This window comes from Muntiacus reevesi, chromosome 9, assembly GCF_963930625.1.
Source record: "Muntiacus reevesi chromosome 9, mMunRee1.1, whole genome shotgun sequence".
In the NCBI taxonomy this organism is placed as follows: domain Eukaryota; kingdom Metazoa; phylum Chordata; class Mammalia; order Artiodactyla; family Cervidae; genus Muntiacus; species Muntiacus reevesi.
This window is the reverse complement of record NC_089257.1, coordinates 62,592,994-62,722,321: the sequence shown is the minus strand read 5'-3', so window position 1 is coordinate 62,722,321 and position 129,328 is coordinate 62,592,994. Positions and strand designations below refer to the sequence as shown.

Sequence of the window (129,328 nt, the reverse complement as noted above, 5' to 3'; positions counted from 1 at the left end):
CCTTGACATCATCTCACTTTAGGTCTCAAGAGGGTAAGGGAGTTAATAGAACAAGTGAATAAGTATAGTTCTGAGATAACAGTGAATTCCAACATGATAGTAGAAAAATGGTTACCGTTTTTAATGACCTTTCAGGTGGAGGCATAGAAAGAAAGCCATGTAAGCCCAGGATTTTTGTTTTTGTTTTAAACGTAATGTTAACCAAGTAAATATTATCAGGAGTGATGTTTTGATGATCATTGCCTTACTTTGAATCCTGTTATGATTTCATCTGAATATTGAATATTGCTAGTAGAAGGATGCCTTATTGCATGATAGCCATGTTACTGCTACATGAAGGAAACTAATTTCCACTTCACTGGAGGCTCCAAATTTCACCCCACTGCACTGAGTGTAAACACTCAAGCCAAATGGCCCTGGAGTTGAGACCCTGGAGTTTGTTTACTCCACCATCACCATCTGGCCCCCCCATCCATCCATCCCAGAAGAAAGCTGCCTCTGAAGACTGAAAGCAAGGCTCTCAAAGCTGTCTACAGGAAGACCTACATAAAAGATATATCAACAGCAAAACTCTTTTTCTTTTCTCTCTTAAAATGGCATCTTTCACTGCATATTTTTCTTATTTGCCAGTCTCAGCTAAGGCAAAGGGCTTATGCAAGTTAGCAGAAGCCCCTTAACTTAGAAGTTTCTAAACAAAATTTTACTCTCCTCACTTTTCAGTGCAGAATGAAATGAAGTGGAACTGTTGGCCGGAGGTGAGTGAAACAGGGCTAGAGAACTGGAATACAGGACCTGATTCCTGGTTTCCTAACTCTTAACTACATCCTCTTTTTGCTCGGATATTTAAACTGGTTATTGCACTGTGAGGGGCAGGAATGGGGGAGGGGGATGGTTTACTTTTTTTTTTTGATGGTTTACTTTTTATGTGTTTATTCACAAACTTACATCTGAACTCTAACTCATATGTAAGACACTTCAACTTCAGCAGGAACAAGTGATGATTCATAATGTATCATTTGTTTTAGAGTCCCATAATTTTTCCTGGGTCTTAAGCAATAGGATTTTCTAAATGTTACTAGACAGAACTCAGAGAAGAGAATAGGGCTAAAGAGAAAATGCTAAATGCTAATCCTAATTATTTTAAAAGTCAAATTAACCAGTGATCCTTTAACTACCAGGTCTCTACCCATAATGTTTCAAAATAAATTTCCAGTTTTTGAACTCGGTATATAACTACACCAATTAGAGATATTAATAAATGCAGCTTTTAAACCAGGCTTACATTTTTGTGTCACAGGTTATGAAGTCTTTGCCTTGTACGGTGATGGCCATGTTCTCATTCTTTTGTTTGTTTGGTTTTTTACCTTAATTATCTACCAAAAGATATACAGTGGGTATTTTTTTTAAGTCTAGGAATAAATTAAGCATAATGTATGCATTGTACTATAGAGTAAAAAACATATCACAACAGCCTTACTCAACCTGCCTTGAAAAAAATTACCTTTGGGAAATCTTCCAGACAGTCATGATTGCTGGAGAGAAAATAACCAAATGTTTGTGACTCAAAGGGCTTCTTCAAGTGACAATAAATTCTAGTCTTTCAATGCTAACATCTTCAATTGTGGAAATTGATCTCAGAATTCAGGAATTGGTAGCTTCCAGCTCCTCTGAGAATATCCCTCAATCAACAAGTTGTCCATCTAGCTAAGGGACAGCTTCCTAGAATTAAGACTGAAGAACCTAGGTTATAATTAACTCAGACTTCCTCCTCTTGTACCTTGGCCATGACCTTAATCCTCACCTAAATTTTCCATCCCATCTACGGATAAAATTTGTTCTTTTTTAGACCAACTGAATTCTAGTCTTGTTTGTTAAGGTGGGTTAGCATTGGTGACTGAAAGGAATCCTAAACCAATTTCAGACCATTTAGTTAGATTTTAAGCATTTCTCAAGAAAAGATAGACATCTCAGTGGGAGGATAACATTGTTCAGTTTTACCCTCTTTCTACCTGTAGTTAAAAAAATAAAACAAATACTATATGGTAATGTTAAGTAGTGAATTTTTTCAAAGTAGTCTGGAGACAAACAAAATGTTTTTAATACTAGGAACTTCAGCCTTGATAATAAACAGAAGAAATTAAATGATAAAATGAGAAGGGTTTTGTAATTTAGCAGCATTCAACTACATGGATTTAAAGTCATTTAAGTGAGACTCAGTAGGTCCACTGACTTAACTAAAGACCTCAAAGACATTACATGATCCCCTTGGCTCTTACAATTTCACAAGAGGTAAGGTTTATGGGATAGAGAAGAGAATCAAGTGTCTGGTAGGTATGAGAGTTGAGATTCAAAGAAACTGTTATGCACCTTTGTTCACATGCAAGTCTTCAAGAAAAGAGGAATGACTTACCTACTACATTCAGAAAAAAATAGAAACTATCTAGCACAGACTCCTTCAGTTTCCTCCCCCTCTTCAACTGATCTATTTCTAATTATACTCTTCCCTCCTTTCTCCTCCTGGAGGAAAACATTTAAAACATTCTTTCCAAAATTATCCTTCCACATTTGCTCTTGATTCTCTGCCTTTCCACTCTTCAACTGAATTGTCCTACCCATTCCCCATTTTCATTTGTTTCATTTGTTGTTTCATTTATTAGTTCAACAAACATGTATTACACTCTTGTTATTAAGTGCTTGGGATACTGAAAATAAAAGACATATTTCCTACCTTCAAAGAGCTCAAAGGGAAGCGGTAGCAAAATAAACAATTACAGATCACACAATTACGATAAATCATGTAAAGATCAGTGACAGAAGTCTGCATATTATGCTATGGTTGTGTACACAGGAGAGGTTGAACAGGCTGGGGTGGAGGGGATGGCACCTGAGATGGCTCTAGAAGTTAGATACCAAAAGGGGAAAGAAGGACTTTTTAGACAGAGGGAATAACACTCACCAAAGTGTGATCATAGGAGAGAATTTAAAGTCCATTAGACAGGAACAAAAGGAATAGATGTGTTGGAGGCAAGGGGTGAGGGGAAAGTTAGACCAAATAACAAAGGATCATGAAGATGATAAGGAATTATTAAAGTATTCTAAGGATGGAAGCAATATGGTCAGATTTGCATTTTAGAAAGATCAGTCTTAAAAAAAAAAAAAAAGAAAGATCAGACTTCTATCAGAGGGTGATTAGACTGGGAACTAATTGCAGTTATCCTGAAGAGAAATGAGCAATTGGGAATGCACAGTGGTATAATTAGTGGAGGCTATACAGAAAGAGGCAAACTTTGGGGTAAACAGGAATTTAGTTTAAGGACATACAAGTGAAGATGCCCAACCAAGTGTTGGTTCTATGTGTCTGAAATTAAAAAGAGTGATTAATGCTGGAGATGTAAATTTGGAAGTGACAAGCCCAGGGTGGGGACTGGGACCTGGCTAATGAGATGAGATTGCTTAGGAAGACTGAGTAAGCTCCAAAAGTTGAAGGCAGATGATTCTGTAGCTTTTGTTTATTGCTATATCCCCAGCACCTACAACTTGTGCCAGGTATGTAGTCAGCATTCAGTATTTGAATAAATGAATGAAATAATGAAAAGAGGATTAAGAACATAACTCTGAGAAATGGCAACATTTAGGGATGGACAGAGAAAAGAGGCCACCAAAGGGATTTGAGATAGCAAGGTTAGAGGGAGGAGGAAAAGCAGAAGGAGAGTGTGAAAGGAAGCGAGCTTCCAGAAGTTCAGCAATGCTCCAAAAGACCAGGTTCAACAAGAACTACAAAGTCTCCACCAGGTTTAGCAACTAGAAGGTCATGGGAGTTTGTGATGGCAGCGGTTTTAATGCAGGGTGGTGAGTGGGTAGATGATAGTGTTTGTAGTGTATGTGGAAGATAGGAAGGAAGTGAGGATATGAATGTAGGTGATTCTTTTCAGAAACTTGGCAGCATCTTCATTAAGCAGTTTTTCTTTCCTTTTTCGTTGATACTACTCCTCAAGCTACAGACAGATCTTCAAAACAAAAAACAAGAAAAAATACTTTCCCTTTAATCATTCTGAACTTATTGATCTATCTTTCATTACACTCTTCAAGTGAATGGAAGTATGTGACTGTATCTTGAATCCTCTTTCTTCTGTTAATTCTCCTAGCATTTCCCCTTTCTTTATTTTCTGACCTAGGCAGCCCTTGTAGTGTATCACTCTATAATGAATATATATATATATATAATTCATTTATTCATTTACTTATCTATTCATCCTTGCTTCTCCTCTTTCTCTTACTCCCTACATTTAATACATCAAGAAATCCTGTGTGCATGCTAAGTTGCTTTAGTTGTGTCTTACTCTTTGCGGCCCTATGGCCCTATGGCTCCTCTGTTCATGGGATTCTCCAGGCAAGAATACTGGAGTAGGATGCCATGCCTTCCCAGGGGATCTTCCTGACCCGGGGACTGAACCCACATTTCTTATATCTCCTGCATTGGCAGATAGGGTCTTTACTACTAGTGTCACCTGGGAAGCCCCCAACAAACCCTTGCTCTATCTTCAAAATATATCTGAAGTCTGCTCATTTCTCATCACCTCCACATTACCTCCCAAGGCCAAGACTCCATCACCTCTCACTTGGACCACAGCAGTCACCTGCCAACAGACCTCCCCACTTTCACCCTTGCCTCTCTATTGTCTATTCTTACACCAACAACCAAAGTGATCCTTTTAAGTATAGTATAAATTGACTATTTTGTCAGTCTTCTGTTAACCCTCCAGTAGCACATCATCTCATTTTAATTCTCTGTGGGATCTGAATCACCCCCTCGCCTATTACTTGGCACAACTCGTTTCTACCACTGTTCCTGTCATTGACCTCACTCCAGCCACAATGGCCTCTTTGTTGTCCCAAACTCACTCCACCTCAGGCCATCTGCATTTTTCAGTTTATGCTCAGAACACTCTTTCCACAGACATCATTTAGTTTACCCTCTCACTTCCTCAGCACACTGCTCAAATAGCCCCTTAACCCAAAGGTCTCCACTGGCCAGCCTTCATAAACAATTGCACCTTAGTCTCTCCCAGTTCTCCACCCCCTTCATCCTACTTACATAGCACTTGTCACCAGCTGACTTCCGATGGTGACTTGTTTGTTGTCTGTTTCTCTCCACTAGACTCTGAGCACCTACAAACTGTCCCTACCAAGAGCACCTCCCTTAGAGAAGCGGAGACAAAGATAACCAAGAAACTATTCCTGCCCTTGAGGAACCCACACTTCAGTGAGTCATCCAACCTAACAAGTAATTAGAATTGAAATACTCAAAGCAGTCTGGATGCCAGAGTTAGGCCTCGGGGAGCAGTGCGGTTTGGGGTAGCAGTTCGGGCACTCTCCCGCCGCGGTAGTAGTTACAACCATGAGTTCACTCTAAGAGAATGTGAGAAATGAAAAGCACTCAGGAGGCATCATTGTCTAACGGGTGAAGGACAGAGGAGGCAGCCATGAAGAAGATGCGAAGACAGGCTGGAAGAATGGAAGAAAGACAAGAAGAGGAGCTCACTGAGGTTGCAGCTACTATTAATATATTATCTTTCTAGAATATTACTAACAATCATAGCAGTGAATATTTATTAACAATTTGCTGGGGACTTCCTGGTTCAATGGTTAGGACTTGGCACTTCCATTGCTGGGGCCCAGGCTCAATTCCCTGGTCGGGGAACTAAGATCCCACAAGCCAAGCAGCATGGGGAAAAAAAAAGAAAAAGAAAAAGAAATTTGCTACATGCCATTACTGTTCTAAGCATGTTCCATATCTTCACACATTAAACCTCACAACAACCCAGGAAGTTAGGCACTAGTATGGCCCTGTTTTACAAGGAGGGAATATTTTCACTTACCCATAAAGATTAGAACCCAAATTATTTGAGCTCGTACTCTTTTTTAAAAAACAAAATATTTATTTATTTTTTAATTTATTTGGATGCCCCAAGTCTTAGTTGGGGGCATGTGGGATCTAGTTCCCTGACCAGGAACCAAACCCTGACCTCCTGCATTGGGAGTGTGGAGTCTTAGCCACTGGATCACCAGGAAAATCCTGAACTTGCACTCTTAATCACTATGTTATTATCTATAAGACGATACTATGCCAGGTGTATATGCCTTTTCCTACTTTACTGAGTACATATTAAAGGTCAGGTGCTGTTCTAGGCATGGGCTTCCCTGGTGGCTCAGATGATAAAGAATCTGCGTACATGGAGATGCAGGTTCGATCCCTGGGTCAGCAAGATCCCTGAGAGAAGGAAATGGCAACCCACTCCAGTATTCTCGCCTGGGAAATCCCATGGACAGAAGAGCCTGGCAGGCTACAGTCCATGGGGTCACAAAGAGTTGGACACGACTTAGTGACTTTTCATTGTTCTAGACTGTGGATACAGAGCAGTGAAGTGGACCAGGTCCCTCCCTTCACAGAGCATATGTCCTTGTGGGGGAGACTGACATGAAACAAGTCCGGAGATGCAAGTGATGTGAAGAAACATGGAATAGGGTAAGGTATCATGAGTGACAGTGGTAGCCTCTCTGAGAAGGTGACATGTAAGTAGAGATCTGAGGAAGTGAGCAAGTGAGCCAAGAGGATATCTGGGGGAAGAACGTTCCAGGCAGAGGGAACAGCCAGTGCAGAAGCCTTAAGGTGTGAGTGTGCCGGTGTGTTCCAGGAACTGCACGGAGGTCAGAGCAGCCGGAGCACAGTGAACTAGAGAGAGAGTGGGAGATAAGGTTGGAAAGATACAGGAAGGCTGCCGGGACGCATGGCTAAGTGAAAAAGATCAAGGGATGAGGCGTAGTAAGTAGCTTGTGTGGTATAATCACACCGAGTAAAGAAGAATGTGAGTGTGTCCCTGTGTATACAGATAAATAAATAAATATGTATTTGCTTATATTCTGAAGTAATAGACAAACTTAAGAGGGTGATTCCTTTCTCAAAGGAAAGGTTATTTACACTTCTTATTTTATATTCTTTCCTGTTGTTTGAAAAATTTTACCATGTGTGTGTTACTTTTATAACAACCAAAATAATAGCTAAAAAAGAAATAAACTCTTAACCAGGTGTTAAGGGGATCCGGCTAAAATCTTCTTTCCCTTTATGGCTGAGCCTCTCCAAAGTTGTGTCCACCAGCTTTTTGCCCTCTCCCTGATCTTTTCAACCAAACACAGTCCGACTCCAGACTCTCCTCTTCTTTGGCGTTGCACACACAGGCTCACCTGTGACTCCCCTGGGACCATGAGGAACACTCTTCAGTCCTTTTGCTTTTGGACCCCTCTGCTACGTTTGACATTGTTTATAGCTCCTCTGTTTGAAGCTCTTTCTCCCTTGGCTTCCCTCTTGTCCTTTTACTCACTGATCATTCTTTTTTCTTATATAATTCATTTTTGAATTATTATATATATATTTGGCTCTGCTGTACAACATGTGGAATCTGAGTTCCCCCTGTAGTGGAAGCACGGAGTCAACCCCTGCATCTCCAGGGAAGTCCCACCCTGAGTGTCCTTTCTCAGCCTCGTTCCACTGGCTACTCTTTGTTAGCTTACCCAACAGGAAGATAGGTTTCCTCTGATGCTCTTCTTGACCCATCTGCCTCTGTGTGCCACACACACCCTTCTGTGTGGTCTCCCTGCCCATAGTTTCAGCAACTCTCTTTATACTTCCAAGTCCCAGATCTGTATTTTTAGATTTTTCTCCTGAGCTCTAGTCTAAAACTCCAACTGCCTATTAGACCACTCCACCTGTAGATCTCACAGGATTTCAAGCTCCACCGTTCTAAAACCAAGCTTCTCTCGTGGCTCAGTGGTAAAGAATCCACCTCCCAATGCAGGAGACATGGGTTCAATTCCTGATCTGGGAGGATCCCACATGCTGCGGAGCAACTAAGCCTGTGAGCTACAAAGAAGAGTAGCCCCGTGCTCACCGTAATGAGAGAAAAGCCCACACAGAAACAAAGACTGAGCACAACCCAAAATTTATTTTAAAAATAAATTAATAAAACCAAGCTCATCATCTCCAAGCAAAAATACCTTCCTCCTCTTGTTGTCCTTATCTTAGTTGGTGGTATCACCTCCTGCTGGATTGACCCAGCTGAAAACCCGAGACAAACTCCTTTTTCATCCCCTAGATCCTAAGGGACACCAAAAGTCATTCTATCTGCTAAGTAGCTCCAGAAGCTGTGCTCATTCCTGTTATGTTCACTACCTATGCATGCTTCATCTGGACTACTACGTGTGGACAAATGAGTCTGAAGCCGTGGGAAGAGGTCAGAAATATCATCACTGCATTTTCTACCTCTAGCTTCAAGATCAGCCTGCTTCCTTACATCCAGTTGCCAAGTGATGTGGCACAAATTCCATCATGTCAGTCCCTGTTTGAAATCTATCCATTTCCCCCTAATCTTTCTAGAATAAATTCTAGAATAAACTCCTTACTATGATCTTCCAGTCATTTTTTGTTTTTGTTTTTTGGGGCCATGCCTCATGGCTTGTGGGATCTTGGTTTCCCAACCAAGGATTGAATCTGGGCCCTCAGCAATGAAAGTGTGGAGTCCTAACCACTGGATCACCAGGTAATTCCCTGGCCAGTCAGTTTTTGACACTTTCCCTTGTGCACCTAATGTTTGGGTAATACTGAAGCTTTATTTCTCAAAGGCCTCTTTCCTTTTCATGTTTCTGTGCAAGTTTTGTAACATAGCATCTTTGTACCTCCAGATCTAACATAATACCTGGTACAAAGTAGATGTTCAGTACATGCTCATTGAATAGAGATGAACACAGAGATTGAAGGCAAGAAAGCAATCAGAAGACTACTTTGTTGTTGTTGTTCAGTTGCCAAGTTTTGTCCCACTCTTTGCAATCTCAGGGACTGCAGCACACCAGGTTCCTCTGTCCTCCACTGTCTCCCTGAGTTTGCGCGAATTCATGTTCACTGAGTCAGTAATGCTGTCTAGCCATCTCATTCTCTACCACCTCCTTTCTTCTTTTGCCTTCAATCCTTCCCAGCATCAGGGTCTTTTCCATTGAGTCAGTTCTTCTCATCAGGTGGTCAAAGTGGCCAGAAGACTACTATATAAGAGTACAAGTTAGAGGTGACCAGAAGAAAGTGAAAGGAAACGCTTTAGTGCAGCATTTCCTTCAAGCTTCAACAGGGTGAAGCGGTAATAATCAAATAGGAATTATTCCTATCATCTTTCTCTCTGAGAGATGCACACTTTGATACACACTTTGTACAATTTCAGATGAAGACAATGTAGCTGATTTAAAATAAAATGTATTTTTATAAAAACCCAGGACATGCAACTCTGACAAAATAAAACCCTTTGGGTATAAATCCCAAAGTCCAAGAGTGAAGCTGGGAAGGGCCATTTATTCCACAAACATTAACTGAGCTGATATAGACACTACTCAGCACAGGGGGTACAAAGAAAAGCAATATACAGTGCCTGTTCTCAAAGAGATCAAGCCCACCAAATTATCCAGTCTTTGCCTTTGGCCAAGACTACAGCCTAATCCTTTACAGAAAGCTAGCTGCTCATGCTGGGGCAATTATTTAAAGTCCTTTTAGTCATAGATGTAGCTATACCTAATTCTTTTGGAAAGGAAATTCATGAAAGGGGCCATAGCAAAATGTAACCACTGCTTCCTTAATGGAAAGGTGCCTTCACAGAAGCCTTCCGTGGTGGTTCAGACTGTAAAGAATCTGCCTGCAATGTAGGAGACCTGAGTTCTATCCCTGAGTCCAGAAGATTCCCTGGAGAAGGGAATGGCAACCCATAGAAGAGTAATGGAGTTGGCCCTTCCTTCACCAAAGAAGGCAACATATAAGGATTCCGAACTATCCTCCATTTGGTGGTGATCAAGCCAATGGCAAGTTTAAATGACCCGGTTACTAGTCTTTTCTTAGTTCCAGGACTTTGGGGACAACTAACACAATGTTTTCCAATGGGGATGTGTTTGGAGAAAGGAAATTTGAGAGGAGGTGTATTCACCACTGACTAAGGAAGTGTTTCTATCTAAATGAGAGAGAATACACTTTACTTGGATTAGGTCATTCAGTCTTCATTGATATTCTTATTTTGCAGATTAGGAAACTGAGGCATCATGAGTCTAGGTGTCTGGTTCAAGATCACATAACTAAAACTATGGAATCTGAGCCTACGATTGTTGTTCAGTCGCTCAGTCATGTCTGTTTGCGTCCTCATGGACTGCAGTACACCAGGCTTTCCTGTCCTTCACTGTCTCCCAGAGTTTGCTTAAACTCATGTCCATTGAATCGGTGATGCCATCCTACCACCTCATTTTCTATCGCCCCCTTCTCCTCCTGCCTTCAATCTTCCCCAGTATCAGGGTCTTTTCCAATTAGTCGGCTCTTAGCATCATTTGGCTAAAACATTGGAGTTTCAGCTTCAGTACCAGTTCTTCCAATGAATATTCCAGGTTGATTTCCTTTTAAGATTGACTTGCTGATCTCCTCACTGTCCAAGGGACCCTAAAGAGTCTTCTCTAGCACCACAATTCAAAAGCATCAATTCTTTGATGCTCAGCCTTCTTTATGGTCCAACTCTCATATCCATACATGAGTACTGGAAAAACTATAGCTTTGACTATAAGGACTTTTGTCAGCAAAGTGATGTGTCCCCTTTTTAATACATTGTCTAGGTTTGTCATGGCTTTTCTTCCAAGAAGCAAGCGCCTTTTAATTTCATGTCTGCAGTCATTGTCTGCAGTGATTCTGGAGCTCAAGAAAATAAAATCTGCCACTGTTTCTACTTCTCTCCCATCCATTTGTCATGGGACTGGATGCCATGTTCTTTGTTTATTGAATGTTGAGTTTTAAGCCAGGTTTTTCACTCTCTTCTTTCATCCTCATCAAAAGGCTCTTTAGTTACTCTTCACTTTCTGCCATTAGAGTGGTAGGAGTATGAATTGCATGTGTGCTAAGTTGATTGAGTCATGTCCGACTCTTGGGACACCATGGACTGCAACCTGCCAGTATCCTCGGTCCATGGCATTCTCCAGACAAGAACACTGGAGTGGGTTGCCATGCCCTCCTCCAGAGGATCTTCTACCCAGGGATTGAACCCTTGTCTCTTAAATCTACTGCCTTAGCAGGTGAGTTCTTTACCACTAGAGCCACCTGGGAACCCTGGGAGTATGAATTCGTACAATCTTAACAAGGGGGCAACTCAGTCTTTACAGGGGACAATGTCGCAACATTTATCAAAATTATACCTTTTGACCTAGCAATTCCACTTCTAGAAAGTATACTACAGGTATAGTTACACATTTGCAAAATAAGATATGTTCAAGGTTGTACACTACAGGACTGTTTGAGAGTTTGGAAATAACTTGTGTACACTAACAGAGAGCTAGTTAAATAAATTATGCTTCATCTGTTCCATTATAGCCCCCTTCAAGAATAAGGAAATTCTGTTCACTGATTAGAATGATTTTTAAGATACAGATTTCTAAGCAGGATCCAGGAAATGGGTTTGATAGTCTTTCATTTGTGGAAAAACATCTGTATGTATTTGCTTGTATAGGTATAAACTATCTTTTGAAGAATATACAAGAGACTGATAACCTTAGTTGCCACTAAGAAAGGATACGGTATGACTGTGGGAGGGAAGGGGAGGGAAGTTAAGAGTAAAGTGAAAACTTTATTTCTTTAAATTTGTAACCATACGTATATATTAGGTATTCAAGAAAAATAAACAATTAAAATTTAACATAAAAAATAATAAAGCACATGCAGTGAACAGTAACTTATGAGTAAGGCATAGAATGTCTTCTTTTAAAAAACACATTCACATTGTTGGAACTTCCCTGGTGTCCAGTGGCTAAGATTCTGTGCTCCCAATGCGAGTGGCCTGGGTTTGATCCCTCGGCAGGGAACTAAATTTCACATGCTGCAACTAAGATCCTTGTGCCACAACTAAGCCCTGGTACAGCCAAAATATATATATATATATATATATATATATATATATATACATTCACTTGTTGTGCAGCTATTACCACACCCATGCCCGTAGCTTGTTTCATCTCATAAATCTGAAATTCTACCAATTAAACAATAACACCCCATTCACCTCTCACTCCATCCTCTGGCAACCATTATACTTTGTCTTTATGTTTTTGACTACCCTAAGTACCTCACATAAGGGTGTGTGCTGTCGCTTCAGTCGTGTCCGACTCTGTGCGACCCTATGGACTGTAGCCCATCAGGCTCCTCTGTCCACGGGATTCTCCAGGCAAGAATACTGGAATGGGTTGCCATGCCCTTTTCCAGCGGATCTTCCCGACCCAGGGATGGAACCCATATCTCTTATGTCTCCTGCACTGGCAGGCGGGTTCTTTACCACCAGTACCACCTGGGAGTGACATGAAAGTCGCTCAGTTGTGTCCGACTCTTTGTGACCCCATGGACTATACAGTCCATGAGATTCTCCAGGCCAGAATACTGGAGTGGTTAGTCTTTCCCTTCTCCAGGGGATCTTCCCAACCCAGGGATCGGACCCAGGTCTCCCACACTGTAGGCAGATTCTTTACCAGCTGAGTCACCAGGGAAGCCCAAGAATGCTGGAGTGGGTAGCCTATCCCTTCTCTAGTGGATCTTCCCAACCCAGGACTCAAACCCGGGCCTCCTGCATTACAGGCAGATTCTTTATCAACTGAGCTATCAAAGAAGTCACCTGGGAAGCCCCATATAAATGGAATCACACAGTATTCATCTTTTTATGATTGATTGATTTCACTTAGCATAATGTCCTCAAGATTCGTCCATCCTGTAACATATTTCAGAATTCCCTTCCTTTTTTCTCCCCCTTCCTTTTTTTAAGGCCAAATAATATTCTATTGTATGAGCATACGACATTTTGGTAATCCATTCATTGGTTGATGAATACTGGGTTTGTGTCCATGTTTTGGCTATTGTGAATAATGCTGCCATGAACATGGACATACAAATATCTCCTTAAGACTGTGGTTTCAAGTTTTGGGAAGTATATAATTCCACTTCCCCACAAGTGGAATTGCTGGATCATATGGTAATTCTTTTTTTCTGAGGAACCACCATACTGTTTTCCACAATGGTTGCACCATTTTATATTCCTGCTAACAGTGCACAAAGGTTCCAATTTCTCCACATCTTCACCAACACTTGTTTTCCATTTTTTAAAAAAATAATAGTCATCCTAGTGAGTGTGAGTATGTCTTTTGGGGAATCAGCAGTATGGTTAGACCCCAGTGAGATTTGGTCTTGCACTTACTTACTAGCCCTGTGATTTTGGACAATACACCAGTTTCCCCATTCATAAAATCAGAATTATCTTGGAGGGTTGGTGAGAACTGAATGTGCATAAAGCACTCAGGCTCACAGAAAGCACTCGACAGATATGTTATTCTTTCTGCCTTAAGAGTTCCAACAATAAACCAAATTCTGACTTGCTCATGCTCCTTTTGAACTAGTCAGGAGGCAAAGAGACAAATCAGATGATTTTATCAAGGAGTTTTCTACTTGGAGGCTTGAGTCTGAGGACTTCACACAATCTTCAGGGACATTCTTCCTTCCTGCTGTCCCCACTGAACCTGAAGACCTCCCACCTGTGCCCCAAGAAGTATGCTTAAAATGAAGAGGTTACTCAGAACCCAGCAGGTTTATGTATTCTCAGGGGTGGAGGACGGGAAGAAATCCTGTTGACACAGTTTTGTAAAGCCTGTCACTCAGTCCCCTGCCTATTACCTCTGTAGACCGTTATGCATGTTAAAGAAGAGGTGGGGGGGGGGCGGCAAATACAAAAGAAAAATAAGCGAGAGAGAGTGAGAGGGGGAACAAATCAGGATGCTTGCGGGAATCCACGTGGTCGCCAATCTGTAACTGATCAGAGCAGCGACACTGAAGCAAAACCCCCAGCTCCTAACGCTAAATATATTGCAATGGAGAAACCGTCCACAATGGGGTGTCTGTGTCCTTAGCAGAGTCCTGGGGCTGCCGTTTAAGAGACTCTTCCCCTACTCCCACCCTTTTTGCACCTAGTAAACCACACGATGTAACAACGGAATCTGGTTCTGTGTGTGCGCTCTGTGTGAGTGTGCGCTTTGCAAACCATCTGGGCTCCATCCTGCGCGGTTGGAACCACGATCGATCCGGGACGAGTTGGGGGAGTTGAAGCTTGCCTGTGTCTCCTCCCTTTCTCCGCTCCTCTAGCCCCCCACCCCATCGTTCGCTCAGCACAAACGTTTCGCGGGTGGAGGGACGTAGGTTTTCAGCACCAGGAGGCCGTGGACCTTCTCTGGAGGCGTGCAGAGCACCCTCCTGAGGGCCAGAGCTGATTGCAACTTGCACACCACGACCCTCCCCCTCCTCCCCAAATTCGCCGCCCCAGGCTGTTATATTACTGGCTCGGCGCCGTACGGGTGCGGGAGTCCAGGAAGGCTGCGTGACCTTCCAGCGAACTCCACCTCGGCCGGGGAGTTGGGGGGGTGGGGGGAGGCGCGGTGGTGGAGGCTGCCCCGAGGCCTGCAGGCTGTGTATCGATCCCCCAGCCTCAGCCAACGCAAGTTCTCCCAGTACAAACCCCTCCCTCCCTTCTGTGCTTTCCCAGCCTCGCAGGCTTCTAACGCCTAGCTTGAGGCGCCCTCCCCTCTTTCCCGCAATAAAGTAAACGGGGTGGATATGCACCCCCCGCCCTAACCCTCCTCCTTCCCCCTCCCCCCTCTGCCCACTAACCCCGCGCACAGAGCTCGCCGCCGGCGGGCCCCTTTCCACCCAGTGTATCATAATGCTCAACGCTCTTCTCCTCCCCCTCTCTTAATCAGAAACGTGCTCGCGAGCCCCCCTCCCTCCGCGTGCATATATTAGGGTCTGCTTTGCATGCAGCGGCAGGCAGAGAACGGAGGAAGAGGCGGGGGCGCTTTTGCCCGCCTCTTTCCTCCAGGCCCCGTTAGCCACCCAGTTTCAGCTTCGTTGTAACGCCGCCTCGTTAGCGGAGCACGCCGGGGCCCCAGTGCCCGGGCGGGAGAAACAGTCCAACTCTCTGCAGAAGGGCCCCCAAACCAGACGTTCCCCAGCCCCGAGTGCACAGTAGGAAGAGGAGGTGGCGGGAGCCCGAACCACTCGGTGTACGCATTTTGGAGAGAGCTCCAGCAGGAAAATGGGAGGGGCTTTAAAAAAAAAATTTTTTTTTAAGCGCATTCATTGAGGGCCTTCCTATTTTGCATAGAGTAAACTGGGCAACAATTCCGTCTTGCCTGTAGCACAATAAGGGCTCTTTTATTCTAGAAGCGTTAAATCCGGGCTAACCCATCTCGCATCCGTGCCTCGAGGCGGAGAAGGCGCACTCGTCCCCGACCCGGCAGCCGCGTTAGACTGGAAGCGGCTCTCCAGGGCGGTTCGATTCCCAGCGCATCCCGGGAACGTGTGTAATCGGCCTCTCGGCTCTCGAGGCTGCGGGCGGCGGGGCTCCCTCCGCCTCCATCCTCCCCGTAGCCCTCGCCCCTCCCCCTCTCCCCGGAACCCGCGCTCCGCGTCGGGCTCCTGGGCTTCCTTCCCCCCGCCTTCTCCCGAGTCTGCCGCTCCCGGAGGGCGGGGCACGCAGTTATCCAGGTTGCGGGGCGGGCGGGCGGGCGGCAGGCTGCGGCCCGGGCCTCAGGATGGCGTAGCGGCGGCCCGGCGTCGGCAGGGCGGGCCTAAGCCCGCTATACAGCTCGCCGGGCCGGTTGGCTCGGCCCGGCGCTCGGCATAGCGGCAGCGGCCTGCTGGCGGCCGGGCGGCGCCGGGCGGCCCAGGCAGGTTCCGGGGCCCGTGGCCCCCCCCTCCGCCTCCCCGCCCCCCTGTGTTGTCGCCTCTCCCTCTCGCTGCTTCACTTCACGGGGCGAACATGGCGCACAGCTGTCGGTGGCGCTTCCCCGCCCGACCCGGGACCACCGGGGGCGGCGGCGGCGGGGGGCGCCGGGGCCTAGGGGGCGCCCCGCGGCAACGCGTCCCGGCCCTGCTGCTTCCCCCCGGGCCCCCGGTCGGCGGCGGCGGCCCCGGGGCGCCCCCCTCCCCCCCGGCTGTGGCGGCCGCGGCGGCGGCGGCGGGAAGCGGCGGGGCCGGGGTTCCAGGGGGAGCGGCCGCCGCCTCAGCAGCCTCCTCGTCGTCCGCCTCGTCTTCGTCTTCGTCATCGTCCTCAGCCTCCTCCGGGCCGGCTCTGCTCCGGGTGGGCCCGGGCTTCGACGCGGCGCTGCAGGTCTCGGCCGCCATCGGCACCAACCTGCGCCGGTTCCGGGCCGTGTTTGGGGAGAGCGGCGGGGGAGGCGGCAGCGGAGAGGTAAGGGGGCGAGGAACCCCCCAGGTCCGGGGTCTCGACCCTCTGCGGAGCCCCCCTCCCCTCCCCCATCCGGGATTGTGGAGCATCCCAATTCGGGGACCATCCCGGGGTCCCTGACCCGGGGCAGACGGCCCTCCCATCTCGGGTCCCCCATACCGGGGTGCAGACCCCCAGGCGCCCCCACCCCGGGGTTCGGACCCATCTGGCCGAGGGCCTTTGCCCCCGACCCTCCTTGCCCTGACCCTTCCCCAAATCCTTTGGCACAGACCCCTCTCCCGGGTTTCCCATCCCGGGACTGAACCCCTCCTCCCTTTCACAGATTACCTCATCCGAGCAAGATTCCTCCCTCCCTCCCTTCCTAGAGACTTGATCCCGCCACATCCCCGCCTCCCTCTCTGGGCAGATGTTTTACTCCTGGGGCAGTTTTCCTCTCGGGCATCTCTCGGGTGATGGCCCCATCCAAAGCCACGTTCTTCTCCCACCCTTGGGGATCGGTGTCCCTTCCAGCACCTTGCTTCCGAAGACCTGGTGAACCCTCGCCGGGTCCCCGGGCCAGGTCCCTACACCAGCAGCCACTCCCCCTTCCCTCACCTCCACCCGCGCCCCCACTCCCCACCCCCAGCTGAGAGGTCCTCCCGTCATCCCGCCCTACCCCACCAGGAAAAAGCTACTTTCCTCTCCACCTTTCTCCCTTCGCCTCCTTTCCCTCTGAAGATAACGGCGATCTCTTCGTACAGCAGTCTGTTTCCCCCCATCTTACAGAACTGCAGTTTCTAGCCTCCGGGTAGCAGGGGCTTACACTACTTCACTCCACCCTTTCCCTTCTTTAGAATGAAGGATTAGTGGCATCTTTGCGGGGGAAAATAGTCCACTGTCCCTCGGGCTCAGAGAAGAGCAGCTCTTCACCATTTCCCCTGGAGAGGAGGCAGGCTTTCCCCTCCAGCTCTGGGGAAGGGGGCCCCCGTGAGGGGAGGTGTTTGTGGGGGACTTGGGCAGCATCCTCCCAGGGGAAGCAGCTGCTGCTCTCCTACCCCACCCACTGTGCCTGAGAGCACGCAGTCTCCAGCCCTAGCTCCCTCCCGCCCTTCTCCTTTTCTCCGTCATTTGATTATTGATCCACCTTTTCCTAGGCCAATCCTGGGGCTTGGAAGGGGTGGGGGAAGCAGGGTTGGGGTGAGGAGAGTAGATAAGGGACAGTTTTACTGGTGGCTGCTTCTGGTGGAGAAAAAGAGGGTTATGAAGAGCTTATGAAGCAAAGTTATTCCTTAGAAGGAGTTGGGACTCCCTCTCTGATTTGTTTTAAGGGGGACCCAGGGAGGATGAAGGGTCTTGAGCTTTGCTCCTTCCCCATTAGTACCGGGAGGAGAATGGGGAGGCTTTGATAGGCATTATTCGGCCCCCTTAAGCCAAAAGGAAAGTTGCCCTGGGAAGGGAAGTTGAGTTCAGGTTCAGCCAGTGGCGTTGCGCATTTGTTTTCCATTGGATGCAGAAAGGGGGGTTTGAATTGGAGGGGATGGGACAGAATGGCATGGGGGGATGCTAGAAGGAGGAAGAGCAGCTGCTTGGGGTGAAGCCGAGTGGGTAGGGGGTTGCTGCTCTGGAGTGCTCTTGATTGAAACAGAAAGGGAAAGATAACAACCAGCCGTTTCCTGCGTGCTCTGCCATTGGTGCACACAAAATATCCTGGGCAAACCCCTGGTCCCCTATTATGCCCCTGCACCCCTTTAGATCTACGGAAAGATCCTGGGAAGAAGGGGAGGGAGGAGATCCCAGGGACCCTGGCCCCTCCTTTCAAGGAGCTGGCATTTTTTAGTTGTTAGTCTTCCTGCCTCCTTTTTTAAATCGTTTCTAAGGCAGCATGATGAGGAGACTGACAACAACCCGCCTTCTGACAGAGCAAGGAGGACATGATGGGGGCGTGTTCCTTGCTCTGTAGCTAGCTGCAGCGTCCCTCTTCCCTGCCTCTCTCTGCTCTCTCTCCACCTCCTTTTCCCAGCCTTCAGAAGGCAGCTGCAGTCAGCAGGGTTGTTTGAGACTATTTATTGGTTGCTGTAGATTATTATTTTTTTTTGAAAGGCCAATTCTGTATTTTTTAAGCTAACAACACAGATCCCATGTAGTTGGAGAACCAAAGGCCTCATACATGACAAAAAGACTGAACCGTTCAGGTTACTTGCATGGAGTTGGTGCTTAAATGTGAGTTGATTTTGCTTTTTTAAAAGATACAGCAGCAAAAAAAAAAAAAAAATAGACTTACTGACATTTCATTTACCTGCTTATTTTCAAAACTGAGACTTGCCTGGTTATATGTAGAACTTTAGCCCATGTATACTTGAGTATAACAAGAACGTCTCTATTAGGAGAAGTTAGTCTATTTTTAAGGGGATCCTGAGAAGCATTTTCTTCTTATTTAGCATGCTTGTATATTTTGTATTGAAGGACCAAGTACTTGTTCACATTCCAAATGTTGTTATCACATTCAAAAGCAAAGTTTTATGCTGACAGCTTCCAATCATAGCTTTTCAAGAGACTGGTTAGAAAGAGAGCCACCTGGATTCAGGGACCTAATGTCTGGGCACCAGAATATTTTATCTGTTGGTCTTTGACAAATCACCTTTAAAGTTTTAATCAGGTGCTAACACTTTCTTATCCACTGGCGTTATTTTGTTTAGTATTAGTATGTAGCGTAAAGCCTGTCAAGGAGTTGCAGTAATTTCAACTAAGAGCATATTGACACATTTTTTTTCTTTAAGACTTTTGCATGAACAGTAGTTGCTACTTCAGTATGAGAAGAGTGGTTGACTCCTTACATTAAACTTCAGTATTTTTTCTGAATTCGGCTAGAATGAACTGTAGTTCCATTGGTAAGCCTTTCATGTGGTAGTTTGACTTAATCTAGGATGGGTTAATGGTATATGTTCATGAGTACTCACTCATGTATGATTTAGTAGTAAACTGTAGTGATTACATCCTTGGACCTGGTTGTTTTCAGTGTAGAAACCAAGCGTTTTGTTAGAGAGTCTTACAAATCAATGATAAAAGTTCCAAAAAGGAGGTTTAGGGTTTCCCTGGGCTAACACGGAGTTCTAAAGATTGTTTCTCAGAAGTTGCTCCCAGATCTCTATCAAGCCTTGTCTGGTTCATGAAGGTGCAGTTTGTGATCCAGAATGATTCTGGCCTCTTTATATTCTGGTTTGCTATAAGTGAATAATGACTATGATTTCTCCATAACAAAAGTGTACTTATTGAACTGCTAAGTTCAAGTGGTTAAAAGATGACAAAACTTCCAGGTCAGTTCCCTCCTTCAACTCCTTTAGCTGCAGAAGGTTTGTCCCTTACTGCCACACATTCTGAACTTCCCTTGGGATTGAATCTCTCTCTGAGTAATAACTAAATGTAAGAGTTCTTCATGACCAAATTCTGTCAGATGGGATTATTTTTTTAAAAAATCTGCATAGGTGTTGCTGGTCTCCTGTTGGGGCTTTCTTTGTGACAGTTATGAAGTAGAATTAATTTGAGTTTTATTTGATTGTGCACTGTAAGAAATCACAGTGGTCTACTTTTTTGCCTTCCCTCTGCCCTGCATGGTGTCGGGGTCCTACTTGTTGAGAATTGTCTCAGGTGGTATTTATGTGAGTCTACTTTGCCATCTAAATATACATAGTTCAGCATCCTCTCCGTTGATTAGAATTGGGACTGTTTTAATATGAATCCCTGAATGGTCTACTTATCAGCATGTAGTCTTTATTTATTACTTTCATACTGCAGTTACTGTTCATACCACTTCACAAAAGGTTAAAAGCAGTATTTCCATTCTGATTGAACATGGAAGACTTTGATTAGCTATAAATGGAAACTGAATCACAACATTGTTATGTATTTGTCTTTATGCTTGAAATGGCAGTTTAGTTCAGGTAGCGCCAGGTGGGCTCTTGAGTGGGGATTAGAAAAGATGGTAGTTCTGGAGTGGGAGAGCATCTGTGATTTTTTTTTTTTTTATTTTTTTTATTTTTTTATTTTTTAAATGGTCGCTGGGTATATGTGCCAAGAGTGGGAGTTGCTCTTTCATTGCCCTCACAGCTAATCCTGAGCTGGGCAGAAGGAAAGTGAAGCAGAGAACAAGTGGGCTAGAAGAAACCCCTCCAAGTGGAAGTCGGTAGACATGACATGAGTCCTCGTACTCATCTCTTTCACTCACCAGTCTGGACCATTTCACTTTTAACCTGAAACTTCCGATCTGCAAAATGAGAAGGTTGGGCCAAATGTCAGTTCAGGAATCTTTTCTGCTCCAGTATTCTCATTCTTTTCTGTTATATTAATTATTTGCTCACGTCAGAACTTATTCTTAATTTTTTTAAAGAGTCAGAGTCAGTGAACCTGTTTGGTAATTTTTAATATCAGAGTGTACATTAGCCCATTTAACTGCCATTATTATTGGGAAGAGAAGTTTGAACTTGGTAGGAAAGTTTTTTTTGTATGGACAAGATGTAAGAACTCTATGGGAAAAGTTCTTAGCTGAAGTTGACCAATTTCATTTATAAGAAATGTGTAGATACAAATTTGACTCATTATCTGGTACTTAAATACCCTCTTGTTTGGCTAAATTTGTTTCTGTGTTTTCAATATTGTTGATTCTTGACTGTCTGAAAAGAAGTTATTTTCAGTCTAGGTGGTATATTCCTTTAGGTGTATGAGCTTTTAAATGGAAAAAAAAAATCCAAGACACTAATGTATTTATAAGTCCAAAGTGATGGTACCCATATTGCGGGGATTAGTTGTTAATAGGCTCAGAAACATACTCTGGTTTTTGCTGAGCATCCCAAATGCAATCTTTAGAGCTTTTCTTCATCTCTCACTGAAAGGCATATCACTTGTCTCCAGCTCTGCTTTCCATCTAATTATCTTCAGGCACTTGCTCTTGTAGGAAATTGTTGGGTCACAAAATAGTGATTGATCTTGATTGGAAGTTGAGAAAACACTTATCCTGACTCCCCTCCCCTCTCTGCTCACCTGGTATCTGGCCTTCCACGGAGCAGCTGTGCAGACTCACTGCCCACTGCCTTCCTCGATCTGTGGCTAAAGGGGGTGGTAACACTGCTGCGCTTGCTGTGAGGCATAACAGACTGCACTGCCTCTCTCCCCTTTGGAGACTCACTGTTTTAATTGTAGGTCTCCTAATTAAGATCTCTTTGTGCCTGCCCACATTCCACTAGTGTTGGCACAGAACTTCAGCTTCCTTCTAGCACTTAACTGAAGGCCTTCAGTCAGGCCTTTTGTGAACATCTTGTCTCTTTCCATTCTTCCTCTGCCAAGGTGGAGAGCCCAGCGACAGAGACCTATGAGACTGAGGGAAGCTTTGTGACTGTCACTACTTTGGGAGGAATTTATTCTTGGATTGCTAGGATGGGACCTTCTTTTGTTTACATATGTTATTTTCAGGAATTAAGAAAGGTTAAATTACTAATGAGTCTTGATATGCGATACCTACATTTAAGTCAGATTCTTAACCCTGTAGGCACTAGCGGGAAGGAGGAAGCTAAAGAGTTTACTATTAAAAGTATTTGTTTGGATCTTATCTACACTGGTTTAAAGCCTGTGAACAAAATCTTATGGAGCAAATCATGGACTTGGGCTTTCTGTGGTTTTCGAAGATGATCAATCAAATGAAATGATCGATTAAATTGTATTAGATTTTAAAAAAATACTTATTTTTATTTATTTATTTGGCTGCTCTGAGTCTTAGTTGCAGCACATGGGATTTTTAGTTGCTAGTGGGATCTAGTTCCCTGACCAGGGATTGAAGCCAGACCCCCTGCATTGGGAGCTCCCAAGTCTTAACCACTGGACTACCAGGGAAGCCCACTGTATCAGATTTTAAAACATGGAGTTAACTTTGATATTTGAATTAACTTTTTTGATTAGAAAAGATTTCCGGAGGGTCTCGAAATTGTTGAGTTAATTAAGAATACTCTTGTAAGTCTCCAGTATTTCTTGAGAAGATAAGGAATTGGCTAGGCTTCTAGAGTAGTTTCAGAATAAGGGAAAGTAATTTTTCTGGAAAATGTAGTTTTACTCTAGTTCCCACTGTATAAGTGCTCACAATACAGTCCTTTATTATGTGACATGTTAGAGGAACTGCAGTCTTTATTAAGAAAAAGGAATCTTGAATCCTTCACCTGGATCCAGATGGTTTCATTGATCACATCAGTATAAGATGGACAAAAGGCTGCTTTTTTGTTGTTATTGTCATTTCCTTGGTTGTGAAGAAGGCCTGAAAGAAGGAAGTCCGGGATCTTTATGGCATGCATGAAATAAAGCCTGTGCTCTTATACCTGAGTGGGTGGTTTTATGGCCTAATTCTCTAATTGCTGGTATTTATGACAGTGTGGATGCAACTGGCCCTGTGGCTGAGGTGGATTATGTTGGGAATAGGGAGAGAAAAGGGGTCCTTTTGTTAGCCTTTTCATTTTCCCCCTCAATAAGTTCTCTGAGAAATCCCTGAGGAAGTACAGAGATACTTGGACTGAGGGAATGACATTCCATAAAATGGTTCTTTACGTTTTTAAAAAGGATGAGCTGCTTGTCTTGACCTATCCAAGAAATCCATACCACCACTGTTAAATATTTCAATGAGCTTTGTCCCTTGTCAGGTTACCTCCAGGGGAAGCCAACCAGGAGAAGGCTGGAGGCACTGCCAGACATTTGCTTCTAAAAACCAAGATATTTGAAAGAAGAATTTTATTGTAGTTGTTTTGGATGATATAAATCCTCTTGTAAGCTTAGTATGAAACTTCTTAGAGGCCAAACTTGGTTTAACTTTTTAGATGTTGAATATAACTATTCTAATGTGTTTTAGTTTTAAGGAAACAGTTAAAGATAAAAATGTAAGAGTTAGTTGGCAGTTTTCTGTGCTGTGTGTGAAAATTCCCCTTTCTTTGAAATGAGTAGTTGTTTTTCTATTTGACAAATAGACTGAAGGGATTTCCCCAGCTATATTACCTTTAATTATCACTACAGCAGTGCCTTGTGTGGAACTGGTGGGTAGGATCTATTCAACTGGCATTTATTTCTGGAGTTGGAGTTTTTTCCCCATAAATTTTGTCTGTTTTCTTGCATTTCTTTTTTTGTGTTTGGTTGGAATATTTGAGTGTAGACGCCTCGGTGCCTTTCATCAGTAAGAGCTATGAACCTTTCTAACATTTTGACTGTTTCAGAGAGATCCAACCCTTATGATCCACACTTCGCTGAAGCATCATTGTTTCATTCTCATTTTACAGCATCAAAGTAATTGTGGCTTTCTGTCTTGAATTAGGGGAATAATATTACTTGTAAGGAGTGTTTTTAGAGGAACTTTTTTTAATGAAGCTCTCCTTTGTACTCTCAGTTCTAAAAACTGGGGAGTAGTTAATCACACGTATCTGTAATAAATATCTACACCTCGAGGAATAAATATTTACACATGCTTGTATTCAACCTCTGTCCATCCATGATTATTGACTGATTTTTTAGATCAAACACAAACATACAACATTATCCCTAGATTATTGCCTTTAATTATAAGCAGTAAAACCGTGTGGATAGCATCTCTTTAAGCTTAGTTAATGAGGAAATCCTTTTGTAATCTCTCCAGCAAGGATTTTTTTATTCATGCATGTATAAATACCTTTACAAAGGAAAGGTAGAATCTCATTATCTAATCTGTAATAGTGTGAGATAATATAGCACAGTTCAGTTCAGTTCAGTCACTTAGTCATGTCCAACTCTTTGCAACAATCGCAGCAGGCCAGGCCTCCCTGTCCATCACCAGCTCCCGGAGTTTACCCAAACTCATGCCCATCGAGTCGGTGATGCCATCCAGCCATCTCATCCTCTGGCGTCCCCTTCTCCTCCAGCCCCCAGTCCCTCCCAGCATCAGGGTCTTTTCCAGTGAGTCGACTCTTCACATGAGGTGGCCAGAGTATTGCAGTTTCAGCTTCAGCATCAGTCCTTCCAATGAACACCCAGGACTTAGCTCCTTTAGGATGAACCGGTTGGATCTCCTTGCAGTCCAAGGGACTCTCAAGAGTCTTCTCCAACACCAAGTTCAAAAGCATCAATTCTTCGGCGCTCAGCTTTCTTTACAGTCCAACTCTCACATCCATACATGACCACTGGAAAAACCATAGCCTTGACTAGACGGACCTTTGTTGACAAAGCAATGTCTCTGCTTTTTAATATGCTGTCTAGGTTGGTCATAACTTTACTTCCAAGGAGTAAGGGTCTTTTAATTTCAAGGCTGCAGTCACCATCTGCAGTGATTTTGGAGCCCCCAAAAATAAAGTCTGACACTGTTTCCACTGTTTCCCCATCTATTTGCCATGAAGTGATGGGACCAGATGCCATGATCTTGGTTTTCTGAATGTTGAACTTTAAGCCCACTTTTTCACTCTCCCCTAATTAGGAGCTGTTCGGACATGAGTTCTGGATTTAGGCTGGCGGGGCTCAGACCTTGTCTCAGCCATTCAGCAGCTGAGTGACTTTGGGAAACTTTCCTAACCTCTCCAGGCTTCTGTTTCTTCGTGTGTAAAGTAGTGCTAATTGTGCTTCATAAGATTATTGTGAGGCTTACTTGAAATTATTATGCATTGCAAAGTATTTAGCACTTTGCCTGGTACATAGCAATCTTTAATTATTATTAAGACTCAGATTTAAAGGACAGGAGTGCTTCTTTTCCCACCGAGATAACAGGTTCTTATTATTTTGAGGTATACATATATATCTATTTGAGTGCTATAATCTTGACTTAAGAATGTTCTTGCTTTTGGTATAGGTGTCAAGTTCATCACTAAGCTAGGTGGAACCAAACTGAAGCCAGCCACACATCTTGCTAACAGTGGGTACCATTGGTATCTAATTAGAATATAATTAGAGATAAGGCAAAAAGGGAGAAAAAAAAAACAAGACAGTAAATAGGCAGGTAGGTAACCAAGGAAGGCAGTGCATTCATGAGTTGCATAATTATCAGGCCAAGGCAGCTTTATTGGGGTTGCTGCTCTTGGTCTCTATAACTGGTGTTCCTTATCTTTTTGAGTATGAGTACATGGTGATTTCCTGAAACAGCTCTGAGGCTCTTGGTGCTTGGCCCCCAGGTTCAGATTCATTAGTCTATACTTGGTAACTGTTTGACATTTGTTCTCAAGTTTCAGCTTAAGGAGAGTAAGTTTAGGCCCATGGAGATCAATGCAACTACAGTTTACAGAAGAAATGCTAAGTTGTAGGCTGGAACTTAAACTTGAGACTTAAAAATAACCACAAGTAGAATAGTCAAAAAATAAATTAAGCTTTAAGAATAGTTAGTAGAGGATAGTATGCTTAAGGAGGAAAAATATAGTTTTATCTCAATTAAAAATAGGTTTGCTAAAATACCTGATATACTATTTTTTTTACAGTTGAAAAAACCAAGGTACAGACATGTTAAATAGATTTCCTTAAGTCTTGTGGCTAGTAAGTGATAGATAGTGAAAATCGCTCAGTCATGTCCGACTCTTTGCGACCCCATGGACTATACAACCCATGGAATTCTCCAGGCCAGAATACTGGAGTGGGTAGTCTTACCCTTCTCCAGGGGATCTTCCCAACAGAGGGATTGAATCCAGGTCTCCCACATTGCAGGTGGATTCTTTACCAGCCGAGACACCAGGGAAGCCTGTAAGTGATGGAGCTAGAATTCAAATCCAGACCTGTAACTATTTGAAAGCTCATTCATGCTTTTTGCACTGTGCCATCTTCTGTCCCTTTCTCTTCCCACCCCACCCAGTCAATTTCTGAGGCGTGTCTGTGATACTGTTGTAGTGTTTCTTTAATCTGTCCCTGTTTTTCTGTTTTTATCATCCTACTTTAAATTTCCATTACCTTTGCATGGATTATAATCATAATCTCCTAACTGTTCTCTCTGCTTTCCTTTTCACTGTATATACAGTGTTGCCAGTGGTTTTCTTAAATACGGATCTGATTCTGTCACTTTATTCCTACAACTCTTTGACTTCTCACTGAATGTAAAATAAGATTTAAAATTCCCAGCCCTTCATAATCTAGCTGGCCTACATTTCTACATTTTGAACATTATCTCCTGAACACACATTTTCACTTAATGTGCTTCAGCCATATTGAACTACCTACCGGTCTGTTAGATGTTCTCCACAGTGTGTGTGTTCCTGCCTTTATACCTTTGCTAATGCCTCTCCTTTGCCTTAAAGTGTTTTCCCATCTTGACCTGCCTCTGGCTTATTCATCTTTCGTGTCACAGTTCAGATCCCACTCTTCGTGAAGCTTTCAAGATACCACTACTATCTGAAATACAGCTTTTCCTTTTTTGTTATCTTACTGTTCTTTATCCTACCCTTAAAGAATTCACTCCAGGATACTTTCTGTTGTACATACTTTGGATTGTCTTTCCCCCATTAGATTATGATTTCCTTAAGATGTGGACCATTTCTGAGTCATCGTTTGTGTTTTATGTTGTTTACAATGGTGACTTTTCATTTAGAAGGTGACCAGTGAATGTTGAATTGAAAATTTGTTATACATACAACTTCTAGAAATACTTTGTAAGGATATATTGCCTAAGGTATTATGTTGTTCAAGACTATTAGCAGGATAATTCTGAAGCTAACTTAAGTACAGCAGAAGAAAGTCTAAGAGCCATCAAAGGACACTTGTAAAAGTAGTGGTCGGGGCTTTAGAAGTGATGTCAAGGAATCCGGATGGGGTAGTATCATCTTTTATATAGATAATGCTGGCACTGGTCACCCCCTTACTGGAATGTTGTTTCCATTTCTAGGTTCCTCAACTTAAAAGGGATGAGGAGACCTTGGAGACCGTTCCGAGGAGACTCAAAAGATGATTATATGATTGGAAGTCAGTCCTGTGAGGTTGAGAGAATGAAAGGTTGAGAGAATGAAAGGTTAAGAGGCAACTTAATAACTCTTCAAAAAACATGAATGGATCCATTATTAGGAATGGTAACCAGCTGTTTTCCAGCTCCGCTGATGCCCAAATAAGAGAAAAATAGGTTTAAATTGAAGCAAAGGATAGTTGTGTAAAGAACTTGCTGCTAATATAATTTTCATGATAATGATGGTGAAAAGATTACTGAAATAATTTTATGATCTTCTCTGGAGGTGAATTTTATTTATTTTTTTTTTTGGAGGTGAATTTTAAAGTACAGTCTTAACATGTGTAAAGTGACTTCTCAAGCTAACTTCTCACTCTCTGAATCAATAATTTTTTTTTATTCAGATCCTGGAGGGTGTGGATCATGTTCTATACATTTTAATATTCCCCAAGGGGTCCTAGGGTCTCACTGGCTCCCTGAGAAGTATTTTATTTGAATTGTCAGTTTATGGCAATAATTAACTTTCAGTAGCAAGCTCTAGAGAAAGGTCTTCATGAAATGATTTTATAGTGGTTTTATAGGAGCTGAGAGGTTTTATGAAGTTAAGAGGGAAATCTTAAAATCAGGAGAAACCAGGGGAGATAGTAGTTCTCATCTCAATATAGGAAGCAAATATTTATAGCTTTTATATCCATTTTCAGTTGTAGTCTAAAGAGATGTGCTGCAGAATATTCCTTGTTAAGGGCATCACTTCCTCTGGATGCATTATAACGAGTGCTTTGTATATCGTTTCCAGTCTCATAAGGTTGGCTTCATGTGAATGAGGATTACAAAGGCCTCTGACCCTTGGCTTTTGAGGCCAGGAGGAGGGCTTGTATTACTCAGAATGAAACCTTTTTAGATATGTTGGGTTGCAAAAAGCATTTCCGGCACAGTCAGAATGAAAACTGTGAATTGGGATTATTCATATAGATTACCAAGAGTCTGGGCAGAACTGATATTAACACCAGCTCTTTTTCCTGTAGCTTTTAGTCCCACAACCTTGAGTGGGTTACTGAAGCTTTAGGACTTTGGAATTTAGTACTGGAATTGTGTATAAACTCCTTCTTGTAGGTAAATTGATACTAGGTTTATTTAAGGTTATGTGGCCTTAAGTGATATAAATGTAATAAGTAGTTTCTAAGTTTCATATAGAATGCTGTCCACTTGTTAACCAGACCATCTCAAAATGACTGGAGTTCAGAGGTGAAGCTGGATTGTTGCAGGGATTCTGCAAGTGGTGGCAAAGTGAATGGTGGCTTGATTACTGAATTCTAAAATTGGTGCCATCTGAGAAACTGGGAATTGGAAATATAAGAGAGTCCTACTTTTCCTGTGGGGTTTCCCTGGTGGTTCAGCGGTAAGAATCCGCCTGCCAATGCAGAAGACTTGGGTTCAATCCTTGGATTGGGAAGATCCCCTGGAGAAGGAAACGGCAACCTGCTCCAGTATCCTTGCTTGGGAAATCCCAGAGCCTGGCAGACTGTAGTCCACAGGTTTGCAAAAGAATCGGAGATGACGTTGTGACTAAACAACAATTTTCTCTGTAACTTTTAGTTGCTTATCATACAGGTATAAATTAAGAACGCAAGAGATTACAAAAGCAAAGAATACTTCTCATGATTGTCTGTTCTCCTTGAGAGATTCCAGTGTTAGAGTAATAAAATACCAGGGACTTTTTTGTTTTAGTGAGTTAATGCCACATAAACTTTAGTGAGCTTCTCAGAATATGATGAAAAACTTCCAAATATGACGTAGAAGTCAGTCAGTTGAGTTTTTAAAGAACACAAAATTTCCAAATTCATACACTGAACATTAATTCTTCAAAAATGTTAGGTCATATTCTGTTGACTGGTAGCTTTGTTGTTTTGCCAAAGACAGTGTTTACTTTTGTGTCCGAATTTTCTTTGTTCCTTTAGAAAACTGACTCTTTGTAGAGATAACTCTATTTACCTTTAGAGGAAAGAAAGTTGTGAACTCCTCAGTGTTACTTTAGTTGCTGTTGGTCATTCAACAGCCCAGAAGGAGAGATGCAATCTGACTTTTGCACCAAGATCAGAACAACAAGCTGGAAGAAAAAAATGAAATATTCTAGTAGAAATTTATAATTGAATGAGCATATACCTCAAAGTGGAGTTAACTATTGGAAGTTGGCTTATGGAGGACCAAAACTTCTTGTAATAAAAGAACCATCTCTGAAAACAGTGTTGGTGTTTGTTTAATTTTTCCAGGCTATTCAAGTGGATCTAGTCATTTTGTGGTACTTCCTTGTTAAACAAAGAAGAAACCCTGTCATTGTGTTGATTAATTTAATGTCTATAGTATATCAGTTAAGTGGGCTTTATTTCTTCTACTTCAGCAAGTAGACAAACCAGTTCAGACTTGGAACCTAGAAGTCTGAAAATCTTTAATTTTTGTTTGTTCTGTTTTGGGGTTTTTTTTGTTGTTGTTATTTTTAAAGATCCTGCAAAGTAATTTGGAACATTGCCAAGAATCTGTATAGCTTACTGTCTGATGTAGTGGGTTCATTTTGCCTTTTTTCTTTCTCTCTTTTTTTTTTTTTTAAAGATGATGAGCTGCTTTATGTTTGCCTCTTTTTCCGGAGCAGGATGGGTGGAGCTCACCTGTCTCTTGTGCTGTTTTGAGCATCTCTGCTTCTTGCTCCTGTTGATAAGGAGTGAGGATAAGGAGACAGTTCTTTCTCTAATTACAAAGTGGGTAGCATTTGTGTTTTGTAGGTTACAGTTGCTAGGTAGAATTGAATTAAATATTTGAAAACTATTTTATTCCTGCGTAGGTGAAGACTTAACCAACTGTTACTGAGGGACAGTGTATTACTGTCTTTGCACTCTTTAATCCTAGGTGACTTTTGGGAGTTCAATATCAGACAGAAAACATATTTAAAACAGTTGAAATATCCTCCTTTCTGTTACGCATTCAAACAGCCATAGTTCTCTGAGGCACCAAAAGCCAGAGAGAATCTGGCCTTGGCCCTGCCACTGCCAGTTTGTTGACAAGAGATGATGATGTCAGTTCAGTAACTGTATACATGTCTCAACTGGTTGGATTTCAGAAACCATCTTGGCTTGAGAAGTTTATCTCCTGATATCTGTGTATTTGACTATTCTTGAATATTTTTATACCTTTTTCTTATAAATTCAGTCAAATTATTGTTAAATTCACATTTGGAAATGATTTACAAGTGTTGCCATATAGATTTCCTTTATAAATGATGAAGAGCTTGCAAAGAGGCTTATCTTCCCCCAATGGCATTCATAAACATAGCACTCTACAAAGTAAGAGATAGTGACTTAGCTATCTTAGCTATTTTTCTAAGAATGTCTTATGTACTGGGCAATGACCAAGTGTTGGGGCATTAGCCCTGAATAAGTCCCTTCCTTCATGAAACTTACTTTTAATTCCTCTTTACCGAGCTTGGCTTAAAATATAGCATGAATATAAGTACTAAAATTATAATACCTTGCAGGATACTTTGGCTATTGGTCATTTGAAGGTTGAAGCTCTCAAAACTAATATTAACAGAATTGTTCTTGGGAGCAATTCAAGTAGTATTCTTTGTTTACTGATTCTTGAGTGTCAGTTATACCAAGTGTGTTTAATAGCTTTCTTTCCCCTTCCTGTTAAAAAGGAACTTAAGCACATGGGCTTTCCAGGTGGTGAAGTGGTAAAGAATCTGCCTGCCAATTCAGGAGACTCAAGGGTTATGGGTTCAGTCCCTGGGTTGGGAAGATCCCCTGAAGTAGGAAATGGAACCCACTCCAGTATTCTTGCCTGGAAAATTTTATGGACAGAAGAGCCTGGTGGGCTATAGTCCATGGGGTTGCAAAGAGTCGGACACGACTGAGTGAGCGTGCACACACACAATCACTAGCACATCTTTCGTTGCCTTCTACAGCTGAAGAAGTGTCACTCTCCACTTGTACCCTGGATTCCATCCCCTCTCCTTTACTCAGGGTCACTCCTGCAGTTACCCCTCCTCTCACCTCCATGGCACTGTCTGCCTCATCAACATATAAAACTGTTTAACTGACTTAAATAGTTCTTTTAAAAAACCATGGACCTCACGTCCTTTCCCAGCCACTACCCAATTTTCCGTTCCCTTTCACAACAGAATTCCTTGAAAGTGCCATGTGTATTTGCAGGTGCCACTTTCTCACCTCTCAGCTACTCCTCTTCCCTTGCAGTTGGGCTTTTATTCATCCTCATGACTCTATGAAATTGCTCTTAGCAATCCTCAAGGGCGTCTCTCTTGCCAGATTGAATAGCTAATTCTCAGCCCTCCTCCTATTCAACTTTGGGTACCTTTTGAACCAGCTGACCACTCCTGTCTTGAAACAGTCCTTTCTTGGGTTCTGTCACACCACACTCATCTATTTTTTTTTCATCAGTTATTAATTTTCAGTATTCTCTATGACTTCCTTCGTTGCTTAACTCACTTGAATGTTGGAGTCACCTAGGAGTCTGCCTTTGGCCACCTTCTCTGTCTGTGCACTTTTCCTAGATGCCCTCATCCAGGCCTTATCTGTACGCAGAGGACTCCTAAATCTTTGTCTCTAACCGTTGACTACTTCTTGGAGTCCCAGACCTATATTTCCAACTGTCTGTTTTGACACTCCATCTGCATAATAATAAGCATGATTAGCATTTACTGTTTGTGGTAGGCCGGGCAGTATTCTGAGTACTTCACAGGTATTATCTCACCTAATCATGCCCACCCTCGGAGGTAGCCACTACTATTCCCCGACTAGGAAACGGGTATCCATTGAAGTGCTTGGATATCTAGTAGGTATCTTACACTTCCCATGTCCAGAAAGCCTTGACTTTCTGCTTTCTCCTTGTTTCAGAATGACTCTGCTGTTTACCCAGTTGCTTGGGTCTAGCATATAGGAGTTATCCTTGATTTATCCCTATATTCATATTCCAAATAACCCATCAGGAAAATCTGTATTACCTTTAGAATACCTTCAATGCAACTTCCTCTCATTCATTCTTCTAGCACAAGAAGTCTTAGCCATTACAATCTTCTGACTAGACTATTCCCTCATCTCCTTGCTTGTGTTCTTACTTCACTAAAGTTTGTTCTTCACACAGTAACTGTGGATTCCGAATGTAAATCCATCAATTCTTACTATTCCCTCCTTTAAACCTGTGGGTGTCTCTCCCCCGTCTCCCCTCCCCCAACTGTGTGAGTGAATCCAGGTTCCTTCTCCTGTCCTGCAAAGCTGTGTGTGATCCGGCCTCTGGGCGGGTCTGCTTCTCCAGCACCACCTCTTCGCATCTCTTGCCCTCTGCTCCAGAGCCACACTGGCCTTGTGATCTGTCATACGTGTCATGCTCGTCATTGTCTCTGGGCCTTTGCACTTACTGTCTACCGAGAAAACTGTGTCCTCTAGATCTTCATACGTCTGTCTTTCTGTCATCATTTAGGTCTAAACCAGGATTCAGCCAGTGTTTTCTGCAAAGGGCTGAATGGTCTCTGTTGCCAGACTCCCCTCTGCTGTTGTAGTCTAAAGGACAGCCATAGACGATACAGAAACTGTGACACAAGGGGCTGTGTGCCAATAAAACTCTTATTTGCGCACCGTGAAATCTGGATTTCATATAATTTTCATGTGCATGATTCTTTGGATTTTTTAACCATATCAGTCAGTTTAGTACAGTCACTCAGTCATGTCCAACTCTTTGCAATCTCATGGACTGCAGGACACCAGGCCTCCCTGTCCATCACCAGCTCCTGGAGTTTACTCAGACTCATGTCCACTGAGCCAGTGATGCCATCCAGCCATCTCATCCTCTGTTGTCCCCTTCTCCTGCCTCCAGTCTTTCCCAGCATCAGGGTATTTTCAGATGAGTCAGTTCTTTGCATCAGGTGGCCAAAGTATTAGAGTTTCAGCTTCAGTACCAGTCCTTCCAATGAATATTCAGGACTGATTTCCTTTAGGGTGGACTGGTTGAATCTCTTTGCAGTCCAAGGGACTCTCAAGAGTCTTCTCCAACTCCACAGTTCAAAAGCATCAATTCTAAAGTGCACAGCTTTCTTTATAGTCCAACTCTCACATCCATACATGACCACTGTATCCATACTAGATCCATACATGACTACTGGATCCATACTAGACGTACATACATACTAGATCCATACTAGACTACTGTCTAGCTTTGACTAGATGGGCCTTTGTTGGCAAAGTAATGTCTCTGCTTTTTAATATGCTCTCTAGGTTGGTCATAACTTTTCTTCCAAGGAGCAAGTGTTTTATTTTATTTATTTATTTTTTTCTATTTTTTATAAATAGTCCCTTTATGAAATTCACTTTCATGAAGCCATCTAAACATGCCATCTACTTTCTGCCATGTCCTTGAACGGTACAGGAGAGTGAAAGTGAAGTTGCTCAGTCGTGTCCGACTCTTTGCGACCCCATGAACTGTAGCCCACCAGGCTCCTCAGTCCATGGAATTTTCCAGGCAGAAGTACTGGAGTGGGTTGCCATTTACTTCTCCAGGGGAGCAAGTGTTTTAATTTCATGGCTGCAGTCACTATCTGCAGTGATTCTGGAGCCCAAGAAAATAAAGTCTGTCACTGTTTCCACTGTCTCCCCATCTATTTGCCATGAAATTATGGGACAAGATGCCATGATCTTAGTTTTCTTAATGTTGAATTTTAAGCCAACTTTTTCACTCTCCTGTTTTGCTTTCATTAAGAGGCTCTTTAGTTCTTCTTTACTTTCTGCCATAAGGGTGGTGTCATCTACATATCTGAGGTTATTGATATTTCTCCTGGGAATCTTGATTCCAGCTTGTGCTTCTTCCCGCCCAGCATTTCTCATGATGTACTCTGCATATAAGTTAAATAAGCAGGCTGACAATATCCAGCCTTGACGTACTCCTTTTCCTATTTGGAACCAGTCTGTTGTTCCATGTCCAGTTCTAACTGCTGCTTCCTGACCTGCATACAGGTTTCTTAAGAGGCAGGTCAGGTGGTCTGGTATTCCCATCTCTTTCAGAATTTTCCACAGCTTATTGTGATCCACACAGTCAAAGGCTTTGGCATAGTCAATAAAGCAGAAGTAGATGTTTTTCTGGGACTTTCTTGCTTTTTGATGATCCAGCGGATATTGGCAATTTGATCTCTGTTTCCTCTGTCTTTTCTCAATCCAACTTGAACATCTGGAAGTTCATACTATTGAAGCCTGGCTTGGAGAATTTTGACCATTACTTTGCTAGTGTGTGAGATGAGTGCAATTGTGCAGTAGTTTGAGCATTCTTTGGCATTGCCTTTCTTTGGGATTGAAATGAAAACTGACCTTTTCCAGTCCTGCGACCACTGCTGAGTTTTCCAAATTTGCTGGCGTATTGAGTGCAGCACTTTCACAGCATCATCTTTTAGGATTTGAAATAGCTCAACTGGAAGTCCATCACCTCCACTAGCTTTGTTCATAGTGATGCTTCCTAAGGCCCACTTGACTTCACATTCCAGAATGTCTGGCTCTAGGTGAGTGATCACACCATTGTGATTATCTGGGTCGTGAAGATCTTTTTTGTACAGTTCTGTGTATTCTTGCCACCTCTTCTTAATATCTTCTGCTTCTGCTAGGTCCATACCATTTCTGTCCTTTATGTGCCCATCTTTGCATGAAATATTCCTTGATATCTCTAATTTTTGTGAAGAGATCTCTAGTCTTTCCCATTCTGTTGTTTTCCTTTATTTCTTTGCATTCAACACTGAGGAAAGCTTTCCTTTTTTTTTTTCTTTTTTTCTTTTTTTTAAACCATATAAAAAATGTTAGAAATTATTGTTAGCTCATGGACAGAACAAACCAGGTGGCAGGCTAGATTTGGCCTGTGGCCAATAGTTTGCCAGTTTTTGGTAAACTATCACTTTAGAAAAGCATTTCCTGACCATCCGAGTGAAAATAATTCCCACTGGTAACCCCTCATCAATCTTTAGTGCCTTTGTTTCCTTGTTATATATTTATTTTCTCATGGGTCAGAAATTTTGTCAGTTCTTCACCTGTGTATGTTTAGCATCTAAAGCAGTGTTTATTGACAATATAATACTTCTGGAATGACTGAATACCAATCACATTTGAATTTTAACTGTCGACTGCTATCTGGTCTCCCTTTATTCACTCTCTTTCCTACTCTAATTTTCTGTGTATATATTTAAATATCCTATCTAGAAGAAACAAATTTCAGAGTTACACCTTTTCTACATTTGAAACTCAAAAGTAGCTCCTGCTGTTTAGGGGCTGAATTTTGACCATACCATCCTAGAATTAACAAGGTTCTGATAGTTCATTTGTCTTTGATCTTGGCCCTGCTGTGGCTACCCCTTTCCAACCAAATCAATTTTTATCAGTCTCTGCATCTTATTTCCTACTTCTTTCCACTACCCCATCCCATTTGTTCTAAATCGGCCATGTTCCATGATTTATTTCCTTCAAAGCAGCATGCTAAAAAACTTTTGTGGATTGTGAGCCTCTTTGAGAATCTGAAGAAATTTGTGTCTTCATCTGGCAGATGCCCATGTAAACAAGTTTTGCCTATGATTTCAGAGACATTTCTAAACTTTCTCCTGCTTGTCAACTTGTCCACCTCACATTGCATGCTTAGCCCCTTTCCTGATGGGAGAGAACTCCCCTCCACTGCACTTTGTCTTCATTTCCTCTCAGAGTCCACCCCACCTTCCCATCCCTTTTCCTTCTATTGCTGATTTGCTGCTGAGAAGTTTCATCCTCTCCCTGGCTGCTGTGTCCTCCTTCAGCAAATGAACACAACAGCTCAAAAAGTCATCCTCCCAGGTGCGTCCCTGTGTTGTGTCCTTTCTCTCCTTTCCTGTGTAATTGAGTTTTTTTCAAAAGAGTGGTTTGTACTGACTTTCGCTGTAGTCACTTTCCAGTCACACCTTCACCCACTGCACTTGGGCTTCTCCTGCCTCTAACACTGCCTTGAAGTGGACCTCGGGAAGGTCATAGGTGACCTCCCAATTACCTCTGTACAAGTTCCAGTCCTTCCCCAGCTCTGCCATCCCTTGATGTGTGTTCTTCCCTTGACTGTTACGTACTTAGATACAAGATTGTTCTCCGTGGCCATTCCATTTCTGTCTCTTCCCTAAGCTTCCCTTTCCCCTGTAGGTGAAGGGTGGGTATTCTTTGGGAACCCGCCATGGGTCCCCCTTTTCTCTCTGTATTCTCTCCCTGGGTGACTGCATTTATACATACAGTTTCAGCATTCATAAATTCACTGAATCAGATGCATTTCCTCCAGATGGTTCTATCTAACAACTTGAACAGACATTTCAAATTCAGTTGTCTAAAGTGATTTCCCTTCCCCCTCATTGAAACTTCTTTCTTTAGTCCCAGTCTTATAAATATCATCATCAACTTACACGTCTTTACAGATAACCCTTCATATTAAAACCATGTTCGTTTTGCCTCCTAGCTGTCTATGTAATCTGCGCTTCTCCTCAATCCCCAGTGCCACTGCAGTCATTTTATAACTGTTCTTACTGCCTCTGGCTTTAAAGGTAATAATCTCTACTTCCCCACTGCTGTCATAGTGATCTTTTGAAAATATAAATCTAGTCATGCCTCTCTCCTGCCCGAAAATGTTACCGATGAGCTGGAGCCCTCAGGATGAGGCCTGCACTTCCTTGAAGAGAAACTTCAGACTCATAAAGGCGTTTAAGACCTTTCATGATTTGCCTCAGCCTTTTTCCCCTTCAATATCTTATGCCTTTCCCACATCGGCCAGGGCCTCAGCTCTGCTGAACTGTTTGTGATTTCACTCCATGCCATGCTCCTTTGTACCTCTGTCCTTTGTATGTGTTTTTCTCTCTGCTTGCAGTATCTCCCTTCAACCCCAATTTATTATCCTTCAGAAGTTGGAGTAAGCTTTTCATCCTTTCTGCAGTGGTTTTCCTGGCTCTTCCCCTTGACTGAGTGAGTCACCTTTCTGCTGTGCTTCCATATTCATTCCTCTGGCATGTGTATTCCTCTGGCATGGCAGGAAACACACTGCATTCCATTAATTTAAAAAATGTTTTATTTATTTTTAACATTTAAAAAATTAGAGTATAGTTGCTGTATAATACTAAGTTACAGGTGTACAGTATAGTGATTCATAATTTTTAAGGGTTATAATACTCCATTTTTAGTTATTATACAATATTGGCTACTTATTCCATTGATTGAAAGATCTGTTTGTCACAGACTAGCAGATACTTGAAGGCAGAAACTGTCTTTTATCTCTATATTCATCCCTTAACCCAGAAACGGGCTTATATATATTTTAATGAATGAATGGGTGAATGAATTGATTTAATCTCTCTTACCAGCCTAGATTTGACTATACAGTGGAAGTGAGAAATAGATTTAAGGGACTAAATCTGATAGACAGAGAGCCTGATGAACTATGAATGGAGGTTCATGACATTGTACAGGAGACAGGGATCAAGACCATCCCCATGGAAAAGAAATGCAAAAAGGCAAAATGCTTGTCTGAGGAGGCCTTACAAATAGCTGTGAAATGAAGAGAAGCGAAAAGCAAAGGAGAAAAGGAAAGATATTCCCATTTGAATGCAGAGTTCCAAAGAATAGCTAGGAGAGATAAGAAAGCCTTCCTCAGCGATCAATGCAAAGAAATAGAGGAAAACAACAGAATGGGAAAGATTAGAGATCTCTTTAAGAAAATTAGAGATATCAAGGGAATATTTCATGCATAAATGGACTCAATAAAGGACAGAAATGGTATGGACCTAGCAGAAGCAGAAGATATTAAGAAGAGGTGGCAAGAATACACAGAACTGTACAAAAAAGATCTTCACGACCCAGATAATCACAATGGTGTGATCACTCACCTAGAGCCAGACATCCTGGAATGTGAAGTCAAGTGGGCCTTAGGAAGTATCACTATGAACAAAGCTAGTGGAGGTGATATAATTCCAGTTGAGCTATTTCAAATCCTAAAAGATGATGCTGTGAAAGTGCTGCACTCAATACGCCAGCAAATTTGGAAAACTCAGCAGTGGCCGCAGGACTGGAAAAGGTCAGTTTTCATTTCAATCCCAAAGAAAGGCAATGCCAAAGAATGCTCAAACTACCACACAATTGCACTCATCTCACACGCTAGTAAAGTAATGCTCAAAATTCTCCAAGCCAGGCTTCAGCAATACATGAACTGTGAACTTTCAGATGTTCAAGCTGGCTTTAGAAAAGGCAGAGGAATCAGAGATCAGATTGCCAATATCTGCTGGATCATCAAAAAAGCAAGAGAGTTCCAGAAAAACATCTATTTCTGCTTTATTGACTATGCCAAAGCCTTTGACTGTGTGGATCACAATAAACTATGGAAAATTCTGAAAGAGATGGGAATACGAGACCACCTGACCTGCCTCCTGAGAAACCTGTATGCAGGTCAGGAAGCAACAGTTAGAACTGGACATGGAACAACAGACTGGTTCCAAATAGGAAAAGGAGTACGTCAAGGCTGGATATTGTCAGCCTGCTTATTTAACTTATATGCAGAGTACATCATGAGAAACGCTGGGCTGGAAGAAGCACAAGCTGGAATCAAGATTGCCAGGAGAAATATCAATAACCTCAGATATGTAGATGACACCACCCTTACGGCAGAAAGTGAAGAGGAACTAAAAAACCTCTTGATGAAAGTGAAAGAGGAGAGTGAAAAAGTTGGCTTAAAGCTTAACATTAAGAAAACTAGGATCATGGCATCCGGTCCCATCACCTCATGGGAAATAGATGGGGAGACAGTGGAAACAGTGTCAGACTTTATTTTTGGGGGCTCCAAAATCACTGCCGATAGTGACTGCAGCCATGAAATTAAAAGACGCTTACTCGTTGGAAGGAAAGTTATGACCAACCTCGATAGCATATTAAAAAGCAGAGACATTACTTTGCCAACAAAGGTCTGTCTGGTCAAGGCTATGGTTTTTCCAGTGGTCATGTATGGATGTGAGAATTGGACTGTGAAGAAAGCTGAGTTCCGAAGAATTGATGCTTTTGAAGTGTGGTGTTGGAGAAAACTCTTGAGAGTCCCTTGGACTGCAAGGAGATCCAACCAGTCCATCCTAAAGGAGATAAGTCCTGGGTGTTCATTGGAAGGACTGATGCTGAAGCTGAATCTGCAATGCTTTGGCCACCTCTTGCGAAGAGTTGACTCACTGGAAAAGACCCTGATGCTGGGAGGGATTGGGGGCAGGAGGAGAAGGGGATGACAGAGGATGAGATGACTGGATGGCATCACCGACTCGATGGGCATGAGTTTGCGTAAACTCCGGGAGTTGGTGATGGACAGGGAGGCCTAGTGTGCTGCAATTCATGGGGTCACAAAGAGTTGGACACGACTGAGCAACTGAACTGAACTGAAGCAGTCTAGAATCCCATGGATAGAGGAGCCTGGCAGGCTATATAGTACATGGGGTCGCAAGAGTTGGACAAGACTTAGCAACTAAACTACCACCACCAGCCTGATGTCAGTCTCCCTGTGTGTTCTTTTTTTTTCCCCCAAGGTTTACTTGTTTATTTATTTTATTTTTGGCTGCACTGCGTCTTGTTGCCACGAACAGGTTTTCTCCAGTTGTGGCGAGCTGGGACTCCTCTTCCTTGCTGTGCGCAGGCTTCTCGTTTCGGTGCTTGGTTTCTCTTGTTGCAGAGCATGGGCTCCAGGGCTCAGGGACTCAGTAGTTCTAGTGTGCAGACTTAGTTGCCCCTCAGATGTGGGATCTTCCTGGACCAGGGATCAAACCTGGGCCCTCAGCAGTGAAAGTGCCAAGTCCTAACCACTGGATCACCAGGGAATTGTAGCCGGTGACACAGAGAAATGTGCCAGCAGAAGTGATAACTAACGGGAATAAATTCCCAAAGGAGAAGTGTTGCTCTTTAACTGGAGCTACTGAGATGCACTGTATGCCTCCTTGATGTTTCTTCATCTTCTTTAGTTTCTGGTGATTTTCTTAGTTCTGTGGCCTCCTCATATGATGGAACCATATATGATGATATCAAAAATTATAGGCCTTCAAAACAATTTCAGACAGTTAGGTGTCAGGGTGCTTTTGATCCGGTCAGTAGTTATGGATGTTATTTATGAGTTGATCCATCAGTAAAACCTTTGTAGTTGAAGAAATTTGATATTTTTAAACCCAAAAGAGTAAACATTTTGGAGACAGAAGGGTGCTAAGTTACCTACCATCTAATTCAGTGCTCTGGAGTGCTGAGGAATCTCACAAGAAAAGAAAGGAGCTATGAGCAGGCACCCAAAACCTTATTCACTGAAGGCCAGATGTGCCCAAGCTTGTTTATTAGAGTAGTTTCGGAATCACCACATAAAATTGGGAGATGGGAAAACTCTAGGTGAGTGATTTCTGCTGTAAGGTAAATAGGAGGAATTGAGGGGAGGAGATAAAATCTATGCATTTTAGTTGGGTGTAGGGAGGAAAATGCACTGGCCTCTTATCTATCAGTTGCAAGTTAGATCAGATATAACTGGTATTCCTAGGAACTGTGTCACATCTAATCGCCGCAGATGATTTAGGTCTCCATTACTTAAACTCTCTCTGATTTCTAACGCTGGAGTGGTGCCTAGAACAACACTGAGGCATGGAGATAGACATTGCCATCCTTTGGAAGAATTTTGAAATGTGTTGAATATTTCTCCATGAACCGAATACTGTACAAGAGGAAGAATGCACTATTCCAAGATTTAAGCCAGTTTTTAAATTCCAGAATATGAATTACATAGTAATTTATCCCTCACCGACATTTTAAAGGATTTTGAAAGGAAGGCTGAGATTGGGCACCTGCCTATCTGCCTTAGATACTTCTTGGGAGCAGAGTCATGTCTTACTCCTCTTTGCATCAGAAACAGATAGTGTATACATGGTTCTTGCATGAATGGAAAAGGAAAAGAAATAGTGCTTTGTTTGCAAAGTTGTTCTAGGAGTACATAATTCCTTGAATATAGAACTTAATGTATTTTTCTAAAATGTCTTCATCATTACATTTTATATGTAAACATTGTCTGTAATACTTATTTTGGGTTCACTTAGGTTCCCTTGTGGAAAACATTCTTTATTGCTTCATCACAAATATAAGAGCCATTAAAGGATTAAAATCCTACCATTAACATAAAATAAAAATCCTCAAATGTTAGGATATTTATGGGTAATGTAGAATTTGCTGTTAAAGATACGTTTGGAAGTTCTCAAATAACCCCTAGAGATAAGGGTGGGGGTAATAAATTCTACACGTTTATTATTTTAGAATTAACTTTCACTTAGGAAATGACATTAGCTTCATTGGATTCCTAATCTCTGGAAGCTAAATATGATTTAAGGGCTTAGCTTGGCAGGGATATTTTTCTATCTTTGGTGGTAAGGAGAGGATACAATTCTGATGATCTGTTCTCCAAGGACATCATTATCCAGAAGGAATAGGTTTGTTGCCTCTTGCCTGTACGTTGTCTTGGAATGCTGTGCTCATCAGAGAAAGCCAGAGTGAGAAGTGTAGCTGGCTGTTTGGGCCCAGTTTCCAGAAATACTTGGTCCCGTGTAGTGTGGTGTCTCCCGTTTCCTCTTTTCAGGGCTGACTAGGCTTACTTAACCGTAGTGCCAAGTGAAAGAAAGAGTGTTAGTCAGTCAACTGTGTACCACTCTGCGACCCGCCCCCCCCCCCCCATGGACTGTCACCCTACAGGCTTCCCTGACCATGGAATTCTCCGGGCAAAAATACTGACGTCAGTTGCCTTCCCTTCTCTAGGGGATCTTCCCGACCCAGGGATTGAACCCTGGTCTCCTGCATTGCAGGCAGATTCTTTATCATCTGAGCCACCATAGGTTTAATTGCAGCTCCTCTTTGTTATCTTTTTGTAGACATTTGGACTTAGTCTTTTGATTTCTAGGCAAGTCTGAGGAAAGCCAGCACTGTTACCTAGTTTACTGCATCTTCCAGGAACTGATGAATTTAAAGGGGGTTATGGGAGAGACAGGAGAGGCAGAAAGAACTTCATTTGTAGCACCTTTTTGCAGGATTTTTTTCTCCCAGTGCTTTCTCAGCTTGGGGGGCTTTTATATGGAATTGGAAGTTCACAGTTAGTGGACCAGAGCTCTTTAACATAACAATGATGGCTTTTGTTTTTGACTAAACTGTCTGGATTATTTAAACAATGGGTGCTTATTTTTTAAGTGTGCTTCAAGAAGTCAACCTGTCAATATATTTCAAGTGAAAAGAAAGTTCTTGGATGGAAGTAAAGTCAGTCTTTTCTTATTCCAACTACAAGGCCACAGAGAAAGAGTTAACGCTTTCTGTCATTTTAGAAAGTACTTGGAAACTTTAAACATTGGCAGTTAGTTTAATTACTGCTTGACAGCTCTGTAGTACTCTGTTTTGGAGTAGATTGAATTAGGGTTTTACAGTTACATATTGTGAAAGTTTAAAATATAGAACATAGCAGTGTGAATCTCATGTTTCTTTTAAAGATTAATCATTAATCATTCGTTACTTCTGCTTTGGTTACTTTACCTGTTGGTTAGTGTGTATAATTGCTAGACCTCTCTTGTTGCAACACTCTCAGAGCATAGAATTTATGCATTTAGCAATGTAGTCCCCTGGTAAGTGTTAGGAAATCCCCAGATGTCTTTGTGAAATGCATAGATTACCAGGTTGTTCCATAAAGAAAGTGCCTGAAAAGAATGAATTAAATCAGAAATTTTGAGGATTTGAAAATGGGCTTCATGTTACTTTAATAGTAGCGGAAAAAATTTATCAAATTTTGTAGTGTAGATAATTTATTGGATTCCTCTAAATCTAGTTTTAGACTGTAGGCATTATGGTACAAAGTTCTTTGTAACTAACTGTATGGTCTTGGGTAAGTCATCTGGCCTTTCAGAGCTTCAGTTTCTAAAATCATATCAATAATAATAACTACAGTGTGGATGCCACATTATAGTTTTCTGAGTGATTTTACATAAATTACATAACTCCTGTAAATTATTTCATTTATTCCTTGTAACATTGCAATAAATGAAGAAATCGAGACCTCAGACTAACCCTTCCCTCTCTATAGTGGTGTCCACAAACAAGAGTTGAACTGGTCCCCTCTAAAACTGGGGGGGCTTTAACTGTTCAAATTTAATTTGGGGATTATCAGTATCAGTTGGAGGTACAAGAAAATCTGTCTTTAATTCCTTAATTTGTTCTTTTATGTGGATTTTTTTTCTGGCATCTGAAATTCTCTTTCTCGTGACTTTCTAGAAAGAACTCTTAGTCTCTGAATTGGTGAATGTCTGTTAATCAGGTTGTTTAAATGGACCGTGTTTCTTGAGAATTTGTTCAAAATTGGTTAAATCCTTAGTATTTTTTTTTTTAAAGCAGGTTAAAAGTTAGAGGGAAAGAAAAGTTTTTGCCTTTTCTAATACAACTGAAATTAAAGGCTTTCTTCAATTATCCTTGGATGCATTTCACCCTTTATGTGGTCAATTCGCCATCCTTTCACAAATGCTGCTGCCCACCATTAAGTCTCTTATCACAGGGCATTTAAAAATGATGCCATAAAATGCATGTTGAGAATCTTTGGATCTCAAATGTATAGAAATCACATCTAAATGTCAATTCCTGAGTTAAGGAACTGACGATTTTGGCAATTTCAGTCTCTTAATATTTAGTAGACAAGAGATTATGATATCCTTATGTGTCTGTAAACTTGTTGAAAATATTTTTTATTGGGGCTGTGTATTTCTGCCATTGTACTGATTTGCTTACTTGAGTTAAAGTCATTCTTTAATTGTTTTGGGCTGTATCTATAGGTTGAAATTTAGGACTGTCCCCTGTGTACACCAAAGGTGACTTATCAATGTTCAATTACTACACAGCTCCTGTTTGTCTGTATTGAAGCCATATGGCTGGGTTTATTTATTTCAATATTAAGTTATTTTATAATAATATCCATAGGAATGATGATGATTGATATATTGAGGCTAAATTTTCCAAATTCATTTGTGTCTCCTCTGGGCATTTCTTTGGGATATGTTCAGATTTATGGGTTGTTTTTTTTCCCTGATTTTAAAATAATTTTCCTTTGTTGTAGGATGAGCAGTTCTTAGGTTTTGGCTCAGATGAAGAAGTCAGAGTACGAAGTCCCACAAGGTCTCCTTCAGGTATGACTCGTTAAGCACATGACGCCTTTAAGTTTTGTTTGTTAAGAGACTGTGACTTCTCCTTGCCTTCTTTGCATGTAAAAGGTGGTCTTAGATTTCTTTTGGAGAAATCCTTCCCTTTCCCTCACACTAAGTAGGAAATGGCTTATGAACTAGCCCTCTTTATGGGGCTCTTCTCTGTTAGATCACTTTTGGTTTATCCTTAATTATGCTTCTCTATGGGAACCACCTGTGGCATGGGGCTAGATTTCCCTCGAATGCTTATAAAATTTGGTAGGCAAATTGAAGGTTACTTACTAATAATGATAGCATCCTCAGATTTATGCATTTTGAACTGTATAGTACCAATAATTTGACCATTGTTTTTTGTTTGTTTTTTGACTGTTGTTTTAAACAGATGAAATTTGGTCTATTTTTGTCAAAGAACTAAAAACAAAATATTGGCACTCTATGAAACTGTTTTACCTGATCCTTGAAAAACTATGCGAAAGAAAATAAAAATGACATGGGTGTTTCCATTTATTAACAATATTTGCCATTGTTCTCACCAAGAAAATATCTAGAATGCGTTGAAATTCTAGACTAACAGCCGTTTCCTGTGAGATGATCCTTAGTGGAAATAGCATCTAATGGCTTGCAGAATTCTGTTCTGTGTAAGAGGGAGATAGATCTTATGATGAATAAAAATTTCCCATTTGTGCTGCCATTCTGACTTCTTGTATGGTTGTCTTTGATTTTATGTGGATAAACAGGCTAGTTAAATATGATGTTAGCTGTGCTTCTGGTTCTTGTCGTTGACGTTTGTGAATGTTGGTCATCATTTGCATTTCATTCAAGAGTCATCATGTACTATATAGTAATCTAACTCAAACACACTACGTTCACAATTTTTCCTTTCCCAAGTGGTGATAGTATTGCTATTCTAGCTGGAAGAACTTAACCAGTAGTATTCCTGTACCTGTGCCATTTAGAGAGTAGCAGTTGTCTCTTTTAAGATGTGATAAAATCTTTTTTTTTAAAGATGCGATAAAATCTTAAAACTTCATATCAGAATGAAGGTGATTTTAGAGATTGTCTAGTCTAACCCTTCACTTATAGATAACAAAATGAGGCCAGGAAAAGACACACTGAGTAGTTACTTCTAACTGATTTGTGAGTTCTTTGAATATATTCTGGATTATGGAAGTTAGCAGCAGAGCTGGACTTTTCTCTGTTGTGCCTTTTTCTACTTGTCCACCAAAAGTTTCTTGTAAAAGATGGATCGAAGAGGTTTTCAGAATTAATAAAGGCCTATGAGTAGCAACATTCAGATTTACCAAGATTATAAGGAATCTTGTGATGTACATCTAGGTAGAGTTTAATTTATTGATTCACAACCCTTGATGGCTTCCTCTTGTTTTTTTCCCCTTGGCTGTCAGTGTATCTCAAATATTGTCTTCTTTTTTTTTTTTTTTTTAATTTAAAAAGCCCATTTATATATACTTTATTATTTTAAAGGAATGAAGCGTAGTTTCCCTGCTGTCCCATAGTCCATTTTGTTGTGATTAGCATATACTGAGAACAGATACGTGAATCCTTAATCTGTTAAGAGGAGTCTCAAGTTAATTGGTGAGGAAAGCATTTATATTTAGAAAGCTCAACAATCAGACCTTTGTTGATTTCTGTTCTGTTAGGAAGTCGGTTCCAAAGTCTAAAATGGTACCTGTTAGGGGAAGTTTTAATCTCAGAAGAATGTTGAGTCATATAAAACATGAAAAGTCATGAGAGAAGAGATGTGACAGGCGAGGCAACTCTTATTTATACATTTAGAAAGTACAGACAATACAAAGAATTTTAGGGAGTTCCCTGGTGGCCTAGTGGTTAGGATTCTGGGCTTTTACTCCTGGGACCAGGGTTCAGTTCCTGGTCAGGAAACTGAGATCCCGCAAGCCTTGCAGCAACACCTCCTCCCACCCAAAAGAAAAGAATTTTACAAAACTGTGGTTTTCTGAAGCCTCTTGATACCATAGCAAATTGAGTTGATTAAAAGTTGGCAGATTCCTTTTATTTAGAATAGAAGAAATCTGATTTAAATAGTCAGTTTGCTCTTGACATCAATTATGGTTAAATCTTTTTTGTAATTTAAGACTGGTTCAAGAACCTATAGATAAGGGAGTAGATTAATGGATATCTCATGCCATTTCACTGATTACCTCACCTGCCACTGAGTTCAGTGATCTTTTTCTGATGTCTCATGAATGAATATTTTTCTTTTCAGTGAAACTTTATTAACTTACTTTGGCAAAGCAGATTGAAAATATAGGAAGCTGAGCAGCCTGTAGAAGTTGGTGTATTATTGTAGCCTATGGACATTGGTATATTATTGATTGGAGAGCAACTGGTTCATATTTATTAAAGCTAAAATTCTGAGTTGAAAAAAATGGGATGACTTACTATAAATGTGTTCTCAAATGTTACTCTTGATGACTAGAATATGGAAAAGGTCATACAGATTTTTTTAAAAACAGATTTTTTTTTTTAAAGTTCAGAAAAAAAGCCTTGTTCACCTAAAGATGTAGGAAAATTAGGTTTGTATGTATTAACTGCTCAGTTGAAAACCTCTTTGATTATCTTAGTTTTTCTATCAAAAAAGGAGTTAAGGGTTCTTTTAGGTAGAATGTTATTTACTTGATTTCTCTGAGGCAGGTTTTTGGTGAAAAGAAACTAAGCACAATAAAGATGTTTTATTGACTGATTAAACCCAGATAGAGTTCAGTATAGAATGACTTTTGGTAAATTATCTTCAGTTTAGTTAAGACCTAAACTGCAAAGCTAAATATATGCTCTTCATTGTTTAATTTCTATACACAGTTAAAACTAGTCCTCGAAAACCTCGCGGGAGACCTAGAAGTGGCTCTGACCGAAATTCAGCTCTCCTCTCAGACCCATCTGTATTCTCCCCTCTAAGTAAATCAGAGACCAAATCTGGAGATAAAATCAAGAAGAGAGATTCTAAAAGTATAGAAAAGAAGAGAGGAAGACCTCCCACCTTCCCTGGAGTAAAACTCAAAATAACACACGGAAAGGACATTTCTGAGTTACCAAAGGGAAACAAAGAAGATAGCCTGAAGAAAATGAAACGCACGCCTTCCGCTACATTTCAGCAAGCCACAAAGATTAAAAAATTAAGAGCAGGTAAACTCTCTCCTCTCAAGTCAAAGTTTAAGACAGGGAAGCTTCAAATAGGAAGGAAGGGGGTACAGATTGTACGCCGGCGAGGACGGCCTCCATCAACAGAAAGGATAAAGACCCCTTCAGGTCTCCTCATTAACTCTGAACTGGAAAAGCCCCAGAAGGTCCGGAAAGACAAGGAAGGAACACCTCCACTCACAAAAGAAGATAAGACAGTAGTCAGACAAAGCCCTCGAAGGATTAAGCCGGTTAGGATTATTCCTTCTTCTAAAAGGACAGATGCAACAATTGCTAAGCAGCTCTTGCAGAGGGCAAAAAAGGGGGCTCAAAAGAAAATCGAGAAAGAAGCAGCTCAGCTGCAAGGAAGAAAGGTGAAGACACAGGTCAAAAACATCCGACAGTTCATCATGCCTGTTGTCAGTGCCATCTCCTCGCGGATCATCAAAACCCCTCGGCGGTTCATAGAGGATGAAGATTATGACCCTCCAATTAAAATTGCCCGACTGGAGTCTACACCGAACAGTAGATTCAGTGCCACGTCCTGTGGATCTTCTGAAAAATCAAGTGCAGCATCTCAGCACTCCTCTCAAATGTCTTCAGACTCCTCCCGATCCAGTAGCCCCAGTGTCGATACCTCCACAGATTCTCAGGCCTCTGAGGAGATTCAGGTCCTTCCTGAAGAGCGGAGCGATACCCCTGAAGTCCATACACCACTGCCTATTTCCCAGTCCCCAGAAAATGACAGTAGTGACCGGAGAAGCAGAAGGTATTCGGTGTCGGAGAGAAGTTTCGGATCCAGAACCACAAAAAAATTATCCACTCTGCAGAGTGCCCCCCAGCAGCAGACCTCTTCCTCGCCCCCTCCACCCCTGCTGACACCGCCACCCCCACTGCAGCCAGCCTCCAGTATCTCTGACCACACACCTTGGCTCATGCCTCCAACCATCCCCTTAGCATCACCATTTTTGCCTACTTCCGCTGCTCCCATGCAAGGGAAGCGAAAATCTATTTTGCGGGAACCAACATTTAGGTGGACCTCTCTAAAGCACTCTAGGTCAGAGCCACAGTACTTTTCCTCAGCAAAGTATGCCAAAGAAGGTCTTATTCGCAAACCAATCTTTGATAATTTCCGCCCCCCTCCACTAACTCCTGAGGATGTCGGCTTCGCGTCCGGGTTTTCTACGTCTGGTCCTGCTGCTTCAGCCCGATTGTTTTCACCTCTCCATTCTGGAACAAGGTTTGATATGCACAAAAGGAGCCCACTTCTGAGAGCTCCGAGGTTTACTCCGAGTGAGGCTCACTCTAGGATATTTGAGTCTGTAACCTTGCCTAGTAATCGAACTTCTGCTGGAACATCTTCTTCAGGAGTATCTAACAGGAAAAGGAAAAGAAAGGTGTTTAGCCCTATTCGATCTGAACCAAGATCTCCTTCTCACTCTATGAGGACAAGAAGTGGAAGGCTTAGCACTTCTGAGCTGTCACCTCTCACCCCACCGTCTTCTGTCTCCTCCTCGTTAAGCATTTCTGTTGGTCCTCTTGCCACTAGTGCCTTAAACCCAACTTTTACTTTTCCTTCTCATTCCCTGACTCAGTCTGGGGAATCTGCAGAGAAAAACCAGAGACCAAGGAAGCAGACTAGTGCTCCAGCAGAGCCATTTTCATCCAGTAGTCCCACTCCTCTCTTCCCTTGGTTCACCCCAGGCTCTCAGACTGAACGAGGGAGAAATAAAGACAAGGCCCCCGAGGAGCTGTCCAAAGAGCGAGATGCTGACAAGAGCGTGGAGAAGGACAAGAGTAGAGAGAGAGACCGGGAGAGAGAAAAGGAGAATAAGCGGGAGTCCAAGAAAGAGAAAAGGAAAAAGGGATCAGAAATTCAGAGTAGCTCGGCTTTGTATCCTGTGGGTAGAGTTTCCAAAGAGAAGGCTGTTGGTGACGATGTGGCCACTTCATCTTCTGCCAAAAAGGCAACCGGGCGGAAGAAGTCTTCATCACTTGATTCTGGGACTGATATTGCTTCTGTGACTCTTGGGGATACGACAGCTGTCAAAACCAAAATACTTATAAAGAAAGGGAGAGGAAATCTGGAAAAAAGCAACTTGGACCTCGGCCCAACTGCCCCATCCCTGGAGAAGGAGAAAACCCTCTGCCTTTCCACTCCTTCATCTAGCACTGTTAAACATTCCACTTCCTCCATAGGCTCCATGTTGGCTCAGGCAGACAAGCTTCCAATGACTGACAAGAGGGTTGCCAGCCTCCTAAAAAAGGCCAAAGCCCAGCTCTGCAAGATTGAGAAGAGTAAGAGTCTTAAACAAACTGACCAGCCCAAAGCACAGGTACTCTTTTCCATCTTGCCCGTTAAAATCAACAGTTTCTCGAGCCCCTTCTAGGAGCAGGTTTGAGGCTGTTTCAGTTAATATCCAGTTATGGGAATCAGGAAAAGGTGGTGGCATCTGCAGTGGTCCTTTAAGAACAGATAGGATTTTGATAGGTAGAAAATGATAGAGGAGAACTTTAAAAGAGGAGAAACAGCATAGTTAGAGACAGAAAAGTATAAAGTATATGGGACAAGCAGGGAATAGCTGGACTGCTTCATGAAGGCAAGTGATGAACTAAGACCCAAAGGTACGTGGGGCCATATTACATTGAATGCCAAGTTGTTTGTACTTAATGGGTTTGGTGTGATGGAATCTCACTTAATTTTGAAGGTACATTTTTGCAGTCTAATTGTTTTACTGTTGTTTGCTATAGAAAACAGGGAGGGGGGATCTCTTCCCCTGAGTAGTGAGTGACTAGAACAGTAGATAACAGGTGTTTGCAGAATTCATATGAGAAGCACTTAGCCTCAAGTTGTGGTACAGAAAAGCTGTACCGTTCAGTTAGTTAAGATGACAAACAGATCTTTGTAAAGAGCAGCACTGTTTAATTTTTTTACAAAGTGAGCTAGACACTGGCCTTTTATGAGAAAACCTGCCAATCTTTAGATTGTTTATTAAAATTGTCATGTAGTAGTTGCATGTTTATATTAACATATCAAGGTTAAAATGACCACAAACTTAGACTTTAACGTAATTCAGCATAGTGGCACATTTACAGTTAGTAATTCTGCCATTTGGGAGATCTAGCAGGAATATGATGAAACTTGTGACACCATTTTGGATATTTTTAGTTAACCTCCTAGTGATAGTAGCTGCAGCTCTCTGAAATGTTAGACATTTCTCTTTGGAGCTGTGGCCTTTTATGCCTCCATTTGTAAGTTATTTCCCCCTACTTCTCTGCTGATCAGAGAAACAGTCTGTTGTTAGATAAGCCCTATTTAAATGAGACTGAACTCCTTGATAATACAGACTAGCAGCTTGAATTTTTTTGAGGGGAATTTTAAAGAAGTAGTATAATTGGGAATAGAAGCTTAGTTGATTTCTGTTTTTCTTATTAGAATCCTTTTCTGCCAATTTTAGAAGTAGGTGATTTCTGTATATTGATGTGGCATATCAGCTGGGGATAACTAAAGTTGTATGTGTTGACTCTAATAAGTTAATCAACTATACCTTGGCTTCATTCAGTTTTGTTTTCACCACAGATGGTTGTCATTGTTTGTTCTGGGCTTGCCTCCTACTCAGGGTCAAGAAAGCGACTCCTCGGAGACGTCTGTGCGAGGACCCCGGATTAAACATGTCTGCAGAAGAGCTGCTGTTGCCCTTGGCCGAAAACGAGCTGTGTTTCCTGATGACATGCCCACCCTGAGTGCCTTACCATGGGAAGAACGAGAAAAGATTTTGTCTTCCATGGGAAATGATGGTAGGTTGGGGATGACCTGGGTTTGTGTGCTCATCATCCTGCGGGTTCACAGTGGGCTCTGCCCAGCATTGTATGTTAGGATGGGTCCACCAGGAACCAGATGTCAGTGGGAGGATTGACCAGGTAAGGATCTTATTAGAAGAAGTGCCTGAAATATGGGGAGGGAGTTAGGAATGCCTGGGGGAGCTGTTCGCCTGCTCTGTAGGTCTGATCATAGTAAAGGAGAGTGGGAAGGAAGGCCGGACAGAATCTTCCTGGAGGCCATGCAGTATGAGACAGCTCAGTAAGGCTGTCGGGGAGCCCTTGGGCAAACAGACTGTCAGGGGAGTCTCATGTCTCCTCAGAGCAGGGCCTGCCTTAGTGTCGCTGCCATGCTTGTCACAGACCAAGAGCAGCCCCTGTGGTCAGTGTGGCCTCTGTGCCCCTGGATTTCAGAGTGCCGCAGCTGGGGCCCGTGGTCAGTTAGGCTGTCTCTGGTTGGAGGTCCTGAGACATATTCTCATGGTTACCATATCATACCTAAACTCTGGGTGACTGCTCAAATGAAATTTAGAGGTTAGAGTCTTCAGAAGCCTTCAGTTCATATTATTGACTTTTGGTCACACTGTATTTTGTTTTCAGTGTTTGGATTTCTGCTGTTGTCAAGCTGCAAGTTGTAGGCATTTTGAAACTTTTAAGTACTTACTTAAAACAGGCTCTGAGTTCTGCATATGACTATTATAGTGAATTTCATTTCTGGTGTTCCAGTTAAAAGGAGGTTTGAATGTGTATACTGACATCAGTAGGTTGTGAGAATCTCCCCTCTGCTCGCGGGAAGGCACCAGATACTCCCTCAGAGCTGATGACGCATTCCTTTAACAGACAAGTCATCGATCGCTGGCTCAGAAGATGCTGAACCTCTTGCTCCACCCATCAAACCAATTAAGCCTGTCACCAGAAACAAGGCGCCTCAGGAACCTCCGGTGAAGAAGGGACGGCGGTCCAGGCGGTGCGGGCAGTGTCCCGGCTGCCAGGTGCCTGAGGACTGTGGTGTTTGCACTAACTGCTTGGACAAGCCCAAGTTCGGCGGCCGCAACATAAAGAAGCAGTGCTGCAAGTGAGTGTGCGTCCCCCCGCGGGGTAGCCTTGGCCGCTGTCCTGGCCTGTCAGGAAAACGCGTCCCAGCACCCAGTGTGCTTGTGCTGAGTCTCTTTGAGTTGCACAATGAGTTGCACAGTTGGACTTTGTGCTAGGTTTGGGTCGCGCTTAAATAAGAAAACCTTGAGGGCAGTGCTGGGAACCTTCTGTATCTGCTCAGGTCAATCAGGTAGCCCTTAGCCATATGGCTGGTTAGCACCTGAAATGTGTTTGGTGTGACTGAGGAACAACACTTAAAATTTTCACTTAATTTTAAACTTAGCCACATGCACCTAGAGCTACCATTTATCCATGCAGTTCTGAAGGGTTACTACTTAAATGCTGACAAATTTAGGCATAGTATTTGTTAGGTCAGCTGAAATTACCTTTATGGCATTCAGGAAATATTGGTGACATGGGTCTCTGCTCTCTAACTCTCAGGATGTTTTCATGCCTGTGGAAGCCTCTCCCACCCTGCACACAGCTTGCAGAAGCTTAGTTCGCTGATCAGGAACTGAACCCAGGCCATGGCAGTGAGAGTGGAAGTCCTAACCACTGGACTGCCAGGGAATTTTCTGGAAGTTTTGATTACTCTACCTTTTCCCTCTTTTTTTAGTCAGTTTGTAAATGCACTTTCTACTCTCTAGGATAATTTGTTTAAAATGGATCCAGAGGGTTGCATAAACAGAAATTTTGGTGTCTGAATATCTCATCAGGTGCCTGGCATCAGGAATAGATATTATCCATAAATATTTGCTGAATGAATGAATAACATATAAATGATTTATATAATATACTTGGGGAAAATGCTGCATTATTTACTTAAGGTGAGACAGTTTCTAGGACAAACTAGGTAGTTCTGGGCTTTGGTTTAGTGTGGCCCTAAGCAGGAATCTTGTCTTGGTCCCACTAGTGGAAAGAAGTGAGACAGTTCACAGATCATCAGAAAAGGTACACGATAACAAGATAAACTTGCACTAAAATAGGCGTTTCAGTGGATTCAGTTCAATTTTATTTTTTATTTATTTATTTATTTTTACGTCAGACAGGTAATGTGCCAATGTCGTAACAAGGTTTGGAGGGAGGCACATGTCATGCAGCAGCGTGAACACCCAATCATCATGCTCATGAACTACAAAAGGATCGATTCAGTTCAATTTTAGACTTCAAATTCAGTTTCATTAAGTTGAGGACTGAAATATATATCCAAGCCCTAAGACAGACCCTGTAGCATTATAGTGGTAGACAAAGGACTTGTTGGGTAGTTTCAGTCCATTTTGTATTCAGATTACTATGAATATTTACCTCATAAGAAAGCAGAACTAATTTGACTATAAGAAATAATGACTAATCATTTTGTGTGGTGCTAGTCAGTACTGGGAAGCAAGGCATTTGAGTCCCATTTCAAAAATAAATTGATAATTTCTCTTTTAAATCCTCGAGGTAGGTGAAATTGCTGATCAAAGGATTCAGAGACTTGGATTTAATCTAAATAATGAGCAGTCCTTTTTTCAACTCCCAAAATGACCCTGAATAAAGTTTCACTGATTCTTGCTGTCAAATTGACACTTGTTTCAGTTGCTTCTCCTAAATGAAGTTTGCTTATGGTATTCCTTGTTATTCTAGGATGCGAAAATGTCAGAATCTACAATGGATGCCTTCCAAAGCCTACCTTCAGAAGCAAGCAAAAGGTAGTGTTATAAAAAGATCTTTTCCAAAATGCTTCCTGCTTTAATGTCATTGGTACACACTACTAAGTAGTGTAAAGATTCTTTTCAAGAGCTGCTCTTTCCGGGATGGTTGTTGAAACTGGGTGATAGGTACATGAATGTTCATTTTACTATTCCTTGGAATATGTTTGAAAATTTCCATAATAAAATTTTTTTAAAAAAGTCATATAAAATTACATTGTTTCTTTTTCTCTTTTTTTTTTTACATTACGTTTCATTTCCTTAAAATGATAAAAGTATACCGGTTTGAGTTGCCAACTTGGCAAGTTCAGCCTTTCAGGGTCAATGTTAGCTGTCGGAAACTCAGACTAAGGTTGTTACATTCTTATATTTATATATTATTTATTTATTTATATATTCTTTATTTATTTAAATAATGCTTGGCCTTCATTGTGGCACTTGAGCTAGAGAATTCTAGAGCCTGTATCATGAGGACTTCCCTGGTTGCAGCGTGTGGGCTTAGTTGTGGTATGTGGAATCTTAGGGATCAAACCCAGGCCCCCTACATTGGTAGTGCAGTCTTATCCACTGGACTGCCAGGGAAGTCCTTTTACTTATATTTTTAATAGAATTTTCTCGCGTTAAAAAATCTTGCTTTCTGCACCCTCCTCCAGCTGTGAAAAAGAAAGAGAAGAAATCTAAGACCAGTGAAAAGAAGGAAAGCAAAGAGAGCAGCGTTGTGAAGAACTCGGTGGACTCTAGTCAGAAATCTACCCCATCGGCAAGAGAGGATCCTGCCCCTAAGAAAAGCAGCAGTGACCCTCCTCCCCGCAAACCCGTGGAGGACAAGAGTGAGGAAGGGAACACCGCCACCCCAGGACCTGAGGCCAAGCACGCGGCCACACCCACTTCCAGGAAGTCCAGCAAGCAGGTCTCCCAGCCGGCACCAGCCATCCCCCCACAACCCCCCAGCGCAGCACCACCGAGAAAAGAAGTTCCCAAGACCACTCCCAGTGAGCCCAAGAAAAAGCCACCTCCACCTCCAGAGTCAGGTGAGTGAGGACGGCAGATGGAGCAACCCCAGAGGGCCCTGGAGTCTCAAACAGCATCTGGAAACCTGGAATGTCTGTTTTTAAGTCTTTGGTACAGGAAAATTAGCTCTCTCTAACTGTTAAATAATAATAAAGAATGGAAGTGAAAACCAGTTAAGTTGGAGATACTGTGTTAATTTCCTATTTAAAGCCTAGAGTTTAAATAGCTCTTTGTTTTTTCTAATGCCCACTTCCTCACAGGGCCATCAGTCCCAGAGTCATCACTGCTGTTTAGCATTAGTTGAGTGTGGAGTGGCATCTGACTGCAATTTCTTTTGAATTCTTTAGGTCCAGAGCAAAGCAAGCAGAAAAAAGTGGCTCCTCGCCCAAGTATTCCTGTAAAACAAAAGCCAAAAGAAAAGGTGAGGAGAGATTTGTTTTCTCTGCTGTTTCTCAAGCATGGGTTCTGTTCTGTAGGAAGGTGGCCCAGTCCTGAACAATTACAGGATTGAGTGATACTGCATTTTTGCTTCTATGTAGATGGCAGTGGAGTTTCTTAAAATTAGCAGACTTAAGGTTTAAGCTTTAGCTCCCTTTTCCCCCCGGTTGTTTTCCCCTTCTTTGTAACCCCACATGCTTATGTGTACATTACAGGCTGCTTAGTATAATTTTTCTCCCCCTCAACATCCTTTAGCAGTATTTGTCTATAACAGTCACCCTTCTCTGTGTCCACTATTTTTATTATGTAGAGACAGGTCTTTAAGAATCTTCTGGTGTGCATGCACGTCTAGGCCAATGCTTTGGAGCACATCGGCAGTGCTGAAAAGAGAAGCAAATGCCAAGTTCTCAATAAGTCATGCTCCAGAGTCATTGTCTGTTTCTAACTGTGATGATGAAGCGTGGTCCTGCTGCAAATTTGAAATCATTGATGAGCACAGAGGTGGGAAAATTGTCTTGAATCTCATAGGCAGGTTACACAAATGTGGATCAATGAGCTCCACATTTGATGTGTGCAAGTCCCAAGATCTAGAACAGTGGCAGAATAATCTGCTTCTGTCTCATCAGCGTGGCTTCATTGTACTGACAGCCTCAGCAGGCATCATGGACCACAAGGAAGCAAGACGAAGATGCATGAGAGCGAAAATCCTGGCATGTTTTTTCCAGGGATATAATACATATGTGCCAATAAAGTGCCTCAGTGGTGGGGCAGGGGGAGGAACTGAAGATTGCTTCTCTGTCTCTCTAGGATACTTAAATGGGAAGCATGTTTTCCAGAACTAGTAGTACGGTTTGTTGTTTGCGTTATTATCTGTTGTGAAGAGTGAAGGCAAGCCGGATGTGGATTTGTCCTTTATCCATCTTCTGTCCCTGCAGGAGAAACCACCTCCGGTCAATAAGCAGGAAAACGCAGGCACTTTGAACATCCTCAGCACTCTCTCCAATGGCAATAGCTCCAAGCAGAAAGTTCCAGCAGATGGCGTCCACAGGATCAGAGTGGACTTTAAGGTAAGTGTTCAGTGACCACAGAGTGTATTGAGTATTATGAACTTTATGAATTTATTTTTAAATTTTTTTACTTTTGGCTGTCTTTATTGCTGCACGCAGGCTTTCTCTAATTGGTGGAGAGCAGGGCTCCTCTCGAGCTGTGGTACACGGCCTCTCACTGTGGTGGCTTCTCTTGTGGAGCACGGGCTCTAGGCACACGGGCTTCAGTGGTTGTGGCACAGGGGCTCATTAGTTGTGACTCACGGGCCCTAGAGCATCTAGGCTTCAGTATCTGTGGGGCATGGGCCTCATTGCTCTGTGGCATGTGGAATCTTTCCGGACCAAGGATCGAACCCATGTCATTGGCAGGCACATGCTTAACTATGCTGCCCCCAGGGGAAGTCCAAGTGTTGTGGACTTTAAATCAAGAAAATGATGTTACCTGGAGAAGGAAATGGCAACCCACTCCAGTATTCTTGCCGGGGAAATTCCATGGACAGAGGAGCCTGGTGGTCTCCAGCACGTGGGGTCACGAATAGTCAGACACGGCTTGAGGACTAAACAACAGAACAGTTTAGGAAATGGGAGTTTTGTGTTAAACAAACAAGTAAAAGAAAATGATGTTACCAAAGGCATTGAATAAGAAGAAATCCTTGCCGCGGGCAGTAGGGGTGGGTGAAGAGCTGCCATTAATAGATGGCTCAGGTGTGTAAGAGCTCTGGTCACTTGTTACCAGGTCAGTCTGTGAACTGACTGGAGGACAGGCACGGAGACAGCCCTGCCCATCCTGAGCTCTAAAGTGCATTTCAATGAGAACAGTGTCTGAGGAAGTGATTGTTTCACATAGAAATTATCAAACCGTGATGATCACTTGAATCAGCCAAACTCTTAAGGGAAATCCAGTCCCAATAAATTTTTGCATTGTGGTTAACAGGTGAGCCTTTTAAGAGATTGTGTTTGAGATTTAAAATTTTCAAAGCAGCAGTTTTGAATTCATTGAAATTAAATATTCTTGACATTCTGGTGTCACTCTGTTTTTATGCTTTTTATCCTTATTTTCAATGCAGTGTTGTGTCATATGGCTCTTGTAAATGATCTTTCTCTCTCTCCACAGGAGGATTGTGAAGCAGAAAATGTGTGGGAGATGGGAGGCTTAGGAATCTTGACCTCTGTCCCTATAACACCCAGGGTAGTTTGCTTTCTCTGTGCCAGTAGTGGGCATGTAGAGGTAAGATCTCCTGCTTCTTGGTACCCCAGACAGTATGAGAGATTATTTTGCTGTGGTGAAAGAAATCATTATATTCTGTTTCATTGGTTTATAGCAGGCACTATACCCTGTTTAAACCAGCAAATGAAATATTTTTGTTTTTTGAAATTTCAGGAAGGAGTCTGCTTTTTATTAGAGTAGCAGTTATTGAGTGTGAAAAGTTTTAACAATTTTATCTCTTATAGTAGAGTTCTGATTTTTCTTCTAGGTATCCAAACAAATGATAAATGCTTTTCTAGAAAAAGTTGCTGTTGGTAGTCATTTTATAGTTTTGAATAGTAAAACTACCTTGTCTGTAAAGAGCTCTCAGCAATTAATAAGAAAAAAGAATTAACACCCAGGTAAAAAAAATAGTCTAAAGACAGGAATATATAATTCACAAAATGAGAAGTAAAAACATGGTGTGCGGGGAATGTCAAACTTTCCTATTACCATACCCTGTAAATTAAAACATGGTAAAAAAGGATCAAGTGTAAATGGAGACTTTCTGTTTCTGAAAATCTAATTAAAATCTTTTGAGAAGATTGTTTGGAAATATGTATTTATCTTTAAAATGGGTATACCCTCTAACCCAGCAGTTGCATTCCAGGCTTTTATCTTGAAGATATAATTAGGTAACCCAGCAAATATGTATATGTATGTATATATGTGTTTCTATATGTATACATATTTGTATGTACATATGATAAACAGAAGAGCTTTTTTCAGTATTTATGATAATGAAAAACTGGAGACAACTCCAGAAGTTATCAGTAAGGGGCTGCTACCTTGGTTAAAATAATTATAAGGCATGTGTATAAAGGCAAATATGAAGTCCTTAAGATAATGTTAGGTTCATAATGACATGGAAAGATGTCCATGACACATCACTGAGTTAAAAGAGCAGGTCACAGAATAGTATGTAAAGCAGAGTCTGATTTTGGTTTGGAAAAATATTTTTGAAATATATACACAAGAAGAATTCTGAACGATTTACACCAGAATCTTGAGCATGTAGTCAGATTATTGGTGACTTTTGTTATTTTCTTTATTTTTTTGAGTGTTTTCGCAGTGAGTATTTGCTACCTGTACAATAAAGGAGAAAAAATAGCACAGTTCTAAATAGGAAGGAGTAATATTTTCATTCATGTATTTCTCAGTTCCTGAATACCTCCTTAGCTTATTATCTCATATGTATTCTGAGGTCATAAAACCTAAAGCCAAGTTGTAATCCAGATGTTGAATAATCACTGGCTGAGAGATTCAGTCCTGCCCACTTGCTATTTTAAATTATGCATTAGCAAAATTACAAATTATTGCCTAGTATTCATTCTTTGGGCTTCCCTGGTGGCTCAGACGGTAAAGAATCTGCCTGCAATACAGGAGACCTGGGTTCGATCCCTGGGTTGGGAAGATCTCCTGGAGAAGGGGATGGCAACTCATTCTAGTATTCTTGGCTGGAGCATCCGAATGGACAGAGGAGCCTGGCAGGCTCTAATCCATGGGACTGCAAAGAGTCAGACGTGACTGAGTGTCACAGCACGGCACAGCACATTCATTCTTTGCTTCCCTGGTGGCTCAGCGGTACAGAATCTGGCTGCCAATGCAAGAGATGCAGGTTTAATCCCTGGTCCGGGAAGATCCCCTGGAGAAGGAAATGGCAACCTGCCTCCAGTATTCTTATTTGGTAAACCCTATGGACAGAGGATCCTGGCAGGCTACAGTCCATGGGGTCGCAAAAGAGTCAGACACAACTCAGTGACTGAGTAACACCAATTCATTCTTTAAGGAAATATTTTCTTAGTGCCTGTTACAAACAGCATATTGTTCTAAGTGCTAAGGTTGCTTTAGATAGCACTGAAACTAAGACTATTCAATTTGTAAGTGCCAGGCGTCAACTGTATCTCTTTTCCTACTCAATTCAAGGCTTTACATGCACACACATGCTCCCCACAGGAATAACTTACTTTCGTAACACCGGTACTTCAGCTTCTGTGTTAAAACAGGTTGCTTTTTTTTCCCCAGAGTATAATTGCTCAAATTTAAATTGTATAGCCGTGCAAAGCAGTCCCACAGGATTCCTAAAAACTGAATTAGCAAATGAACAGCCCACTGCTCGCACTGCACTCCTAAAGCACCGTCAGTAATTGGTGAACTCTCCCACCATTGAAACCTTTTCTATTTGCATGATTTTGGATTTACAGAAAAGCTGCAAGAGTGGTACAAAGAATTTCCATATACCCTGTACCTGGATTCTCCAAACAATATTTTTAATTTACCTTATCCTTTTCTCTTTGTATGTGTATTTTACAGAATAAGAAATAAAATATATATATTTTACATGTAGACATTTTTTCTTAAATTTGAGGGCAAGTTATATGCCCCTTTAAAAACCACTAAATGTTACACGGTGTATTTCCAAGGACATCCTTTTATATAATCACAGTATAATTATAAAAATCAGGAAATTAACATTGGTATATTATAGATATCTAGTAGACTATAGTTTTGACCCACTAAATCTTTTATGGCAAAAGAAAATTATGAGTCACCCTTATTTGAATTTTTGAAAATCCCTGTTTCAGAATGAGAGTAACATGTTTCTAAAATAAGAGATGGGAAGGACAAATCAGAACTTACAGTTGTTTAGTAGGTTGTAGAAAACCTTTAAAACCCTCCCTATTTCCCCGTATCACACTCTTTTACATTGCCTTAGTGCTTTATTGATAACTTCTTTTATGGTACTTAGCACATTCTATTAAATCTTTAGATTATATATCTATTTAATTATTTCATTTTATTTATACATATTTATTTATTTAGCTGCCCTGGGTCTTAGTTACAACATGCAGGAGTTTTTAGTTGTGGCACATGAACTCTTAGTTGCGGCATGGGGGATCGAGTTCCCTGACCAAGGATGGAACCTGGGCCCCTTGCCTTACAAGTGCGAGGTCTTAGCCACTGGACCGCCGGAGAACTCCCTGCTTAGTTATTTTATAATTTTATTATTACTACTTTAGTCCTCTGAAGCTCCTGCAGTTCCCAGTATTCTCCTTTTTTTTTAAACGTAATCATTGCTTAGTGAACATATTGAATAAAAAGTATATACTGCTGGACTTCTAAAGGTCAAAATAAGCAGGTAGGATTTGGTTGATATTTCTGCATGGTATTTGATAACCTCTGTACTCCTGTCTTACCCTAGTTTGTGTATTGCCAAGTCTGTTGTGAGCCCTTCCACAAGTTTTGTTTGGAGGAGAACGAGCGCCCTCTGGAGGACCAGCTGGAAAACTGGTGTTGTCGCCGCTGCAAGTTCTGTCATGTTTGTGGGAGGCAGCATCAGGCTACAAAGGTACAAAGCTCGGTGATGGAATCACTTAGCGTGTTACTCTCTGTCTTCATTTCTGCCTTTTAATTTAGAATTTTTTATCTATATTTTTTCTCAGTTGGCTTAGTCTGGTTTGACTATTTAACCCAGTGTAATCAGTTGCCATCAATATAGAAGAAAATGTGGTATTTGATAAAATCCTCAAACCTGCTTTGTCACAATGTTTATGACACTGAGTACCTTTGGCAGGAAATAAACCCCTATGCCTTGAGAGTAATTTATGAGGAAATTTAAACTGTTACAGTGATGTGCTGGATTTACCTGAGAAGTATGAAATGGGTAATAAGTGGAGGTGAGATGACATCCACCGTTTTGCTGTCTTATTTTCCTACAGCAGCTGCTGGAGTGTAACAAGTGCCGAAACAGCTATCACCCTGAGTGCCTGGGACCAAATTACCCCACCAAACCCACAAAGAAAAAGAAAGTTTGGGTGAGTATACACAATGTGAACTTGCAAGAATTGTCTTGGGGCTGGGCTGCTGGGCTTGCCCAAGTTGTAAGAGGACCATCCTGCTTGAGGGGAGAAGAGCCGTTCTAGTCGAGAAATCAACTCTGGAAATGGATTTCTTCAAGATCTTCTTAAAGAGAAGAGATATTAAAAATAAGAAGTTCCGATTGACTTTGCATCTCTTCCAGATCTGTACCAAGTGTGTTCGCTGCAAGAGCTGTGGATCCACGACTCCTGGCAAAGGGTGGGATGCACAGTGGTCTCACGATTTCTCACTGTGCCATGATTGTGCCAAACTCTTTGCTAAAGGTAACTCAGAAAAGCTCGCTTTGTCAGCTTTTAGAGGTTGGTCTTAGTGTTTGGGAGGTGAAGTGGGCATTGCAGTGGAAGGACCATTCTTGTCAAGGATGCCATTTAGACACATTTCCTGAGTTCCTGGTCTTGCTCTTTTCTTTACACACGGAACTGTAGCAACTAGAAAGGTTTTCTTATCTTTCGGGGCGTGAATTAAGGGGACATTTTTTTTTTACAGGAAATTTGTAATGGTGGGCATGAGTAAGGATGGGACACCGCCAAGGCTGTCATGCTTGCAAGACCCTCCATTTATCCAAGGGGCCACAATTAGGGATGTATTTGACCCCCCCACAGCCATCTGTGATAGGCTGCTTTTGAGGAAGAAGAGCCGTTTAGTCGAGAAACAAAAACATTTGAAACCATGCTTTCAAATTCATCCCTGTTATACTTAATAAATCCCTGCTTCTTAGAGATGTGGCTCTTCTGGCAACCAGGGAGCTTGAACTTGGCCCTGCAGAGGGCCTCAATCACAGCCTCCTTATTCTGCAGCTTGGTGCAGATGGACATTATAATTGGCCGATGTGGACCCTGGGCACTGTGCCTTGGGGCTCTCCAGAGGCTCCGGATACTGGAGCCTGGAGCATGGACTGGGGACAACATGCCAGTCATGAATGTCCACTGGAAAGGACTGTCTCTAAGATCCTCTAGGGCAACCTGTACAGGTAACGGCTGCCTACACTCCTATGGAGGCTGCCGTGTGCAGCCCTTGTACACGGGGCCCCCGTGGGGAGAAGAGCACAGTCTGCTTAATTGGCTGCAAAGGGGATTGTTTATAGTAACTCACCACAGAGAAATGCTCTAAAGCATTACTTCCCAAAGTGAGGTAAATATACATTTCATTGTTTCAGAAATGATTTTAGGTGGTACTGAGTCCAGGATTTTAGCAGTTGTGCTTGAAAAAGATAATAGCCAATACATTAAACTGACTTAGGATAATAATGATATAAAGTTCACTTTTGAAATTACTTGAATTAAGCAAATCAATATTGTATATTAAGTAAAAAATAATAGATGATACACAGATAAACTGATAAAGGTTGTATACTTTTCTGAATTTTAGGAAGCACTGCTCTAAACTCTAATGTAAAAGCAGTAGGAATAAGGGAGAAGTGTAAATTAGCTGTGTTTTTTACTCCCATTACCTTCTCCTCTTTTTAAAAAAAATTTAAACATTTCTTTGGAATGTTTAAGAGAAAAAGCTCTGTGTTCCATTCTTTTTCTGTTATCTATAAAAGCTACCTTTTGACCTTTAAAAAAATGGGTCTAAAGAAGAGAACTAGTGGAATATTATGTGAGCTCAGAATAATCTTGACACTTTACAGATGTGTGAACATTTCATGGTAGATGAAGGCTGGCATTTGTAAGTAGTTTCAGAAGCAGACTGTCGTGGCTTACATTTTAGATCAGATTGGTCGTATGTGAGTCGAGGGTGTTAGAGGCATTGGTGTGTGAACCCCAGCACTGCTGAAAACTTCGCTTTGCTTTCAGGAAACTTCTGCCCTCTCTGCGACAAGTGTTATGATGATGATGACTATGAGAGTAAGATGATGCAGTGTGGGAAGTGTGATCGATGGGTCCATTCCAAATGTGAGAATCTTTCAGGTACAGAAGGTTGGAGTCTTTTTATTACAATTTCCTTCTTTCTTGGTACACTGCACTAGTAGCCCCAAAGTACTATAAGTATAACATTACAGTCGTGCTATTACTTGAAGTCTTTTTAAATTTATTTTTTGTCTCTAAAATAAGATCACTGTATTACATTGTGCTCATTTACCTTGAACACATTCTTTAAAATAATTAAATGTTGTCTTTTGTGGATACCATAACCTGTTGGCTCTCCAATAGCTGAATCCTGAATTAGTGGTAATACTGTCCCTTTGGAGATTAATACGTATGTGTTCTTAGGGGGTGTGAGAGACTTAATAACGTTCCTAACATACAGCCCGATGTTAAGTTCAGTGGGATAACTTCCTCTTTTCCCCCTTTTCCACTCTGAGAGCACCTTGTCACTGTAGGTTTTTGTCTCCCCAGATGAGATGTATGAGATTCTGTCTAATCTGCCAGAGAGTGTGGCCTACACGTGTGTGAACTGCACAGAGCGGCACCCTGCGGAGTGGCGACTGGCCCTTGAGAAAGAGCTCCAGATCTCGCTGAAGCAAGTACTGACAGCCTTGTTGAACTCTCGGACCACCAGCCACCTGCTACGCTACCGACAGGTAGGCTCAGGTGTCGTTCTATATCCTGAGAGCTTGTTCTTTGGTCGCTTTTACCTAGTCATGGAGTGTGTTCGTTTTTGTGTCTGTGTGCTTCTCAATTTGTTTTCTTTTGCTTCATTCTTCATTTAGATTTGTAGAGTTCCTTGTTTTGGCCTTAGGCCAGTGAGAAAAACTTTAACACCAAGAGTAAAACGCTTCTCTGGGGTACAAAGAAGGAAGGGGCCGTGTCTCTTTCAGAGGTCTTGCTGTTGTAATACGAAATTTGAACTTTGTATTCTGAAGGATATGGGGAGTCAATGAAGGACTTCACTCAAAAGAGTAACCTGATGAGAGTTACTTTTTCAGTTCAATTCAGTCGCTCAGTCGTGACTGACTCTTTGTGATACCATGGACTGCAGCATGCCAGGCCTCCCTGTTCATCACCAATTCTCGGAGTTTACTCAAACTCATGTCCATTGAGTCGGTGACGTCATCCAACCATCTCATCCTCTGTCGACCCTTCTCCTGCCTTCAGTCTTGCCCAGCATCAGGGTCTTTTCAGATGAGTCAGTTCTTCACATCAGGTGGCCAAAGTATTGGAGTTTCAGCTTCAGCATCAGTCCTTCCAATGAGTATTCAGGACTGATTTCCTTTAGGATGGACTGGTTGGATTTCCTTGCAGTCCAAGGGACTCTCAAGAATCTTCTCCAACACCACAGTTCAAAAGCATCATTTCTTCGGCGCTCAGTTTTCTTTATAGTCCATCTCTCACATCCGTACATGACTACTGGATAAACCATAGCTTTGACTAGACGGATCTTTGTTGGCAAAGTAATGTCTCTGCTTTTTAATATGCTGTCTAGGTTGCTTTTTAGGGGAGGAAAAAAAAACCTGTAACAATGACTTGAGTGAGACGGAAGATTGGCGAGGACTGAGCCTAGAGGTGGGAGCCATGGTTGGGAGGCAGGTATAGTGCTTTAGGTAAGAGGGAGCAGGGTGGTGATGGCCCGATCTACGAGGGTGGTAGTGGGGCCAGAGGCCTTTCGGCTCCAAGACAGTTCCAGGACTCCTCAGGACACAATTTGAAAATCAGTATGTTTTGTCCATTCAAGTCATGAACTATACATAAATTCGTCATTGGGAACACAGATATAATGTTGGAAGAACCGCATAGCTAACTTTTAACTCAGAGCTAAGCCGCTGCTCTCTCTTTTTTAAAAATAATTTTATGTATTTGTTGTTGGCTCTGCTGGGTCTGTACTGCTTCTTGGGCTTTTCTGTGTTTGTAGCAAACAGGGGCTGCTCTCCAGTTGCGGGGCACATGCTTCTCGTTGAAGTGACTTCTCTTATGGTGGAGTACAGGCTCTAGACATGCAGGTTTCAGTAGCTGCAGCACATGGGCTCAGTCGTGGCTTTCTGTTCTAGAACACAGGCTCAATAGTTGGGGTGCATAGGCTTAGTTGCTCCGTGGCGTGTAGGATCTTCCCAGTCCAGGAACTGAACCCGTGTCTCCTGCATTGGCAGGTGGATTCTTCACCACCAAGCCACCAGGAAAGTCCTGCTTTATCTTTTAATAAAGTCTATTTTTTAAATAGGAAAATTAGCTGCTGTCTTACTCAAAAGGAATTAGACAGTTTCTGTTTCTTCATACTAGGTTGGGAGTTACCGAGCAAAGCTCCTGAGTTAGCTTAGCCAAGCTATTAGATAGCTGGCTCATTTTAACTTTCCTTTTCTGGTGTTTGAGAAATCTCTGATTATTCTCAAATTCTTTGGGTTTTTATAATATGCATCATCCAGTTGGTGTTCAGTTGCTAAATCGTGTCCAACTCTTTGCTACCCCATGGACTGCAGCATGCCAGGCTTCTCTGTCCTTCACTGTCTCCTGGACTTTGCTCAAATTCATGTTCATTGAGCCAGGGATGCCATCCAACCATCTTGCCCTCTGCTGCCCCCTTCTCCTTTGGTCTGTTTCAATCTTTCCCAGCCTCAGAGTCTTTTCCGATGACTCTTCACATCAGGTGGCCAAAGTATTCGAGCTTCAGTATCTGTCCTTCCAATGAATATTCAGGGTTGATTCCTTTAGGATTGACTGGTTGGATCTCCTTGCTGTCCAAGGGACTCTCAAGAGTCTTAGCCAGCACCACAAGTCAAAAGCACGGATTCTTCGTCACTCAGCCTTCTTTATGGTTCAACTCTCAGATCTGTACATGAATACTGGAAAAACCATAGCTTTGACTATATGAATCTTTGTCAGCAAAGTGATGTCTTTGCTTTTCCAGTCTCTATTAATTTTTTAAATAGAATTTCTATGGGTATACCTCATTTTCAGTGTTAGATAAAATAAACTTTTATTTCCTGACAACAGGCTGCCAAACCTCCGGACTTAAATCCTGAGACAGAGGAGAGTATACCTTCCCGCAGCTCCCCAGAAGGACCTGATCCACCAGTGCTCACTGAGGTCAGCAAACAGGAAGATCAACAGCCTTTAGATCTGGAAGGAGTCAAGAGGAAAATGGACCAAGGGAACTACACATCTGTGGTATGTCTATACAGCAAACTACCCAAATTTCCAGTGCCAGTTTAGCTTCCTTGAATCTTTCTAGGGATGAAGCTGGATGTTAGCACTGAAAGATGATTTATTAGCATTAAAAAATAAAAAATACGTGTGTTGTTTTAGTTCTGTATTTTGGAAGACGGGTTATGATAGAGAGGGTATCATCTTTTTGACTTTCATCTGAGTTCTTTTAAGGTTGTTTTTATATTAAAACTGTTTAGCAGAAATGCTGATGTGAAGTTAGTGGGTTTGCCTCTTGTGAGATACACCTGAATAATGTGTCTTTTTACATTGGATGTTTATTTGAAGATAGAAGTCTTTTAATTTTATGGTTTGAAGAATGAGTAGGAAATGATCTGTTGTCTTATATCCACCGTTCATTTGTTTATTCATTTCAGTCTAAGTGAAAAATCATGGCCCAGTGTGGATAACTTACCATTATACAGCTAACTTATTTGCATTCTTGCCTTATTAGTCTGGCATCTCCTGATTGCTGCAAGTTAACTATGAACTAAATCCCAGAGGCCTCCACTAAAGAGAAATGATACCATATTAAATTAGGGTGTCCGTTTTCTGTTGGATGTCTTTGCTGGATGTTAGGAAGGAAAAGGAAATGATTTTGAGAGCACACTATTCTATGAATAATTAATACTTTGTTTTTGTATACAGTTGGAGTTCAGCGACGATATCGTGAAGATCATTCAAGCAGCCATTAATTCAGATGGAGGGCAGCCAGAGATTAAAAAAGCCAACAGCATGGTCAAGTCCTTCTTTATTCGGGTGAATGATATTAATAGTTCATGTCTTTGATACTTGATCTGTGAGTTGTTACCCCAGGAACAGAACAGGCTTGTTCTTGCCTGTGTTTTGCTTTGCCATGTGTATAAATTATCTTGGTTTAATTAGTTCCTCTGATTTTTTGGGAGGAGATTGGTGAGGTCCCAGAGAGGATGGACTTTCTCTTGGTGTGGCCTGAAATCATCCTTATATTGACAGAGAAGCTGGTGTGAAGTTGTTAGTTTTTATGTGCTTTCCAAATGAATGGTCACATGCTTACATTTTGTTTATTTCTCTGTTAGCAAATGGAACGTGTTTTTCCATGGTTCAGTGTCAAAAAGTCCAGGTTTTGGGAGCCAAATAAAGTATCAAGCAAGTGAGTAAATTCAGTTATTACTTTTTTTTCTCCTCATCAGAAATCTGAGTTTTCTTATCTTTTTAGATTGAGGTTTTATTTTAGACTAGTTTTATTATTGAAGATTAATCAGTTAAATTCCTTTTTACTGCTGGTTTAGAGACAACATTTACTGTTTATTGTAATCTGTTGCCTTTTTATGTATTTGTTATGTTTTAGGGAACTTGTGGCATATGTACAGCACATGTACTATATATATATCCTAGTAATTGGGCTAATTATAACTACGTTCTATTTCATTTACTTCAAATGATGCTCTCAACAGTTTCTGATTCTCCATATTTAACCTTAAACTTATATTTATTCCAGTAAATCCCTTTGATTTTCAGGGTTATCATTTGTTTCTAGAAGTTTAACCAAGAGTCATAATACATCAGGATTTTGTTTTTAAAAATAATAAAGTCCTGTGTAGGCGGTTTTCAAATTCTGTGATTTGTTCTTATATACTGCACAGGCTCAAGCCCTGATGATATCAAGAATTTGACTGTTTTGTTCAGTTTTGGGTATCTTGTAGGAGTTCGATAAATACTTGTTGAATCGATTGTTTCCAGCAGTGGGATGTTACCAAACGCAGTGCTTCCACCTTCACTTGACCATAATTATGCTCAGTGGCAGGAGCGAGAGGAAAACAGCCACACTGAGCAACCTCCTTTAATGAAGAAAATCATTCCAGCTCCCAAACCTAAAGGGCCTGGAGAACCAGACTCACCAACTCCTCTACATCCTCCTACACCACCAATTTTGAGTAAGACACCAAATGAAGATTTGCTATCCATTTCTAAGTGCAAATGATTGACTTTGTGAATCTAAATTTAATGTAATTCCATACTGGACAACTTTCAGGTGCTCCTTAAATGTAATAAAATCATTTTTGTTTCACTTAGGATGTTACCAAAGAATTGATACAAGTAATGTAACAGAAAGCAGAGAGTAAGATAGCATTACTTGGAAAGTGTTTCATAGGCTATAGACTATTTAAGCTATATTGTTTTCTTTTTTTTGCTTAATCAGACATGGTGTTAACAGTTTTAACTGGATGTCTTTTGGGTTCCAAGGTACTGATAGGAGCCGAGAAGATAGTCCGGAACTGAACCCACCCCCAGGCATAGAAGATAACAGACAGTGTGCACTGTGTTTGACCTATGGTGACGACAGTGCTAACGTAAGTACCCTGGTGCACTGAGTTGTGCTTAATAGACTGGCCCATGGTGAACTATTTGTGTCTAAACTTGGTGACCAGTGTAGACTTTTTATTTAATGAATAAAATGATTATTTGTCACTTAGTTTGTGGTACTTGGGATTTTTTTCTATAACTGATTTAGTTGATTTAAAAGGTGACTTACCTTATATTAATATGCTGATTTCTCATAAATTTCTATAGGCGGTTTCTCAAAAAAGACTTTTATGAGAGTCAGTAAAATAGAAGTTGCACATTAAATAACTGTCTCTAATGTAGTTAGCAGTGTGGTTAAGATTCCTAGTTCTGACAGATTGCCTGGATTCACTTCTGTGCTTGGCTGCCTACTTGTTGACCTTGGCGAGGAGCTTAACCTCTGACCCTCAGTTTCATTTTTTAAATAAGGATAATAATTCTTACCTCAGAATGGTTATGAGGATTAAAGGAAATAATGTATGTAAAGCCTTTTGTAGGGCCTGCCTGGCACATAGTAAGCTTATAATTTTTTTTTAAAACATTTTTAATGCAAGCTGAGAGAACTGGCTTTGAAAAATGGTTTTAAAGAAGTCAGTGGGCACTTCTATAAACTTAACACATTGCTTATTTTTTAATTCTTTATAAAATATTTCCAGTCTGTGGAAAAGGTAAAGAGTTGAAAAGTGAAAAGAAAGAAACTTCAAATTGTGATTTTTGTTTGCATCCCTGAGTTAAAGATTTTGAATTGATTTACTGAAGTTATCCTGACTCAGGTAAAGCCAATGCCAAGGAAAACCCTATTTGATGTTACATTCTTTAAAGAAAAAAGGAAATCTCTTTGTTTCACAGGATGCTGGCCGTTTGCTTTACATTGGCCAAAATGAATGGACACATGTAAATTGTGCTTTGTGGTCAGCAGAAGTGTTTGAAGATGATGATGGATCACTAAAGAATGTGCATATGGCTGTGATCAGGGGCAAGCAGCTGGTAAGAACTTGTGGGTGGGTGTCACGGAAAAGACTCCCTCTCAGTTTCCAGGTGTTCCTTCTGAGGCTCAGTGCTGCCCCACTGATGTTTCTCTTGGTGCCTTCAGAATTGTTTAGCCAGCAGCAGATACTGGTGTGCATTGTAGGCAGATTGCTGTTCTGACCCTTGGAGGATGGGTGCAAAAGAAATAGGAAATAGTCTTATCTGGTCAGAGAGATAATTCAGGTGCTCAGGAAAGGTATTCATTTAAGTGGATTAGACAAAACGGCCTCAAAGGTTCCAGTTGAATCAGCACTCTGAGGCTCCTTAGGATAAACCCACAAAGTACATACACAAAGAGGGGCTGTAGAAAATGATTAGTAGCAGCTGAGAGTAATCAGAAAAGGCCATGAAGGAGTAGAATTTTTAAAGCTGTGTTTTGAAGGAGGAGAGAAAATGAAGGATTATCAGAAAGCAACAAAAATAGCACATGCATAAGAAATGTAAGTAAAATGTGTGGAGGGCACAAAGAAAAAGTCTTCCCTGGAGAGGAGCCCAGATTTTGACTGTGACAGAATGAGGTGGTAACATAACAGCCTGGTTGAAGAAAATCTTTGCATCATATAAATTCATCAGTTAAGCCTACTAATTAAGAACCACTATGTTTCTGACTAGTATAATTGTTCTAGAACTGAGTTCTTTTGGATATAATAACTTTCTTCCAAGATGATGTTTTTAACAATGATGTTCAAAGTTTCATTTTCTCTGAATCAATTGTGCGTCTTAAAAAAACCTGTTTTGATCCAAGTTCTTAAGCAAATCATCATATTTAAATTTAATCATTCTAAAAAATAATAATAATAAATTTAATCATTCTAGGCCCTATGGGCTGTGGGAAAGAAAGGATTTGTAGAGGAGGCTTTATGGCTCATATCACTTCTCTGTAATTCAGCAGATTATAATAACAAAATGAACTGTGGGAAACCCAGAATGGGGTGACACTGTAGAGAAGTTGGAGAATGGCTAAAACATCTGAAAGTCTGACTCAGACTCTGTTCTTTCTGGATTGTTAGAGATGTGAATTCTGCCAAAAGCCAGGAGCCACTGTGGGTTGCTGCCTCACATCCTGCACCAGCAACTATCACTTCATGTGTTCCCGAGCCAAGAACTGTGTGTTTCTGGATGATAAAAAAGTGTATTGCCAACGACATCGGGATTTGATCAAAGGCGAGGTGAGCTTTAGTTGCTTTTTGAATTCTCTGGGAAAAGAGGCTGAAGATATTAATAGCAAGGTGGTGAGCTTTATTACACCTTCCTACTAGGTGCTCCTAGAATCACCTCCTCTTGGGAGAGCTATCACAGGCACTCTAGTGAAACAGAAGAGTGATTTAGAGATATGCCTTGTCTTTCCTGCTGAGTCAATATCATGAGAATAGTGTATAAAGGAGAGCCTAACAGCTACCCTGGCCTTTCACTTAAGGTGGTTCCTGAGAATGGATTTGAAGTTTTTAGAAGAGTGTTTGTGGACTTCGAAGGAATCAGCTTGAGAAGGAAGTTTCTCAATGGATTAGAACCAGAAAATATCCACATGATGATTGGTAGGACATGGGCCGTGGTTGTTGGGGAGGCTGGCTGTATCACTGAGGTACTTAAGTCTTCAGTTACAAAGTGGGCCTTCTCATAGTCACCTCTAATCACTTCTTCTTTCCTTACTCAGGCTCCATGACAATTGACTGCTTAGGGATTCTGAATGATCTCTCTGACTGTGAGGATAAGCTCTTTCCTATTGGATATCAGTAAGTAACTGTGGAGAGAAGATAGCAGCCCTGCCACGTGAACACCTTGAGGCAGAGGTCATTTGATGTAGAGCCATACTTGTTAGCAACTTTTAAGTAATTGCTTTTGTTTTTTTTTTTGCCACATCTTGTAGATTGGGACTCGGGTATCGTTTTATGTCAGCTAGATCCAATTGTAGAAGGAAAGAATTGTTGACATAATTTCAGAATCATTTCCAAATAAAACCTAAGTAGAAAACACCAGGTCAGTCTGTTTTAAGAATCCACTAAATTCCATTCACCTCAGTTCATAAGTCCAGTTTGTTGTCAGGTATCAAACACCTTATGCCTCTGTCCTCCTTTTACATTTTACATTTTATTGGTCCTTCTGAAAATATAAACCCCCACAATAACAATCAGATTCTCCAGTAAGAATTTATAATCTCCCACAAGCAGCAAATTGTTTAAACTTCTAGTAAACTGACAATATAAATTTAAAATTCCTTTTCTCTTCCCCTTTGGAGTCTCATTTGTTCTATATATGCACCAGTTTATTCTGCATTTCAGTTCTGTCAACGGTCTCTGCTCCACATCTAGCTGGCAGCCCTTTGTGTAAAGCACTAGGGTCCACCATTATCTAGCTGATTTAAAGCAGTTACGTTTCTCTTGTCTCATGGGACTTTTCTTGCAAAGGAAACATGCCAGGTGTGATCTTTCCTCACTTTGTATACATTGTGGGCCAGTTTTCCCTTCCTAAAAAGGTCCATAACTATGTCTTGTAATAGTGGTTTTTTTCTTCACATTTTAGGATATTTCACTAATTTTTCCCCTGCTTACAGCACAATAAAAAAATATTTGATGCTGTTTGCAGGAAAAAATCAAGAACTTCAAAAAACTCAGAAAACCCTAACTAGGGGACTCTCTAATAAGAATCCATGAAAGAAAGCTAAATTCTGTAAATCAAGGAGGCCAGGGAACCTTGGCTGAGAAGAGGTTTTGACAGACTCAGTATCCTCTTCTGTCCTCTCACTGACGGTGATCGTCACCATCTGCGTGCAGGTGTTCCCGGGTGTACTGGAGCACCACGGATGCCCGCAAGCGCTGTGTGTACACGTGCAAGATCGTCGAATGCCGTCCTCCCGTGGTAGAGCCAGATATCAACAGCACTGTTGAACATGATGAAAACAGGACCATCGCTCACAGTCCACCGTCTTTTGCAGGTTACTCTTTAAAAAATGTTTTATTGGAATATAATTGCTTTATAATATTGTATTACTTTCTGCCATACATGGAAGTGAAATCAGTTATAGGTATACATATATCCCCCCTCTTTTTTTAGATTTCCTTCCCATTTAGATCCCCACAGAGCATTAAGTAGAGTTCCTGTGTTATGCCGTAGGTTTTTATTAGTTATCTTTTTTATATATAGTAGTGTATATATGTCAATCCCAATCTCCCAATTCATCCCACACCCTTCCCCTTTTGGTTTGTTCTCTACCTCTGTGTCTCTATTTCTGCTTTGCAAATAAATTTATTTGTACCATTTTTCTAGATTCCACATATAAGTGATACAATATTTTTTTTCTTTTTCTGACTTACGTCACTTTGTATGACAGTCTCTAGGTCTATCCACATCTCTGTAAATGGTACTGTTTCCTTGCTTTTGAATGGCTGAGTAATGTTCCATTGTATGTATGTACTATATCTTCTTTATCCATTCCTCTGTTGATGGATACGTAAGTGGCTTCCATATCCTGACTATTGTAAATAGTGCTGTAATGAACACTGGTGAATGAATCATTTTGAATTATGGTTTTCACCAGGTATATGCCCAGGAGTGGGATTGCTGGATCATATGATAGTTCTCTGTTTTGTTTTTTTTGAGAAACCTCCATACTCTTCTCCACAGTGGCTGTACCAATTTATAATCCCACCAACAGTGTAGGAGTGTTCCCCTTTCTCCATATCTTCTCCAGCATTTATTATTTGTAGATTTTTTGATGATGGCTGTTATGACTAGTGTGAGGTGATATCTCATTGTAGTTTTGATTTGTAGTTCTCTGATAGTGATGTTGAGCATCTTTTCATGTGTGAGTTTGCCGTCTGTGTGTCTTCTTTGGGGAAATGCCTGTTTAGGTCTTCTGCCCATTTTTTCATTGTTTGTTTGTTTTGATACCGAGCAGCATGAACTGTTTGTATATTTTGGAGATTAATACCTTATCAGTGGCTTCATTTGGAAATGTTTTCTCCCATTCTGAGGATTATCTTTTCATTTTATTTGCAAAAAAAGTTGGGAGTTGAATTTGATTTGAGGGAATACTGTGATTGAAGGGTAGGGAAAAGGCATTGCTTTGTGAGGTGGCATTTGTTTCTGTTTTGGTATTTATCTGATAGCTGGCTTTTTCTTGGCTCATTTGTTTGATTTTTTTTTTAATTAAACTTTTTTAGTAAGAGTTTTTATTTCTTGCCACAGAAATTTCACCTAAGGAAAGTCAAAACACAGCAGAAATTGTAAGTCCTCCATCACCAGATAGACCTCCTCATTCCCAAACCTCTGGTTCCTGTTTCTATCATGTCATCTCAAAGGTTCCTAGGATTCGAACACCCAGCTATTCTCCAACACAGAGATCTCCTGGCTGTCGACCACTGCCTTCTGCAGGTAAAGGACTTCACTGACCTACTCGACCCAACAAGGTCAGCTCAAGATTAGTTTGTAATTCTTTCAGGCAACTTTATCTTAATGACGTTTGCCAATTGAAAATGTTGATTTTCTGTTACCTGTTAACATACATAGCCAAGTCATTGAAACCAGAGACTACAACACATTTATCCTATCTGTAATAGATTTTGTTGCTTTTTCTCTTTCATTTAGGAAGCCCTACCCCAACCACTCATGAAATAGTCACAGTGGGTGACCCTTTACTGTCCTCTGGACTTCGAAGCATTGGCTCCAGGCGTCACAGTACTTCTTCCTTGTCACCCCAGCGGTCTAAACTCCGGATAATGTCTCCAATGAGAACTGGGAGCACTTACTCCAGGAATAGTGTTTCCTCTGTCTCCACCACAGGGACCACTGCAGATCTTGAGTCAAGTGCCAAAGCGGTTGATCATGTCTTAGGGCCACTGAATTCTAATACTAATTTAGGGCAGAACACTCCCACCTCTTCAAATTTGCAAAGGACAGCAGTTACTGTGGGCACTAAAACCAGTCACTTGGATGGCTCTTCCTCTTTAGAAACGAAGCATTCCAGTGCTTCAGACTTGACATCCAAGAGCTCCTCTTTGAAGGGAGAGAAGACCAAGATGCTGAGTTCCAAGAACTCAGAGGGATCGGCCCATAATGTTGGTTACCCTGGCATTCCGAAACTGGCCCCACAGGTTCATAATGCAGCAGCTGGAGAATTAACTGTTAATAAAATGGGCGCTTTTGCTGACCTTTCTTCAGTGCCATTTTCTTCTAAAGAGGGCCTCCCTTTCCCACCGCTCCATCTGAGAGGGCAGAGAAATGAGCGAGACCAGCAGACAAATGGCAGCCAGTCAGCAAACCCCAGTCTTGATGAAGATGCCGAAGTCAAAAACTTGAAACTGTCTGGAGTGAGCAGCAGGTCATCCATTGTCAATGAACACGTGGGAGCCAGCTCCAGAGATAGGAGACAGAAAGGGAAAAAATCTTGTAAAGAAACTTTCAAAGAAAAGCATTCCAGTAAACCTTTCTTGGAACCTGGTCAGGTGGCAACTGGTGAGGAAGGAAACTTAAAGCCAGAGTTTGTTGATGAAGTGTTGTCTCCTGATTTCATGGGGCAACGACCATGTAATAATGTTTCTTCTGAGAAGATTGGGGACAAAGCCCATCCTATTCCAGGAGTCCCCAAAGCTCCATCCATGCAAGTGGAAGGGTCTGCAAAGGAATTACAGACACCCCGGAAACGCACAGTTAAAGTAACACTGACACCTCTAAAAATGGAGAGTGAGGGTCAGTCCAAGAACACTCTGAAAGAAAGTAGTCCTGTTTCCCCTTTGCAGATAGAGTCTGTGTCTCCGACAGAACCGGTTTCCGCCTCAGAAAGCCCAGAAGATGGTCCTGTGGCCCAACCAAGCCCCAATAATACCTCATCCCAGGATTCTCAAAGTAACAACTATCAGAATCTTCCAGTACAGGACAGAAACCTGATGCTTCCAGATGGCCCCAAACCTCAGGAAGATGGCTCTTTCAAGAGGAGATACCCCCGCCGCAGTGCCCGGGCACGCTCTAACATGTTCTTTGGGCTCACCCCACTCTATGGAGTAAGGTCCTACGGCGAAGAAGACATTCCATTTTACAGCAGCTCAACTGGGAAGAAGAGAGGCAAGAGGTCCGCTGAAGGACAGGTGGACGGGGCGGACGACCTGAGCACTTCAGACGAAGACGACTTATACTATTACAACTTCTCTAGGACAGTGATTTCTTCAGGTGGAGAGGAACGGCTGACACCCCATAATTTATTTCGGGAGGAAGAACAATGTGACCTTCCAAAGATCTCACAGTTGGATGGCGTCGATGATGGGACAGAGAGTGATACCAGTGTCACAGCCACAACTCGGAAGAGCAGCCAGATTCCAAAAAGAAACAGTAAAGAAAACGGAACAGAGAACTTGAAGATGGATCGGCCTGAAGACGCTGGGGAAAAGGAACATGTCATTAAGAGCTCAGTTGGCCACAAGAATGAGCCAAAGATGGATAACTGCCACTCTGTGAGCAGAGTGAAAGCCCAGGGACAGGATTCCTTGGAGGCTCAGCTCAGCTCGTTGGAGTCAAGCCGCAGGGTCCACACAAGCACCCCTTCAGACAAAAACTTACTGGACACCTATAACACCGAGCTCCTGAAGTCAGATTCGGATAACAACAACAGTGACGACTGTGGGAACATCCTGCCCTCGGACATTATGGACTTTGTCCTGAAGAATACTCCGTCCATGCAGGCTTTGGGTGAGAGCCCAGAGTCCTCTTCGTCAGAACTCCTCAACCTTGGTGAAGGCTTGGGTCTTGACAGCAATCGTGAAAAAGACATGGGTCTTTTTGAAGTGTTTTCCCAGCAGTTGCCGACGACGGAGCCTGTGGACAGTAGTGTCTCTTCCTCCATCTCAGCGGAAGAGCAGTTTGAGTTACCCTTAGAGCTGCCATCAGATCTCTCCGTCCTGACAACCCGGAGTCCCACAGTCCCTAGCCAGAACTCCAGTAGGCTAGCCGTGATCTCAGACTCTGGAGAGAAGAGAGTAACCATCACAGAAAAAACCTCCTCTGAAGGTGACTCCTCCCTGCTGAGTCCAGGGGTAGACCCCAGTCCCGAAGGCCACATGACTCCCGATCACTTTATCCAAGGTCACATGGATGCAGACCACATCTCCAGCCCTCCCTGTGGTTCCGTGGAGCAAGGTCATGGCAACAATCAGGACTTAACTAGAAACAGCAGCACCCCTGGGCTTCAGGTACCTGTTTCCCCTACCGTTCCTATCCAGAATCAGAAATACGCACCCAACTCCACTGATAGCCCTGGCCCGTCTCAGATTTCCAATGCTGCTGTCCAGACCACTCCACCCCACCTGAAACCAGCCACCGAGAAACTCATTGTTGTTAACCAGAACATGCAGCCACTCTACGTCCTCCAAACCCTTCCGAATGGAGTGACCCAGAAAATCCAGCTGACCTCGTCTGTAAGTTCAGCCCCCAGTGTGATGGAGACAAACACGTCCGTGCTGGGGCCCATGGGAAGCGGCCTCACCCTCACCACAGGACTCAACCCGAGCCTGCCAGCCTCTCAGTCTTTGTTCCCTTCTGCTGCCAAAGGCTTGCTCCCCATGCCTCATCACCAGCACTTACATTCCTTCCCCGCCGCTACTCAGAGTAGCTTCCCCCCCAACATCAGCAGTCCTCCTTCGGGCCTACTCATCGGGGTCCAGCCTTCTCCGGACCCCCAGCTTTTGGTTTCAGAAGCCAGCCAGAGGACAGACCTCAGTACCACGGTAGCCACTCCATCCTCTGGACTCAAGAAAAGACCCATATCTCGCCTGCAGACCCGAAAGAATAAGAAACTTGCCCCCTCTAGTGCCCCTTCCAACATTGCCCCTTCAGACGTGGTTTCCAACATGACACTGATTAACTTCACTCCCTCCCAACTTCCGAATCATCCCAATCTCTTAGACTTGGGGTCACTGAATACTTCATCTCACCGAACTGTCCCCAACATCATAAAAAGGTCTAAATCTGGCATCATGTATTTTGAACAGGCACCCCTGCTACCGCAGAGTGTGGGGGGGACCACTGCCCCAGCGGCAGGCACTGCTACCATAAGCCAGGATACCAGCCACCTCACGACCGGGCCCGTGTCTGGCCTGGCCTCTGGTTCATCTGTCCTGAACGTTGTATCCATGCAAACTACCACCGCCCCCACAAGTAGTGCATCTGTTCCAGGACACGTGGCATTAACCAACCCCAGGTTGCTGGGTACCCCAGATATCGGCTCCATAAGCAATCTTCTAATCAAAGCCAGCCAGCAGAGCCTGGGGATTCAAGACCAGCCTGTGGCTTTACCGCCAAGTTCAGGAATGTTTCCTCCACTGGGGACATCACAGACTCCCTCCACGGGCGCTCTGACCGCCACACCCAGCATCTGTGTGCTCCCATCTACCCAGACCCCGGGCGTCACAGCGGCTTCACCTTCCGGGGAAGCAGAAGAACACTATCAGCTCCACCATGTGAATCAGCTCCTTGCCAGCAAAACCGGGGTTCTCTCTTCCCAACGGGATCTTGATTCTGCCCCAGGGTCCCAGGGATCCAGCTTTACCCAGACAGTAGATGCTCCTAATCCTATGGGCCTGGAGCAGAACAAGACTTTACCCTCAGCTATGCAAGCCAGCTCCGCCTCTCCAGGGGGTTCACCATCCTCCGGACAGCGGTCAGCGAGTCCCTCAGTGCCGGGGCCCACAAAACCCAAACCAAAAATCAAACGGATTCCGCTGCCTTTGGACAAAGGGAGTGGCAAGAAGCACAAAGTTTCCCAGTTGCGGACCAGTTCTTCTGAAGCACACATTCCAGACCAAGAAGCCAACACGACACCCCAGACCTCAGTCACAGGGTGAGAGATGCGGACCTCGGCTCCTTGGGGTCTGAGGGATTTCATGCTCTGGCTTAGAGGCTGTTGAAGTGGTCTTCTGGGAGGGACACGCCTTTGCCCAAGTTGCATTACTCAGGTTTTCTGGACTTTGATTTTTTTTTTACTTCTCTCACAGTGGTAGTTTATAGAGTAATATTAAGTTCCATTCATGGCAGTTTGTCCCGTGAACAGAACCACATCTTTAATCACTCTGTGCTCTGGTTTAGAACAGTGCTACTGTTTGCTCATGTTTCTTTTTGCTGAGGCTCAGTTAGGAGACTAAGGGATGATTGATTATTCCTGTCTGGAGGGCAAAACCACCTGTTGGAGATCCTTCTGGTGTCCTTTTCTGAAACATTATCATTAAAATATACGTAAAGTACACAAGTGAATTTTTATCTAGGTGCGCACCCACAAGGCTGCCATTTAGATCATAATATAAAATATTTCTGGTGTCCTCTCTTAAGTCAGTACCTCCTCAAGGCAGGCACTGGCTAGGTTAGACATACTGACCTGTATCACCACAGGTTATTTTTCCCAGCCTGTACATTTTACGTGATCCTGTTAGAGTCATTTCTCTAGACTGACCTCCACGTTGGGCACATATTTACTGTTGTTTTTCCTGAAAAGATCCAAACGATTCTGTTCCAGGACTCCAGGAACGGAGGCTGAGCAGCAGGATACAGCTAGTGTGGAACAATCACCACAGAAGGAGTGTGGGCAGCCTGCAGCGTGAGTACAAGACTTGGTTACCTAAGATGAAACCCTCAGCTCTGTCCACCTCATTTTAGAAAATAGCCCTTCCTGATTCATATTGATTTTTTTTTTTTAAATGGAATTAATACATGCTTGCAAAAAACCATAGAATTACTTAAATAGTAGATAAAGATTCCACATTCATCCTGCTTGCCCCCTTCCCAGTTTATTGCCTAGAGGTAATCATTGCTTGTAATTTGTTTTAATTTCATGCCAACATTTCTGTGCATATTGATTTACAGGATGTACACATGAATATGTATATACCTTTTTTACATAAAATGAATAATGCTGTACATACCATTCTGTACTTGTTTTCTTCTCCTATTATCTTGTATTGTGTACATATTTCTATGCCACTTCATTTTTTAATGACTTCCTCCAGGTCCATTGGGTAGACGCTACAGTAATTTAACTAGTCTCCTGTTGATCTGCATCTGGATTGTTTGCATGATCTATTTAATTTTAAAAAGTGAAAACTGGTGTGGATTACTGGCTCTCGCAGCCTGCTTTTGTTTTTAATTAAACCAGCTAGCTCACTTAAGCAACTCCAGAACTGCTTCTAACAAGTGTCTTTTTTTTTTTTTTCTGACACTTAAGGGTATGAGAAGAATTTCAAGAACACAATCTACAGTCCCCAAAGCAGAAACTTAATGTCATTGTTTGGGGAAGGATCTCTCAAAAGATAGCTGACGTTGTGTGTCATACAGTAGTGTGGCGGTGTGTCCACTGGGCGGGCTGTGCACAGAGCACCCATGGCTCACGTCTGGCGTAGCTGACAGCCGTACGGCGGGTTGTGGACAGTTCTTATCTTTGAATTGAAGAACTTGCTGGTATTGCATCTCCTGTTCGCTTTTCTTTTCATGTAGGCAAGTGGCTGCTCTTCCTGAGATTCAGACAACACAGAATCCAGCACATGAACAAGAAAATTCAGGTATGTGGGTGGGTGACATGTTAGAATCAGAATTTCAAAGCCAGAAGCACTGTAAAAATCACCTTGGGACTTCACTGGTGGTTAAGACTCCATGCTCTCAATGCAGGGGGCCCGGGTTCAATCGCTGGTCAAGAGAACTAGATACCACATGATGCTGCTAAGACCTCACAGGCCACAACTAAAGATCCCGCATGTCACAACCAAGACCCTGCACAGCCAAATAAATAACTAAATGTAAAAAAAGAAAAAATTAAAAAATTGCCTTCTACATCTATTGATTTTCTAGATTAAAGGAAAAAGAAGTCAAAACTCTAAAAAACTTAAAAAACTCTAAAAAACGTGATTGACCAAAGAACAGCAGACTAAGACCTATACTATAAATACTCACAAGGAGCTGCCTCCATCCTTTAGTTGTCACTAGTGAAAACCAAGAACTATTCTTACTATATAATATAGCCAGATTTAGGTTATGACACCAGATACATCTCCATAGAACTTCCATCTGTCTTGGTAAATTTCATCGGTAAACAAGTAGTCACTTCAAGACTAGAGAGCTCTGGATATAAGTCTTTGCCCTTTCCCATTGAGGGGATTCCTGGAAGAAAACCAGGTAGAGAAGATGCTTGTGCATAGGGTTTGGGCAGTAGTTACATTCTGCTGATTTGCTGATTCCTGGAGGGGAGTAATACGTCTCTGTGTCAGCGGGCAGTATGAGGGGTAGTGGCTGAGTGCAGACTCTGGAGCCACGTAGGTTGAAATCCCAGCTTTACCATATTAGCTCTATGAACCTGGACTCCTTGACCTCTCTCCATCTCAATTTTCTCATCTTTAAAATTAAGATAATAATGACACCTGCCTCACTGAATTGTTCTGAGGTTTATCTGAGTTAATATAGAAAGTTCCTGGAAGCATGCCTCATACATGTTAACCATTGTTGTTTTTTAGCTTTGACTCTATTGAGGGTAATTTCTTAGTGTAAAATGGTCAGATTGTGATTATAGAAACTCACTAGAGAGACAGTATAACTTCATGTAAAAATATGTGTGTATATTCTTGTTTTTGTCATTTTCTAGCTCTAACCTCAGGCAAGCTGCTCCACTTCTTTGAGCCTCAGGTGTGTTATCTGTAAATGGGAATGATAAAGGCAGCTGTGAAATGTTGTTAGGTTTAGAGATGACGTGTGTAAAGGACTTCGTACGTGTGTGCCGTGGCATCCACTCTGGCCCCCGTTTTCTCCCTCACAGAACCTAAAACGGCAGAGGAAGAAGAAAGTAATTTCAGCTCTCCACTGATGCTTTGGCTCCAGCAAGAACAGAAGCGGAAGGAAAGCAGTGCTGAGAAAAAGCCCAAGAAAGGACTTGTTTTTGAAATTTCAAGTGACGATGGCTTTCAGATATGTGCGGAAAGTATTGAAGGTGAGTGGGTTCAATTAGGTCGGCCTGACGGCACAGGCTGTGTTCAGCCAGGGCTGCACTTGATCTGTAGGGGTACCATTTATGCGGGCAGCTCCGTATGTGACAGTTTGGATTGGAGACACTAGAAGGCAAGAGGCCACTAGTTAGAGTATTGTTGCAGTAGAGATGTCAGGTAAGAAAGCCCACTTCTGGAAGGAGAGGAAAGGAAAGGAGGGAAGAACGGACACATTCGTGACCGTTGGATATAGAGGATATAGAGGGCAGAGAGAGATGAGTCAGGTGACTGGAGATTCAGGCCTGGGTAACTAAAAAAAGTGATATGTAAAGCGAACAAGAAAATAAGTGTGCAAGTTCTATATAAGATGTATTGAGTGAAGAGCGTGGGAAGAGAGATCACAGACTCAAGTTAGAGGTGGAAGGGATTGTGAAGGTTTTCTGGTTACACCCCTTAATTATAAGGAGCTGAGAGGTTGTGATCTCCTTCTCACAGTCCTGGTTAACCGTTATTGCTGTTACTGTGTTGGTTAGGGGTACAGGGAGCAGAGTTCACACCACATATTCATGTTTGGGGCCTAAACTACCCTCTAGGGAAATGAGTGCTTAGGGATCAGGGGTCATTTTCAGAAGATAGGCATCTCATCACTGCTTTTGCATCCTTTGTAATAGAAAGGAGCCCTGCTGGGTGAGACACCTTCCCAGCTTTCTTATTCACTGAACTGATTTAAGCTAAAAACAACATAAAGCTGATTTAGCAGGGAATATTTTCACTACATTGGTATTGAGATATTTGACTGAAAATCTTCTCTAAAAAGGAGCAGCTTCTTATTTTATATTGCAGTATAATCAATTAACAGTGTTGTGATAGTTTCAGGTGCATCGCAGAGCGACACTTAACTGAGTGTCTTACTCCCTTACAGATGCCTGGAAGTCACTGACAGACAAAGTCCAGGAGGCTCGGTCAAACGCCCGCCTGAAGCAGCTGTCATTTGCAGGTAATGCTGCAGAGGTCATCTTCCGCCTGTTTCAGTATCCTCTGGTAGCTTATGACTCTAAGCGACAGGGTTGATTCTACTCAAAAAAAAAAAAAAAATCATCCTCCTTTTTTTTAAAAAAAATCATTTTTCACACTTTATTGAGATATAAACCTTATACTACACAGTTTACCCATTTAAAGTGTACAGATCAACGGCTTTTAGTGTATTCACAGAGCTGTGCAAGCCATCACTACTGTGTAATCCCAGAACATTTCCATCATCCCTAAAAGAAACCCCATCCCCACTAGCAGTCACCCCTCAGCCCTAGCCCCTGGCACCACTCCTCAGCGCTGTCTCTCTGGGTGCACCTCCTCGTACGTTTCCTGCAGAAGTGACTCATACAGGACATAGCCTCTTGTGCCTGGCTGCTTTCATTTAATATAATTCTTTCAAGATTTCTCTACTGTAACATCACCTCAGTACTTATTCCTTTTTTTTTTCTTTTTTACAATTTTTATGGTAGCAAAACACACATAACAAAATTTTTTAATTAGAAATAATTTTAAGTTATCTGTAAGTATACACTTCAGTGGATTAAATACAGCCACCCTGTTGTGCAGCCATTACCACCATCAATCTCTATAACTTCTTCATCTTGTTTGTTTGTTTATGTTTTTGGCTGCACTGGATCTTCGTTGCTGTGTGTGGGCTTTCTCTGGTGGCGAGTGGGGGCTGCTCTCTAGTTGCAGTGCACGGGCTTCGCATTGTGATGGCTTCTCTTGTTGTGGAGCACAAGCTCTAGGGCACACGGGCTTCAGTAGTGGTGGCGCATGGGCCTAGTTGCCCTGTAGCATGTGGAATTTTTCCAAACCAGAGATTGAACCCATGTTGGGAAGCAAGCTAAGTGCCCACTGATGAATCAATTGATAAAGTAAATATAATATACATTAAATGGAATATTATTCAGCCTGAAAAAGGAAGTTCTGCAACACGCAAGGATGCACCTCGGGGACATTATGCTGAGTGTACTAAGTGAGGCATAAGAGGACAAACACTGAACTATTCCACTCACATGAGGTGCTTCAAATAGTTAAAATCACAAAGATGGAAAGAAAGAATAATGGTGGCTACCAGAAGTTGTAGGAAGGGGAGAATAGGGAGTCACTGTTTAATGGATATAGAGTTTCAGTTTTATAAGATGAAAAGTTAACATGAACTTCGCTAGTGGTTTAAAGAATCTGCTGGCCAGTTTTTTATATTTTGAATAATTCTGCTATTAACATATGTGTACAGATGTCTCTTCAAGACTTTGCTTTCAATTCTCTTGGATATATACCCAGAAATAGAATTGCTGGATCTTATAGTGATTCTATTTTTAATTTTATGAGGAACTGCCATACTGTTTTCTACAGTGTCTATATCATTTTACATTCCCACCAGTGATACAGAAAAGTTCCAATTTCTCCACATCCTCACCAATACTTGTTGTTTTCTGTACATTTCCCTAATCACTTGAGAGGTTGAGCATCTTTTCTTGTGCTTATCAGCCATCTATATATCTTCTTTAGAGAAATGTTTATTCAAGTCCTTTGTCTATTTCTTCATAAGGTGTTTCTTTGTTTGTTGTTGAGTTTCAGAAGTTCTGTATGGATAATAATTGCTTATCAGATATGTAATTTGCAAATATTTTCTTTAATTCTGTGGACTGCCTTCTTTTTTACTTTGGGAATAGTGTCTTTTTTGTTTTTTAGATTGGTGAGGGAGATACTTTGGGGGCAACAAAATATGTTTCACAGATTCTGCTCTGTCCAACTGTGGTGGTCATTGGGTGAACTAAAATTAAAAATTTGTATGTGGCCTCTCCCGGGGTCACTTTGAACTGAATATTGATAATACACGTAAGATTCTGCTCCTGGGAGTGGAACTGCTGGGTTTATGGTGACTGTGCTTAGCTTTATGAAGAACTGCCAAATTGTTTTTCCAGTGTGGCATCACTATTTTACATTTCCACCAGCAATATACAATGATTCCAGTATCCATATCCTTGTCAGCACTTGTTAGTGTCTGTCTTTTTGATCATAGACTTCTTAGTGAGTATAAATTGGTATCTCATTGTGTTTTTGTTATACTTTCTTTTTAAAGTTGAAATAGATTCATTGGTATTAGATTTCAAATTAAATTTAGGCAGTGTAAAAATATATCACACAGCAGTTTCAAGCACAGTTACAGATTTTAATTAATCTAGGGAGGAAGGAAACCTTCCATTCACCCTGGCTCTTCTGTATCTAGCCCCCTCTCTAACAGTCTCCTTTCAAGTTGGTCCTGGAAAGGAAAATGAGTGAGTACCTAGAGGAATTTTGTTTATGATATTTTTGTTTTAAGAGGGAAGAGAGGACAGAGAAAGACAAATGTATGATATCACTTACTAGTGTGCTGTGAACATTTCCTTCTTCAGGGGATCTTCCCGACCCAGGGATCGAACCCACGTCTCTTAGGTCTCCTGCATTTCAGGCCAGTTCTTTACTAGTAGTGCCACCATGTGGAATCTTAAAAAAAAATTGATACAAATGAACTCATATACAAAATAGAAATAGACCCACAGACATGGAGCTTCCCAAGTGGTGCTAGTGGTAAAGAACCCACCTGTTGCAGGAAATGCTGAATTGGGAAGATCCCCTGGAGTAGGGCATGGCAACCCACTCCAGTATTCTTGCCTAGAGAATCCCATGAACAGAGGAGCCTGGCAGGCTATAGTCCATAGGGTCACAAAGGGTCGGACATGACTGAAGCGACTTAGCACACACAGACACAGAAAACAAAGTAGTAGATGCTGGGAGTGAACCACACTGATCACTGTGCTCCGTAATCCAGAACCTGTCTATCATTCTCCATCTCCCAGGCCACCGCCTTGTCCTTGTCCTCACACCCTTATGTTCTAGAGGCAGCTGTCAGTCACGCTGAAGAAGATAGAACGGAGTGATGAAAGAGGCTGACACAAGGGTAGGTAATTGCTGGCAGGGAGTCTTTTCTAGATAGAGTGGTCAGGAAAGGCGTCTCTTGAGGTGACATTAAAACTGAGACCTTCCTGTCTCAGGTACCTTCCAGTTATGTTCACCTTTGTTTTCCCAAGATTCTTTCTGCCACAGTGGGTAGATGGAACAAATGCAGGTGATACAGCAGGGGATCAGTAAATATTTGTTGGACAAGTAAGTGAATCGCCCACCAGAGACTAGTCTGTTCCCACAGTACTGTATCCTACACATTTATCTGGTTGCTTTTACTTTGCGAGGTTTGTGTACATAATGTACCTACTTATGCCAAGGGCTCCTTGAGAACAGGCACCATGCATAACTCATCTTTCTTTTCCTGTTATTGACACAATGTCTAATCTTATTGTAAGCCCTCTAGTAAATGCAGAGTTAAACACTCAGACTAAACCTTAAAATGAATTTTGTGAAAATACCCATAAGTATCTTTTTAATGGCTTTTCTGTTGGAATGCACAGGAATCTAAAACGCGTAGGAAGAAATTCTTGGGAGAAACTCAGTGTTCTTTAGAGAAAAAAGTGGGACTCGCCTGGCAGTTCAGTGGCTAAGACTCTGTGCTCCCAGTGCAGGCAGCCCAGCTTTGATCCCTGGCCAGAAACTGGATACCACATCCTGCAGCCGAGTTTGCTTGCTGCAACTAAAAATGCCTCTTGCCACAGTGAAGACTGAAGATCCCACGTGCTGTAACTATGACCCGGCGCAGCCCAATAAATAAATACATATATATATATATATATATATATTTAAAATGTTTGTCATTGCCTTTTATGGCTTAAGCTCTTATATTGTCAACTTGTGTTTTATACTTGTATAGGTTGAGTTATAATCAGAACAATAATTTTATCATAAGAATGTTGCTTATCTGGAGACTTAACTTTCTGCTTGCCTCTAAAACCAAATTATATCCCTTAGAATATTCTTAAGTGAAGTGGAAATTAGGCATTTAATAATAACTTTTCCCTTTTTAGAAAAATTGTCCAAGATGTAAAATTTTACAAGTTGAAAAAATTAACTACCACAATAACAAATTCAAAGGTAGGATGAGGTTCCACCTCCTAGAAGTGATTGTTAACATTTAAACACAGATATCCTTTGAGACATAAGGCCCCCAAATTACACTAGGGTTACATCTCTATAAATATGCTTTATATAAGCTATATGTCTATTGGAATTACATGTATTCTAGCACCGTTAGGCCTGTGAAATATATATCTTGTCTACAATAGACACCATTATTATTTTGTTATCTATTAATCAAAAACAATAATTGTACATAAAATAATACTGTTTGCTTAATTAGCTATTTGCTAGTGTCAAAAAGAGGGATGGCAGTTATTACTCTGTCCCATTCGTTAATGAAAGAAGACAGTCATTTCAGAAAGCCTTGCCAGCAGACTTACATAAATGTTGTTTTTTATAAAATAAAAAGAAATTTAAAAAAATAAATAAAAATAAAAAAAAATAAGTGCTCATTAGTGGATTAAGACTTAAGAGTAAAACAAAGTGGCTATTGGGTGTATTTCTCCATACAGTCACCGTAATAACATGGAAGAGAGTTCTCTGTTAGGGTTTGCCAACATTCCTTACAGATTTTAGTGAGGTGCCTGTGTGTATGTGTATGAGCTTATAGAATCCAGTGCTCCATTGCTGCTGCTACTGCTGAGTCACTTCAGTCGTGTCCGACTCTGTGCGACCCCATCCCTGGGATTCTCCAGGCAAGAACGCTGGAGTGGGTTGCCATTTCCTTCTCCAATGCATAAAAGTGAAAGTGAAGTCGCTCAGTCATGTCCGACTCTTCGAGACCCCATGGACTGCAGCCTACCAGGCTCCTCTCTCCATGGGATTTTCCAGGCAAGAGTACTGGAGTGGGGTGCCATTGCCTTCTCCGAGGTGCTCCATTACCTATAAACAAAAATGGAGTCATAGTTAGAGTTACACAGTCCAAGGTTCAAATCCTGTCACACTAGCTAGGTTACCTTAGGTGTGAATCTAGATTTACTTTCCTTGAGATGAGGCTAGTAACTCCTGCCTCGTCTCATAATTCATGGTCACTATGACCATGTAATGAAATACCACAGCATTTCCCATGTACATAGGACCATAGAAAGGAAAATAGTCCAGAATTTGATGGCATGCCTTTTTCACTGTCACAAGTGTTTTCCATATGTATCTATATCTACATTATTTTATTGGCTATCTAATGCTCATTTCTAGCTCATCTTTATATAATTCACTCTTGAGCAGCCTCTGGCAGAGTTGTTCCCTAATTTAGGCATTTCTGTGATTGTATGTGGCTTCTGTTGGCTGGGCTCCTCACTACCCTGGTGCCTTCGATCCTACAGGTGTGAACGGTTTGCGGATGCTGGGGATTCTCCATGACGCTGTTGTATTCCTGATTGAGCAACTGTCTGGTGCCAAGCACTGTAGGAATTACAAATTCCGTTTCCACAAACCAGAGGAGGCCAATGAGCCCCCACTGAACCCTCACGGCTCAGCCAGGGCTGAAGTCCACCTGAGGCAAGTTCTGTTCTTTTCCTTAAGCAGTTTGGGGTCCTGATTTTATTGTCTACTGGAATAATTATTTTCCCACTTAACCTCTGAGACTTTCTGTTAATACTGTCCTTCACTGGTTCTACTAAACTGTCTCTCTAAACATATCTTAATCTTTTGGCTCCAGGAAGTCAGCATTTGACATGTTTAACTTCCTGGCTTCTAAACACCGGCAGCCTCCTGAGTACAACCCCAATGATGAGGAAGAGGAGGAGGTACAGCTGAAGTCAGCTCGGTAAGTCTGAAGTGGAGAGGGGTCATCAGAAATACTCTTTGCGAATGAAATAATACCATTTGCAGCAATATGGATGGACCTAGAGATTATACTAAGTGAAGTGAGAAAGAAAAAGGCAGATACCATACAATATCATTTATATTATGTGGAATCTAAAATACAATACAAATGAACTTATTTTACTAAACAGAAACAGACTTATAGACATGGAAAACAAACTTACAGTTACCAAAAGGGAAAGGGGGTAGGGATAAATTAGGAGTCTGGGATTAGCAGGTACAAACTTCTACTATATATAAGATAGGTAAACAGTAAGGTCCTACCATATAGCACAAGGAACCATATTCAATATCCTGTAATAAACCATAAAGGAAAGGAATATGTAAAAGAATATAAAGTAAAATCACTTTGCTATACACCAGAAATTAACACAGCATTGTAAATCAACTATATTAAAAAATAAAAAAAGAAATATTCTTTGCTTCCCTCTCTTCCAGTTTTGCTTGGATCAGAATATCCCAAATAATATTTAAGAAGAGGAATATAGTTTGTGTTGAAGCAGCAGTAGCTGGCTGGCAAAGAGAGGAATATGTTAACAGAGGAGAAGCTCAAATAACTATAAGATGTATATTTTATTCAGCTATGGTATACTCTGTCAGCTTTCGGTGTACCACCATAGGCTTCATATATAACATATTATAGGCATAATTTTAAAAGGTGGGCTTCCCTCGTGGCTCAGTAGTAAAGAATCCATCTGCCAATGCAGGAGCCTCGGGTTTGATCCCTGGGTCAGAAGGATCCCCTGGAATAGGAAAATGGCACCCCACTCCAGTATTCTTGCCTGGGAAATCCCATGGACAGAGGAGCCTGGCAAGCTACAGTCCATGGGATCACAAAAGAGTGGGACATGACTTAGCAACTAAGGAATGATAAATTTTTATAAGGCACTTGTTAGGCTTAGCATTGAACACACAGTGTAGTCACATGCTCTAGGACTCTTCGATCCAAGACTCAAAACTGGTGATTTCCTAAAGAGAATTTATTAATAATGAGCCTTCTTTCTTTAGGAGGGCAACTAGTATGGATCTACCAATGCCCATGCGTTTCCGGCACTTAAAAAAGACTTCTAAGGAGGCAGTTGGTGTTTACAGGTATGGCTAAAATTATAGAAAGAACTCTAGAAAACTAATGAAGTTTTCCAAAATCAAAGTGGACCAAATGCTGAAGTCACCTCCTTCATTCAGTAAGTGAGGTTTTTATCAGTATTACTAATTGAACCTGATGTCCTGGGATCCTGGAGCTCCTTGTGTTGAACAAGGAATTTAACACAGTGAGCATTAATGTACTGCTACTTCTAGTCGGTTACGGAATGGAGAAATCTTTAATCCTTAGCAATTTTTTAGAATGATTAGTATATTCACTCAAATCAGGTGGGTCCAGCTTTTCTTTCCCAAGTGTCTGTCTCTCCTGGAGAAATGGAGACCAAGAGATTCTACTGAATAGAACCAATAGAAATAGAGACCAGTAAATCTCTTCGTAGACCTGGAGATTTTATTCACGTATTCACACATTTAACCGTATTTGCAAGATCGGCGGCTGATGTCTTTTCCGTCTTTACGTCCTAGGTCTCCCATCCACGGCCGGGGTCTTTTCTGTAAGAGAAACATTGACGCAGGTGAGATGGTGATTGAGTACGCCGGCAACGTCATCCGCTCCATCCAGACGGACAAGAGGGAGAAGTACTACGACAGCAAGGTGAGCCGCGCCTGCGCCCCCAGCGCTCACAGGGAGGGGCCGGCACCGCACGGACGGCCCGGGCCCAGGGGGGTTTGTGGGTGTTACTAGACACTGTGCTACTGCATTTTAACGTCTCTGAATCTGTGGCGGGCCCGGTCCACTCTAGGGATTAGCACGCAAAGATACTCTTTGAAGATTTGTCTGAATGGATCCCAGGATCGAAAGCACATTGTGAGGCAAGCGTAGGTCTCTCTTGTGGAGACGTTAATAAATCTGTGGTCCAGTGCCCGTAATCTAGGAATTTCTCGTGGAAGCATCCTGAAAGATGGGAGAAATCCAGGAATTTTACCAGAAGGAACTTTGTTCGTCAGTGGCTAAGATCACATCAGAAAAAGGTTGGGTGTTGTCCAGTCTGAGCTGTAATCAACGCCAGGCTCTTCTCTGTCCTCCTCCCTGCAGGGCATCGGCTGCTACATGTTCCGGATCGATGACTCTGAGGTGGTGGACGCCACCATGCACGGGAACGCCGCCCGCTTCATCAACCACTCATGTGAGCCCAACTGCTACTCTCGGGTCATCAACATCGATGGGCAGAAGCACATTGTCATCTTTGCCATGCGCAAGATCTACCGAGGGGAGGAACTCACTTACGACTATAAATTCCCCATCGAGGATGCCAGCAACAAGCTCCCCTGCAACTGTGGTGCCAAGAAATGCCGGAAGTTCCTAAACTAAAGCTGCTCTCCTCCCCAGTATCGGAGTACTAGGACCCAGGGCCTCCACAGCGATGCCGAAGGCCTTTCCCAGCAGCCAGGTATTCCAGGATTGAGCGGGCACAGTTGAGGGGCCTCTGTGACAGCTGGGCTCCCTTGGGTCCCATATTCACATTCTACATGTGATCATAGTCCTGGAGAGAGATGAGGTCTAGAAGAAAAGATCCGTGATCGGCTTTCTACTGGGGCCCCTCTGATTGTGTGCCGTTAAAAAAATGGGAGAAGGGGTCCCTAGCAGACTTGTCTGGAAGGAGCCTGTAGAGGGTTAGTTGTGTAGGGAGATTGGCCTGAGCACCTCCTCAGAAGTTGTCATCCTCGTCTTGGCGTTTCCCGAGCACCTGTAAGCGAGGGGTCAGGCACAGCCCTGTGCGGGGTTGGTTGGAGACCTGACAGGTTGCCAGCCGGGCCCAGCCTGTAGCCGTGTGTTGAACAAAGAGAGACGGTCTGGTGTTTTCCCGACTATCCTCCCAGTTGACAGTTCCCTTCTGGTTGGGAGACAGGATTCTTAGCACCTTTGGTGTCAAAAGCTGTCTTGGGGTTGTGCCAATTCATTACCAAACTTTGAGCCTGTGGGCTTTAAGCGGGAGTGTTAGCCCCATGAGCCTTCTCAGTCAGTCACCTTCCTAGACAGTAGGAGCGGCTCCCCTCTCATTCCTTCTCTTCACTCCACTTTCTCGTTTCCCCATTCTGCACCCCACCGCTTTCCGTTCTCTGGGTGGTAGGGGAGGGAGACTCCCTGTGCAAGAACACTCACTGTTGGGCATAGGGTCTGCAAGACGTCCCCTGAGCCTGCAAGCACTCCCAGTGGGAAAGTGGACAGGAGCCATTGGCTGTAACCAGACAGAATTTGCAGATGTTTTCATAAAGCTCCACTGAGAGTTTTAAAGATATATGTAGAAGAGGAAGATTATTTAAATAGGATTTGAATCATGCAACAGTCAGAGTTTCACAACCAGGATGACCCCTGGGTCCCATTCCTAGGACATGGTAACTTTATTTTCCCCTTGTTAAGACATAGGAAGACTTAATTTTTAAATGGTCAGTGTCCAGTTGAAGGCAGAACACTAATCAGATTTCAAGGCCCAAAACTTGGGGACTAGACCACCTTGTATTGAGGGACCTCTGCCACCTGTGCAAAATCTGTGGCTAAAGCAAATGAAATGAAATGACACTACTGCCCTGATTACTCCTTAGGATGTGGTCAAAACAGCATCAAATGTTTCTTCTCTTCTCTTCCCCAAGACGGTGTCCTGAACCTGTTAAATTAAGTCATTGGATTTTACTCGGTTCTGTTTACAGTTTACTATTTAAGGTTTTATAAATGTAAATATATTTTGTATATTTTTCTATGAGAAGCACTTCATAGGGAGAAGCACTTATGACAAGGCTATTTTTTAAACCGCGGTATTATCCTAATTTAAAAGAAGATCGGTTTTTAATAATTTTTTATTTTCATAGGATGAAGTTAGAGAAAATATTCAGCTGTACACACAAAGTCTGGTTTTTCCTGCCCAACTTCCCCCTGGAAGGTGTCCTTTTCGTTGTTTAATGTGTAGCTTGTTTGTGCCCTGTTGACATAAATGTTTCCTGGGTTTGCTCTTTGACAATAAGTGGAAAAGGAAGGTGCCCCCAGCTCCATCGGGCCACTCCCCTCCTTCCCTGGTCAAAGCTCCTGAATGGCTGCAGTAGGATCTCGACACAGCAGCTCCTCCTCCTCTTGCCCGCCTCTCTCCCTCCTTCCTGGCACAGCCCAGTGCTGAGAGGTGAGCGCCAGCACTTCCCTGTCTTTCCTCCTCCAGAGTTATCAACCAAGCTGAATGGCAACCTGATGTTTTCCATCACCATCTGCCTCGTAGGTCACCTCGTCCCCCCGCCCCTGCCCACCAAGTCCTCACGCCTGCAAAGACCCCCTGGGTCCCCCCATGCCCTCTTTTGGGGCAGCCCGTTGAAACTGAAGCACAGTCTGACCACTCACGATAACGCAGATGCTCCTCGGCCTGTCAGCCACGAGTCCAGTAGCAGCGTAGTCCAGTGGAGGGCGGGGTGCCTCTTCTCACCACGAGAAGCCCATTCCTCCGGAAGGAAGTCTAGCAAAGCAATACGACTCAGCCCAGCGCTCTCTGCCCCGGGACTCACGGCTCTGCTGTGCCTTCCACCCTGGGCTCCCTGTTCTTCCGTGACCTTAATTAAGAACTTTGGTGGCTCTGCTGGAACACTGTCACTGTTTTCTCTGTTGTGCAGGGAACCCAGCACTGTGGCCAGGATGGCAGAGACTCCCTGTCATCTCAGAAAAGTGCCAGCAGGGTCCTGGGGCAAAGCAGTCTGCCCAGACCTCACCTCCCTTCCTCCTTTTGCCCGTGAACAAGATACAGTGGCCCAAGGGGTTCCACTGGTGTCTGGTTTCCTTTATTATTGCACTGTGTGAGGTTTTTTTGTATATCCTTTTATTCCTTTTTCTTTTTTTTTTTTTAAGAAAAAAAAAAAAAACCTTAAGCTGCATTTGTTACTGAAATGATTAATGCACTGACGGGTCATGAATTCACCTTGAGGAAGACCCAAAGGCCAGTCGGGAGTGGGGGAAACTCAGCTCAGTAGACCTAGTGACTGCCCTGCTAGGCCGCGCTGTACTGTGAGCCCCCTCCTCATCTCTTTCTACCAACCCCAAACCCTGAGGCCGGGGAGGGACCCCCAGCTTCCTTCTCCTGCCAGCTGCAGATGGTTTGCCTTGCCTTTCCACTCCCTGTCAACCACAGAAATGAGGAGTTCCTCCTAGATCTCAGCCTTGAGTCCATTGCCAAAATTCAGCGTACCTGCCAGCAACTTGGGGATTAGGCTAAGGTTTTCCCTGCAAGAGGGAAAGGCGGCGGGGAAAAAACCAAACCAAACCGGCATGGCCATCTCCAAGGCACCTGAGTCTGTTGCGAAAGTGACCAAGGGGATCTCCGCACAAAAGTGCAGCCTGAGGAGCCACGGTGGGTGTTCCCAAGGATGCCCTAAGGGGCACCCCAAACCCCTCAGGGGTCACAGCTGCAAACCGGGTCAGTTCTCAGTGAGAGAGCCAGCTCACGTACAGCTTTGCTGCTAGAACCTGCTGTGGCTGCATTTCCCGGCGGCCAGTGACAACTGTGTAACCAGAGGAGCTGCATGGCGCTGACCCTTTGGCCGGAACTTGGTCCCTTTGGCTCCCTCTGTTACCGTCCACCACCTCCAGCCCAGCCCTTCCTGTTTTTAGACCAATAACCAGAATCAAGGGGGAAGCCCTGGCAGCTATATATATATATATATATATATATAAAAGTTTTCAACCAGACTCCTTTGCCGGGATCCACTCCGCCGCCCCGCTTGCCTCTGTCAGCACCCCCCCCCGGCCAATGCTGTGAGCACCATGCAGCTCCCTTGATTTAAAAAAAAAAATACAACAACAACAAAAAAAACCTTCTAATGAATGTATCTTTCTAAAGGACTGACGTTCAATCGAATATCTGAAAATACTAAAGGTCAAAACCTTGTCAGATGTTAAGTTTGATTTGGGATTTTTTTTTTTTAATAGAAATCAAGTTGTGGGTTTTTTGGTGTTTGTTTTTTTTTTTTTTAAAGGAAAAGCGGGTCATTGCAAAGGGCTGGGTGTAATTTTATGTTTCGTTTCCTTCATTTTAAAGCAATACAAGGTTATTTGAGCAGATGGTTTTGTGCCGAATCATGAATACCAGTCAAGTCTCACACTCTGAAACCTTGCAACTTTTTTGTTTTGGTTTTCAAATAAATATAAATATGATATATATAGGAACTAATATAGTAATGCACCATGTAACAAAGCCTAGTTCAGTCCATGGCTTTTAATTCTCTTAACACTATAGATAAGGATTGTGTTACAGTTGCTAGTAGTGGCAGGAAATTGTCAGTCTGGCGCTCCTCTGATCCCCCCACATGGGAGGAGACTCCCAACTCTAAGGGGATGGCAAAGCAGTTCATTCCCGGGATCAGAGAGAAATGCAGAAATGGTGTCACCTGGGTTTTTTCTGCCTGTGAATGTTGCCAGTCAGTACCTGTACTCCTTGTTTCTCTATTTTTGGTTATGAATGTTGGGGTTACCACCTGCATTTAGGGGAAAATTGTGTTCTGTGCTTTCCTGGTATCTTGTTCCGAGGTACTCTAGTTCTGTCTTTCAACCAAGAAAATAGACTTGTGGTGTTTCTTTTATTGAACTTTTAACAGTCTCTTTAGTAAATACAGGTAGTTGAATAATTGTTTCAAAAGCTCAACAGATGACAAGCTTCTTTTCTAGGAATAAGACATTTCTTGACAACTTTATCATGTATAACAGATCTTTCGGTTTTGTTTTGTTTTTTTTCCCTTGTGTTCTTCCAAGCTTCTGGTTAGAGAAAAAGAAAAAAAAAAAAAAAAAGGAAAAAAAATGTGTCTAAAGTCCATCAGTGTTAACTCCCTGTGACAGGGAAGAAGGAAAATACTTTAATAGTTCAAAAAATAATAATGCTGAAAGCTGTCTACGAAAGACTGAATGTAAAAGTAAAAAGTGTACATAGTTGTAAAAAAAAAAGGAGTTTTTAAACATGTTTATTTTCTATGCACTTTTTTTTATTTAAGTGATAGTTTAATTAATAAACATGTCAAGTTTATTGCTGCACACGGTTGAACTTTCTTTTGGCTTTGGTTGAGGTGGGAGGGCTGTGACCCATGGCCTGATTACAAAATCCCTTCCACAGTCCTGTCTTTTAAGGTGGAATCTTGAAATCATTCCCTTCTGGCAGGCCTCACTCTACACTGCCTCTCTTAATCATATTTTCTTCTCTTGTTCATCAGTGATATATATTTGGGACCTAATTAACTCTGGATGTGAGGAAGGGGTCAGGAGAACAAAAGATTAGTTCCTTTACTTCCTACAAATACCCAGTCTTCATCCACAGGCAGTCAGGCATTGGCTTCTAACAATTTCTTCCCAAATCTGTGAGTATAAAGAAAACATTTCTGGGAGATGGACAGTACCCTCTCTCTTGGCTCCACTCCACCTTAAAGCTGAAATGGGATTTACTTTTTCTGTTTCTCCCTCAGACTGGGGTGGGGGTAGGGAAGCAGTTGAGAAATATTTGTAAATATTCAGCCAAGCCAGGGTCACTGTCCCCAGGCTGAAGGGGCTTGAGTTTACACTCCAGCCGAAGACTGGACAACACTCCTCTTGGGAGCTGGTCCTCAAACAGACCTCCTCTCTCTGGATCAGGTAGAGGCTTAAAACTGACAAGAGGCTCAGCCCTCAGCTTTTTTTCCTTCCCCTCATTGTGACTCACCTTTTTGATCTGGGAGTTGAACACCATGGGGACTCCAAATGATCAGGCCGTCTTGCAGGCCATCTTCAACCCCGACTCCCCGTTTGGAGATATTGTTGGGTTGGACCTGGGAGATGAAGCAGAGAAGGAAGTAGATGAAGGTGAGTATTTGACCTTGGAATCCAGCTCTCCACACTGGCTGGTCTGCTACCTCACTGGGGTGGCAGAAGTAGGTGGTCTTACAAGGCTGCTCATTCCCCGACACTTGGATGATGACTGCTGATCCTCAGTGCACTGATGGAAGCTTGGCAAGAGTCACTGAGCCCAGAGGAGAAAGCCAGGGTTTGTCTTCCAACCCTGCCCCACGTTTAACTGTGGTGGCGGGGAGCAGGGCCATGTGAAATTCACACACGTTTGTTAGAACAGATGGTATCACCCTCCACGGCACTGAAGACAGAAACAGGGCAGGGGGTAGCTCAGCTAACCAGTTTCAACTAAGCAAGCATTCAGTGTCACCTTTAAATGCCAGGCCCTCAGCTAATGCTTCCAGATTGAATGTGCTCACTGGCTTTTCTACTGACCCATAAGAGGGACTGTCACCATCCGGAAGTTTTGATGCTCTTTATTTCTAAAGGAGCGAGGCCTAAGTCTTAATGAAACTTTAGGCTGAAAAGCTGAGGGAAACATTGGAAATGGTTTTCATGACCCTGTATCATGGAGGCCTTCCTGTTGGAAGCAATGCACTAGAACAAAATGGGGACAGACTAATGAGTCGGAAAGACCTGGGTTCCAATCCAATCTGTGCAACTTCTGGGGGGTGTGACCTTCAACCAGTGATTTAGCTACAGGCTAGAGAGTTTGGGTTTCATTCTGTTGGCACTGGGGAGCCAACCAAGGCCACTTTCCTAGGTCTCTTTGGAACTAGGCAGTGCCAGAGCTCTTCCTCAGTGGCCTCTGCTCCCCCTGCCCCAAACACTGCATCTGATTGTAGTGACCTACACCCTGCCTGGTCAGCCCTGGCTCATGTCCCAGGTTCCCAAAGCCCAAGGGGACTGTTGCTTCCTGCTGCCAACCACACAGCTGTCTCCTGGCTCCCTCCCCGGCACAGATGAAGTTTTCCCACGAGCACAGCTGGAGCAGTCCAAGGCCCTGGAGCTGCAGGCGGTGATCGCAGCAGAGGCTGGCGACCTCAGCACAGCCCTGGAGAGGTTTGGCCAAGCCATCAACCTATTGCCTGAGAGGGCCTCAGCCTACAATAACCGAGCCCAGGCCCGGCGTCTCCAGGGGGATGTGGCAGGTGAGGCAAGGGTCCCTGGAGCCTGTGCAGGGCGTCTGGGAGGACACAGACCAGAGATGGTGTGGCCACGGGGCTTGGACATGGAGTGTGGGAAGTCACCGAGCTCTGGAACCTACGTCCCTACTCATAAGAGATACGTCATGGGCCCTGCTGATCTCTTGGGGATATTGTGAGAGAGAGACTACAGTCTGTTTTTTTACAACATTTAATGAGAGCCTATATTGTAGCAGTGGGCTAGGTGCTGAGGACTATTTACAGCTATTACTATGTGCCAGGCACTAAGCCCTTGTATATATTTTCTTAATGGTAACTTTATTCTACTTTCTAAATCTGTTAACCAACACCCTTCTGTACAAGATGCATCTTGTCTTTCCTCTTTAATCATGGATTCAGAGATTCCGGGGTTTTTTTTGTTTGTTTGTTTGCATTGGGTCTTTGCTGTGGCACATGGAGGGAACTTTTCTATTAATAGTTTGGCGCACGGACTTAGTTGCCCCATGGCATGTAGGATCTTAGTTCCCTGACCAGGGATCAAACCCCCAGCCTCTGCGTTGGAAGGGGACTGAACCACTCGGGAAGTCCTGTTTTAAAAATAATAAAGGTTTTTAAATTTTATTTTTATTTCTTTTTTGGCCATACCCTGCAGCATATGGGATCTTAGTTCCCTGACCGGGGATTAAACTCATTCCCCCTGCAGTGGAAGTGCAGAGTCTTACCACTGGACCACCAGGGAAGTCCCCTGACTGAGCACTTTACATGTCAGTTGTCATCATTTGTTTAGCCCTCACTACAACACTAAAAAGGTGCATGCTCTTGTCTCCATTTGACAGATGATACACTAAAGCTTGGAAGTTAAGTAAAATAGCTGGCTAGTCATATAGCTGAGAAGTGGCAAAGCTGGGATTTGGTTCAGGTGGCAGGGCTTAATCCCCACGTGATACTGCTTTTCATGAAGCTCAGCCTTGAGGGCAGGACAGACACAAACCTAATAGCCACATAATAAGCTGAGAGGGTTCAGTTTGGGGGTCTGTTCCTGCGGGGTGAGTTTTGAAGATGAGTAGGAGTTAGCTGGTTGGAGGGCAGCGAGTGGGAGAAGGCATGGCCTGTAGAAGTCCAGAAGTCACGGACAGGTACAGGGAGCTTCAGATCTCTACTCTGGCTGGAAAGGGAGGGCTGGAAGGATGGAGTCTCCTCAAAGCCTGAGGTAAACAGAGGCCGAGAGAGCGATGAACTGGTAATATGAGGCCATGATCGAACTCTGTCTGAAAATACCAGGAATCACTGAAGAGTAACCCACAGAAGTGTAGTACGGAGCTACTAGGGCACTCGTGGTAGCAGTGTTCCTGGGGCCAGGAGTGCCAGGCTGGGGAGGCTGGGCTCCATTCTGAGGATATCGGGGAACTCCGAGGGCCCCTTTCCCAGGCTTGTCTGCCACCACTTTGGCAGAGCAAGGGCATAAAGGCTGCTGGGGAAAGCCTACAGACCAGAAACCCAGAGAGCATCCAAGGGGTTTCTGCCTTCAGTTCCTCCAGACCAGCTCCTCTGAAGGAAATCAACAAATGCTGTGATTAGAGAGCTTTTCAACCCACCAGGTTGGGTAGGGAGCAGAACCCCTGCTGCGTTCTGAGAACCAAAACACAGAGGACGGGGGAGATCAGCCTTGGTGTAGGATGCTGCTGGCACTCCCCTAGCTCCCTGCCCTGACAGGCTCAATAGACTGGAGGACAGGAGTGAATGGAAGCAGAGCCCAGAACAAATGCAGCTCGGTGGACCTACAGTAGGTACCAACTGGCTGCCTGAGGCTGAGTTCAGAGCTCTGATGCCTAAGAAGCCAAGTATTTACGAGGGTGACAAAAGTGCTGCAGGCCAGCTCTGGCTCCAAGACCTCCTTCAAAGAAAATTAGATACAAAATAATGAAAATCATGGAAATAAAGAATAAGGAGAGGCAGTCAGTAGAGAACACAGGTGAGAGAAGCTATTTTAAGGCATACAGAGGAAAAGGAGAGAAAATGTCTTGAAAAGTTAGAGAAGGATGTCTCTGGGTGATCCAGTTGCTAAGACTACATGCTCCCAATGCACAGGACCCAGGTTCAATCCCTGGTGAGGGAATTAGATCCCACATGCTACAACTAAGACCCAGCACAGCCAAATAAATACATAAAAATACATATTAAAGGAGAAAAAAACGTTAGAGAGGGACTTCCGTAGTGGTCCAGTGGTCAAGACTGCCCTTCCACTGAAGGGGCAAGGGTTCAATCCCTGGTCACGGAATTAAGATCTTGAATACCGCCTGGTGCAGCCCACCCCACCCCCAAAAAAAAAAACCCCCAAAAACCCGGACTTTATTATGTAAGAAATAGTTGTCAGTTAATACTAATGCTTTTGGACCCTGGGATTCAGAGTCAGTCACCTGGCTAATAATAGAAGGTTAATTATGTGTGGAAGAAACCACCTGCTTCGTGCGGGCAACAGGAGCAGATTCATAATATAGTGACCACCCCTGTTCTGATATATCAGATGGTGGAAAATAACACGGACAAGGCGAGACCTGGGCTTCAGTCCCAACTCTGCCACTAACTGGCTGTGCAGTCTAGGCCGAGTTTTGCCCACTCTTCCAGGCTTATCTCTGCGTAACGGGGATAACAATACTGATCTCGAGGGTCGTGTGCGGGCGGGATGTAAATGGCCGAGCCCCAGAGCCTGCACTTGGTGCCGGATCTTGCTGGCCGCGGCCCTTAACCCCTGCCCATCCGTCGGTCCGTCCCGCAGGCGCCCTGGAGGACCTGGAGCGCGCGCTGGCGCTGAGCGGCGGCCGAGGTCGCACCGCCCGCCAGGGCTTTGTGCAGCGCGGGCTCGTGGCGCGGCTGCAGGGCCGGGACGACGACGCCCGCAGTGACTTCGAGCGGGCGGCGCGGCTGGGCAGTCAGTTTGCGCGCCGCCAGCTGGTGCTGCTCAACCCGTACGCGGCGCTGTGCAACCGCATGCTGGCCGACATGATGGGGCAGCTGCGCCGGCCCCGCGACGAGCGCTGAGCGCTGGCAGGCGGGAAAGCGAGGAGTGTGGGGGGATGCGCCAGCAACCAATAAAGCTGTGGGTTCGCCCAGCCCCCGCCTGTGTCCGTGTCCGCTCGCCGATCGTCGCAGGGATGCGCGCTCAGGGATCCCTTACGCATGAGACGGTCCCGGATCCGCCGCCGGGGAGGAAGGGCCCCGTCGGACCGAGATCGGTCATCGATTGGCCCTGCCTGGCGCAGCCCCGGGCCCTGCGGCGGACTGCGGTGCTCCGCAGGCCTGAGCAGTCGCTCTGGCTGCGCTCGTGGAGTGAGCTAGGTGAGCCGCCCAGGAAGGCTGGGCGGAGGCGGGAGCGGGGATGCTTCTTCTCTACCCCTGCGTCCTGGATCACCTTGTCTTCGGCCCAAATCCGGAGGATGGGAAAAGGGAAGCGGGCAGGAGAGAGCCAGGGTCGGGAGAAGGACGGTCCCTTTTGGGGAGGGGCTTGTATACCCGACTGTCTGCGTATGTGTGTGCGGGAGGTGGGGATAGGTGTGTGTGTGTGTTGTGTGTCTTGGCCTGGTGCGGGCTGCACCGTTGCTCGTTGTTTCTGTGTACCTGCGAGCATGTGCCTGTTTGTCCCTTGGAGTCAGGTCTCAATTCTGCACCCGCAGGGTGTACAGGTACGTGCCAGCCTGGGTTTGGACCATGGGGCTTGATCATTTACATCTTTGCCTTCACCACTGTGGGTCATTCCACATTTGTGCTTCCGTGCATGGTTCATTTTTGTTTCTGAGACAAAATTCCTGGAGGAGTTACTAAACTTGCATGCTCTCACCTGGCTACTAACATCAAGGCCCGCCCCCTTCTCTCGGCAGCCTGGGGCCCAGGCCTGTGCCACCATGGCGCTGCCTCCAGGGCCAGCTACCCTCCCACACACACTTCTGCTCCTGCCGGCCCTTCTGAGCTCAGGTACACCCCTGTTCATCCCTTGGCATGTGTTTGTGGGGTCAAGTCCCTGTCTCTCCCCTCCTTGCCTGCATCTTCAGTTTGGGTACCCACTTTAGGCACCAGAACTGAGCTCTCCTCATCCACCTACCAAGGTCCAGCCAGTCCCTGGTGAGAAAACCCAGGTCCCTCTGGAACTGGACCTCACCCGTGTCACATAACAGTACTGACTTTCCACCAGCTCTCCCCAGACTCCACTATGTTCTAGGTTGGGGGGAGCTGGCGCCACAAATTGATGGTCAGACCTGGGCAGAGAGGGCACTTCGAGAGAATGAACGCCATGCCTTCACCTGCCGTGTGGCAGGGGGACTTCGCACCCCTCGATTGGCCTGGTACCTGGATGGACAGCTGCAGGAGGCCAGCACCTCGAGACTGCTGAGTGTGGGCAGGGAGGCCTTCACTGGAGGCACCAGCACTTTCACTGTCACTGCCCAGCGGGCCCAGCATGAACTCAACTGCTCCCTGCAGGACCCAGGCAGTGGCCAGTCAGCCAATGCATCCGTTATCCTCAATGTGCAATGTGAGTGCCCCTCGGGTGGCCAGAGAGGGGTTCTCTGCCCAGGGACCCCCAACAGCTACCAGGCAGGCAGTTTGCTAGGATGTTTTAACACTTAAGTACTTTGCAAATATTAACTCACTTTATTCTCACAACAATCCTATGAGTTAATTACTATTGTCCCCATTTTATAAATCAGAAAACTGAGGCACAGAGAGGTTAAGCAATCTGCCCAGGTCATAGAGCTGGTAAGTAGCAGAGTCAGGATTCTGGACATTTGGTTCTAGTGTTTATGCCCTTATGAAATACTGTTTTTGGCAGACCCAGCCATCCTTTTTCCTGGTGCCCCCTAAGGAGAGGTTCAGGACCCTGACTCCCTTCTGGGTTTGGGAAGAAAGGGCAAGGCAAGCAAGGGGCTGTGATGGGAACATAGTGGTCTCTACTTTGCACCAGTTAAACCGGAGATTGCTCAGGTTGGGGCCAAGTACCAGGAAACTCAGGGCCCGGGCCTTCTGGTCATCCTCTTTGCCCTCGTGCGTGCCAACCCACCTGCCAATGTGACCTGGATCGATCAGGATGGGCCAGTGACTGTCAACACCTCGGACTTCCTGGTGCTGGATGCCCAGAACTACCCCTGGCTCACCAACCACACCGTGCAGCTGCAGCTCCGCAGCCTGCCACACAACCTCTCGGTGGTGGCCACCAACGATGTGGGTGTCACCAGTTCCTCGCTTCCAGCCCCAGGTGAGCACTGCCAGCCATGGGCCCAGCAGAGCCTTGGGTGGGTGTAGGGTCAGGGTACAGAAATGGGAAGACTTGTCTTTTGGGTGAGTTCTCATGAAAGCTGTCCCCAGCCACCTTGGGCAAAGAGGACAGAGTAGGGACCTGTGGTGTCTCCGAGTCAAGGGTCATGCCCGCTTGGAACTAACAAGAGGACTACCTGCAGGGCTCCTGGCCACCCGGGTGGAAGTGCCACTGCTGGGCATCATTGTGGCTGGAGGGCTCGCCCTGGGCACCCTGGTGGGGTTCAGCACCTTGGTGGCCTGCCTGATCTGCAGGAAAGAGAAGAAGACCAAAGGTAAGGCCAAAGCAAGAGGAGACAGAGAATGCTGGGAGCGCAGAGATGAGATCAGGGGTGGGGGTGAGGGCACGGGCAGTGACTGGAGCTGGGCAGGTCTCTGACAAGTGGTAGGACAAGTCTTCCTGGGTGTGGCCATGGTTTAGACCACATACATCCCAGGGAGCCGTGCTGGGCACTGGAACCCAGTCTGGTCATCTGAGAGGCCCCTTGCCCAAGGGACCTGGGCCTGAGAGGGCAGGGCCAGAGCCCAGAGGGAGTGGGTGCACTGAGACAGTGCTGTGGTTTCTCTCTCCTCAGGCCCCTCCCGGCGCCCATCCCTGATCTCTAGGTAACTCTCCTGGGGCTGTATGGAGGGGCCAAATGGAGAGGCGGCATGGGGACAGGCGGGATCCTGGGCTTTCTGGTGGTTCTGGAATGGCCTCCAAGCAGGAATCGGTTCCCACTGGTGCCAGGGCCCATCCGAGCCTTTGTCCTCCCGTAGTGACTCCAACAACCTGAAACTCAACAACGTGCGCCTGCCACGCGAGAACATGTCCCTCCCGTCCAACCTTCAGCTCAATGACCTCACTCCAGACTGCAGAGGTACACCCAGCAAGCTGTTTGCCCCAGGTTTATCTTCAGAGGTGCTTCTGAGAAAAAGAGACACGCTGAACCTCAGGAGGGGCTAGCCCCCATCGGGCACACGCCTCATCCCGGGCGCCACCCCCTTTGTCACCCCACAGGGAAACCAGCAGACCGGCAGATGGCTCAGGACAACAGCAGGCCAGACCTTCTGGACCCGGAGCCTGGTGGCCTCCTCACCAGCCGAGGTAGGGAAAGCGGCCTGCTGCCTTGCTCCTTTGCCCTCCCTCGTGTGCCAAAGGCAGAGTCGCCAAGGGCAGAGAGTGGTCTCCCAGCTTCCAAGAAATGAGGGTGACCGAGTCTCCTGGGATCTGTGACCCTGCAGGTTTCATCCGCCTCCCAATGCTGGGCTACATTTACCGGGTGTCCAGTGTGAGCAGTGATGAAATCTGGCTCTGAGATGAGGCCAAGACAGAGGGTACCTTCTTGGCCCCTGGGCATCCTCCTGGTCCTCGTCCAAGGCATCCTTTGCCTGGCCATGTTGCCAATGGGAAGAGGCCATGCCTCTGCCACTTTTGCTTGCCCGGGGGCACGGGTATTCTTGGCCAGGCTGCCAGCTGGACCTACTCCTGGCTGGACGTGGACCTGTTCTGACTCCAGTTGGGGGCCTGCATGACTGCCCGTGCCCAGGTGTGCCTGGAGGTCAGCCAGCATCTAAGCGTGGCATGGCCCTGCTGGCTCGGGCCGGCTCTGCCCCGCACCAGTGCTCCTCAGCACTGTGTCCAGCAAGCATGGGGCCTGCTTGGTTGGGGGGCGGGGGGCCTTGCACGTCCTGGATTTCCTTCACATGCTATGCAGCTTTGTTCCCTCAGGGAAAATTTAGGACCCTGCTAGCTGTAGAGAACCAACCTGCCCTTTCCAATGAGCCCACCCCTGATCCAGGGGTGCTGGTGAAGCACAGACCACTCCTTTTTGCTGCATCTCTCTGCCCCTCTACGCCCACCCCCTCCTGGGCATCGTAGGTTATACACTGGACCTTCGTTTCTTCACTGGGCACTAGACTTCCCCGCTGGCCTGGGCCCTCGTGGTGTCAGAGCCTGGTATTGGCACAAGTCAGGAGACAAGAGGGAGGTGAGAAGTCTGGTGTCCAGGACTGCATGCAGCTGTGCCTCATTTCACAGCGGTTGCACTTTAAGCACATCTCCTGGGAAGGGAGTGTGGGCCCCGGGCCCTGCTGTGGCCTTCCCGAGTTTGGCCTTTTTATGACTCACTGTGAGTGCCCTGAGCCCTTGGGGTTGACGGGTTTCTGCTCAAAATATCTCCCCCTTCCATGGGCGTCTAGCCCTGACCTCCCCATCAGCAGGAAACTGTTCTTGTCCCATCCTCCGTTCTTTAGGGGATGGTCACAGTAGCACATAATTTGACAATGCTGGAAACCTTAGGGAGACGTGGGAAAGGAGGGGAGATCACATATCCCAGAACAACCCAAGTACACTGTTGAAAGGCAACATGAAAAAGATTGCAAATTAATAGCGTGCAAAGTATATTTTTCCCTTGTTGATACCTTGTTTTGTAATTTTTCTCGATACCGCCAAGAACAGTGTTGAGCACACAGTAGGTTCAATAAACTTGACTGAGTGAATGTTACATGTCTGTTTCATTCCTTCAAAAAAAATTTTTTTTAATTCTCCATTTATCTCTGCTCTAATCTTTATTTCCTTCCTTCCACTATCTTTGAGTTTGGTTTGTTCTTTGTCTAGTTCCTCAGGTTGTAAAGCCAGACTGAGTACTTAAATTTACTGCTTTATTTGGCTGTGCCCGGTCTTACTTGTGGCATGTGAGATCTAGTTCCCCAACCAGGGATTGAACTTGGGCCCCCTGCACTGGGAACTCAGAAGTCTTAGCCACTGGACCACAAGGGAAGTCCCTGAGTACTTTTTTTTTTTTTTTCCTTCCCCCACCCCCTCTTCCCTGAGTACTTTTTTAATGTAAGCATTTGTAACTATAAATTGCCTCTGAGCAACTGCTTTTGCTGTAGCCCATAAGTTTTGGAATGTTGTGTTTTTGTTCTCATTTATCTCTAAGAATCTTAAGTTATTTTCCAATTTCCCTTGTGATTTCTTTCCCCCATTGGTTAAGTATCATTTAACTTCTGCAGAATTTTTCAGTTTTCCTTGTGTCATTGATTTCTAACTGCTCTTCATGGTGGTCTGAGAAAGTACTTTGTATGCTATCTACCTTTTAAAATCTGTTGAGACTTAATTTGTGCCCTAACATATGTTCTATCCTGGAACATGTCCCATGTGCACTTAAGTGTATTCTCTGCTGTTGGCTAGAGTTCTGTTTGTCTGTTAGAACTAGTTGGTTTATTGTGCTGCTCAGGATATTTCCTTACTTATCTTCAGTTTCGGTGTTCTATCCCTTATTGAGAGTGTCTTGCTATTATTGTAAAACTCTTTCTCCTTTCAGTTGTCAACTTTGCCTCATATATTCTGAAAGTCTGTTATTAGGTGTGTAAATGTTTATAATTGTTGTATCTTCTTGCGGTATTGTATGTTCCTTTTATAAGTCTCCTACTTTTATTTCATGGATGTGGTATTTTCTCATCTCTCTGACAGTGGTTCTCAAATTTTTCTGCATATTGAAATAATCTGAGGAGCTTAAAAAATACAGATTCTTATATCCTACTTTCAGAGGTTGTGATTTCATTAGTCTGGTGTATTGTCTGGGAGAGGAAACTTATCTTTAGAATATCTCCAGTTGATTCTAAAATGCAACCAAATTTGAGAACTACTTCTCTATGAATATTATAGTTAAAAAAAAGTTTAGTTTCTCTGATTTTCTTTGCTGTATTTTACTCTGTCTTTTTCTGGCTTTCTTCAAATGCCTAGTGACTGTACATTCATATTTAAGAATGAGAGCTGCAGGCATGCCTATGTGTATACACACACACACATATATACACACAAGGAGATACCCCAAAGCTGAATGCAAGCTGATGGGTAGGTAGCGGGACCGAGGCATTTGCTTAGATTACACCATCAATATCTTTAGGTCTTTTCTCTTTGGCTGCTTAGGACTCTTCCAATATTCTGCTTTGGAGGGATAAGCCTGGAAGAGGACTGAGAGCCTCACCGCTCATTCCTCTATTTTATCCTCTTATTTTAAATTTGGCCCCTTATTCCTGTTCTCAGAGTTGCTTAGTATTCTCACGTCCATTATCCACCCAACTGCTCAAGCCTAAAAACCTGCAAGTCGTCCTTGATTTCTTCTCTTCCATCCCCCACATCCACTCTATCACCAAGTTCTGTTGGTTCCACCTCTGCTGGTTATTTCTCTGTTGTCTCTTACCCCACACCCTCCCTACTGTACTCTATGCTGCCCAGTTTTCCAGATTCCCTTGCCAACTGTTAATTTCTGCCAGTGGGAGGCACTTGGCAGAACAGGAGAGGGTGGGAGAGAGGAGGGTGGCTGTCGCCTGGGAAGAGGGGCTATAGAACTGCTCCGCAGTCCTGACCCCAGTGGCAACTCTTCTGTTTCCAACCCCCGCAGTGGATACTAAACCCTTGTTCCTCAAGCACCTTCATTCTCCCTTTTGTTTCTTCAGCCCTTCAGACACTTTTGTAACCAGTTGCCCATATTTAACATCCTTTGTTAGAATTTGTCTTCCTGAGTAGAATTTAGCTGATATAACCTTCAGAAAATTTTCCCAGTCTGTCCACCTCTACCACTACCACCCTAATCCAAGACCCCATCCTCTCTCCCCTGGGTGGCTGCAGTAGCTAGGCTCCCTGAAACCACAGCCGAACAGTCTGGGGCCAGACAGGCAGCCAGCCTATAAGGCCGGCAGCACTACTTGGTTGGAGACTCCCAGAAAAAATAGGCTCTGGGAGAAAAATGTTTCCCCTCTACTGCCAACCTTGAAGGATTGGGGTTTCATTTTATTTCTGAAGGTTGATTTGCTTAAACTGCAAGTCACTGAATGCCTCTAGGCCAAGTTTCTCAACTCTGCCTACGGTCAGTCTGCCTTCTCTCTTCTGTATTAAAGGACAGCAGGATAACCTGAAAGATAAGAGCATTTTATTTGTAAAACCATTGCCAATTGACTTTAAGAATGAAAGAAAACAATCCTATTGCTATCTCAAAAAGAACATCTTTCCAGCCTTCCTCCCAGCCTGAGCAGCCTGGGATCCCAGGAATTCCAGTGCTTCTAGCTCAAATCCCCACAGTGGTGTCAACGCATACTTCCCGTGTGAAGGAGCTCTGAAACAGGCATTAGCCATTTAATGGCCGCGAGCAGTGCTTTCTGGCAGAAACGGTAGTAGATGTGCGCCATGCCTGAGTCAAGCTGTGAGGCAGGCAAGGCTGCCAGGAGGCTGACAGTGACCCCTCCTCAGCCGGGGCAGAGGAGCTGGCTCAGCCGTGAAACAGAGCAGCATGGGAGGTGTCTCAGCTGAAGGTTAATGTCTCGGCATCTCCAGCCTGGGAGTTGGAGTTGGATGGAGGGGTGAATGCTGTCTTGCCTTCAGCTAGAGCTTTAAAATGCTGTGAGGAGAGAGGAGAGGGAATATGGAGGATTTGGGGATATGCTAGTTATGACATTTTATCAAGAACTAAAACTCTTCATAGGGCTTCCCAGGTGACTCTAGTGGTAAAGAACCTGCCTGCCAATGCAGGATATGGAAGAGACATGGGTTTGATCCCTGGGTCAGGAAGATCCCCTGGAGGAGGGCATGGCAACCCACTCCAGTATTCTTGCCTGGAGAATCCCATGGACAGAGGAGCCTGGTGGGCTACAGTCCATGGGGTCGCAAAGAGCTAGACACAACTAAAGCAACTTAGCACACACACAACCTCTTTACAACTCTTTAAGCTCCGTTTTTCTCCCAATTCTACTTTAAAAACAATTCCTTGGTGTTGTCTTTGAAAAATAGCTAGAAATGTGCCCTGCCTCCTTCAAACATGAACCCCCTTTTTCCATGCTTCCTGCTTCCATTCATTAGGCCACTTGTTTCTGTAGGATTGAGTGTCCACTGTAGATCCTCACCTACCCTAAGGGCCACAGGGCTTCTATTTCCCCTTCCTTTACAAGCCCTACCCCTGCCTGCTTCACAGTTCCCTCATCATGGGGAGGGTAATGATAACTCCAGGCAGAGACCTCCTCCACTGTCCCAGAATCACAGCAGACTGAGAACAGTGCTGACAGCAGTCACTACAGCTTAAGTCAATCTCTGGTGCTGGTCTTACCTGTGAGTTCTTGAATTCCGAGTAGAGGGAAAAGAGCAGATGGAGGGACTGAATTCTACTCTTGTAAACAGGGATGTCTAGAATGGCTGAAATCGAGAACTCCCATGAGCAGAAACAAACAAAAATCTGGGAATATGGGGCATTTCTGTTTAGGTGGCCAGTCCCTTCCCAGATGGAATGTGTCACTTTAACTCTAAGGGTTCAATACCCAGCAGGTAGTCACAAAAACCCAAACACCACCCTCAAGTGCTGCCAAACAGCATAACTGGCTTAAAGCAAAGGTTGTAACTCAGAGTAAAAAACCCTTTTCAACAGCCCACAGTGAATTTATCCAAAGACTGGGCCAAGGAAGGGACAGGAGGGCTTACCACAGATCATATCAATGTACTCTGCCAGGCTGCAATCAATCTCTGCTGTGGGCAGGCTCACCTAGGAGAGGCACGGGACAGACCCAAATCAAAAGGCTGAAATTTCAGTGGTCCTAGCATTATTCTCTTTCTCTGAAGGAAAAGAGCTCCGAGCATAAGGGGTGTGTTGGGCTGAATTGTGTTCTCCTCAAATTTACATGCTAAAGTCTTGACCCCAAGTGTGTCAGGTGGTGTATTTGGAGATATTGTCATAAAAGAGGTAAGTTAAAATGAGATCATTGGGATGAACCCTAATCCAGAGTAACTGGAATCCTTATAAGAGGAAATTAGGACACAGATACACATAGAGGAAAGACCACATGAAAACACAGGGAAGAGACAGTCAAGGAGAAAGGCTCTAGAAGAAATCAGCTCTGTGGACAGTTTGATGTCCAACTTCCAATAGTGTGAAAAAATAAATTTCTTTTGCTTAAGCCACCCAGTCTGTGGTACTGTGTTATGGCAGCCTGAGCAAATAATACAAATTTTTTTTTCCTGATCAGTAAAATGGAATTGGTCATACTCATTAACCACTGAAGTAGCAGAAGATATAACAGGGCTAAAATATTTTATAAGTAAAATACACTGCCATGCAGTCTTCCTGTATTTGTGAAGAAGAAACTGAACCCAGATTATGGCCAAGTATTTATAGTTACTTGGAGTTACAAGGCCTAATGGTCCTTGGACACCACAGGAACAGAAAAAGTGACATGATATCTCCGGCTCCAGATCAAAACCAGTTCATACTGTAAGTTTAAAAACCATTAGCATCTTAAAAACTTTTTGTTCCCTTTTTATAAAAATCAGGGTGTAATTTTATAAAAATCAGGTTCTGCAATTTCCCTTTTCCAATGTATAATTGATACTTCTCTGTATCAGAGCAAAATAAGGCCAAATAATTCATCATGTGAGTATTTCACTGACTGGATGTACCACAATCTGTCAATTCAGTTTCCTAGTCAGACATTTTTTTCTCAGCTGCAGTTTTAAAATGCTGTGATAAAAGAGACTGTTTTCAGATTCTTTGCTTTTTTACAATAATTTCTCAATAAACATATACCCCCCCCAAAAAAAAACTGTCTTCATTAGCTTACATTTTAGTAGGGAGAAACAAAAAACAAAATAAGGTATATAATATGTCAGAAGGTAAGTATTACGGAGAAAAAGCAGGTAAAGAGCTTGGGGAACATGGGGTAGCAGTTTTAAATACCATGACCAGGAAGGACCTGTTATCATCTTTGCTCAATTTTCTTAATATGTAAGAGCTCTTTGGGCTTCCCTGGTGGCTCAGCGGTAAAGAATCTGCCTGCAATGCAGAAGCCTCAGGAGACGCAGGTTCGATCTCTCAGCACACACACACAAAAGCCCTTTGCTTGGACAGTAGTGTTGTCACGTATATATGTAACTTCTTGGTCCATCACTTGTTTTTTCAGCCATGCCACTCAGGAGCTTAGTTCCAGGAACAGGGATCAAACCTGTGCCTTTGGCAGTGAAAGTGCGAAGCCCTAACCACTGGCCTGCCAGGGGATTCCCAGTCCATCATATTTTAAACTTTGTTTATGGTAACTGTTAGAATTTTTTATTTGTATGAGTCTAAACTGTCACATTTTTCACGACTTTTAAGATCTTTATTACGCAAAGAAATACCTCACCATCCCAACAGTAGTATTGGGTTGGCCAAAAGATTTGTTTGGGTTTTCCCATAACATCATACAGGAAAACCCGAACGAACCTTTTTTTGGACAACTGAGTATTTCTCCTATATAAAAGAAAAAATGGTACTTGTAATAGCTTTATTTTTACTCCATCTGTTTAACTCATTTGGAATTCATGTGTGCATATGGTTGGGGCTTTCCTGGTGGCTCAATGGTTATCTGCCTGCAATGCAGCAGACTCGGGTTCAGTCCCTGGGTCAATCCCCTGGAGGAGAGCATGGCAAGCCACTCCAGTACTCTTGCCTGGAGAATCCCCATGGACAGAGGAGCCTGGCGGGCTACAGTCCATGGGGTCTCACAGAGTCTGACACAACTAAAGCAACTAAGCAGCGGCAGCAGCATGCATGTGGTTGAGGCATAGATCTGTTTTTCTCAAGTGACTGGTCAGTAATCTCATCACAGCCCATTCTACCTGTAATCATTTAACCATCTTTCTTGGGCATCCTTGATGGTCCAGTGGTTAAAATTCTGTGTTTCCACTGCAGGGGGCATGGGTTTGATCCCTGGTGGGGGAACTAAGATCTTGCATGCTGTGAGGCATGGCCAAAAAAAAAGTAAAATAACGATCTTTCTTATACAGCAAATTTCCACATTTACGTGGGTTTTTTCCTGGGTTGTCTACGTGCTGTTGATCTAGCTCTGTTCCTAACCAGAACATTATCATTTACTATAGCTCTATAATTTCCTAATGTCTGACAGTCAAATCCTCCATCATTTTTTCCCTGAAATTTTAATTAGACTTGAAAGTTGACTCTCTCAGATAACCTTTGTTACAAATATTTGAATTTCTAAGAAAAAAAAAATGCAGTTAAAATCCTAACTGAAACAGCATTCCACTGCCATGGTGAACCAGGGAGGATTGACGGTGCCTTCCAGGAACATGGTTTGACTCCTCATTCACTCCAAGTTTGTGCCTGCCCTTCACTCAAGTTGTATAATTTGCTTTCAAAAAGGTCTTGACAATTTCTTTTTTTTTTTTGACAATTTCTTATTAAATATATTCCTGGACACTTTTTAAAAATTTAGGATTATTAGGAATGGGACATCAGCTACTCAAAACAGCACATAAACCTCTGTGGAAAGGGTAAGTCTACAGTGGTAATACTCTAGGTACGTATATTCACCAAAAGTTATGTGTTCAAAGCAACAGTATAGTAATATTACAGAGTAATTTATAACAACTCAAATCCGGAAACTATTCAAATGGCTATCATAGAATGGATGAATAAACTGTCCTATATTCAAAACAATGGAATACCATAATTAGAATAAATGTATAACCACAATCTAAGAAACAATATGGATAAATCTCTACATGGATGAACAATACAGATGAGCAAATAAACAAGACACAAAGGAACATGATTAGATTTAGATAAAATACAAAACAGGCAAACCTAATCTGTGCTGTTAGAAGTCAGGATAGTAGTTAAGTTGGGAGATGGAAGCCTGAAGGGGCTTCCAGGGTGCCAGCAATGTTCTGGTTTTTTTGATCTGATGTGTTGGTTACACAAAGGTATTTGGTTGGTGAAAATTAATCAACTCTTAATGTGTTTGTTTCTGATTTTATATTATACATAAATTTAAAAGTTAATGATAATAGTAATACGAGAAGAGAGAAACCGTGGTCCCTAGAATGAATGCCACACTTTCTAAGCTCCTGCTACCTTCCACTCACCTTTCCCAAAAGTTCTTCAAACTCTGGAGACCACTCCTGCATCAGTGTGTCAATATCAGGCATAGGCCTAGAATTATAGAGGCAGATGTGAACAGAAAACATGGGCTGGTATCAGCAATCTTTGCATCATGATATTCTAGGCTAAAGGGAGGTTCTCAACCTGGGCACATTAGGATTTCAAGAGAACACAGACTGGGTGGGCCAAACTTACCCAAGACCTAGGGTTTGGAGAAGTTGGCTAAGTAAAAATACCAGGTAAACCATAATCTTTATGTCTGCAATCTTAGCCAGTAGCGGCCAGGATCCATAGGTCCTGAGGTTGATACATCTCACATATGTCCCAATCTTGGCACCTCCTCCTCAGAAGCAATGACTTCCTAGGTGGTGAAGATTACCATGGGTTACTATGATGAAGAATGTGCTATTTCTTACCTAGTATAGTGCACAGTTGCAGGGGGCTTGGAACGGTGTAACTCAGAGATGCTCTCAATCCATGTGTCAATGGCTTTGGGATTCTTTTCTGCATCTTCCAGGCTCTTTACTTTCATATGTTGCTAGAAAAACAACAGGAAAGTCAGGCTGATGGCAATGAAGTTGCTCCCTTGTCTTCACAAAGAAGTTCATATGCTATTTCATATTCAAGGTAACTGATGAAAAGGGAAACCTTCCAGCAGCCAAATGAAGATTATAGAAAACCCTGATAAAGTCTTCTGGAGCCAGGGGAAAGGGGCAAGTCAACAGAACAGGAATGGTCACAATGAGAGACCATTTCAACCTACTAGGATGGCTAGAATAAAAAAGACAGACAATACCAAGTGTTGGTGAGGATGTGGAGAAATTGGAACTCTCATTCATTGCTGATGGGACTATAAAATGATCAACCACTTTGGAAAATCCTCACTTTGGCAGATCCTCAGAATATTAAACAGTTTACATATGACCTAGTAACCCTCTTCTACCTATACCCAAGATACCCAAGACAAATAACAATATATGTCCATGCAAAAACATGTGCATTTTCATAGAAGCATAATAGAAGTGGGATTAACAGGTAAATGCATAGACAAAATGTGATATATCCATACCATGCAACATTATTCAGCCATAAAAAAGGGAATGAAGTAGTGACCAGGGTTTAGGAGCAGGGGGAATGAGGAGAGGAGTGACTATTATGGGTATAGGGTTTCCTTTTGTTTGTTTTTGTTTCTGTGTTTTGGCTGCACTGAGTAGCTTATAGAATCTTAGTTCTCTGATCAGGGATTGAACCAGGCCCACAGCAGTGCTGAGCCCTAACCACCTAGTGGGGTAATTCCCCACTAGGGAATTACCAAGGGGTTTCTTTTTGGAATATGAAAATGTTCTTAAATAATGGTGATGGTTGTATTAAGCCCATGAATATACCAAAAATCACTGAACTGTACAATTTAAAAAGGTGAATTTCACAGTAGTTACATTATATTTTAATACAACTGTTATCTAAAATATAGGGCTGGCTGAAATCATAGCCATCCCTTTTAACAGGCAATAAGTCGACTGTTCAAATACAAGCAAGGCTTCTACTCTCAGCCCCCTTGAGCTGGGGCCTGTGCTAGGCCAGTGACTTACTGTAATGTTGTGCTGTTTGGAATTCTCTGTTAACCACAGTGAGAGCACTGTAGGGTCTGACTGCTTTGTCGAAGGCTCATCCAATACCAATAGGCCAAGGTTGTCAGGCTTTCCATCAGGACGTGGAACCTGGTAAGGAGAAAGGTAAGAACATGAAAAGGGACACTTGTTTCCAATAAGCTATGGAAGAACTTTTCTGGTTCATTACTATTACTAATATTAAAAAGCATGCCTATATATCATGCTGTACTAAAATACTATCTAGAAAAAACTACATGACCTTAAGTATAAAGCTGAAGTTATGGATAATTAGGAGGCAAATGTATGACAAATTTTTAACACATAATGAGATAATCATTTACCTATTAGCAATGAGTATAATTTCAAGTTGAGAGCAAGTTAAGAATTCCAGTGAAATGAAGAATATATACTAAATTATTGCTAGTCAAGGAAATTAGTTTAACTGTTAGAGTAATAGAGGGGTTAGAAGAAACACCTAAGGAGTCATTTTTAGGATGTTCTGACCTTTAAGAATGCATCAATATCCCCAACAGCTGGGATGAAATCAGGAATGAAAGGCTTTAGTTTGTGGTCCAGGTCAATCAACTGTGGTGTATACCTAGGAGATATTGGCATGAGAAGGTGGAGACTGTCAGTGAAACTTACTTTATTATTCAGAATGAAAAAAATCTAAGGGGAATGGTCATGTTTCAGATAAGAGGAAGGGAAGGGCAAGGCAGAGCTGGGGGTTATGGTGGGAGGTCCTGGTACTCACCTGCTGATGTACTGGAAGAGCTCCTTAATCTCAGCAGAAACTGGCAAATGCTCATAGTCTGCAGGATCATACGCCCTGGGGAAAGGAAACCGCAGCTCAAGGTGGCCAGAGAAGAGTGGGGGCTGCTGAGCCCTGGGTCAGTCACAGAGCACGTGCCTCTAAACCTACTTTCTGCTCCACCCACATCTGCCTCTTCTGAGTGACTTGCAAGGCAACTTTAAAACTGATTATAAGTAGCTCTCAGTTATCTCTGACAATGAAGAAAAACAGCTACAGAAAATCCAAAACATAATTTTGAAAAATTTTAGAGTGTAGCAGAAATTGTTTTCCTTTTTTCTTTTTAAATGAAGGGGATAAAGAGAAAAGATAAAATGAGATCTTAATTTCTGACATGAAAATGGTTTGTCCCAAGAAAAAAAGGAGTTGTTACAAAGATGTTTTTCAGTGTTATTTATAAAAGTAAAAAATTAGAAACAAATAAAATGTCTAACACTTGATAGGTCAAGCTGAACACTGCAGTTATTGAAAGGTACTTGCATTAATACATGAAATGTATACAGTTAAAAAAAAATAGTAGAGCACATATTAATGACTATAATTAAGTAAAATGTAATGAATTGATAGGGCTTCCCAGATGGCTCAATGGGAAAGAATCCACCTGCCAATGCAGGAGATGCAGGTTCGATCCTTGGGTCAGGAATATCCCCTGGGGAAGGAAACGGCAACCCACCCCAGTGTTCTTTCCTGGAAAATCCTATGGACAGAGGAGCCTGGAGTCCATGGGGTCACAAAAGAGTTGGACATGAATAAGTGACTAAACAACAATGAATTGACAAAGTATACAAGTGACTTGGAAAGTTATTTAAGGTTCTTCTGGGGAGAGTTGCTTAAGAAAAAAACTAAATAGATTACTTAAAGTTTACCTTTCCCCAGATTATAATTTATGGAAGCAGGATCATGAGGTAAACTGTGAAGCATGAAAAGTCAGACTGGTATTAAATACTTGCCTAATTTACTTAGTGTCTACCTGCATGTGGATAATTAAAATGTAACTATTTTTATTTTTATTAAACTACTTCATTGAATAAGTGATGCATGCACATGATAGGAAGTAAAAGGTACAAAATGTATACAGTGGAAAGTTATGCTCCCCTCCCAAGAGTAATCACTATTATGAGTTCCTAGTGTAGCCTAGACATAGCTTGTATAATATCTGTTTGATACACAAGCTAGCACAATACAAAGACTTCTATACCTTTTTAAAATGTAACAATGTCCCTTGAAGATTGTTCTTTACCACCACATCAGAGTGTTGGCTCATACTTTTTAATGGCTAGGAAGAATTCTACTGATTTGGCTACACCATCATTTATTTAACTAGTAATTGTATTTTAAATGAATGGGCCTTAGAATTTACTTTGATTAAAACCTACCAGGGTAGGTCATGATTAATCTAGCACCAGGCCTGGAACAGGGTGAGAAGAATTTTTACTGAAGCATCATCCAGGAATATTTTGCTTCAACATGGGAGAACAGAGCCCCTTTTCTCTACCTGTCCTAAAAGGATCTGAGCCTAAAATAGAAATGCTCCTGCACATGGATGTTTTTCTCGATAAATAAAACTGCTTTGATGTATCATTTTATCTTCTCTTGTATATATTTAACATACAATTTATAATATAAATTTATATTTATAAATTTGTCTTCTCTTCCCTAAAATGTAAACTCCCTGGAGTCAGAGACCATCAATTAAATTGACTCAGCAAACCCTCATGAAATCCCTGAGCCCATAGATGTTTCAGACAGTGCAAGTGACATCATAGTGACATCACAGGACTCAGGCAGTGGAGCCAGAAAAGAAGGAAAACTCATTATGTTGGGTTTCTGAGCATCTGATAACCCTAAGAAGAGGATATCAAAAGAGCTGTTAGAAGTTCACTTCTCAATGACATCCTCCTGTCCAGTGTTTTGAAGGAGGAGTTTCCCTCCTTCGCTAGGGTGCTCTCCTTACCCTTCCAGAGGGGCCCCGTGCTCTTCATCATCATCATCATCATCAGAATCAGTTTCAGATGAGTCATCATCATCATCATCATCATCATTCTCACTAAAGCCCCGCTGAGGCGTCAGCTGTGAGGTCTTCTTCTTCTCCTGAGACAAAGCACGGTAGGCATAGAAAGCTCCTGGTTAGGAGAAATTTGGGAGAAGGAAACGGCAACCCACTCCAGTATTCTTGCCCGGAAAATCCCATTGACAGAGGAGCCTGGTGGGCTACAGTCCATGGGGTCACAAGAGTCAGACATGACTTAGTGACTAAACCATCACCACCAGTGTACTTTTGCCCAATTCTCTCCTAGCGCTCTAACCAGAACCCTCCCACTTGGCACCAATTCACTGGAAAGAGAAGGAAGCCCTCCCCAGAAGGGCCATGAGAACCTTCTTCGCTCCTTCTTAGCTACTGAGTCCCCACTTTCTATATCCATAGTCTAACCATCTGTGTGTGGCTTGTGTATACTTTATTTAGTACATATCTCTTTTACCTCTCACTTAGGAGATCCTGAGAACTCTGCATAAACTTTATCTGGTCAGCTTCAACTCTAAAACTGAGGGACTTCTGAAGAAGAAAGTGCCTCTAAATAGTTATTTTGGGAGGAAACAGGGGGAAGATGAAGTGGGGAAGACACATTTTAGGGGATCTTAATACTCACAAAGATCACAGGGAGGAAATCTAGTATTTAATTTGCAAGACTGCCCAGGGTAAGCTGCTTATAACTAACGAAGAAAAATCATACTCAACACTGTGCCTGGATTCTGACCAGCAGTTCCAGAGACTGTGGGTTTTCCTTTGCATTCAATGGGTATCTTACCTATTCATGGTCTCCCTTCCTTCCCCCACAAGTTAAATAAAATAACTGTACCTTATATCATAAGATAGTCATGTATGGATGTGAGAGTTGGACTATAAAGAAAGTTGAGCGCTGAAGAATTGATGCTTTTGAACTGTGGTGTTGGAGAAGACTCTTGAGAGAGTCCCTTGGACTGCAAGGAGATCCAACCAGTCCATCCTAAAGGAAATCATCCTGAATATTCATTGGAAGGACTGATGCTGAAGCTGAAACTCTAATACGTTGGCCACTTGATGTGAAGATCTGACTCACTGGAAAAGACCCTGATGCTGGGAAAGACTGAAGGCAGGAGAACGGGACGACAGAGGATGAGATGGTTGTACGGCATCACTGACTCGATGGACATGAGTTTGAGCAAGCTTTGGGAGTTGGTGACGGACAGGGAAACCTGGCGTGCTGCAGTCCATGGGGTCACAAAGTCAGACACGACTGAGTGACTGAACCGAACTGAACTGATATCTCAAGATAAAAGATTCTTCTGTTCTTGGCATTTTGACCTACCTTTCTGAGCTTCTGGTTCTCAGTGTAACATCCCACCCCCTCAAGCCCATGAGAAGGGGTTTGGTGGTACTTGGGCTTGCCAGGGCAGTTGGGATGGGGGTCTGTGTCTTTGCCTCTAGGGCCTGGAGCCTGTGGTATGCCTTCACTTAGGATCTGAAAGGTGGCCAACTGGCTCCCTTTAAAAATGGGTTTTCAAGCTCAGTTTCCACATGGCTTATACTGAGGTTAAGAGATATTTGATTCTAGTTTTAAAAATTATTTAATGATTCTTTTACATTAAAGTAGCTTCTGACATATAAAACTGTGACACAGGACATAAAAAAAAACGCATACTTTTTGTTACATTTTCCTCTAAGCATAACACAGATTTATTATACATCAACAAAAGTGTATTTTAACTAATATGTAACATGTGGTATAGATGACAGTTGCAGAAATTGTCTTACTGGTATACAGTTGGTAAGGATCTCCCAGTGTTCTTTACTAACTCAAAATCTGCCCAAATTATTCTTGGGTCACATGGGAAGCAGTCTGGCAAGGGAAACTTTTTAAGAATATTGTCAGCTTAAAGATTATTCAAAAGTGGATCCTTTTTGCTGATACTGGGTGCATATTAAATTGGAAAGTGAGCCTTTAATATTGACTGTATCATGTGAAGATGAAAACTTCAGGATGAATACACAAAATTAGGAGGTCAATTTAGGAAAATTGTTCACTTTTGTCTGCTTCTTCAAAGTAGTGCTTTGCAAAATCTCTGACCAAAGGCAGAAGACTTTATATACCAGAGAAAAGGTCAAAAAATTACTTTGTAGGTGAGATGTCAAACGGCACATAGTCACAAAGCAGAGCTATCTCAAAACATTACCTTTTAGACTTCCTATGAAATCTATCTCTCTCACTGTAGCTTTCTGCATTACTTCAAATATTCTCCTTCACTTGAGTCCTCAAAACTCCTATTCTTGGAGGATAATTAAAGCATAGGCATTGGACAATGTGCTAAGGCTAACCACAAGGGCTATTAAGCAGTGCACATGTGCAAATTCAAGGCACCATCCATCTAGAGCTGTAGGCATTTTCTCATCTTTCTCTCAGAACTGGTGATTCTCTTGGTTCATAAAATAACAATAAGTGACATCTAGGCCTTAAGACTTCAAAATTAAAGTCTCTTTCACAAAATACTGGCAGTATCACAGTATTGACAATGAACAAATACCAGGACCAGTCATTTCAAACTTGCTTTATCATAAGAATTATTTGCAGTGCTTGCTCAAATATATTTACATTTTCAGGTTTTTATCTTCAAGATTCCAATTAGGTAGTGCGGAGTGGGGACTGGTAATTTTTTTTTTTTTTCAGTTAAGTACCACAGTTGATTAACATGACTAGAAAAGTTTGAGATTCTTGCCAAAAAGTCAGCTATAACAATAACCTTTATTCCTGAAGGAGAATCACAATCTTAAGGCTGTTGGCCCTTGACTGTTCTCCATGAACTTAAAGGCACCTAACCAGTAGTGGTGAGTATTCAAGAAATATTTGCTACTGAATTGGTGTCACTTTAAATTAGCTACAAAAAATACAAAGCAGCAATTTCACAAGAAGCTTTGGATTATACTGCACCTTGTTATTTTCATCTTCATACTCATCACTGCTGTTATCAGCCATAGTCTTGTTAGAAAGATGGGAGGAACAAGGAACTCCTTAGAAGAAAAGTTTTCCAATTAGGTTATTGTTAAAATTATTTTTAAAGACATATTTTTCATTTATAATATTTTATGCTCTAACCATTTTATGGAACAGAATTGATAAGAATAGCTAGCTGAAAGATAGGAAACTGAATTCTAGCATGGCTCTGTCAATTCAAGATACACTTACTAATTATTATTATGCTTAAGACATTGGGTTAGACATTATATTAATACTAACTGATTATCTGCCATTACACAAATAGCATAAAATCTACCCTTAGTTTATTGTTGAAATAAAGTCAGTAAGTAGTGAAGCAAAAGGAGTGCTGGATTTATAGTCAGAAGACTCGGTTTAAAGGACAACTCTATCATGTGGACAAAACGATTCAACCTCTCTGGGTGTCAGTAGTCCCACCTCTCAGTCGGGTCAGTAATATTTGTCACTCAGGACTGTTGCAAGGATCAGTGGAAAAAACTTTATGTGGAAGAATAGGACCTAGGTCCTGCTAAATAATAGTCACCAATCTGAATCTGAATCAGTTTTTTACTTTACAAGTTTTGGTTTATTTTTAATAACCAGTGATTTACAATTGCAAAACAAAACAAAAAACAACCATTTCTCTTCTTTCCTCTTTATGCCTCTCTTACCTTTGTGTTTCGTGGTTGGAGTATAAATACTTGCAACCTCTTCAGAGTCGTTAATCTCTAGACGCTCATCATACGTCTGGTTTTCAACAATCTTGGTCTAAGCAAAAGGAAGTATGACTACATAGCTCCTATCACAGGACATTAAGCACTCTCTGGAGAGGTGGATTCCAAACAAGCAACGGTTCCTCTTCCTTACCCAAGACATCAGTTTTACCTGAAACCTTTACCCCATAGGTGGCTTAGACATAAAGAATCTGCCTGCCAATGCAGGAGACACAGGTTCGATCCCTGGGTCAGGAAGCTCCCCCGGAGGAAGGCATGGCAACCCACTCCAGTATTCTTGCCTGGAGAATCCCATGGACAGAGAAGCCCAGCGGGCCACAGTCCACGGGGTCGCGAAGAGTCGGACACGACTGAGCGACTAACACTTCCACTTCCACTTTACCCCCCATTCAAACTCTCAAGGCTTCTTGGCCCCAAGTCACGCAGTTAAATCACTTTGCTGCAGCCCTTATTTAGGGACTGCTGGCAGGCTGCCTGAGGAACCAGGGAATCGAGGAGAGAAACGACAGCTAGTGTCTGCAGCAGTTACCCAAAGCTGCTAAAATACGCGCGCGAGGGTAATACAGCATCCCTCTGTAGATAATGGCTCTCTCCTCGGGTTCGGTCAGTGTCCCACTGCTGCCGGCGTTTCTCAGGGGAGCCTGTGGAGGCTCTAGAAACAGTTCTGTCTCTCGGGTTCCCTGAGGGGGAGGGGCGTTCCGCGAAGCGAGGGTAAACTCGGCTCTTGGTTCCATCCAATAATCCCGAAAGCCATCACCCTTATCCCCACCATCCCACCCTCGTCTTGTAGGTCGGATCCCACTGAAGTTTGTCGAGGAGTAAAGGAAACAAAGATTGGCGAGGGCGAGAAGGAAGAGGAGAGAGAATACTTGTCAAGAAGACGGGAAGAGGTGCAGGAGATTGGGGAGAGGGAACGGGAGTCCTTCCTATTCCTCTTGGGAAGGAGAAAGAGAGTTCTCTTTCTACTAGAGTGAGTACGAATTACCTGTAGCCCCTCTGAATCCGTCTCCTCTATATGGAAAGAACCCCAGCCTAGGACTGGGGTCACACTCTAATCTGAGGCCTGGCCACTTCTGCTTGCGAGAGAGCCACGGCTTCTACTCGGAGCAACTGGCCTGTTGTCAGTTGCTAACAAAAAAAAAAGAAAGAAAAGAAAAATCGCGAGACTTTCCTCCACTCTCGTGAGATCTTCTCCACTCCAGCGCGTTACGTCTTTTCCAGCGAAGGCTCCAAGGAAGATCCAGAGGGGTTCGGATCCTGTTTGGCTCGAGTTTCAAAAAATACGTCTGTGGCGGCATCTAGCGTCCGGGAGCGGCAAAGCTGACGGATGAATTTCGGTTCGTCTAGAGTTAACCTTCCCATCCGGAGATAAGGTGTGTATTTTCTTCCCAGATCAAGGATCACTGGGCTGCAATTCCTACTAAATCAGTTCAGCCAGAGTTTAGGCAAACTTGGAAGTTTGCTTAAATTCCCACGACACTTTGTACGACCTTTTATAGCATTTGTATTACATAATAGTCCTTTCTTTCCCTCCATTGTTTCCCAAGGCATGGGACATACTTAGAGTACTAACAAATTATTTACCTGAGATTCAAATTTAACTCATTCTCTTTCATTTTTATCTCACGAAGACTGGACTTCATTAGGGCAGGTCTGTGTCTAATTACTTTTTAAGCTTTTCATAGCGTCAGTGCATTGCCTAGATTCAGTTCAGTCAGTTCAGTCGCTCAGCCGCATCTGACTCTTTGAGACCACATGAACCGCAGTACGCCAGGCCTCCGTGTCCATCACCAACTCCCTGAGTTGACCCAAACTCATGTCCGTTGAATCGGTAATGCCGTCCAACCATCTATCCTCTGTCTTCCCCTTCTCCTCCTGCCCTCAATCTTACCCAGCATCAGTGTCTTTTTCAATGAGTCAGCTCTTCATCAGATAGCCAAAGTATTGGAGTTTCAGCTTCAACATCAGTCCGTTCAATGAAGGAAGGACTGATCTCCTTTAGGATGGACTGGTTGGATCTCCTCACAGTCCAAGGGACTCTCAAGAGTCTTCTCCAACACCACAGTTCAAAAGTACCAATTTTTCGGCACTCAGCTTTCTTCACAGTCCAACTCTCACATCCATACATGACTACTGGAAGAACCATAGCCTTGACTAGACAGACCTTTGTTGACAAAGTAATGTCTCTGTTTTTTAACATGCTACCTAGCTTGGTCATTACTTTTCTTCCAAGGAGTAAGTGTCTTTTAATTTCATGGCTGCAATCACCATCTGCCATGATTTTGGAGTGGCCAAAAATAAAATCAGCCACTGTTTCCACTGTTTCTCCATCTATTTGCCATGAAGTGATGGGACCAGATGCCATGATCTTAGTTTTCTGAATGTTGAGCTTTAAGTCAACTTTTTCACTCTCCTCTTTCACTTTCATCAAGAAGCTCTTTAGTTCTTTGCTTTCTGCCAGAAGGGTGTTGTCATCTGCATATCTGAGGTTATTGATATTTCTCCCAGCAATCTTGATTTCCCCTTGTGCATCATCCAACCCAGCATCTCTCATGATGTACCCTGGATAGAAGTTAAATAAGCAGGGTGACAATATCCAGCCTTGATGTACTTCTTTTCCTACTTGGAATCAGTCTGTTGTTCCATGTCCAGTTCTAACTGTTGCTTCCTGACCTGCATACACATTTCTCAACAGGCATTTCAGGTGGTCTGGTAGTCCCATCTCTTTCAGAATTTTCCACAGTTTATTGTGATCCACACAGTCAAAGGCTTTGGCATAGTCAATAAAGCAGGAATAGATGTTTTTCTAGAACTCTCTTGCTTTTTTGATTAGCTTCTTTCAAAATGCTCATTGAGTAGATGAATGAAGGAATGAGTGAATGAAAATGTAAGGAACAAGTATTTTTAAATTACAGACATAGTTAATTTGGGGAGTCAGGGGGAGAGAAACAAAATAATTTTGAAAATTTGTTCATGAAAACTTGCCAGAGAAAAGCAAAAGGTGATTTTCCTTTGAAAAGGAAAACCAGAGACACCTCTTCTGAGACACTTCTGGTTAAAAAGGGAACTGCAAAACAAATATTTTGTCATGTTATAGCTAACAATAATGGGTATGTATTGTTGAGCATTTAGTATATAGGAACACTTAGAATAGATAATCTTATTTATTAAGATGTTCCCTAAAAAAAAAAAAAAGATGTTCTCTAACTTCATAACTTTATGAGGTAAGTGTTACTGCCAATATATAGATCAGGTAATTGAAGCTTAGGAGAATTTAAAAAACTTGCCTGTAGTCACCCAGGCAGTAAGGGTGAAAATGGATCAGTCTCATTCCCAAGTCTCTGCCTTTAATCATTGTGGTATACTGCCTCTGAGCTGCTCCTCGGGACGCATGCTTACACAGGTGCCTCTATTCTGCAATTTCAGCTAATTTCATATTTTCAAAGAACCAGGATCTATTGATTTTTGTGAACTTCAGCAGTCTATATTAAAGCCCCTGGAAGTTGCCATTTAAAGCAATAATTCTAGGCAGAATTTTTACTTTTTTAAATTAAGAATTGGTTCACCTTTTTAGACTCACAGACATAGAGAAAGGACTTGTGGTTGCCAAGGAGAAGGAGGGTGGAGAAGGGATGAACTGGGAGTCTGGGATTAGCAGATGCAAACTATTTTATATAGAATGGAAAAATAGCAAAGTCTACTCCGTAACACAGTGACCTGTATTCAATGTCCTGTAATAAGCCATAATGAAAAAGAATTTATATACATATCTGTGTCACTTTGGTGTACACTGGAAATTAAAACATTGTCTATCAACTATACTTCAATAAAATAAAATAAAGTTTAAAGAATGTGCTCATCTTTAAAAAAAATCATGAGCTTTTACCTAAAGATTACTGTTTGACATAGTTTTCATTCCAATCCCAAAGAAGAGCAATGGCAAAGAATGCTCAAACTACCACACAATTGCACTCATCTCACACGCTAGTAAAGTAATGCTCAAAATTCTCCAAGCCAGGCTTCAGCAATACGTGAACCATGAACTTCCGTATGTTCAAGCTGGTTTTAGAAAAGGCAGAGGAACCAGAGATCACATTGCCAACATTTGCTGGATTATCAAAAGAGCAAGGGAGTTCCAGAAAAACATCTGCTTTATTGATTATGCCAAAGCCTTTGACTGTATGGATCACAATAAACTGTGGAAAATTCTGAAGGAGATGGGAATATCAGACCACCTGATCTGCCTCTTGAGAAACCTGTATGCAGGTCGGGAAGCAACAGTTAGAACTGGACATGTAAAGTGCTTATAGTGCAGGTAATAAAAAAAAAAAGAACTGGACAAGGAACAACAGACTGGTTCCAAGTAGGAAAAGGAGTACGTCAAGGCTGGATATTGTCATCCTGCTTATTTAACTTCTATGCAGAGTACATCATGAGAGATGCTGGGTTGGATGATGCACAAGGGGAAATCAAGATTGCTGAGAGAAATATCAATAACCTCAGATATGCAGATGACAACACCCTTCTGGCAGAAAGCAAAGAACTAAAGAGATTCTTGATGAAAGTGAAAGAGGAGAGTGAAAAGTTGGCTTAAAGCTCAACATTCAGAAAACTAAGATCATGGCATCTGGTCCCATCACTTCATGGCAAATAGATGGAGAAACAGTGGAAACAGTGGCTGATTTTATTTTTGGCCACTCCAAAATCATGGCAGATGGTGATTGCAGCCATGAAATTAAAAGATGCTTACTCCTTGGAAGAAAAGTAATGACCAAGCTAGGTAGCATGTTAAAAAACAGAGACATTACTTTGTCAACAAAGGTCTGTCTAGTCAAGGCTATGATTTTTCCAGTAGTCATGTATGGATGTGAGAGTTGGACTGTGAAGAAAACTGAGTCCTGAAAAATTGGTACTTTTGAACTGTGGTGTTGGAGAAGACTCTTGAGAGTCCCTTGGACTGCAAGGAGATCCAACCAGTCCATCCTAAAGGAGATCAGTCCTGGCTGTTCATTGGAAGGACTGATGCTGAAGCTGAAACTCCAGTACTTTGGCTATCTGATGAAGAGCTGACTCATTGAAAAAGACCCTGATGCTGGGAAAGATTGAGGGCAGGAAGAGAAGGGGAAGACAGAGGATGAGATGGTTGGATGGCATCACCGACTCAATGGACATGGGTTTGGGTAAACTCCAGGGGTTGATGATGGACAGGGAGGCCTGGCGTACTGCAGTTCATGGGGTCTCAAAGAGTCGGACACGACTGAGCGACTGAACTGAACGGATATACCCTTCCAGACATTTAAAGTTTAAAAGTTTTTGTTTTGTGCTCACTTCGGCAGCACATATACTAAAAAATAAAAATTTTTTTTGTTGAGATTCTACTAGAAAGCCATTGGAAATGGAATTGAAATGAGTAAGAGTGAGAATTCTAAAATGTAGTATCAAGGGTGCAGACTGTGAAGATGAGCACCCTTCGTTGGAATCCTGGCTTGACTACTTTCTAGTCCTGAGACCTGTGGTAAAATGTACCTCTCTGTACCTTGGTTTCCCCACTTGCAAAAGGGAAGTATTAAATGGTACATATCTCAGAGAATTCTTGTGAGGATTAAGTGAGATAATCTGTGTGGAGATTTTGAAGTAAGCCTGGTACATTGCAAGTGTTCAATAAACATTAAGGAATACACAGGAGATGTAGAGAGACCGTGTGACATGAGAAAAATTGAGTTTGAATCTTGGCTCTACCACTTGCTGGCTGAATGAATTTGGGCAGATGCTTAACTTCTTTGATCCTCAGCATCCTTATCGGGATTGTTGTTTATAAGGCGTAGAGATAATTCGTGTAAAGTACCTGATACAAAATAAACATCCAATAAAATTATTGTAGCAATAATGAAAAAAGAGTTAAGCTACTAACACAGTGCAAAAAAATACAGGGAAGAACCACTGAATCACTTATACTCTGTAAAGTATGACACTTGTCATGGAAGAACACCAATACAATCAGAAGGCCAGATTTGAATCTTGTTTCTTTTATAGAACTAGAACTTTAGGTAGTTTCTTAAACTTGTCATTTTCTTCATTTACAAAATGGACATAAGCACAGTAACTGCCCTGCTTTCTACGCATTTTTTAAAAAAAGATATAATTTACCATAAAAATCACCTTTTTAATGTGAACAATTCAGTGGTGTTTAGCTTATTCTCAAAGTTGTGTTACCACCACTTCTATCTAATTCTTGAAATTTTTCATCACTCCAAAAAACAAACCTTGGAACTTCACTGGCAGTCCAGTGGTTAAGACTCCATGCCTCCAAAGCAGGGGACACAGGTTCTATCCCTGGTGGGGGAACTAAGATCCCCCATGCCTCTCAGTTCAGTTCAGTTGCTCAGTCGTGTCCGACTCTTTGCGACCCCATGAATCCCAGCACGCCAGGCCTCCGTGTCCATCACAAACTCCACGAGTTTACTCAAACTCATGCCCATCGAGTCGGTGATGCCATCCAGCCATCTCATTCTCTGGTGTCCCCTTCTCCTTCTGCCCCCAATCCCTCCCAGCATCAGGGTCTTTTCCAATGAGTCAACTCTTCACATGAGGTGGCCAAAGTACTGGAGTTTCAGCTTCAGCATCAGTCCTTCCAATGAAAACTCAGGACTGATCTCCTTTAGGATGGACTGGTTGGATCTCCTTGCAGTCCAAGGGACTCTCAAGAGTCTTCTCCAATACTACAGTTCAAAAGCATCAATTTTTTGGTGCTCAGCTTTCTTCACAGTCCAACTCTCACATCCATACATGACCACTGGAAAAATCATAGCCTTGAAAAGATGGACCTTGGTTGGCAAAGTAATGTCTCTGCTTTTTAATATGCTATCTAGGTTGGTCATAACTTTCTTCCCAAGGAGTAAGCGTCTTTTAATTTCATGGCTGCAATCACCATCTGCCGTGATTTTGGAGCCCCCCAAAATAGTCTGACACTGTTTCCACTGTCTCCCCATCTATTTGCCATGAAGTGATGGGACCAGATGCCATGATCTTAGTTTTCTGAATGTTGAGCTTTAAGCCAACTTTTTCACTCTCCTCTTTCACTTTCATCAAGAGGCTTTTTAGTTCCTCTTCACTTTCTGCCATAAGGGTGGTGTCATCTGCATATCTGAGGTTATTGATATTTCTCCCGGCAATCTTGATTCCAGCTTGTGCTTTTTCCCGCCCAGTATTTCTCATGATGTACTCTGCATATAAGTTAAATAAGCAGGGTGACAATATCCAGCCTTGACGTACTCCTTTTCCTATTTGGAACCAGTCTGTTGTTCCATGTCCAGTTCTAACTGTTGCTTCCTGACCTGCATACAGGTTTCTCAAGAGGCAGGTCAGGTGGTCTGGTATTCCCATCTCTTTCAGAATTTTCCACACTTTATTGTGATCCACACAGTCAAAGGCTTTGGCATAGTCAATAAAGCAGAAATAGATGTTTTTCTGGAACTCTCTTGCTTTTTCAATGATCCAGCAAATGTTGGCAATGTGATCTCTGGTTCCTCTGCCTTTTCTAAAACCATCTTGAATATCTGAAAGTTCTCAATTCACGTACTGCTGAAGCCTGGCTTGGAGAATTTTGAGCATTACTTTACTAGCGTGTGAGATGAATGCAATTGTGCGGTAGTTTGAGCATTCTTTGAGATTGCCTTTCTTAGGGATTGGAATGAAAACTGACCTTTTCCAGTCCTGCGGCCACTGCTGAGTTTTCCAAATTTGCTGGCATATTGAGTGCAGCACTTTCACAGCATCATCTTTCAGGATTTGAAATAGCTCAACTGGAATTCCACCACATCCACTAGCTTTGTTCGTAGTGATGCTTTCTAAGGCCCACTT

General features: G+C 42.9%; 4 protein-coding genes and 2 non-coding genes across 12 annotated transcripts; 3 read left to right on the top strand and 3 right to left on the bottom strand.

Annotated features, from left to right (window-relative positions):
• Positions 1-15,905: 15,905 nt before the first annotated feature.
• KMT2A (lysine methyltransferase 2A) lies at positions 15,906-96,170 on the top strand. Of its 4 annotated transcripts, none has more exons than XM_065943997.1 (37): positions 15,906-16,337; positions 18,435-18,533; positions 44,368-44,437; positions 47,288-49,941; positions 51,226-51,403; positions 52,265-52,499; positions 54,146-54,210; positions 54,864-55,241; positions 55,569-55,642; positions 56,595-56,726; positions 57,820-57,933; positions 61,154-61,300; positions 61,671-61,766; positions 61,973-62,093; positions 63,627-63,740; positions 64,170-64,354; positions 66,699-66,872; positions 67,557-67,667; positions 67,967-68,040; positions 68,631-68,824; positions 69,135-69,241; positions 70,083-70,220; positions 71,273-71,431; positions 71,680-71,797; positions 71,917-71,995; positions 73,034-73,194; positions 74,448-74,633; positions 74,847-79,086; positions 79,756-79,836; positions 80,730-80,794; positions 82,039-82,209; positions 83,127-83,201; positions 88,573-88,751; positions 88,912-89,015; positions 90,083-90,166; positions 90,641-90,770; positions 91,212-96,170. In XM_065943997.1, exons 1-37 carry the CDS (start codon positions 15,906-15,908, stop codon positions 91,485-91,487), a joined length of 12,000 nt encoding a protein of 3,999 aa, XP_065800069.1. In that variant the 3' UTR covers positions 91,488-96,170. The 4 variants fall into 4 exon arrangements, with proteins under 4 accessions (XP_065800069.1, XP_065800068.1, XP_065800072.1 ...); XM_065943996.1 differs by having other exon boundaries at positions 63,627-63,749; XM_065944000.1 differs by lacking the exon at positions 18,435-18,533.
• On the bottom strand, positions 53,559-53,663 carry LOC136176151 (small nucleolar RNA U13). Its single transcript, XR_010664526.1, has one exon. It is a non-coding gene; the product is annotated as a small nucleolar RNA U13 (small nucleolar RNA).
• On the bottom strand, positions 62,765-62,898 carry LOC136176130 (small nucleolar RNA SNORA70). The gene has a single exon (XR_010664506.1). It is a non-coding gene; the product is annotated as a small nucleolar RNA SNORA70 (small nucleolar RNA).
• Positions 96,171-96,625: 455 nt separating the features above from the next.
• On the top strand, positions 96,626-101,260 carry TTC36 (tetratricopeptide repeat domain 36). 3 transcript variants are annotated; one of them, XM_065944006.1, is made up of 4 exons: positions 96,704-96,761; positions 96,887-96,968; positions 97,799-98,104; positions 100,875-101,260. In XM_065944006.1, the coding sequence occupies exons 3-4, from the start codon at positions 97,831-97,833 to the stop codon at positions 101,135-101,137; spliced, it is 537 nt and encodes a 178-aa protein (XP_065800078.1). In that variant the 5' UTR covers positions 96,704-96,761; positions 96,887-96,968; positions 97,799-97,830; the 3' UTR covers positions 101,138-101,260. The 3 variants fall into 3 exon arrangements, with proteins under 3 accessions (XP_065800076.1, XP_065800077.1, XP_065800078.1); XM_065944004.1 differs by having other exon boundaries at positions 96,626-96,968; positions 100,875-101,255; XM_065944005.1 differs by having other exon boundaries at positions 96,645-96,968; positions 97,916-98,104; positions 100,875-101,232.
• Positions 101,261-101,394: 134 nt separating this feature from the next.
• On the top strand, positions 101,395-107,674 carry TMEM25 (transmembrane protein 25). Its single transcript, XM_065944001.1, has 9 exons — positions 101,395-101,434; positions 101,974-102,067; positions 102,312-102,623; positions 103,053-103,343; positions 103,546-103,677; positions 103,978-104,008; positions 104,162-104,262; positions 104,403-104,489; positions 104,627-107,674. Exons 2-9 carry the CDS (start codon positions 101,998-102,000, stop codon positions 104,698-104,700), a joined length of 1,098 nt encoding a protein of 365 aa, XP_065800073.1. The 5' UTR covers positions 101,395-101,434; positions 101,974-101,997; the 3' UTR covers positions 104,701-107,674.
• Positions 107,675-108,306: 632 nt separating this feature from the next.
• Positions 108,307-122,614, bottom strand: IFT46 (intraflagellar transport 46). Of its 2 annotated transcripts, XM_065944002.1 has the most exons (12): positions 122,454-122,612; positions 121,406-121,502; positions 120,690-120,769; positions 117,680-117,816; positions 115,669-115,743; positions 115,419-115,512; positions 114,894-115,022; positions 113,721-113,842; positions 113,289-113,355; positions 109,857-109,917; positions 109,489-109,574; positions 108,307-108,786 (listed from the first exon to the last, which is right to left on the bottom strand). In XM_065944002.1, exons 3-12 carry the CDS (start codon positions 120,732-120,734, stop codon positions 108,691-108,693), a joined length of 912 nt encoding a protein of 303 aa, XP_065800074.1. In that variant the 5' UTR covers positions 120,735-120,769; positions 121,406-121,502; positions 122,454-122,612; the 3' UTR covers positions 108,307-108,690. The 2 variants fall into 2 exon arrangements, with proteins under 2 accessions (XP_065800074.1, XP_065800075.1); XM_065944003.1 differs by lacking the exon at positions 109,489-109,574 and having other exon boundaries at positions 122,454-122,614.
• Positions 122,615-129,328: the final 6,714 nt, after the last annotated feature.

What these genes read in the sequence shown, in the direction of transcription:
- KMT2A (XM_065943996.1), top strand. Translation starts at nt 15,906, where the DNA reads ATGGCGCACAGCTGTCGGTGGCGCTTCCCCGCCCGACCCGGGACCACC. An exon ending in GGCAGCATCAGGCTACAAAG is followed by an intron (nt 61,301 to 61,670) that starts GTACAAAGCTCG and finishes ATTTTCCTACAG; the next exon opens with CAGCTGCTGGAGTGTAACAA. An exon ending in TCCTACACCACCAATTTTGA is followed by an intron (nt 68,825 to 69,134) that starts GTAAGACACCAA and finishes TTGGGTTCCAAG; the next exon opens with GTACTGATAGGAGCCGAGAA.
- TMEM25 (XM_065944001.1), top strand. Translation starts at nt 101,998, where the DNA reads ATGGCGCTGCCTCCAGGGCCAGCTACCCTCCCACACACACTTCTGCTC. An exon ending in CGTTATCCTCAATGTGCAAT is followed by an intron (nt 102,624 to 103,052) that starts GTGAGTGCCCCT and finishes ACTTTGCACCAG; the next exon opens with TTAAACCGGAGATTGCTCAG. An exon ending in CGCCCATCCCTGATCTCTAG is followed by an intron (nt 104,009 to 104,161) that starts GTAACTCTCCTG and finishes GTCCTCCCGTAG; the next exon opens with TGACTCCAACAACCTGAAAC.
- TTC36 (XM_065944004.1), top strand. Translation starts at nt 96,854, where the DNA reads ATGGGGACTCCAAATGATCAGGCCGTCTTGCAGGCCATCTTCAACCCC. An exon ending in AGAGAAGGAAGTAGATGAAG is followed by an intron (nt 96,969 to 97,798) that starts GTGAGTATTTGA and finishes ATCTGATTGTAG; the next exon opens with TGACCTACACCCTGCCTGGT. An exon ending in TCTCCAGGGGGATGTGGCAG is followed by an intron (nt 98,105 to 100,874) that starts GTGAGGCAAGGG and finishes TCCGTCCCGCAG; the next exon opens with GCGCCCTGGAGGACCTGGAG.
- IFT46 (XM_065944002.1), bottom strand. Translation starts at nt 120,734, where the DNA reads ATGGCTGATAACAGCAGTGATGAGTATGAAGATGAAAATAACAAG. An exon ending in CACGGGGCCCCTCTGGAAGG is followed by an intron (nt 115,744 to 117,679) that starts GTAAGGAGAGCA and finishes TCCTTTCCCCAG; the next exon opens with GGCGTATGATCCTGCAGACT. An exon ending in ATATTGATGCATTCTTAAAG is followed by an intron (nt 115,023 to 115,418) that starts GTCAGAACATCC and finishes TCTCCTTACCAG; the next exon opens with GTTCCACGTCCTGATGGAAA.